This window comes from Neovison vison, chromosome 8 (assembly GCF_020171115.1).
Source record: "Neovison vison isolate M4711 chromosome 8, ASM_NN_V1, whole genome shotgun sequence".
Taxonomy (NCBI): domain Eukaryota; kingdom Metazoa; phylum Chordata; class Mammalia; order Carnivora; family Mustelidae; genus Neogale; species Neogale vison.
The window spans coordinates 128,586,477-128,722,987 of record NC_058098.1 but is presented as its reverse complement, the minus strand read 5'-3'; the positions used below and the strand labels follow the sequence as shown (position 1 = coordinate 128,722,987).

Here is a 136,511-nt window from a genome sequence, read left to right as displayed (position 1 = left end):
GAAATGGGACACTCCTTCACAGGACATAGCAGTGGTGGGAATGACGTGAGGTACGTTGAGCAGTTGACACGGTGCCCAGCAGTCCGAGAGCAAAGCATTACTGTCACGATTTCAGGGGAAGGACAGGATCCAGGCATCCCTGTGCCCCCATCCCCTCTGGCCTCAGCTTTAGGGTGTCCTGCTGGTCGAACCAGCCCCCCCAACACCCAGCTCCGGTTTCCTGTGCATCTGTCCTGGGCATTACTGGGCCAGCAACACGCAGAAAGCTACTGGCAGTAAGTATTTACTGGAAAGAAGAATGAATTGGGGGATGGATAAATGACCAAGGAATGAATGATGACGTCACTTTACAGACAAGAAACACAGGTGGGAGTGGTTAAGTCCTGGCTCAAGCAAAAACAGCTGGTGGGCAGTCTTTCCAGAGCCTTTCTGGTGCCTACGAGCAGCTCCTCTCTGGGCCATCATCACCCTTGGGCCCCAAAACAGACCCACTGCGGGGGGGTGGGGCGGAAGGGGGGCAAGGCTACTGAGCCTCATCCATGCCAGCTTGTTATCCTGGCCACACACCAATGCCCTGACGTGAGGATCGGCCCATTTTACAGATGAGGAAATTTGGTCTCAAAGGAGCTAAGTGGCCTGCTCCCACTGGGGCAGCAAGAATGCAGGGGTTTCACCCCAAAACTAATTCCTAAGCCCAAAGACAGCCGCAGGGCAGGGGAATCATAGGCACAGGCTGTGCCTTATCTGTGCAGGCACCTTTCCATTCTGTCCTAGCTGTTAAGAGGTCAAAGGGCCAGTGTCTCTGGGGGCACCCTCTGGAGACAGCCTGCTTAGATTTCTGTGGGGCCCTTTGCACCAGCACCACCCAGAGAGGGAGACCTGGGGCCAAGGCCTTGTGGCTGGCACCCCATCCTCAGTCCCCAAAGCAGGGTGGGTTAATGCAGCCCTTGTCCTTCCAGCCCCCCCCCTCCCAACCACAACTCCCCACAGAGAAGAAACTCCGCTCTTTCTTCTCTGCTTATCCGAGGGGACTGCGGTCCTGGGAGAGTAGCACCCCACCCCCCGCCAGACCTCTCTTCCTGCGCCCACACGTCCCTGTCCCCGGTGGTGGTGAGTGGACCAAAGTGCCCGGATGAGCAGCCACCGGATGCGCAGCCACCGCGTCTGTGCGGTGGCCCGCACGGCGATGACTGGTTCGGGACCTCCCTGCGGGGGAGCTCCGAGCCTGGGCTGGAGTCGCCCGGGAGCTCCCAGCGCGGAGCTTCTTCCCAGGGCCAGTGTGGCGCAACGCGAAGAGACTCGGACTCCCTCGACTTTGGGTCCTGTGGCATCGTGTTGACGCTCGTCACCCAAAGTGGCCATGACGCACTGACCCCGCCTAGATTTCAAGTTCGGTAGCAAATAAAAAATTTAAAGGATAAAGAACGCGTCTGCGCAGCTTCGAGGGTCCGCCTGGCTCGGGCCCTCCATCTACCTCGTGTATCCGCCGCACGTACCCGCACCGACGTGTGCCGGGCTGCAGTGGAGCTGAAACGATCAGTACCGGTCAGCCACCTCCCTAACCGATCCGAGTGCGCTCCGGGGGGCCGCCGCCGTGGCCGCTGGGCGTGCCCTCCACCCATCACCCAGAACCTCGTCCTGAGGTACCACCCTGGGGATCTCGGCCGCCCGCCTTCCAGGCTTCTGGCCGCGCGCCCCAACATACCAGGTAGCCCGTTTCCGTTGGCCGCCTCCCCCCCCCCCGAATGCGGGCGGAAGGTCATCACTTTAGACGCACGAATGAACTCGGGGCGCTGCTCCCGCACAGGGGTCTTCTCCTCATCCCGGCTCTGCCTCCGTAGTTCCCGCGCTCCTTTGAGATCTTGCTCCAGCTTAAGCACAAGTTCTCCGTCCAAACCCTGGCTTTCCGACTGTCGGTCCACGTCCATCTGTCCTTCCGGCCTGCCCTTCCAGCCACTAGCCCTCTTTTCCCTCCGGGTCCCCTCCCCTGCTCCGATCGCGCGCTCCGGTATTCGGAGGCTGTGGCAGGCTGGGCAACCTTCGAACCGGAGACGAAAAACGCGCCTTTGTGGCAGCCCTGAGCGCCCCTGTGGCCTCTTTACGCCCTATGGCCTCGCTGTGCGTCCTGGCCCGGAGGTCCCGGCGGTGACCGGCGGGGCCGCGCCCTTCCACGACCCCACCTCTGGCGTCTCGGGCACTCAGAGAACCGGAGCGGGCAGGGGGCGGGTGCAGCTGCTTCGCAGGGGAGTGGGCACGAAGCTGGGCGGGTGCGCGCGATGCCTCGGGGCCCCTAACTCGGGAGGGCGCGTTTGGCTGGGGCACGGGCGGCGGGAGTCGCACCGCCGCGGGGAGGGGAGGCGGGGCCCCGGGTCGTGGCGGGAGCCTCGGGCGGGTAGCACTTGCTAGACGAGAGTGGGGCGAAGCGCCGTGGCGCGGGGAGGAGGCTCCTGTCCCGGACTCTGCGTTAGGCCGGAGCCGGGGGCGCGGCGCTGCCACTCCAGTGTTCAGCAGGGGGCGCTGCTCCGGGCGTTGGGCGGGGGTGGGGTGGGAGAAGAGGGGGGGCCGCGACTTGCTGCGCACACTTCCCCCATTATTAAACACTATGTTCAAAAGGCGCCGGGGGACTTCCCGGAGCCACGGAGCCCGCGCTGCCCGCCCGCCTGGCCCACGGAGCCCATGGACCTGAGCGCAGCCGCCGCGCTGTGCCTCTGGCTGCTGAGCGCCTGCCGCCCCCGCGACGGGCTCGAAGCGGCCGCCGTGCTGCGAGCGGCGGGGGCAGGGCCGGTCGGGAGTCCGGGGGGTGGCGGCGGCGGCGGCGGCGGCGGCGGCGGGCGGACCCTCGCCCCGGCTGCGGGTGTCTCCGCTGCCCCGGCCGCCGCAGCTCCCGGAGCCCGCGCCGGGCGCCGGGCCGCCGGCTCCGGCTTCAGGAACGGCTCGGTGGTGCCGCACCAGTTCATGATGTCGCTTTACCGGAACCTGGCCGGGAGGGCTCCGGCCGGGGCGGCCGCCGCCTCCACCTCGGGCTCTGGCCGCCACGGCCGCGCGGACACCATCACCGGCTTCGCAGACCAGGCGAACCAAGGTACTGACGCCTCTACTGCGCCCGTCCGTCCTGCCCGCTCCTAGGCGGAGGCCACCGCCGGAGCCGAGCCCCAGCTCCAGACCCTTCGGGGCGCGGCCCCTTCACGTCCCAGCCTCAGGTGGTGGAAACTCCGCCGAGGCCCACGCACCCGAACCTGCTGGACTGTGGCGAGAGGCACGGCAAGCTCTCAGGGCTCGGGCCCCAGAGGGCTGAGCCAGTCCCTCTGCCGGATTGTCCTGGCCCTGCCGGCCGGCGGGTCCCCTCGAGGAGGCAGGATCCGAAGCAAGAAGGGGCCTGGGCCGAGAGGGACGGCGCCGTGATGGTGGTGGCGGCGGCAGCGGCTTTCAGTGCAGCCAACTCTGCAGCTTCTAGTCTCCTGGGGGCCGCACAAATTGGGGGGAACTCAGGGGAATAAGGGAAGGAGGCAGGCTAAGTACATGACCCCGGAGAGGCTGGTGGCATCACCAGGTACACAGAGGTCATCTCTGGGCAGGCTCTGTCAAGGGGGAGGTGCATGGCTATGGTGGCCTGTGCCCTGTGCTGGGCCGCTGGGACAGCCAGAGGTGGAGGACGCCACCAGCCCTGTGAGGTGGAGAGGACGGAGCCCCAGCCGGAAGCCAGGCCTGGCAGGGAGCAAGCACCCCACCTTACTCTGCCCTGGGTCCTTCAAAGGTAGGACATGGGTATGACTGTGGTGGTTGCTGTGCGTCATCTGGATTTTATTAATCTCTATTGAAGTCATTAAAGCAGACAGATAGGGAAAATTTAACTAATTTCAGGCGGAAATGCAAGTAATGTTGGCCTTAATTCTATCCAGCCAGAGACCCAGCATAGAAGGCAGGAGGGGAAAAAGGGGACTAGGGCTGGAAAGGAAGTAGCAGACAGGCCCACACTGCACACCCTAACCTGGGAAGGCAGGTGGAGGTGGTGCAGTAACCGATCACACACCTCCTCCAACACACACACACACACACACACACACACACACAGGAGTCTACACACAGAGATGGCTTTATTTTGGGTGCTGGATATCTTGGGCCCAGATGGCTCTACAGCGCAGTGCGAACTCTCAGGCATTCTCTGAAGGCCTGGAGTGCCCCCAGGACTGGATGCCGCAGTACCCCTACAAAGCTGGAGCCCTGGTATACAGGGCCACAGAAGGCCCCAGACCTGAGGCTGCCTTATGAGCTCCCAGGGATACAGGACAAGTGGGTGTGCAGGACACTGAGTGGGCAGAGACACTAGTTGCTTTCTTAGATACAGTTAGGCCGACCCTTAGCCTCAGCCTGAGCTCAGTCTTTTCTCGGCTGGCAAGGCTCTGAGGGTATCCCTCCTTCCTCCCTCTGGAAGGAGGGGATGCAGCAGCTGCACCTTGTAAAGGGGGGAGGGGAGATGCTACAGGGGAGGCTCAGGAAAAGCGTTCCAGGGAGCCTTGGGGGAAAGCAATGGCAGTGAAGCCGATGCACTTGCCCAGGACTTTGTGCCTCCCTCCCTCTCCACTCTGAGGTTCAACTTGGAGCAGGGCTACTTGAGGTCCCCAGAAGCCACCGGCAGAGCCCAGACTTCAGAGCTCCGGAGGCGAGGGCCCCGCAGCAGTGGTCGGTGAGCAGATCTCCAGTGGTGGGGGCAGTCTGCACAGTCTCTCCGAGTTTGGGGCAAAATGAAACCATATGACCTTCTTCAAAGGGAGCTCCTTATCTGCTGCTCCGTGGAATTTCAACTTTTTTTTTTCCTGAGCCCAAAAAAGAAAAAAAAGTGCCCAAGACCGAAATAAAACCCCCAAACTCCGAGATAAGTCATAACGGAGGGAAAGAATATGTTTGCGAAGGCATCGGTGGGTCCTGGAGGCAAGACCTCCTGGAGCAGCTGCCCTCACTGCAGCGAGGAAGGCAGTCCCGGGATGCCCCAGACCCTTGAGAGAGGGATCCTAGACTCCTTTGCCGCCTTGCCTCCTCCATCGGAGGTCGTGGAAAGCCGGGAGAAGCTAAGCCCTGGCTGCTCCCATCTCGAGCAGCCGCGTTCCCTGGTGGGAGCCCTTGGGCCGAGCCCGCCGCTCCCTATGTGGGCCTTAGTTCCCCTTCAGCATAGCTAGGACGCTGGATGCGCTAGAGGGTCCGCAGCTCCGCTGTGTCCTTCCCTTCCGGACGGCTTCCATGCAAGGCCCAGCCCGCACGGGCGATCGTGGCCGGCAGGAGTGTCCAGGCTGGGCTGGGGAAGCGAGGTAGCGCAAGGAGCAGAGCTGTCAGGGGACCCGAATTTTCCGTTTTCGCACAGCCGGGACTTCCGGGCTGTCCTGGGGCATCAGCGGGGGAATAAAGAGCAGTCCCAGAACAGCGCCTTGGAAGGGGCGCAGGGCCTCTGATGCGCCCACTCGGCCTTCTTTCGGCCACCCGCCCGGAAAGTCTGGATTCCGATCTAGGCCCAGTAAACCTGAGGCTCTGGGTCAGGCAGCGGAACTGTAGTTGCATCGGGTGTAGGGGTGTGGTTCCCTCCCCGGGCTCGGCGATAGGCGGTAAGTGAAGGCTCCTGGGTTGTCGCGGTGGCAGAACTTTGGCTCGATGAACCGAAGCCCCGGTCCTGATAATCGATAGTCAGGGCGAAGGCTCCCTTTATTCTGGGCCAGGCTGGCAGCTTTCTGACTGGGCCGAGACTGGGCGGCCGGCGCCGGCTCCGGCGGGCTCGCTCCGGCATCCCGGGCAGTGGGCTGTGTGCACTTCGGAGGCCCGGAGTGCGGGCCTCGCTCTCGACTCTCACCGCGCTCTCTTTCTGTCTCTGCCCGACTCCTGCAGACGAATCGCCAGCCGAGACCGGCCAAAGCTTCCTGTTCGACGTATCCAGCCTTCCCGACACCGACGAGGTGTTGGGAGCCGAGCTGCGCGTCCTGCGCCACGAGTCCCCGGAGCTGGGCCCTGGCGGCGCCACTCCCCCGCCGCTGCTGTTGCTGCTGTCTACCTGCCCCGGGGCCGCCCGAGCGCCCCGCCTGCTGCACTCGCGGGCCGCCGAGCCCTTGGCCGTAGCGCGCTGGGAGGTGTTCGACGTGGCAGACGCCGTGCGGCGCCACCGCCAGGAGCCTCGTGCCACCCGTGCGTTCTGTCTCTTGCTGCGCTCAGTGGCCGGTCCCTCGCAGGGCCCGCTGGCACTGCGGCTGCTGGGCTTCGGTTCACGGGACAGGGGCCGCGCAGCGGCGGAAGAGCGCGCCCTGCTTGTCGTCTCCTCCCGCACGCAGAGGAAGGGGAGCCTATTCCGGGAGATCCGCGCCCAGGCCCGCGCGCTCGGGGCCGCGCTGGCAGCGGAGCCAGCGGAGCCAGCGGAGCAGTATCTTGACCCGGGACCCGGCACTGGGTCGCCCACGGCGGTCATCGGCGGTCGTAGGCGGCGGCGGACGGCGCTGGCTGGGGCGCGAGCGGCGCAGGGCAGCGGCGGGGGCGCGGGTCGGGGCCACGGGCGAAGGGGTCGGAGCCGCTGTAGCCGCAGGCCTCTGCACGTGGACTTCAAGGAGCTGGGCTGGGACGACTGGATCATCGCGCCGCTGGACTACGAGGCGTACCACTGCGAGGGCGTTTGCGACTTCCCGCTGCGCTCGCACCTTGAGCCCACCAACCACGCCATCATTCAGACGCTGCTCAACTCCATGGCTCCAGACGCGGCGCCGGCCTCCTGCTGCGTGCCCGCGCGCCTCAGCCCTATCAGTATCCTCTACATCGACGCGGCCAACAACGTGGTCTACAAGCAGTACGAGGACATGGTGGTGGAGGCGTGCGGCTGCAGGTAGCCTGCGGGCCAGGCCCGGCCAGGGGAGGGGGCAGCTGTGCCACCAAGGACCCCCTGCTGCGGTCGGGGTCCGTCGCAGAGCGTGGGTGCGCATCAGACTCTGGCCCCGCGCCCGCACGATGGAGGGGGAGCGCACGTTCACACTCACACCCACACACTCGTTCACTCATGCACACATTTCTTTTGGGCAGCACCAAAGCCCTGGGAAGAGACGACCTGACGCTGCCAAGCCGAATGCGTACTCAGCAAAGGCACCATCGTATCCCCTATCGGAGGGAGGATGGTGTTTGTGTTAATGTTACAGTAACAGGCCCTAAATGGGGGTAGAAATGAGTTAGGGAATTGAGGGTTCTAGAATGGGTGAATTAATGGGAGTACGGGAGTAGGTTTAATCTCACCCCTTTTTGTTTGTGGCTGAGTGTGGGGGAACTCTGGACTGGGTGGCTGGGTGCTTGGTGTTGCACCTAGGACAGTCAGAAGGGCTGTCATGCCCTTTCTGAAGGTTTTGCGTTGCAGGGAGGTCATTTACGCTGGGAAGGAACCGGTGCAAAAGGCATGTTTATTCTTTAATTGAAAAAATCTAACAGGCGCCTTGAGTTTTGAAAGGGAACATTTGTCCAAAAGAATTCATGGTGGAACTACCCAGATCCCTGCAAAGGTCAGCACTACCCTTTTAAAAAAATCAGTTCCAATTGGGAATGATCTAGAATGTGGAAAGAAATGTTTGTCTTTTAGGGGAAAGTGAAGTGGAGGGGAGGTTATAAACTGCCAGTCTGAACCGATACAAACTTAGGGGTGGGATGGTATGTGCCAGGTTCTGAAGCTCCTAGGCTGGGCAGCTCAGTGTGTAGGGGTGCCTTGGGGGGTGCTGAGGAGGAGGCTTAGTGCAGTGGCTGTGAATGGGGAAAGGCAGGCAGGCGTGCTTTTCCTAGAGACCCGCCAGGAGCTTGTGCTAAGGAGCTGGGAGAGAGGCTCCTAGGGCTTGGAAAGAGGTGGGGGAGGCATCCTGGGGCGGGCTTCTGCGGAAGACTCAGGCTTTTCTGCCAGGTAGGCGCAACCCTCTCCAAATGGTGTGCTCAGAATGGGCCAACATGTGCTTGCGTTTAGCTATCAAGTCTGTGTTGGCTTTTACACGCTTTCGCTGTGTTGTTGCTGTAGGTTTTGGCAGTGTGATAGTAACGGGAAGTGAAGCTACACAAAAGTGCTTTTGTGAGATTTCAGCTCCGCACAACCCAGTGGTTCAGAGCAGGAGGAAGCCCCCCCCCCCAACTTCTGCAGCAGTAGAGGGGCATTAGGGCTTGGCTGTGGCCCCTTGAGAAGGGCGGGGCCTTTGCGCAGTGGGGAGGACAGAGGTGGAAGCGTCTCCCCCAGTCCTGTCTTTGTCTCATTGATGGTACGACTACCTGTCCTTGCACAGGGAAGCTAGAACACGACAGGCTACATTGTTTTATTTGGTTCATTTCTACTTGGGTGTCCTTTGTGGCCTTGTGTGAGTGGTTGGCCACAGGGAGAAGAAACAATTTGGATTCCACCTGTCTGGGACTCTGAGGACTTCTCTGAAAACCCCTGCACGTACCCACCCCGTCCTCCTCTTGAAGGTTGTGTGGGCTGTTGCCTTTGGGGTCCGTTTTACCCTTGTCTTGGATGCTACGGTCCAGATGAGTCATACGAATTTTAATTCTCAGTGATCAAACATTCAAGAGAGAGGAATACTAAACATTTAGATATAGCTAATTTATTTAAGGGCCCCACCCGAGTCCGTGCTATCCCGTAAAATTCCCCCAGAGGAAAAGAAAATACATTTACAATGTGAATTTATATGCTGTGGTTATCTGAGTCGCTATAAATAATGAGAAAGGAAAGTCTCTTTAGGTCAAAACACGCAAACAAAATTTCTGAGGTGGCCGCTATGGTACACTTCCTCCCAATTTCAGTGACCTGTGGTCCATTTACATTTATGGATTTTGCCAGAGAAGCTTCACATTCCTAAACTGTTTTTAATAATTGCATGGCGATTGCTCTGTCATTGCGAAGAACAAAAAAGAATGACACTAAAATATTAAAGGTTGTAGTATCTGAAGTTTTAGAAAGGGAGTTAATGAAAAAACTAGCTATACTTTGAAGACATTCTAGGTTATTTAATATCTTGGACAAAAGGAAACATTCTGATTCTTTTTTAGCGACTAGGAAAAACAAGGTTTTTGAGAGGACCTGTTTTGATTTAGCCTGAGCTTTTTGTGGCAGGAAAAATATGTCCATTTTCACTGTTTTTTTTTTTTCTTTTTCTTCCCCTGATGACCTCTTTCTACCAAGATGTGTTGTAAGTGGTGTAGGAAGTAGGGGTCTTCCTGCATCTGGAGTCCCGCCTGCATGTTGGGGGGGATGTCCTTGGGCAGTGACAGTTCCTCTGATGGTCTCGGACTCCCTCAGTGTGTCCTTGGTGACTGACTAGACGTGATGTCTCCAGGAACTGCTCTGGAGCTGCCTGTCACCCCCCAGGGACCACCTGTGCCTGCCACCACTCTGCTCCGGCTTCTGGCATCTCAGAGTTAAAAGTAGGTGAATGGAGAAGATGTGTCACACTTTGCAGAAATGACAGAAGGGCCACCACATGTAGAGGCAGACGTGTTTTTGCTGCTATGATGTGGTCTGAGCTGCTTTGCCAGGATTCGGAGAAGGATTCTGCTGGCACGGTCGGCCCTACACTGGCTGTATCTTCTAGGCAAGGGGGTGCGGGGCTGAGTCCCTCAGCTAGAAGCCCCGCTCCCCACCCATGGGAGAGCTGTCTGCTCGCAAGCAGGGATTCAGTGTGTCAGCACTGTGGGCGAAAGCAGTGCCCCCTTCCCAACTCAGGTTCCCCTGGGTCTGGGGCCACCACAGTATTCTTCCTCAAGACCAGCGAATTTTCCATTCTGTTGGGGGAGACGTGCGCTTCTAGTTGAGACCATATGAACCGCTCCTTCCTGATAGAGAATAGGGTGGGCGTCCCTGCTTGGGGAGCACAGGGCAGGCCAGCTGGGGCCCACGCGGGTTGGCACTGGGTCTGCTAAACACGAAGACAGTCTGGTCACTGCGGCTGGAACCAGGCTTCTGTATCGGGGGAGACATTTCCAGTGGCGGCCACCTGCGGCCACTGATGCCCAAAGGCTCGCCTTGAATTCTGGCTTTCCAAGCAGCAGGGTCGGGTCCTCCCGAGAGGGTGGCAGGCTCTGTTGTCTCAGCTGGAGCTCTGCCCATTCCTTATGCACAGATTCCCCTTCAGCCTAGTTTTCCACCATTTTGGTACCACAGTGGCGTGGGGGAAGAGAAGAGCTGTGGATTGTGTGATGTCCAGTCAAATCCGCCAAGCGCAGAGCAGTGACTGCTCCCTGACAGTCTCCTGGAAGTGTCAGCGGGAGTGGAGACCTCACTGTCAGTGCTAAAGGGAGTACGGACCACCCTGTGGCTGTAATCAGAGCGTAACTCAAATCCTACAAGTCATTTATCCTGTTTGTAATTTTATTGAAACTCGTAGCAGAAAATAACCTGAGACTGTAGACCGATTCTCTTCTTAAAGCGGGGAGGAAAATTGAATTCTTTCCAGGAGGAGCTTGTGCACAGAAAAAGGCAGACTCTCGCTTTGCTCGAATCTAGTGTCCAGCAAATGGGGCAAGAGGAAGAAGCAGAGCTACAGCCGTCTTTGGAACACAGACATCATGGGGGGCCTCGCCGATCCCCTGAGAGCATGTCGGTGGGGATGGAGAAGCCTCCCCAGGCTCAGAAAGCAGGGCCCTCTCAGCGGTCCTGATCCAGGAAGCCTCAGGCAGGTGCCCAGTGGGCTGGGAGGACCGAGGGTCTGGAAAGCAGCCTTCTGTCATTGGCAGGGAAAGTCCTGCGTGGTCCCCTCCAGTGTCTGGATTGGGAAGGGAAGAGAGGCAGCTGAAAAGTGAGCCTGGCAGTTGCAAGATGTTGGGAGTGAGAAGGGAGGGAACTAGCTCCCTCTGAGGCGGGTCTGAGCAGCACTGGTGTGTCTGGGGATTCTGCGTACCCAGGAGGGGACCACTCCATGCTGTCGCCTGCTGCCCGCCTGCTGCAGGGTCACTTGGGAGCTAGAGCTCCGTCTCCTGAGAGGTCTGGGACAGTGGTGGGCAGCCACCTCTGTACCCAGAGCTTCCATTTCTGTTCTTGTAAAACAAGAAGCTCTCCAGTCCCATAGTTCTAGGGTTCTAGTTGGTCCAAAAGCGCACTGACATAGTTTAAAGGCAGAGCGGATGTGGCTGTTCCTGGAAAGTGTCCCTTCCCCACCCTAGAGGCACTTCTCACAAGTATCACAGCTGCTGCCTAGTGTACGGGTGTGTGTCGATTACATTCCTGGCCTTTTTTGGTGCCTCATAGATGTGGCTTTGATTTCCACCTGGGTCACGGCAGGTGCAGGGGAGGCCAAGATCTCAGGGGTAGGGCTCAGCTCACCAAAGCCACGATCTTTCCTGTGTTCCAAGTGAGGAGCCCCACCAACCCGGCTGGAGCTCCCCCAGGCTCACATGGTGGGGGTGGGGGTGAGGTAGAATGTTCTGGACCAAATCCTGGGACGGCTGCCACCTGCTGCTGGTGCCTCTGTGGGAGCAGCGGGAGCAAGCAAGCCCTGGTCCTATTGGGAGCCTGGCAGAGATGTGGGACTGTCCCAGAGTCCCAGCACCAGACAAGCAGGGCTGTGTAAGGGGGGACAGGCCCCAGCGGGTGGCCACGGTTCCCCAAACCCCCTTCACTGCTATACCCGTGTCTGGTCCTTCTTGCCGGAGGAGCGACCCAGGGCCGGCCACCATAAGAGCTGCTGCTTCTCACCATTTTGTGAAAAATGGTGGCAGAGTTTAACAGTAAGAAACAGGGAGGCATCGAAAAGAGGTTATTTCTAATTTTCAGGCAGCTCTGTCCTTTGCCCTTTAGAGCCCTCTGGCCGTTTAGGCTGGAGCAAGCTTCTTCCTCTTTTTGTGTCATTTCTGGACTTTCGTCTGTTAAATAGTTAAATCCCAACAGGGCTGAAGGTGAGAAAAAGCCTGTTCTTGTCAGGAAGGCCACACGTCCCTTATGTGGAGTCACCTGTCCACACGGCAGCTGTAGGAAGAGGGTGGGAAGTTGGCTTAGTAACTCAGTGGGGGCAACTGAGGGCTTGATGCGTGCCAAGTGGGCTCTGGTTCTTGTTCAGGGGTATCTCCGCTCATGAGGCGCGAGCACGGGGCATCACCAGAGCCGGGCTTCTTCTCTCCCACCCCAGAGCTGCCAGCACAGGGCCGTGCCTGAAACCGGCCTGGGACTTGGCCGAGCTGGGGGGCACTTCCCGGCGGCCACCGCCCGTTCCGCCGCCGAGCAACCCAGGGAAGGGTGGAGTCAGAGTGTGAGGTCACAGAAAAGCTGGTCCGTGTTTCCAGTTGTGCTTCGAACAGTGCAAGCGTGCCCCCTGAGTGGCACGACTTGTGGGCGATGGTCTGCTTGCTCCTGCCTGTGCCTCCCTCCGGGGAGCAGTCCTCAGGCCCCTCCGGCAGGGGTGGGTGTGCGTGTGTGCAGAGGAAGGGGCTGGTGTCTCTTCACATGCCCTGACATTGGCGAGAGGGCTGCCGTGTGCACGCAGACTTCTGCAGAGGGGTGTTTCTGTAGTCAGGTGAGCCTGTGGGCAGGACCGCTTTGCACGCTGGCCTAGAAGACACTTTCTCCCTCGAGGTTAGAAGCTCTTCATTCCAGATGGGCCCACGAGGTCAGAGCGATAGTGCAGACACTCTCCTTTTTCTAAGTCAGCGGTAGGAAGCGGAAACAAGTTGTTTAGAAAAACAAGGACAAGCTTCTGATGGTCGTGTCCCAGGCACCTTGCGGCTGGGTAGCACAGCCCTTCCAGGAGGTGGCCAGCTGCTTGTTTTCTGCATTTCTATTCGATTCCACCATCTTCCGAGCTGTTGGTGAACAGGAGCGTGGCGCGGGGAGAGCTGACTGGGCCGTGCAGGAGGGGGGCTGGTCTTCTTTGCAAAAATCCTCTCCGTGCTGCTCTGTCTGACCCGCCGGCCAGGGCAGTGACCACACCCAGCTCCTGCGACGGGAGCTGAGGGCCAGGGCGAGATGCCTGTGCTGAGCCCACATCCTGCTCAGACACTTGGCGACAGGAACCTAGAACCTTGTCTGAAGCTTCTGGGGCTGAGGTGTGCCTGTGTGGTTGACAGAAACCAGAAGCCCTGTAAGGCTTATTCATCAGAGTGTTGCTGAACGGGCGGGGACCCCAAACCCATCTGGGGCACCCAGGCTAACCGGCCCCTGAGGCCCCCCCACCCTGGGCTGCAGCACGGGAGGGGGCTTGGTGGCCCGGTGCCTGGGCACACAACCCGCGGCCCTCTTACCCCGCAAGCCAGGCCTGTGGCAGACCGCACTTGTGGGCAGCCCTCGCCTGCACTCTGAGTTTGAAAGGCAAGTCTGACAATGTGCAGGGGAAGTCTTCCCCGGTCTGCGTGTTTCTGTCCGAGTGGCTGGAGGCTGCCGGGGGCAGAAGACGACAGCGTGCATCCGAGGAGTCCTGAGGCTTCCCCAGGGGCTCCGGACAGCAGCAGCGCGCCTTGGGATGAGCAGCCTGGCTGGAGGACTCCGTGCACCCGCAAGGAGGGCTTCTTTTTCTCTGCAATTTATGTTTCCAGGTCAGGGCCTATCAGAGTCCAAGGAAAGCCAGCCACGCAGCATGCTGTTTAGAAAATGATGATACATGTTCAGGGAGAAAGCAAGAATGTATTTCCTGGCTGGGAAATCCTGGAGGGGTCCAAGCCAGGCAACAGAGACCCTGGAAAGCGGAGCTTTCAGAGAGCTCCTCTGGCTGTCTCCATCCCGGATCAGTCACAGTCCGAACACAAGCTTCCTTACGGTAACTGCTGTTCTCTTGTCATGGTGGTTGTTTGGGTGTTTTTTTGTTTGTTTTTTTGCTTTTTTTTTTTTTTTTTTTTTTTGTAGTCCACTGTTTACGGTAGTGTAAACAGCTTCTGTGTTTTCTGTGACAAAGAATCATAACTGAGTCACTTTAGGTCTTTCAGCTGGAAGCATTTTGCCCCCAAAAACTTAATGCATTTTTTTTTTTTTAAACAAGGATTAGCATGCTGACTTCAGTTTGCCACTCAGCGGATGAGAATAGAGGATTCTGAACAGTTTGGAAAACTTTAAAAAAAAAATATATATATGTATGTATGTATCAAGAGGTTGCTGCTGAACCCGGGCACCTGGCTCGCGGCGTGCCTCCATCTGTGTGGCAGCAGCATCTGACATGACAGGTGCCCTGCCTCTTAGCCAGCACCTGGACTCTGCCGCCAGTACTGTGGTTCTGAGGAAACGGGCAACACTCGAAGTGACAGGAGTGCCCTCACAGCTCAATACGCACACTCCCTCCGCAGCTGAAGACAGGATGTATTATTGGGGGTTGGGGGGGTGCGAAGTCCCTTTCATTTTGCAAGGATATCCACTATTTCTCGGCTCGCCTCGGGAGAAAGATGGGGAAAGTGGTGAGAATTGTAAACTCACTGAATGCAAGCTGGAATGTCTTCCTGCTCCGGTTTGGCCAGAGCAGAGCTCCGAGGCTGGGAGGCTCTGAGACCCGGCCATCTCCCCGCTGCTCCTCTGGGCGGCTGCGGCAGCAGGAGCTCATGTTGTGCACGCTGCCCACGCCCAGGCCGGCTGGCAGGCAGCTCAAGGTCAGGCACAAACCCACTGTGTATACCTATTCTCAAGTTTAAATAGATTGTACATATCGGAATGTAAATGAACTGTAAAACAGCAATCTCTATTTTTCTCGACAGTTATACAGCAGTATATATATTTCTTAAACATGCTCTTGTATGCTCTTCCTTAACCATCTTAATATTTTGTACAGACAAGCTGATTAAATATTTTATCGATGGAGCTGCTGGTGGTTGGTGTTCAGAGAACTGTGTTTTGCCTTGTTATTCCGCCGTTCTCGGGGGCTCTGCTTCCTCTGCTCCGTACTCTGGGCGTTAGGACAACTCCGGGCCTGTCGGACGTCGCGCCCACTGCTCTCCCTTGAAACAGAGCAGGCTCTCACGTGCCTTGATTCTTTGTTACTGGCGTGGCTCCGTGGGACACGGCGTGGCCCGCACTGCGTGAAGCCACTGCATGGGAAGGTACCCAAGCTTGGGCTCGGGGGTGAAGAGGTAGACACGCTGCGGGAAGCATTTTCTCTCTGGAGGTCGGGCGCCGCCATGTGTCGCAGGTGAGCGTTGACATTGCAGGCTCAGTCCCAGTGGAAAGGTTTTGCTCCCTACACAGCAGGCCCCTGCAGGATCTGTCTCACTGCAGGAAGCCCGAGCGCCCCCATTCTGAGGCTGCACAGGGAGGCCTCCACAACCACAGCCATAGTAACGCCCAGCTGTGGCAGCTTCCTCTGCAAGGCCAGGTATGTATTTTAGGGAAACCAACAAATCCTAACAGCACATCCGGCCGCTTTTTCTCAGTACTGTTCAGACGAGTAGGAAGATCTGTGCTCTGTGGCACCAGCCGGCATCCTTCAGTACCTGGGCAGGAGAGGACCAGTCACTCATGACTTTGCCCTACAACACAGGAAGGAGAAAGCTATTTTATCTGTTCCTTGTATACGTCTGGGAGAGGATTAGTGATAGAGCAGCCATATGGGGAAGGTGACAGGGCCTTGCTTTCAGGAATGGCTTGTTACTAGAATTACCTCCTCTGGGATAGGGACCTGGCCGGGGGGAGCCCCCCCTTCCTGCAGGGCACACGTCCACTGGAATAGGCTGTTCCTACCCCGGGGTTAATGCCAGTCCCCGTGGTCATGATTGTCTCTCTCTGGGGAAAGGTAGATCTAGAAAGTCTGCTCCCCTTTTGCTTCTTAATTTCATTCCTACTAAACAAGGGAGTCTTTTTCTTTGGAAGAAAATCACGTTCACCTTTCAACTAACTCACTTGGTAGGTGCATTCAAGTATAAGATTTGAGACTCTGCCGTTGAAAAGTGTGAAGTCTTATTGTGATCGTTTATACGGACCCTGAGTCGGTTCTTTGTTTTCCTATTTCTCGGTCTCCACGTGGCCTACCCCGGCATTCCCTGGTGGGGGGATACCTAGTTTGCAGATAAGGGGGAGTTATGGGGAGAGTGGAAAGTCGGGGGGTAGCATTTAGACTTTTATCCTGTTCCCGAACACTGATGAGAACCGAGTGTCAAGGTTCTCCAGGGACGGGGTTGCTGCCTGCTGGCTGCTCTCCCTCCTGTGGGTCTTGGTGTGCCCGATCCACACTGCGTGTCCAGTGCCTGCTCGGTGCTCAGCAGCCAAGCCGGACGCGTGCCACCTGTTGCCCTGCAGAGGGCGGCGTCCCCCCCGCCAGCCCCCCCCCCGCATGAGGGTTGTGCTCCTCCAACGCTGGGAATCCCACACTCTGCGGTGCGGAAGGAGGAGGGATCTGGGGAGGAACTCGTCCGTTGCAACGTGTCACCAGCGTGCAGCCCCGGACTGCGAGGCCATGGGCGTCCGCCAGTCCTAATCGCATGCAGGTGCGCGCCCTTCGGCAGTGGCCAGCAGGAGGAAGCCCAGCTGTGGTGTGGAGCCGGAGCAGGGTGGATTTGCGGAGATGGGATTCTAGTCCCTCTGTGAGGAGGGAGGCCCTGCAGGTGCACCCGCACCCCTGGCTGTAATGGACGCCCAGTCATAGGGTCACATTCTCCTCCCAGGGAAGAGGAATTTTCCCATAGACTAACCCAGCAAGGAAGTCTGTCCCAACGTAGGGAGGTCAGCACAGGCCCCATTGCCAGAATGTCTGAGGAATGCGATCCAAAATGAAAACGCTCTCTTTCCCCGGCCCGGTCTCGTGTATTGTTGCTGTAATTCCCACTTGGGGTGCTGCGCTGGGCTAGCGCTCAACAAATAACAGCCACATATTTGGTAGTTGCTAAGACTCAAACTCCAGAGGCTTTCTGACCATGGAAGAATGGAAGGAACAGTTGCATTTGGAGGGGACAGGAATGGCCACGAAGTGTGGGGACTTTGCTTTCTGTAGTCCCCAGTGCCAGAAAGCCAACGTCCCAGAGTCTAGCTGGCCCGGCTGTGCTGGCTCAGCTGCGGAAAGGCTTAAGGGATAAAAGAGCTAGTCCACCTCCCATTTCCATTTATGCACTCAGTCGAGAGGGACAGAGGGACACAGAATCCCGGAGATGTGATTCCCTTAGAGTCTGAGCAACTGAGAGAATTGTTTCTTGAGAGGTTGACTCTCAGGTATGGTAGAAACTTGTATTGATTTAGGTAAAACTTCCTGAATGTTCTGTGTGGCAGGCCGTATTCTATAAGCCCTGAGAGCAGAGATGACAGGACACAAGTCCATGTCCTAGGACTCTCCTTTTAAGGGCAGGAAGGAGTTTGGTGGTGGGGGTGGAAGGAGCAGAATGGAAAAATATAATTCCAGCAGTAACTGGTGAGTACTCCAATAGAGACGTGGCCAGGGCCCCCCAGGGCTAAGAGGGAGGGAGGGCGGGGCAGGAGAGGGGCTATACTAGGAGGCAGGAGCGGTTGGCCTTTAGGGCCAAGTCTGGGGGCGGGGGAGGGGAGGGGTGTGGGCACTTTCCGAGCTGGAGCAGGTGCTCCAGAGGTTTCAGAGCACAGGTGCGGTCAGAGAAGTCAGCACCTGGAGGGCCCAGGCGGCTGCCGCAGAGAGCAGAGGGGCAGAATGTGGGACTGCATCCTCGTCTTGACTCAGCAGGCAGGGCTTCCTCCTTGCAATCCGCTGCCTGGTGCACCACCCTCCCCGCCCCCGTCCCTGGCCAGCTGCTCTGTTCTCTCTTTCGATGTTCTTCTAAAACTATTCCTGTGTTACAAACTACCTACTCTTCCCTGGGCCTGCTAAACGGGCGGTCGTTTGCCTTCCATTGACTCGACTTGCTCGTCCAGCCTTCCGCTCTGGCTGGGCTGCCCACTCTTGCCTCCAGGAGGCAGCACGGTGCCGTGGAAAGGGGAGGAAGCCTTGGCTCAGGGTAGAGGCTGCCTTTGAATTCCGGAGGCCTCTCAGTAGCTGTGAGATCTTGAGCCAGTCACTTACCTCCCCCCTCTGTGGTGACCTGTGGTGAGGACGGCCACAGCCCGTGGGACCGAAAGGCTTAACTGAGACCCTGTGAACGTGCAGGGGGAGCGGCAGCCTCTTTCTGTGGGCTCTCTCCTCTTTCCCACACTGCCCAAGCTCTCCCTGTCTTTTCTGGCATTTGGAGCAGGTGCCTCCGCTCTCCCTTTAGGGGTTTCCGCTTCACGGAACTACAGCAATCCAGAACCTTCAGTCTGGCAGAAGAGGCCAGACATGTGTCCCACAGTGGCTCCCCCTGTGGACCAGAGCCATCACTCGCCTATCTACGGAGCAGAGGCAGGAATCTCTGCACTTTGGAAAAGGACTCCTGCAAGACAGCTTCTGTCTTAAGGCCTCAGAGAGAGATCTGTTCACAGGGCACACTTAGTTCCAGCCACTGACCCCTCTTTAAACCCCATCTCCCATGGGACGGAGCAGCCCAAGTATGTCTTCTTCTCTCCTGCAAGAGGAGGCCAGAAACAAAGACGGTGTCTCCGGTTACTAAAGAAATGCTTGGCTTCCTGCATCTTTTCTAAATCCACCATCAGGTCCTCAATAAGGTGATGTTCCAGCATCCTGAGCTGCCCGTGGGAGGACTTCATGGCCCGAAAGCTGAGCTGGGTGAGCAACTGCCCCCTCCCCCCAGTAGGAACCAGAAATGCCAAGTCCACAAGAATCAAGTGGCAGGCTGGGTGAGACCATGTCGAGGCTGAGACATCACCGGGTCCTCTGCTGCACCGAAGACGAGAGGCTGCGGAAGTTTGCTAACCTTTTCCTTCAGGTACCATTTTACAGAGCATCCTCCATAAGCCGGACAGGGTGCCAGCTGCTGTTATGCATGACCTCAATTAGCCCCATTAACGGAAAACAAAACCCCTCCCCAAATCTAACATTCTCACGTCTCCCAATGAAAGCAAGTATTTTCATACTTGCTTTGACAGGATGGGAGGTGGGGAGCCTCAGGGGGGCTAAGCCAAGGTAACCTCGAAAACCCAGTAAATGACAGATCTGGGATTTGAACTCAGATCTCCACTTACTGCTTAGAAGAAGAAATTTACTTTCCGGGAAAGAAGAAAAGACAGTTGCGGAAGACGGCACAGGGATTTCAAACTCATCTCAAATGTATAAAAAACTTGCAAGTACAAAGAACATTTTCTTTCCTCTCTGAACCATTAGTAAGATGATTTGATGCCTGATCACCACCAGAAACTTCAATGTGTCTTCAATACAAATAAGGACATTCTCTTCACAATCCAACCACTGAAGTCGGACAATAAACGTTGATCTCTTACTCGCAGGTCATCTGTAGACCCCGATCGAGTCGTGCAAACTGTCCCAACAATGTTTTCTTTTGTAGGAATCAAGTGTTACATTAAGTTGTCATGTCTTTTTAGTCTCCTTTAATGGAATTAATTTTGGGCGCCTGGGTGGCTCAGTTGGTTAAGCATCTGACTCCTGGTTTTAGCTTAGGTCATGATCCCAGGGCTGTGGGACTGAGGCCTGTTTTGGATTTTGCCCTCTGTGGGGAGTCTGAAGATTCTCTTCCTCTGCCCCCTCCCTGACTTGCATGAGATCTCTCTCTCTCAAATAAATAAATCTTTTAAAAGATAGCATGGAATTAACTTTAATATAATGTAGGGTAAAGAGAAATCAAGCCTTTGGTGGTCCTTGGCTCTCCAAGAGTTGGGTGGTGAAGTGGATGGTGAGAGGTCCCTAGCCAACTCGGACATGAGCCCAGAGGACCATGGGAGCTGCCTCTGGACATTCTCTCTGTCCTCTGGCCCAGCGCAGCCTGAGGACCACCTGGGGGCACCGGTTCTGACTCTAACTTAGACCCTTCACTCGGCGCTAGATAAACCCATAGAAGACAAACCTCTGACAAGGACCATTCCTGTGGCTGACTGGTACATACAGGAAGAAATGCTTCTGGAAAGTGAATTTCATCCACTGCTTACCAATTTTAATCTTTTCTTTTTTATGATGATGATGCTTAATAATGAAAATATCTATTAGAGCCAATCTGTATTGAGAAGATACTCTCAGCCAAGAATTGCACTAAATGTTTTAATTTCATCATCCCACTTAATTCTTCCAACAATATGAGGCATGCTTTATTATTAATCCTATCTTCTAAGTGAGGACATCGAGGCATGGAAAATTAGAGAAAGTCGCCTAAAAATCACACCGAGGATGCAGCCTCCAGAATTCTTACACCATATCGTCACCTCATACAAATGCATGAGAACATTGAGTCTTTTGTTTAATTCCTAACGAAATAAAATGAACTTCAATCTCCTAAAATCGGATTCTTCCTTCCCTAGAAGAAGTACTGAGAATTTAACAGAAAGACTTTGGCCCGAGTCTAACACAGGGGGACTGCCGAGCTTACACCCTCCTCCCTCAACACACAGATCAGGCCGGGCAGGCATAAGTGCTGGTAAAAGATTTATTTTGAAAATTCATTTGGTGATCAGATGATAAACAGAAAATGAGCCCATACCGTTCACTTTATCATTTTACTTTTTACCATTTTTTAGGCTCGGATAAACCAAAATAAGACACAATGTCATACACGTGGACTTGTGAAATAGGAAATAATATAAATTATGCTGAAAGGAAAGCCGGGGCTGTTCTTCTCTGAGTAGGTGTGATTCCCCCACGACTTGCTCGAGGGCTTCAAGTCAGTACGACCGAGCATCTCCTATACAAAAGGCACTTTGGAGACAGGAATCCTAAGCTTCTAACATCAGATTTCCAGAAGGCCTTCCACACAGAGGCTGATCAGGACTATATGTGCCGGCCTGTGCCAATGTGTGTCTCCTGGCTTCTCTCCAGGGCCAAGAGCACTCCTTGCCTGGGGCTTGACTCTTCCCCTCCGAGAAGTCATTTGTTCGGATGCAGAAGCCATGCTAAGGGACAGTAACTCGCTCAATACTCACCACTGGGTTGGCAGCATATTAGAGCTCAATCTTTCACTGGGGCTTTAGGCTTTGAAAGGAAGGACAACAACCTCTTGTTCTTAAGGAATGATAACACCATGAGGGGTCTCCTCTAGTGGAAAACTGAATGTTTCTGATCAACTGTCAACTATCACTGCTGTCAGTGGGAATTATTGGCTCTTAGGGTCCCAGGATTGAGTGATTCTAGGGAAGGCAGAAATATTGTGGGCCTACTCTAGGCTGGAGAACAAGCGTCTTCTCTACTGGACCTCAAGGCATCTGGAGAAGGTGAATTTACATAATCCATCATGGCCTGTTTTGGTTCAGCAGTCAAACAATTTCTTTCCCACTAACAAAGCCAGGGTGGAAATGCAGAACTCATTTATGGTAATTCTCTCTTCACCGATTGAAAGATGCCCTCTTAAAAATTACTTACTGGAAGATTTTTCAGAAGAAAAGAATCATGACACAGCCAAGAACTCGCTCCTTGATGCCTAGCATAGTATTTGGCTCCTAGCTGGTCCTCAGTGTAGTTTCACTGGAAAAATCACAGCAGAAGCAACTCCATGAGGCAGGTACACGCTGGCTTTGGGACACCCCAGGCCTCTGCATCCTGGCCCCGCAGGAGAGGAGCCTGCCAAGAGCTCACAGCCTGGCAGGCTGGAGCTCAGCACAGATTTCGGGGCTGTCTCGTGGCGGGAGGTGCAGTCAACAACTCTTACCGAGTTCCTTGGCCCAAGGAATGTCTGGTGAACTTTATTCTGTCTGATGAAGAGCAATCAGGAAATCTCACTCCTCCTCAGGGAAGCTTCTCAGAGATGCAGACAAGCAGTGCCTCTGATGTTGGCTCTGCCTGTGGTTCATGACATGCTACAAGGTAGTATCGGGGTGCGGGGGGCACGTAGGCTGTGCTGGTAGCCAGCTGGATTCTGATGACCTCAAAGTGAGTCCAGACTCTTCTTCAGCTTCTGTCTTTAAGGGAGACCTAGGTCCACGTCCGAGATCCACTACTCATTTCTTCCTGCTACTGGAATGTGTGTCCTCATGATTTCATACACTCACGTATCTGACTCTACTCTTCACATTCACTGTTCTCTTTCACATTTCCTAGTGCGTGTTTCATAATTTCCTCTAGGAGAGCCTACTCCACATGGTAATTGGATTAAAATCAACTAAATTTAGACTTCCTTTGGTCTGCAGGGATCCTGCCTACGAAAATCAACTGCAGGGTGCCACTGGGGTATCTCGTGCAAACATAAGGGGTCTTGTTTAGGTCACTGATCACTGTGTTCCCTGAGTCTTGGAAAATGTGCTGTTAAACCTGTGGTGTATTTCATTGTGTTTACTTCAGCCGGTGGTATGGGGAGCTAGCTGGGAGCTGATAACAAGCCAAGAGGTTCTTTTTTGTTTTTGCTGTCTAATATCAAACATTAACAATGAACACTTATCTACTAAGGGTGTTACTAAGAGAAGGCACAGCCACTGCTGCTATGGACTAGTTCCCAGTCATGTTCCTGCAGGTCAGGACTTAGATTTTGGACAGATCATCCTTTAGCCAGTCAGCTACCATGTCAGCCATTTCCTGCGGAAAACGGAGGATAAAAGCATGAGGGATTTTTTTCTCACAGAGTCGAATATCTCCTTCAGGAAATTCTTTCTTTATGTCTTCATAGTATGCCGTTGGACACCAAGCATCTATAGTTCCATAGTAAAATGTAAGCTAAAAGACAAGACCATAAACATTGTATTAGAAAATATTTTCCTCTTCCAACACAAACACGGCACCAGCAACCTGCAATGCTTTGGAAACAGCTCCCGTCTCTGGCCCTGCAGGCTGGTCCCAAGGCCCCCTCCAGAGCATGGCTCTCTTGAGGCAGGGACCTTCATGGTGTACGGGAGTAAATTAAGAGGCATCTGATGGAAAGAAACCCATTCCCGTATAGGGAGGGAGAGTCCTGCGTGAGAGATCACCCGTGATCCACTAAAAGGACGTGTACATTGAGCCTGGGATGGGCACTGGAGAGGTGACTGGTGAGGACGAGGACGAGTTACTGGGAGGTAATCACTGAGGGCCTAGTGACCCTTCATTGCACACCTCACCGTTTCCATGCAGCCACATGGTAGGCGGATGCGACAGGTGTGTTGGATGCATCCAAAGATGAATCAGGTAAGACTCGGGCTTCTCAAGGTAGCGGATGAAAAGTGACCAGAACCCCTGAGAGTGTCTGTAACATTTCTAAGAACAGGCTCCACGAAGCAGGAGAATGTGCTGCCTCGGCGGGCGGGTCACCCAGCCCTACTTCAGGTGACGGCAAGCAGCTGCAGGGAGACACAGCCTCTGGGAGGACATGACTGAGAGCCTGACTGGAAACTGATCCAGACCTGTCCATGACACACACACACACACACACCCTGCTTTTCCAAAGTCTGTGTTCTGCTGCTTTGCATCTCCAAAATACTTGTTAGTACCTGTTTTTGCCAACTGGAAGAAATCCAAAGAGGTTTTTGCTTTTATGAATAAAGGCGAAAATGAAAGTAGTGCTCAGTGTTCGTTCGGCAGTGGGCAGGTAGAGAGGCTGTGTGCTGCGCGTGTGTGCAGGGCTCCCCTGAGCACCTTCCCCCAGAACCCCATTCCACATCAAGCCACCAGGACTCTGAACTGTGTCTGCAAGCGTCTGCGCTTCACCTCGATTAACGCTGTGCACCCACTAGCAAGATGTGTCCGAAGGTATCAGAAAAGCCTAGGAGAGCTTATTTTTGGGGTCTGGGACCACTCAAAAATTTTTTTTCCATATAGATTAAAGATAACTGCTTCTTTGCTTTATGCCGTTTCAGCTTACAGCATTCACAGGAATGCTCGACTTTGGGATAGTGGTGGAAACCGGAAGTCCCCAGGACTTCACACGATGAAGTGACATGATAAGGTCTGCACGGTAGGATATGTACTCTGGCTACAATGGTGACGAGAACCTGGAGGAGTCAAGGTGTGGTGGAGGACAGGATAGGCACGTGTGTTACTGTCCACTGATTCTGCTCTACAGCCATTAAATCCACTAGCTGAATATGGACAAGAGAGACTGCATTAACAAAAACACTGGTCTTTATTACAATCACCTTATGACTTAGCCAATATTTATAAGGATAGTTAATACTTTATGTATTTTTAAAGATTGCATTTATTTCTTTGACAGAGAGATCACAAGTAGGCAGAGAAGCAGGCAGAGAGAGAGGAGGAAGCAGGCCCCCTGCTGAGCAGAGAGCCCAATGTGGGGCTCCATCCCAAGACCCTGAGATCATGACCTGAGCTGAAGGCAGAGGCTTAACCCACTGAGCCACCCAGGAGACCCTAAAAGGATAGTTAATACTTTAAAGAGGAAAATATGTGATGCAGTAGTCCAGAGAATCAATTACTAACAGTAAACCTTGAGGTGCAGACTTCCTCTGAATTACATCATCGAGATTTTTCTGGGTGTTACCTGGGGTTTTAGTTTTGAATGCTGTAAAGGGCTTTGTGGCTCACGGGCTGCTCACTTATTTGTTCCATCTTCCTGGTTTTTGCTCGCTACAACCATTTCTGGGCACTCCGAAGGCCCCAAAGCCGAAATTCATTTTGCCATGGCTCTTAGCAGAATGGAAAGTTCTTCCTGTTGCTGGAGACCAGAAGGCCTGGCAGTGGCCTGGTTCCTTGCTTCGGGGGTCAGTCTCTCCACAGCTCAGGCATGCTATAGTCTCATGGGCAGTGGGCCACTATTTAGGCCAGCAACGCCCTGCCACAGTTTCCCTTGAGGTACTGCTGGGAGAACCGGCTGCCTGCGGGCATTCATTACCTACCCATAGGCCTAATAACTTTAGGTTCTCTCTACACCACACCCTACCCTTACCCACAGGAATCTTTTAAATTACATCTGGGAAACAGCGTATGGAGCCGTCACCGTGCCCAGTGGCTCTGCACTTCCTCAGAGTACGAAACGGTGCTGAGAGATCTGGAAATGCTGACTTGGACTTGTGTCCATCAGGGGTGTTCCTCTGCTCCAGGGCACTCTCTTGCCGGAAGATTCCTGAACACCAAGAAAGGCTCTCTGGGAGCCCTTGCACCAGCCCCAGCTGATGGTGAAGTCTTGTGAAAAGTCTTACTATGAAAGGGTCACTCACCCAGAAGGAGGGCCAGGCAGAAAGACCTCCCCAGGAGTCTCTTTGATGAGGAGGACGATCAGCCTGCTGCCACTTCGGCCTCATTCTCTTTCTGTGGACAACTGGCATTTCCTTTTCAGTGGGGCAATCACCACTTGAAATGCCTCCACTGAAAAGTCCAGCTTGGCGAGGCTCAGCACAAGGGAAACGCCATTCCTTCCCTCATGCATGAAAGTGTCAGAAGCTGAGCAGGAACAATAAGCATGGATCCCAGGGATCCACACCTACCTACACCAAGAGACCAGTCGTATCCAAGCAGTTACGCGCATGCGCTGCCCGAGGCATGTACTAGGAACCTGAATACTAAGTGTTCTGATGGTGTAGTAGTAAGGATTCCAGATTTCCCATATGTTCATCAAATTTTATTTCTTAATCCTCCATGGCTAGTCACCATTTAGAGTAGGCTAGATTTTGTTATATCTCTAAGTGATGGAGGGGTCTTTTTTTTTTTTTTCCCCTGTAATTCTTCTTTGAACTATATTCACGAAGCGCCCTGTATGAAAATCTTGGCTTACATGTAAAACACATGGCTATTCTAATGCCTTTACATACACTGGCTCAAAATACTTCCCGTCCCTATAGATTACAAGTCACAGGCAATAGATCTGAACAGAAAACTCTGCATCTGTAACCCTAAACAGGAAACTGAAAAAGGATGGGGTGTGTAGAGGTCCTAGTGGGGGGTGGGGGCAGACAGGTGAAGTAGAAAGAAAGAAAGAACTGGACACCGAAGCCTGGTCGTTAAGAGTGTATACCGCTCTATGTCGCTCTGTCAAAGCAAATTTCCATCACGACACATAATAATGAACCGATAAAAACTGAGAATAACGTGCTAAACCCTGGACTCAAGGAGTCCTCACAACACCACTCTGAGGGAGGCATTTCATCCCTATTTGATGGAAAAGGAAACTGAGGCTTAGTGGGAGTACCTTGCTTAAGTGCAAACAATTGGTGCGTTGTAAAGCTGGGTTATAAATCCAGAGAAAGCATTCCTGATCAGTTCTTTTTACTATCCTCTACAATTAACAATGAATTGACCCATGTTATGAAAACATATAAACCTGAAGTTTGGGGGCGGGGGGAGGGTCTTAAACTGGCTTTGAAAACTGAGTGTGGCCAGCAAGGGTAGGAGCACACCCAACATCTGGGTGGTGGTGGTGGGGGGGGGTGGTAAAGATTTACTTATTTATTTATTTGAGAGAGAACGACAGAGAGAGACAGAGAGCACAAGCAGGGGGGAGAGGGAGAAACAGGCTCTCCCCGGAGCAGGGAGCCTGACACAGGGCTCGATCCCAGGACCCTGGGACTGTGACCTGAGCTGAAGGCAGCCGCTTACCTGAGCCACCCAGGCGCCCCTAAACGCCTCTACTTACAGGCTTTCTCACCATCTATGCAGTTCCAGGGTATTCATGGATGGGAAAACTGCCAGGAAATTACCAGAATTGTTACCTGAGAATCTCAGGCTATCAGCGGCACTTTTAAATCTAACGGGTTATTAGAAGATAAATTATTTCCTGTAGTTTCTTTCTCCTTGGCACTCGTTTTGATACGCATGAGAGTTGATAAAAAGTACACATTATTGAATGGAAATTATTCTGTGTTTCCAAATTGCTGTCATGTTAAGTAATTCACTTCTCTATTAAACACAAAATTTAATTTTCCCAGTTGTTGTACATTTTGACTGCTCAGGACTGCTTTTTGCTTTTCCTCACGTGTTTTCTGTGGTAAGGTGGAATTACAGTTATGAAAGTCTCTGCGCTCACAGATGTATTTTCCTTTAGCTTTCAGTGCGCCCCTAAGGAGATCCGTCCCTGCAGAAATGTCTCTACCAATTGTTGTAGTTTGCCACCATACAAAAACCACATTTGTCTGTTCTCATGTGGGTGTTTTCTTCTCTCACTTTTTGCTGCTGAAACTCACAGACTCAAAGCAGTCCCACCAAAAATGACTCTAACCCTATTTCCCATCTGATATTGAAGTGGTTGAAATTCACAAGTGAGTGAAACAGCTCTGGCGTGGAGAAGCTGCCAGACTAGGGAAAAACACAGGCATGTACAAACTGGCCCTTCAACACAAAAGGCAGAAAGAGAGGAACTGTTACAGGAGCCCAACATAGGAAAACCAGAATTCTGCCCTGAAGGGGTCAACAAAGCTTGGTTTTAGTATACATTTTGAGTTGTTGGCTTTCATGCATTATGAACAGAGGATTTATTTTAAGAGCAAAAGAAACGATAGAAATCATCTTATGACCTAAGTTTGTATTTTTGATTTAGCTAATAACTAACAAAAAATCACTTTCAGTGACATACCTTAAAATATATTTTTTAGAGCCCTTGGGTTTTTTTTTTTTAAAGAAAAATTCATTTATTCATTTATTTGAGAGACAGAGAGTGAGAGAGAACAAGCACAGGATGGGGGAGAGCCAGAGGGAGAAGCAGACTACCTGCTGAGCAGGGAGCCCAACGTGGGGCTCGATCCTGGGACTCCGGGATCATGATCTGAGCCGAAGGGAGCTACTCAACTGACTGAGCCACGCAGGTGCCCCAACATATCTTAAAATATTAAACATGAAAAAACCACAAAAGTCTCTCTGTGGTAATGCATGTGTGCCCCAATCCCCTGCCATGGGAATACTATTCAGCTATAAAAAGGAAGGAAATCCTGCTGTTTGTGACAATATGGGTGGACCCTGAAGGCATTATGTTAAGTGAAGTAAATCAGAGAAAGACAAATAATGTGTGATTTCACTTAGAGGTGGAATCTATTAAAAAACCCACATCAATAACAACTCTTGGAAACAGAGAACATACTGGTAGTTTCCAGAGATGGGGGGTGAGGGGTGGAGGGATTTGGTAAAGGTGGTCAAAAGGTACAAACTTCCAGTTATAAGATGAGTAAGTCCTGGGGATCTAATGCACAGCATGGTGATTATAGTTAACAGTATTCTACTGTATACCTAAAAGCTGCTAAGACAAGTAGGCTTTAAAAGTTTCCATCATTTAAGACATTTAAATTTATAACTATGTTAACTAAACTTATTGTGGTAATCATTTCACAATATATACATATAACAAATTCATTATGTTGTATACCTTAAACTAACACAATGTTTGTGTCAATTATATCTCAATAAAACTGGGGAAAAAATCTCTATTTATATTACTTCTCTTTACTCAACAATCCAGTAGGACCAAAGGCATTATAGGAAACACAGGTCTGATAAAAGGAAGTTTTTCATAGTCTCAGAATGTTATTTATTTATTTAATATTATTTATGTATTCATTTACTTCATAAGTTTATTTATTCATTTTGTTAACCTTATGGATAAGCTGAATTTGAGAAGCTCCTTAGAACACAGTTGACTGTGTAGCCAAGTTTGGTGTAAACTGGTTCTTGGCAGTTAAACGTATCAAACTTCCTCTCTTCCAGTGGTTTTTGGGCAACCTGTTTCAGGATACAGTGTAGGCTGAGCCGAGGGGTAAATGGTGTTTCAAGGCAACTCAGAGAGACAGGGCTTCTCATAAAGCCTTCATGTTCTGTTATGGTAAAATAATCTGTGAGAACTCATGATGCCGTTACGGGGGAGAGCAGCGCAGCGGGGCAGTGTCGAGCGCTCAGGCTCCAAGCCGTAGCTGCCTTGACTGGAATCTTGATTCCTCCATTTCTTAGCGTTGTTACCTTGGGCAAGTTTCTTAGCCTCTCTGTGCCTAATTCCTTCCTGTAAAGTGGGGACAGAACAGCTACCTTGTGGGGTGGTAAGGATTAGAAAACTAGCATATCAGGTACTTGACATATAGTAAGCACTCAAAAGGGGAGTTGCTCTTCTACTGGTGATGACGATGAAGACAAAGGGACCTCCTGGGGGGGAGGGGCATCTGTCGAGGGTCTTCCCTATAGTGGGAGTTGTGCTCAGGTCAGAGGAAAGAGCAGCCACTTGACCTTAAATTAATTTTTAAGAAAATACATTTTCTTTTGAAAAGCTGCTTTTGATATGTCAGGCTCAGAAAATATTTAAGTATTATACACTTTCTTTTTTTAAAAGGACTTATTTTTTTGTGGGTGGGGGAGGAGGGCCAGAGGGAGAGAGAGGGAACCTCAGACAGACTCCCTGCCCAGCATGGAACCTGACACAGCGCTAGACCCCGTGACCTTGAGATCATGACCTGAGCTGAAATCAGAGGAGTCAGTTGCTTCAACTGACTGAGCTACCCAGGCGCCCCTATATACTTTCTTTAAGCCTAAAAGCATTTTATTATATATATTATCACATAGTGTACACACACTCTCTGTACACACACACACACACACACACACACACACACACGCTGTATTCCCTTGAGAAGATCACAGGGAATATACTGGAAAGACATTGGTCGGAAGATCCAAGATTAGTCGCCAATCAAACACACGGTGAGGCACAGGCCCTGTCGTCAAGCCGCCACTCACGCTTGGCTCGCTGAAGTGACTCTCGCCACTTTTACTTATTAATGAGACCTGCGGCCCACACTGCAGTGCCATCTGCGTATTCCTGGTCGAGTGTCTTCCAAAATAAAGGACGGCACCAGTATTTGGAGGCTGCCACTTCCCCTCCTGGTCGGGTTCCCAGGGGGAGCCCCTGGGCTCCGGCAGCAGCAGCGGTAAGGCCTCCTGCTTTGCTGGGCCGCACAGGGACTCCCCTGCCAGCATTCCACAAAGGGCTGCAGCTCCCTGTGTGCCCAGCGCGTGTACAAGCCCACCTCTTTAGAGAGAGTCCTGAGCTGTCACACTTGCGGCAGGGAAAGCCGCGGCACGGTGTAGATGCTCAGGGAGGAGACACATTGTTTCCTTTGTGCTCTGAGAAGTCAGAAAAATTGTCATTCCTGCTTTCTCCACTTTCCCTCTCCTTCTCAGAAATAACTGCCACCTGACAGGTTTCGGTTTGTGGTTTTTGTTTTGTTTATGATCAAAGAAGCCAAAGATCAGATACAAAGCAGGGTCAAATTAGTACCCCAAGTATCCCATCGATTCCCACTGCTCCTTGAGGTGCCGGCAGAAGGAAGAGGGCTCAGTGGTCATAAAGTACTACCAAGGGGTCAAATTTGTACCCGAACACCTAGTTACCTCCAGCTCGATCTCCCTGTCCTGCTTCATTGCCCTGTTTGCATCCTCTCCTCGCCGCCACTTTCTGAGGCTCAGGGTCCTAAGCCTTCTGCATGCACCCCCCGCCCCCCTGCAGAGAACCCCAGGCAGGCTGCTGCCTTCCCTCTTGGACAGGAGGCCTATTCTGTAACATAAGCCTCTTTCCCGTTATTTAAAAATCACATTCCTCTTGGGAACAGAGGGACAGCGGTAAATAAGAGCTTTACAATTTCACTGCAGTCTTTCTGAGCAACCCTTTTTAGGAACTTGAAGAATTGCTAAAGAAAGGGAGACCGTTTAGGAAATTCACTTTCCAATTTACCTTGTTTCCTTTCTTCCTTTTATCCAGAATTGGCTCCATTATCATTCTTGAGAACATGAAAATTAAAATCCCCAAAGATGAAGAAACGTGGCTGGGGATGGAGGAGACAACACAACCCTTTATGACCCCTGAGCCCTCTTCCCTCTGCAGGCACCTCGGGGAGCACTGGGAACTGAGGCACCAAAGGAAGAGGGGGAGGAGGCAGGCTGGTGGGTGACCGACTGGACCCCTCTCCAGTGGCACAACAACAGGCTTGCAGAGTGAGGCTCTCTCTTTCCTGGGTGACTCAAGTGTAAAGGGCCAGAACACTCACTCCTAAAGGTGGCGGACCAGCTAGCGACCAGCTTTGTCTCCTTCTTACGCTAGCTTTGTCTCCTTCTTACGCGGGACTAGCGTAAGAAGCTGACCCGAGGTGTCGATTTTCTTCTGGCGAGGCTACAGAGTCTGAGGCATAGGGAACAAATTTATCGCCCTGTGTTTCTGTGTCTTCCTGGTCATATGCCTCTGGAAACTAGCAGATGTGCTAAAGGGTCTTGTTTAACTAACTTAGAGAAATGGCCAATTTCAGCTCATCTGAATTCTCTGCACGAGGGTACTGGACCAAGTCTTGGGAAGATTAAGTACTTCTCTTTACCACTGTTCGTTCCCGTACAACATCTCCCCTAGGCATCTCAAGGGGAGCGGTGTCTGTGATCTAGAACGGGGCTGGGACATTCCAGAGTCTCTTGGCTCTATATTTAATATCACCGAAATCTTTTGCTACAGAATGAAAATATCTGGGAAGGAGTGTGTGGGGGGAGAAGTTAAGCAAATAGTCTTTTGGAAGCATTTAGAGGCATATCTAGGATATAACTAACTTTATAATAATAATAATAATAAACTTCTTTGAATGCTCAGTATATGCCAGATACCCTTGGAAGGCCTTTATATGAATTACAGCAGTATATTTTTGGAACAAATGTGTGATACTAGATACTATTATCAAACCATTTTATTGATGAAAAAAGGAGGCACGGTGAGGTCACATAACTTAGTCAAGGTTCCATAAGGAAGCGAGTGGTAGAGCTGGTGGGGTTTGAACCTCAGGCTGTGACTCAGAAGACTGCTCCCCAGTACACACCAGCTTCTTCCAACCACGCTCCCCTGGAGAACTCAGGGTACGCTAACACAAGTGCCTAGGATGAAGCTCTCAAGGTCAAAATGATTGAGACAAAGACAAATGTACGTACTTCCAGGATGATTATGACATTCCGAATAGGTTTCAAATGAAACAGGCAGAACTAACACAATCCGTTTCAGACTGCGGAGCGGCGGAAGGCAGTCCCGGTTAGCTGGTCCAGGCAGCACTTCCTACGCTCTGCTAAGCAGGACGTGCGCATGTCTGAAGGATTTGCACGCCCCAATCTGCAAACAACTGCACAGGGTTTCTTCCCAGAGGCAACAGGCACCTCTGGGCTCAGGTGGGCCAAGAAAAGAGCCATGGCGGAGGAGTTCCCGTGCCTGAGGGCATTCTGCCCCTTTCCCAAACCACCCTGTCACCCTGGCCTGACCCTCTGGGGGCAGGGGCAGCACCACTTTGCAGGTGGTCCCTCGACGGCTGCCCGCCTCTGTCACAAAGCTGCACCTCGTGTGTTCTTGCTGGGAACGACCTGAGACCCCTGCTGCCTGATAGCGAGGTTCAGATCCGGGCTGGCAGTAGCGCACACCAGCTGTTTCCATACGCCTGGGCCAGAGATGGTCACGGCAGTTTAGAATTTCCCTCCTAAGTGAGTTTTAAATGAAAACTTCAAGTTTCTAAACCAAACACTAATTCACTTTTCTGTGAATGCGACATACATTCCCTTACAGTTTAGAACAATGACAGAACAAGGGAATGCGGGCCTATTTGCCTCAGACACACCAGGTGCCTCATAAAGCATTACATACCCTAGGGGTTCCCAAAAGAATTGGGATTGGGGTGGGGAAAAGGTAGAGCTGATTCTCTTACTTGGGTTTATTCTAGTCTGGTTCTCATTCCCAGCCCTCCCCTCCAACTCCTGTCTTGTTCGTCAGCTCCTCTACTTCCAACCTTTCAAGCTCTGCTCTCCCAAGGATCAATCTCTGGATGTCTTCTCTCCACATACAACTTCCTTTTGTTACACTTATCCAGGCTCAAGGCTTCAAGTCTATCCTCATTATACCCAATCGAAATTCTGCCCGCACCACCATTCTAAGCTTCACACGTGTCTGCTTGGTGGTCCCACAGCTCTCTCAAAGTACCCACAGGAACTACTTTCTCAACCACTCCCACGGCTTGCTGGTTCTTGTCCCACACCCCCTAGCCTGTACCGATCTCAATACAGAGACATAACCCGAGACGCTTCCTTCTCTATTCTCTCATGTCCTATTAGTAGAAGTGCTTCTGATTCTACTTCCTAAACCTTCCCTATCTTCCCTCCTCTCCGCCCCCATTCCACTGCCTCAGTCCTTGTAAAAGCTTTTCGAGTGATCTCCCTATCTCAAATCTCCTCTGCTCCAATATTTTCCATACATCCCCCACCACCCCAATAATCCCTCTCACTTGTTAACCCAGCCACATTCTTAGGGCTGACTGATGTGAACTGGTCGCTCTCAATGGGCTGGTGGTTCGCGGATGGCATGGGCTCGGATGAGTAAGTGGATGTCAGACAGTGGCCAAACATTTTGTATACGACCCTGATCATTACCCCTTTGCTGAGACCATGCACTAATTCCCCCACAGCTCAAAATAACCTCGTCTTTTTAGCATAGCATTTCATAGCTTCTTATTCTCAGGCCAGCGCTCAAGCCACACCACCACGCTGCCCCACCCTGTCTGGTGTCTCCAGGGTAGGGCTTCCTCACTGGGGGTCTGTGGGTCCACATGGGTTCATGTGGATGCGGTGACAGAGGGGGAGGGGTAATGTAAACCTGCTTGGGAAAAAAGATGACATCTTTATTTTTGCCAACCTCTAACTGTAACTTAGTATTTCCTTCAGTTAGGAATATAGGCAGCAAACAATAGTTGAGTAACGTCTATATTTTGTTACCTATAAAATTATGGAAATTTTCAAATCACAGAAAAGCTGGTGAAGATAACTAAAAAGTTACTTATGCTCACTGCTACAAATTTACAATACTAATTCTGACTGCTATTATATCTCATTATTTATATTTAATGTGTTAATAAAGGTGCACAAACTATATACCACAAATCTGTTTTTAAGTTATTGTGATAACTATACTTCAATATAATTGCTTTTTTTGGTAGTAATTTCATGTATTTATTTTATGCACTTAAAAAGTTACTCTGAGTAGGGGTCCGTGCATGAGAGGGCCAAACAGACCCATGGCACAAAAGAGGCTTAGAATCTCTACCTTGATGGCTTCCCCATCCATCTATCCATGCATCCGGTACACAATTAATTATTAACTCCACAGGTGTCATACAATGTTCTGAGTCTTTAGAGATACCAAGATGAGAAAAAACATAGTTCCTGACCTGTAGATACACAAGAGGGGCAAACTGACCTCTTAAATACTGTGCAAAAAAGGCAATATTATAAACTACACAGGGAACCGGGAAAGCTGGGGGAGCGACATCTAACCAAAACCAGGGTCTGGGGAAGGTCTCCTGGAGATGACAATGGAGCCAAGTTTCAAAGGACAGGTAGGATTCAGTCAGGTGAAGACAGAACACAGTCTGTGAGGCCACAGGTCTCTTGGAAAGAACGGTGAGTCTGGTATATTTGCTCCAAGAAAGGGCAGCAAGTCTACGTAGTATTGAAGCCCCGCTAATAAATGCAACTGCTACCATGGATGAAGTCTCTAGAACTGGGGGGGGGGGCATGGAGGCAAGCAGGTTGGCAATCAGCCCAGTAGATTTTTCAGAGTTAAAAAGGCCCACTTTCCTCAAGAAGATAAAAAGTGGACACGTGGACAATGGAAATCCAGTGGTGGAAAATCTGAATGTAAAACCAAAGCTTGCAGATGATGGTACGATAGTTTTCTAGGGGATCAGAAAAAATCCCAAAGCCATCCACATGATGGAGTAGACTTTTAGACTAACTTGCTTGTGGCTTCCTGACCAGATGGCACAAAGACACATTTTTCAGAACTGCTTTAAAATTTGTTGAATAATTGAGATAGCTTCAAGTATTTTTGCAACAAAATATGTGGGGCTCATGGAGTCTTCACACTGGACAGTCCTGGGTAGGTATATAGTTTTTGACCGCCTCTGTTTGGGGCTGAAATGGGACAGAGTATCCTTGACTAGAGTATCCAGAAACGGGTATGTCTAGTTTTGGGAATTGGTTTTCAAGTTGAACAACATATCAGGATTGTTTGGAAAGCAATGCCCACCACTTTCCTAAAACTACGTGCCCTTTCGAGTTTCCTTATTTTCTCAAACAGACTGGGACGTATGTTGATTCAACTTTCACCAATATTAAATTACAGCATGTTTCCTCTTTTTTCATTACAGAAACAAAAAGTTGCAATAAACTTCCTGAACTGGAACTGTATTATTCTAGTGAAGGGATCAAACTGAGTCGGTACAAAAGATAATCAATTAAAGGCAAGGTAGTTTTGCATCATTAAACTAAACAATGCCTCGCTTTCCCAAATTCCGTATGTACCTTTTGTGCTGTCTTAGGAAAACAAAACTATTCTCTGTAGTTGGAAAAGTTTATTCTTGTGACTGTGTTAATAATAACCTTGAAATGGCCTGCTGTCTACCATTATACCCCCATGTTTCTCTTATAAAAGTTTCAGTAAACTTAGAGTCCTGACCCAGTTACCATCAGCAGACTTCGATCTGGGAATGATTACACTTGCATATGGATTTAACTTAGGACAGGAATAAGTCAGCACCATCTTTTGACCTCTTTCTGAGCACAACATACAAACAGAATCCAGAAATGATGAGTATTTTACAGCAGCTGGCTTCCACAGGTGGAAGATGGGTTCTGACACATGATGGGTCTAGTCATTCTGCAAGTGTGAGTTTTGGAAGTGGGCTTCTGCCAGTCTGATTATTAACTGGGAATTGAGTTGTTTTTATGAACTTCTAGCCTTGAGAACTTAAATGCATTTTTTGAAACAAATTCACTTATAATTTAGCTGAAAAATAAAATACTGTTTTTCTTGTATTTTTACATCCTTCAATGACTGGAAACAGCTGAAAGCCCTGGAGAAAGTGTTTTTCTGAGGCCCCAACCTCCCCCATTCAGCCAGTGAGGGTTTCCTTCTGGCTTCAAAATTTCAATCTCTAGCCAAATGCTATTTTAGAAAAAAAAAAAAAAATGACCACTATGGCCCTAAGTCAAACACAGATTTTCAATCCTCTCTGGGTACAGCTCCTATAGATCAATATTCTGAAAAAATATTTTTTTAAAGAAAGTATACATTTTTTGCTTTAAGATAATTGTATTGGGAGGTTCTAAAAATATGAATTAACACTGTAGCAAGCTGAAGTCAAACGTTTCAAAGTTTATGAAGACATTCTAAACCCAGGGGTAGGGTATCTGAGATCTGACCTGCAGACTGCGGGTTCCTGGGCCTGGAATAGCTGGCCCCTCAGCAGGGCACCCTGCGTCGGACCCTGCAGATGTCACAGCTCAGCGTTGACCATAAAACTCTAGATTAGCACAGCCCCCCCCCCAAATATATAAGCTTCTATGTAATTTGAAATTTTCTAGTAACTCCATTAAGAAGTATAAAAGAATAGATGAAATTACTTTTATTTATTTATTTATTTAGATTTTATTTACTTATTTGACAGAGAGACACACCGAGAGAGGGAACACAAGCAGGAGGAGTGAAAGAGGGAGAAGTAAGCTTCCTGGCCTGATGCGGGGCTCGATCCCAGGACCCTGGGGTTATGACCTGAGCTGAAGGCAGCCACTTAATGACTGAGCCACCCTGGCGCTTGGAAATTACTTTTAATAGTCTATTTTATTTAGCCTAATAGTCTAAAATATTATCATTTCAACATGCAATCAATATAACAATATTAGTAAAATATTTGATCTCTTACACGTACTAAGTTTCTGAAATCCAGTGTGTCTGTTATACATACAACACACCTCCTTTCAGACTAGCCACGTGGCTGGTGGCTGTTGTGTTTAGACAGCGCAGCTCCATCCTATGTAGAATGGACAGCAGACAAATGACGCCATGGGAGTACCAGAGCCACCAATTCTAGGGTTCTTAGACATATTCTCAAACAAGGTACCCTCCAGTTTCAGAGACTGGTGCTTCCAAATGTGTTTGTGCAAGACTCAAACATTTGGGGGTGACTGGGTGGCTTGGTCAGTTGGGCATCTGCCTTCAGCAGAATAATTGAGATAGCTTCAAGTATTTTTGCAACAAAATATGTGGGGCTCATGGAGTCTGCTTCTCCTTCTCCCTTGCCTTTCTTCCTGCTCATGCTCTTTCTTTCTCTGAAATAAACTAAGTCTAAAAAAAAAAAAAAGACGCTAACATTTGGAGCAGTAACTCCCAAATGCTAAATATTTCAATCTTTGCCTTTCTGCACCTGCTTGCAAAGAAATCCGGTCTTGGTGTCAGAGCTGAACATTCCTATTCTAATGCACTGGAGAATAAAGAAAGACAGGCTGAGTCAACAGGTCATAGTGATGTTAGTTTTTGTCCAGTGTTCTATTTACAATTTGATATAACTCATTATTCTATATGTTATTGAGACCACCTCAGTAGAAGGCCCCAGAGAGAAGCATTGATTCTAGAAGCAAACCTAACAAAAACAGGTGGTAAACTTTATTTAAGTATATACTGAAATCTACAGTCAGCTATACTTACTTCCTATGCAACTTTCAAGAACTGCCTTATTTGAGCTAGAAGTAGAACTCTGTGTGAAATCTACAAACCCTGGAGGTCTTACAGACTCTTAACCAACTCTAGTACTTCACGCTCAGTAAATATTTCTGCCCATCTACTTACTTCCTTGCAGCACCAAAGTGATTACCTTAGGTAAGTATGTCCTTATGGTTTCGTTGTCTCGCTTCACCACCTGCATCATTTCTTGGCCCCCAAGGTAGGCAGCATTAGCTACATTTAAAAAAAAGAGTCAAACACTTAGAATATACACAATGAACACAAATGTCAAACTAATCGGGTTTAATTCCCATTCCCACTTTTCCTTACAGAAAGCACTGTCTGATGTGAGGCGTCACTGAGGCCAAGAAGGGTATGTTGCCCTCACTTTCTCAACAGCGACACACAGCAGTGACAGAACAGCCTAACTTCAGCCACCAGAGCAAATGACCTACGGTGCGATTAAAAGCACAGACTTACAGATAAATCATGTATACTAGGGAAACTGCATGCAGTTACTAATGTGGAACTTTCCTGACCTTTTATTTATTTTTTTTAAAGTTTTTACATCTAAAATAAATGTTCATTTTAAAATAAGTTTAAAGGCTCCTAAGAGTTTTTATTGAGGGTTAGTCCCAATGTACTGACTGTGTAATGAGCAAAGTTGACCCTCTCCCTTCCAAGATGTCATATACCTGAGAAAGTCCTCATCTACAAATTTTCATTAAATGTTGTGTACCTTGGGTTCCATTTTCATTGGCATATTATTGTTACATTGCTTTCTTTTCTGTCATCATCTGCCTCATATATTTGTCCTTTTCTTTATTTTTTAATCTTTTCTCATTTTGTTTTAAGTATGTCTCTTGAAATCATAAGTAGACCTCTTTAAAAATGTAATCTAAAAGTATTTTAAATAAAGGGACTTAACGGAGTCACATATATTAATATACGAGATCTCTGGTCTGATTCCAACCATCCTGTTTTGTATATGCTTTGCTTTCTTTTAATTTCCAACTTTTTATCCCCTTTAGTGTGAATGATGTTTTCTTCTTCTATTTATTTTAAAGTTCATTTTTTTTTTAGTAATCTCTATACCCAACATGGGGCTCGAACTCACAACCCCAAGATCAAGAGTTGCGCGCTCTTCTGAGTGAGCTAGCCACGTGTCCCTTTACTATCTCTTAAAAATTTCTTTTCATTAAATAGTCTGAAAGCATGAATTCTCCTTTTATTCACTGAGTGGTTAGCTGTACCTAAAATTTAGGAAAAAAACTTATATTTTTTCTATTGCTGTCTGGAATTAATCAGTGTCTATAATCTCTCCATCCAAATAAGGTGGACCCTGGCATCCCGGCACTTTCCTCATGCCTTCCTTTACCCTGTCTCCTCCTGGGAACTGTAGGTAAAAAACTCTTATTCCAAAAGCAGTTTTCCATGCCTGTTACTTTACCACAGCCGATTCAAACAAATTCTGGACACACTGTAAAACAAGGAGGCAGAGCTGGTATTCTGGGGAGGTCAGTGCCCTGGTTTTGTAGGTCAGAGTAGTGAAAGGGAGAAAGCTGCTCAAAGAGGGGCTGGGGAGGAAGCTCCAGAGACAAGCAGAGGGCTCCTCTTCAGCTCCAGCTAAGTACTAATTGGCACTATCACGTGGGACACCACTAGAAGCTGGGGAAAGAACCGCCCGAGAGGATTTAGAGGGACGAGTGCCCAAACTGGGAGTAGTTACTGTTCCTACCAGCCTGGCAGGAAAATCTTGTAATTCATGGTGTATCAACTATAGAACTTGGAAAGGTTTTGCTTTGGTAGTGGGGTAACATTAGCTCTAAACTAAATGCTGTCTTGCAACCAACTAACAAAGCTTAAAAGCAAGAACAGAAAGTATCAAACTATTTCCAAATAACATAACTGTCCCATAACAAAGCTCAAGAACTTCTACATAAATACAAAAATATCCAGCATCCAAAAAGGTAAAATTAACCATGTAAAACATCCCATAAACAGTTATCAAGCATGCAAGGCAGGAAAATACAACCCCAAATAAGGGGAAAATTTAGTTAAAACAGACTCCAAAATGACAAAGATAATAAAATTGGAAAACATTAATGTTGCTGTGAAAACTGGATATACACACAAGAAAGAATGAGTTGGACCACTCCATACTGTATACAAAAATTAATTAACAACAGATCACAGTTCTAAATTTAAAACTCTCCGAAGGAAATAGAAGAATAAATCTTTGTGATCTCAGATGAGGCAATGGGTTCTAAGATATGACACTAAAAGCAAAAGTGAGAAAAGGAAAAATAAACTGGTTTTCATAAAAATTACCACCATACACACTTTAAAGAACACCATCAAGAAAGTGAAAAGACAGCCCACAGAATGAAAAAAAAATTGTATATTCAATAAGGATCTAGTATGCACAATATATAAAGAACTCTCACAACTCAATAAAATGACAAAAACTTGGTTAAAAATGGGCAAAAAGGAGCACCTAGTGGCACAGTTGGTTAAGTGTCCAACTCTTGATTTTGGCTCAGGTTGTGATCTCAGGGTCACTGGCTTGAGCCCTGCACTGGGTTCCAAATGCTCAGCTCAGAGTATGCTTGAGTTTCCCTCTCTCTTTCTTCCTTTGCTCCTCACCCCCATGCTTGCATGTGCTCTTTTTCTTTCTCTCTCTAAAATAAGTAAATGAATCTTTAAAAAAAAATGGGCAAAGATTTGAATAGGCCTTACTCTAAAGAAGAAGTACAGATGGCCAATAAGTATGTGAAAAGATGCTGAACATCATTAGTCATCAAAGAAATGCAATCAAAACCACAATGTCATACCACATCACACCTAATGGATGGCTACAAGAAAAAAAAAAGGACAAACAAAAGTGCTGACAGGGATGCAGAGAAATTGAAGCCCTCATACATTGTGGGTGGCATTGTAAATTGGTACAGGCACTTTGGCAAATAGTTTGAAAGCTACTCAAAATGTTAAATATAGAGTTACCACATATATCCAGCACTTCCATTTGTAGGCACAAACCCAAGATAACTGAAAACAGAGGTCCGCACAAAACTTTATATGAACGGGTACAGCAACATTGCCCATGATAACCAAAAAGTAGAAACAATCTGTATGGTCATCAACTGATGAATGGAAAACCAAAATATGACATAGCCATATAATGAATATTACTGAGCAATAATGAAGTACTGATACATGCCACAACATGAATGAACTCTGGACACATCATGCTAAATGATAGAAGCAGGTTACAAAAAGCCACATACTATACAATTCCTTTTATGTTAAATGTCCATTATAGGCAAATACATTGAGAGAGAAAGTAGATTAGGGTTTGTTAGGGACTGGGGGAAGGTGGAAATGGGGAGTGATAGGCATGGGTTTCTTTTTAAGGTAATGAAAATATTCTAAAGTCAGATAGTTGTCAAGGTTGTACTACTCTGAGTAATATACTAAAAAACAACCACTGAAGAGTGAGTTCTATGGCATGTTAATTATATCAAAATTAGCCTATTTTTATAAAATTGGTATTTACAGATACTAAAAGTTTTGTAACCTATTCCATATATTTGAGAAGTGAGAAATATTAAACATGTTAAGCAGAATTATGGAAGATATAAGACATAATTCAAACTTCTAGAGATGAAAAATACATCAGATGGGATAATAGCAGAGTAGACATCATAAAAGAAAAATTAGTGAACTGAAGACAGAGCAATAGAAACTATCCAAAAGGAAACATGGAGAAAAAGAAACTGGGGTTGGGGGGCAGGGAGAAGAACAGAACCACAGAGAACCACAAGTGAACTTGAAAGTGGTGTCATATGTCATATACCATGTAACTGGAGTATCTGAAGGAGGGAGGTACAGAAAAAATATCTGAAAAAATATTAAAATATTACAACCATAAACCCACAAATCCAAGAAGCCCAAAGCGTAAGAACCGTGAAGAAAGCTATACCAAAGTACATAATGAATTGCTTTAAACTAGTGATAAAGAGAAAATCTTAAAAGTACACAGAGAAAAATGATATACAGTTGACCCTTTTATAACATGGGTTTGAAGTGTGTGGGTCCACTTATACAGGGATTCTTTTTGATTAATGTAGGACAGTACTGTTAATGTATTTTCTCTTCCTTATGATTTTCTTTCTTTCTTTCTTTTTTTTTTTTAAAGATTATATTCATTTATTTGACAGACAGAGATCACAAGTAGGCAGAGAGGCTGGCAGAGAGAGAGGAGGAAGCAGGCTCCCCACTGAGCAGAGAGCCCGATGCGGGGCTCAATCCCAGGACCCTGGGATCATGACCTGAGCTGAAGGCAGAGGCTTTAACCCACTGAGTCACCCAGGCGCCCCTCCTTATGATTTTCTTAATGTTTTCTTCTTTCTGGCTTACTTTACTGTAGGAATATAGTATATAAAAATGCAATATACACAGCATGTATTGACTGTTTATGTTATTGGTAAGGCTTCTGATGAATAGTAGGCTATTAATAGTTAAATTTGGGGGGAGTCAAAAGCTATATGCAGATCTTTGACTGCACAGGGGGTTGGTGCCCCATCCCTCACATTGTTCAAGGGTCAACTGTATTACATACAGACAAACCAAGAGCTAACATGACAGCAGATTTCCTTCTGAAATGATGTAACTAGGAGACAATGGAGGAACACTTCTAAAGTAACGAAAGGGGGAAAAACTTGTCAATCTAGAATTCTATAGTCAGTGAAAATAGCTTTAAAAAAATGGAGGCGAAATACATTTCCAGACATACAAAAGCTGAAAGAATTAACTGTCAGTGGAACTACAAGAAATGTCATGAGAAATACTTAAAGCGAGAAGAAGATGGAAATTTTGTCTACACAGATAGATAAAGGACATCAGAAATAGTAATTATGTGGGTAAATTTAAATTACATTTCTGTTATTTATAGCTATTTATAAGACAGCTGACTGTTTAACTGAAAATAATAATAACATATCAAAGAAGGAAATATATGACAACACTATCACAATGCAGGAGGGAGAAAGGACTCACTGTTGTTAAGTTTCTTATGGCATACTTCAAGTGGTATAATGTAATTTGAAGGCTGTAAAAGTTAAAGGTGTTCATTGTAAACTGTAGTGACCACTGACACAGCAAAGCAAAGAATGACTAATAAGCCAACGAAGGAGATGAAATCATAAAAAATACACAACTGATTCATAGGAAAGTAGGAAAAAAGCAAAAATGGAACAAAGACATAGGAAAATAGAAAAAATATATATCAAGATTACAGATTTAAGCCAGCCCAATTCATAACTATATTAAATATAAATTGTCTCAACATTCAAATCAATAAGCAGAGTGGATAAGAAAGCGAGAGTCAACTATTTGTTGCCTACAAGAAAGAGACCTTATATATAAGGAGATAAATCGGCTAAAAGTTAAAAAATGGAAAAAGATATATCAAGCTAACTTTAGCCCAAAGAAAGGTGGAATGACTATATTAATATCAGAAAAACTGGACTTCAGAGATAAGAATATTACCAGAGATAAAGGATTAATTCATCAGGAAGGTATAAAAGTCCTAAATGCTTATGCACCTAATATGTTTGAACTTCAAAATACGTGAGGTAAAAACTAACAGAAATATAAAAAGAAACAGACAAATCCACAAATATAGTTGGAGATTTCAACACTCATCTTCCAATAACTGACTGAACAGTCAGAAAGAAAATCAGTAAGGATAAAGAAAATGACACCATCATGAATACTCAACTTCTGCATCAACATGGATGGGACTGGAGGAGATTATGCTGAGTGAAAGAAGTCAAGGAGAGAAAGTCAATTATCATATGGTTTCACTTACTGTTGTAACATAAGGAATAACAGGGCGGACATTAGGAGAAGGAAAGGAAAAGTGAATCAGAGAAGAAAGGAAAAGTGAATGGGGGGAAATCGGAGGGGAAGATGAACAATGAGAGACTGGACTCTTGAGAAACAATCTGAGGGTTTTAGAGGGGAGGGGAGCAGGGGGATGAGCGAGCCTGGTGGTGGGTATTAAGGAGGGCACGTATTGTATGGAGCCCTGAGTATTGTATATCAACAATGAATCTTGGAACACTGCATCAAAAACTAATGATGTATTTTATGGTGACTGACGTAACACAATAAGAAAAATAAAATAAAATAAAAAATAATAAAAAAAAAGGAAAAAAGAAAAAGAAAAAAAAATGACGCCATCAATCAACTCGACCTAAGTGACATCTATAGAACAGTCTCCCCATCAAGAACAGAATATACTTTCTTTTCAAGTATCCACAGAGCATTTCCCAAGTTAAGCCACATCCTAGTCCATAAAACATGTATCAATCCATTTAAACAATTAAAATCATACAAAATATGTTCTCTGGCTATAATGGAAGTAAATTAGAAATCGATAACAGAAAGATACCTGGAAAATCGCCAAATATATAGAAATGAAATAACCCATTTCAAAATAACCCCTGGGTCAAAGAAGAAATCTAAAGGGAAATAAGAGAGTATTGTGAAGTGAATAAAAATAAAACCACATCATATCCAAATTTGTGGGACATGACCACAGCAATATTTAGAGAGTAATTTATAAAGCACTAAAAACCTATTTTAGAAATGGAAAAAGATCTCAAATGAACGACCCCAGTTCCATCATAGGAAACTAGAAAATGCCAAAGTAGGCAGAATAAAGTAAATAATAATATTCATAGCAGAAATTAGTGAAACAGAAGGCAGAAAAACAATTGAGAAAATAAATGAAACCAAGAACAAGTTCGGTAAAATTGATAAGCCTTTAACCAGACTGATCAGGAAAAAAAATACATGAGAACATGAGATATAAAACATTATCAATATTGGGAAAGAGAAGTGACACCCTATAGATCTTACAGGCACCAAAAGGATAATCAGGTAATCTTGTAAATGACTTTATGCCAAGAAATTCAACAACTGAGATAAAATGAACAAAGTCAGAAATTTTAAGCTTACTTGAAAACAGATAAGCTGAAAAGTCTTATATCTATTGAAGAAATTAAATTTGTAATTTAGAGCCTTTTCACAAAGAAAATTCCAGGGTAAGAGGACTTCATTGGTCCACTCTACCAACTATTTAAGGAAGAAATAATATTGATTTTATATAAACTCTTCCAGAAATGACTACACATATATGGATATCGGGGTTTTGACAGACAGAGGTAGCATTTAAGAGCAGCAGAAGATAGTGGTCTGTGGTAGGCAGAATTCTAGGCTGACATGAATAATCCTTGCCCTTCTATGGTCTCCTCTCTTTGGAGTGTGGGTGACACCTGTGAAGCTGATGACATCTTAACCCCTTAACTAGGTTACGCTATACAGCAGAGATGACTAGGGATGATCATCCTGGTGGTCTTAACCAGGCACACAGCTCTTTGGAAATTTGAGTTTTCCTCTGGCTGGTGGAAGAAGAGGGGGTCAGAGATGCGGAGTGCGCAAAGGATTAGAAGAACCACTGCTGGTTTGAAGCTGGAGCTCCTGTGGAAGGGAACGGAGACTGACCTGTGGGAGCTGAGAAGGACCCCTGGCTCACAGTGAGCAAGACAGTTGGGACGTCAGTCATAAAGCCACATAAACTGGACTCTGCCAACAACCCGAATGAGCTCAGAAGTGGATTTCTGGACATGCAGGGCCATAAGGGAGGTTTCTGAGATCGGGGCAACAGGGAGTCTTGAGCTGAGTAGGAGTTACGTGGGAGTTTACTGTGGGATAATTCGTGAAGGTAAAAACATTCATGTTTTAATCACTTTTCTGTAGTATTAGTCCTGAATCAAATAGCTTATAAGGAATTTTGTATTTCCAAAAGTAAATTTTTTTTTAAAATCAGGGAATGTACCTCACTCTGTCTTTATTTCTATACTTCTTTTTCCCTGATAATTTCTGATCTAAGTATACTTTTTTTTTTTAAAAGAAAGTAACATACCAGTTTCCTTTCCAGTAATTGCTCCAAGGAAGCCATCTTTTTCATTCCTCAGAAATGCTTGTAACACAACACAGTGGTCAGAAATAATAATACCAAATGGACATGTAATTTCCTAAGGGAAAAACACATTTCTCTTGGCAATGACTGTCAACAGCATTCCTGGAAACCCAGCAGAATTCAGAGTTTCAAGCACCACAGTGAAGGAAATATCCAGGAGCAGGAGTAATGGAAACAAAAACATGAACATGAATGAAAGAGAAGGATTCAGAAAAATGTGAATTGTTTACTTCTTTTTCCATCACAGATCTAAGTCCAGGTATAAGAAAACTCACCGAGGAGTCCAATATTCTGGTCTTTTTGCTACTGTATCCTCTGAAACCTGCTTACTAAGTATCATTGCAGGACTTGCCCTCCCAGGACAGTGGCTAATGGAATGAGGAGTGGGGACTGATGTTGGAAAACTGGTAGGACTTTCAGTTCACAGGTGAGATGGCATCACAAGTTCTCCAAGTACATGTAACCTAGGAAGAAAAACTGTCTTCTGCTGAACTCCATCACCTACCTTGACGCTACTTCATCTTTCTGGAACAATCCAAACTCATCTTTAAGTCCAATTCATTTGTCTTTTCCCTTCCTTACCTAGGTAGAACTGATTCCTCCTTTATTGGCATCGCTCATTCTGGGCATCGATTCTCATAACAGCCCTAACTGTGACAGATGACAATTCTTCCCATTCATCTGCCTTACCATGCTGGAAATTAGCTGAAAGGCAGGTGCTTTATTTCATTTATTATTCTTTTCAGGGCTTATCTGTGTACTTGGTTAACGACAGGTGTCAGTAAGGGTTGTTAAATGAAATGGGAAGAGATTGCGCTGGTGTCGGTTTTTCTGGGGGGTCTGGGAGGCGATTGCTAGGAGGAAAAACCTGCTGCTTTCCTTGAAGTGGTGCCTGAGCTGATGTTGCGGGGGAGGTCAGAACTGGAGGCAGATGCACAGGGACGCTGGTGAGCCGAGCTGGGAGGTACTGGTATGAGACTAGCACAAATCACTTCAGGGAAGAGGGAGCATCTAGGAGCTTCTGCTGGGACTGACAAAAATTAGGCCTCATAAAGCACTGGTCTCAGCAGTGAGGAAAAATGCAGAGGGAAGTAAATCCATAGTGAGTGATACAGTAGGAAGTTTGGGGGAGAGATGCACACACAGTTTTCTGAGGTAGAACTTGGGGACTGGAAGCCAAGTCGTCTTGCTGGTTTGGTGACAGGAAGTCTAAAGCCTTCTGTCAGGTTTCACAGAATGCCCCTGTTTGTTTGGTTTTGCCATTATACTGGTTATTATAACCATCCATTTAGTCTGCAATAGTCTGCCAACAGATCATCTTAACATCTCTGTGACACTGAGTTCACCAAAGGGAAAAGCACAAGTCAAGGTATATGATTTTTTTTTTTTGAAAAAAATAATACAACTTTGTAGAGTAGCAAATAACATATACATATAAATTTCTTTAGAAAAATATAGTTGGGGGAAATCAGAGGGGAAGACAAACCATGAGACACTGTGGTCTCTGGGAAACAAACGGAGGGTTTTGGAGGGGAGGGAAGTAAGGGGATGGCTGAGCCAGGTGGTGGGTATTATGGAGGGCACGGATTGCATGGAGCACTGGGTGTGGTGCATAAACAATGCACTGAAAAAAAATAAAATTAAATTAAAAAAAGAAAAAAGAAAAATACAGCAAAACTTTCATCGAGTCACCGAATTCTAAATCAGAGATGATATTCTAGTGTTGTATCCAACCATCTTTTGTCCTAAATCCTAATACTGACCACACACACACACACACACACACACACACACACACACACACCTCTTCCATCATGTTGCATTTTAGGATAAATTTCCATGAATTCTTAAAGCTGCAGTTGTCTTTTAGCAAGAGATTTTTCTAAGCTACACACATAATGAGAGAATAGGTAACACGGGAGTCTGATTTTGTCTTACTCAAAAAATTATTCTGAGATTGAATTAAAAATATTTGAGAAGAAATATGTGCTTCTTTAGTAAAGCTTATGTTTACTAGTACATGTTTAAACAGTTATTTCCATGTAGACCAAGGAAAAGAAAGATAATGAAAGCTTTTTTTTTTTTTTTAAAGAATGTATGCAACAAAGTAACATGCCCACCATGAATGTCCTTTCTATCTGCACTATGTTTTTCTAGTTAGTTAACTGAAAGGAACTAAAACATGAATTTGGCCTAACGAATGAAAAGACCGTAGAATATTTTTTCAAGTTAATTATCTTGACCTGTGATACTGCTAAGCTAAAATATATTTGCTCTTAGCTTTGATCAAGAAGTCCAATTTAACTGTCTCAATGAAAAGCCTATTTCTCATGAAACAGAAGACCGTCTATTGTAAAGAAATAAGCAGTAGCAAACATTCCAGAATTAAAATTAAACGAAAAAACCCCATATGTTTTCTTTAAAAACAATTAAAACAATCTAATTATACTAATTGATCTGATGAACACTGAGGTGAAGTTTATAAAGTATGCTAATTGAATCTGAGCTACTCTTTGAATGCGATAGGAAGTGATGTTTCACTCAATCTGCTGAAGAAGGTAATATGTAGAATTCCAGCCCATAGCAAGTACCATCTTTGCCAAAAGGGCAACAGCATTTGAAGTACTTGAATATTTTGGTTCCTTGAATTTTTCAGACCTTACTGCAACAAAAAAATATGTGTATAAACTAAAGGATACAGAAAATCAGTGTCTATCTAGATAGGGCAGGATTTATTATCCACTATTTGGACTAGCAAACTTCCTCCATTTGTTTCTGTAAGATTTCTACTGGAGCACAGACATTACATAATGTGCAAACACTGCAAGGCCTCCTAAAAGTCAGGCTGGCATGTTAAAGGTCACTGTCTGGATGACAGGAAAGCCAGAGGAACAGGTCTGCAGAGGATGTCACAGATGGCACAGACCACTGAGAATGATTGTGGAGCTGGTCTTCCTCTCTTGGTGAGCCCTCTCTTTGTGTAACCTAAAATTCATACTTCTGACTCAAGTGGGCTGGCTTGGGTACTGATTACTTTCACCATTCATGGATACAAGTTCAGCAGGAGCCCACTAATCATCTACAAAAGCCAGGATCTTATGAGTGTTGGTCTCCCTCAGCTGGGACCATCTTCCTTTCATAGTAAGCAAGGCCATCAGAATCACCTAAGGGATAGCCAGGGCAAGCCCAGGCAAAGGCAGTTTCTGTGGTACTTATTGCAAGAGGAGGCAAGAATGATGTGGGATCCCAAGCGGACAAGTAGGAAGAGGCTGGCTAGGATGACTGAAATGCTTGGTTAAGGATCAGCCTAGGGTCACTACTAGGAGACTTAATTAAGACCCATGTAAACCACTAACCAAGAACCCAAATAAAAAAGAAGTAATTTTTGCCTGCTTTCCCTTTACCCAAGGTTTCACAGTCCAAGTGGGTAATGGGGAAAAGAGACCCCTAAAGTACTGCTCACTTGAACATCAGAAAGCCAGATCCAGAACAAAGAGAACAGAAAAGCAGAGAAAGATGGCAGAAATAGCAGAGCTGTGCTCCAAAAGTTTGTTTGCACGTTGGTTGTTTAGAACAGAGATGAAGCAAGGCAGCTGGGAGCTCAGTCTAGTTTAGAGTCTAATTTGCACATAGTATCTAACTTGTACAACAGTGGTTGTGAGGAAGAGGAATCCTGGGACTCTCCAAGCAGCAATGCAGCTGGAAGGCTCTAGTTGCCTTGACCAGGGAGGGTAGTGTGTCAAGTCTGAACAGTCTTGTTTCTTGACGCCTGCACTTGGGACCGCTGGAAGACACAGCAGAGGGCAGCTGCTATAGCTGGAAGGAAGATTCCTTTCTCCCACGTGCAGCTATGCACCCTATTTCTCAAAGAGGGTGCTTAGAACTCTGGTGTAGAAAATTTGGAAGACACCTTTCAATAATTCCTTCTTTTAGTTAAAAACATTAAACACTTAATTATATGTCACATGTGTTACACAGTCACTAAACATATATAGAAAAACGAATAAAACTTTCATATACTCTATGTCCTGGTTTGGGTTTAGAAAATATTTCTGAAGAGGTGTAAGAAAAGCACAGGTAGCTACCTATCTAATGCCCATCAGAAACATATGATTTGGGTGAAGTGTTCTATAAATGTCTATTAAATCCTGTTGGTTGACAATGTGGTTGAACTCCTCTATATTCTTGCTAATTTTCTGTCTTGTTCTAGCAACTGTTGAGAGAGGTGTTCTTAAGTATCCAACTATAATTGGGGATTTGTCCATTACTCCTTTCGGTTCTATCAGTTTTGCTGATAGTTTTTCATTTATTTTGTAGCTCTCTTGTTTGGTGCACACACATTTTAGATTGATATGTCTTCTATCTTCCTGGTAGACTGAACCTTTTATTATTATTATTATTTTAATTCTTAAATTAACATATAATGTATTATTTGCTTCAGGGTGAGCCTTTTATTATTAATGCAATGTCATTCCTGGTTCCTTTTGATTAATGTTTACATGATGTATCTTTTCCCATTCTTTTACTTTCAATCTACCTATATAATTATATTTGAACTGGGATGTCTGAAGATAGCATATTCTTAGATAATGTTTTTTAATCTATTCTGCCAATCTTTGTCTTTTAATTGGTGTATTTTGACCATTTACATGTAATGTAATTATTGGTATGTTAGAGTCTGTATGCCATTGTATAATTTGTTTTGTTTGTTTGTTTGTTTGTCTATGTTCTTTCTCTTGCCTTCCTACATGTTACTGAATATGCAGGGGTTTTGGTACTCAGTAGAAAAAGCAGAGAAAAGTACATCCATTCCATTTTCCTGGAAGCAGAATTCCAGGAAGGAGGAGAATGGAGTCCCTAACTAGAAAATGCTTCTTATAATCTTCACTATAGGGTAAAAAGAAAAACTCCAAAAGAAAAAAACTGTAAAGGGAAGTAAGATGATTTGTTGACATGTATGTGGAGTAATTTTATCTATGCTTGCCACAATTTGAAATGACTTCCATTTGGTTTCAAATAATTTCCAAAGATGTATTGGCCCTTAGAAATCAAGTCTAACTTTTGGTCTGATCAATGACTGAAAACCAGACAGGGGAAGGGTTTCTGACTTGCAGTCAATGCCTTTCTCACCTAGGCATCTCTGAATAGGAGATAGGAAGGAAGGAATAGGAAGGAAGGATAAGGGGCCATACCAGGTCTTTAAGGGGTCTCTCCAACTTTGGTCTTTGGTATTTTTTATAAATGTCCTTAGCCCTTCTCCCCTTCTGCCTGTCTCATCTTCTTCCACTGCTACGCTACGTCTATAATAAAGAGTGGGGGTTGGAGAGAGTATGGAACAGACAAAAATTTACAAACACAGAAAATATATTGAACTTGATATTTGCAATCACTGTTTCTTACTACATATTTATAAAAATACCGCATACAACCAATCTGTAGCTGTACAACAGGGCTGTGACTTGTTTCTGGATTCATTATGTACATGGCGGTGTGGCACTCTTTTTTTTTTTTTTTTTTAATTATTATTTATTTATTTATTTTCAGAAAAACAGTATTCATTATTTTTTCACCACACCCAGTGCTCCATGCAAGCCGTGCCCTCTATAATTACACAGGTGAGCATGGTAATTTTTTCAGGAGTCCTGCCTTTCTGGTCGACTGGGGCAAAAAGATGATAGCAGCAGCTATGGTAAAAGAAAGTTTTAGCATACAGGTAGATCTCCAAAGTTTGAACACTACCCACTATATGTATAACTGCAAGATTCCTGTAATTTCTCTGTATTTCGAGATTGAAGCGGTGATCAAAAACCTCCCCAAAAACAAGAGCCCAGGATCTGATGGATTCCCCGGAGAATTCTACCAAACTTTCAAAGAAGAAATAACACCTATTCTCCTGAGCTGTTTCAAAAAATTGAAGCAGAAGGAAAACTTCCTGACTCTTTCTATGAAGCCAGCATTACCCTGATCCCCAAACCAGGCAAAGACCCTACCAAAAAGGAGAATTTCAGAACAATATCACTGATGAATATGGATGCTAAGATTCTCAACACGATCCTAGCAAACAGGATCCAACAGCACATTAAAAAGATTACCCACCATGACCAGGTGGGATTCATCCCTGGGCTACAAGGATGGTTCAACATTCGCAAATCAATCAATGTGATAGAACAGATTAATAAGAGAAGAGAGAAGAACCACATGGTCCTCTCAATTGATGCAGAAAAAGCATTTGACAAAATCCAGCATCCATTCCTGATTAAAATGCTTCAAAGTATAGGGATAGAGGGAACATTCCTGAACTTCATCAAATCTGTCTATGAAAGACCCACAGCAAGTATCATCCTCAATGGGAAAAAGCTTGCGTCCTTTCCGTTGAGATCAGGAACACGACAAGGATGCCCACTCTCACCACTCTTGTTCATCTATAAAATGGCGAGAGTAAAATACCCAAGCCTGATTAGTTCTGAGGACTACAAGTAAAAGCTTAGAATGGTGCCGTTAGCTGCTGCTACAACTGTCATTATATCCTTTGCTGGAGGATTATTATATATAATCCTTTATTATACATATATATAATATATATATTTATATTATTATAAACAAAATATTATATAGACACTTTGCATATGTTATCATATTTAATCCTACAATAAACTTTTGAGGTATAGTTAAGAAAGGATTGTTTTATTATGAAAATGATTTATAAATATTCTATAAATTAGTATTAACTAAAAAGGTAGATTACATTTAAAAAACCAAGGTTGAAGCCAAAAAGTAAAGTAGCAAATATCTCCTAGCACATTCAGAAAATATAATCAGCACAACACCCAGTGTTGTATAACTATGACTATCATTTGTTACTTTTATCATTTAAACCTCTCCAAAAACATTTAAAGAGGAAAATAAAAGTATTGCCTATTCACTCCATGGGAATATTGGGCCTGGTTTCCCTTAAGTTCTCACACTGGCCTAACAGGGTGCCCCCTTGATTCCTATAAAGATTCCATATGTACTGTATACAGAATTTTTCCTACCATCCGGCAGCTAGAGTGGAGGATCAGAAGGATAAATTTTAAAATTAAAGCTTGATGAAAATTAAAATTAAAGCTTCTATTCCTATTTTTATTTTATGTCTAGTTTTAAGCTTTGGGAGAGAAAAAAAAACCAACAATAATTCCTTGCTCAGTATTCACTGACTGTCTGAGGTTATTCTCTTACCACTTTCTGATACGAGAATAAACATATACATTTTATTTTATTTTTTCTTTTGTTTCTAAATTTTTATTTACTTTTTAGATTTTATTTAAATTCAAATTAGTTAACATATAGTGTATTATTAGTTTCGGGGTAGAATTTGGAGTTTTGTCAGTTTTATATAACATCCAGTGCTCATTATATCAAATACCCTCCTTAATGCTCATACCCCAACTAGCCCATCCCCCCCACCTCCTGCCCAGCAACCCTCAGTTTGTTCTCTATAGTTAAGAGTCTCTTACAGTTTGCCTCCCTCTCCTTATCTTATTTTTCCTTCCCTTCTCCCTGTGTTCATCAGGTTTGTTTCTTCAATTCTGCATGAGTGGAATCTATATACAGTATTTGTCTTTCTCTGACTTGTTTTGCTCAGCATAATACATTCTGGATCCATCCATGTCGTTGCAAATGGCAAGGCTTCATTCTTTTAATCACTGCACAGTAGTCTGTTTGCATTTCTATACACCAATAATGAAGCAGCAGAAAGAGAAATCAAGGAACCCGATCCCATTTACAATTCCACCCAAAACCATAACAGACCTAGGAATAAAGCTGCCAAAGAGATAAAGGTTCTTGTACTCTGAAAACTATAAAACACTTACGAAAGAAATTGAGAAAGACACAAAGAAATGGAAAAATATACACATTGTAAAAGGTACTTACCAAGGCAAAATGGTTCTAATACATTCAGGACCGAAAATTCATTCTGTAGGTTCATCATTCGAAGGCCAATTCTGATCATAAAGGACTTGATTTTCTCAGGCCACGGTTTAAGTAAAAGGTAGGCAAAAGCATAGAGAGCATATCGAAGCCAGCACAGAAGCGGAGTGGCGATCCTGCCGTTCGGGGACTCAGACATTCGCTCGATTGTTGGAAAGAGCAGAAAGGAACGAATTATCTATAATAAAAAACATATTTTGATGAGAAGTTTTCTTAAGGGAAAACCCACTGTTTTACTGTTTCATCCAGACAGTATGAACAAATGGGGTTTCAGAATATGACAAAGATGTGTTGTGAAAGAGAACCACTACCTGCTTGTCTTCTCACTGCTCAAGCCATCTGGGGGAGAATGTAAGGATGTCTCCTTGAGTTATTGGGGTTAATTTTCAGGGTGAGGAGCAAATCAGATTCTCTGATACCTTCCTGATTGGGAAGCAATTCACAATCCTTTTGAAAGACTGCTGAAATTAGGAATTCCTGTCCCATTTCAGTAGTTATACCACCTTGACTGACTAGTGATACCAGAAGAAAGCAGAGCTACATAAAGAACTCTCGTTCTAGTCAGGATTCCTATTATGGATTAGATTTGGGATAGTTCACTTTGAAAAAGCTACTCTTTTCCCTACTCTTACCAGTAAAAGGTAATCTTTAAGAGGACCAAATACATTTCTAACATGTGATTTAACTTTAATAAAAAGTGCAGGCCAGAAATAAGCAAAGCTGGAAATCTTTACCTACATGGGAAAATGTTCAAGGCCAAAAAGATAATTTCAACTGAATTCATCAGGATATCTAGAAATATAGATGCCACAAGATGAAGAGCATCACTAAAACATTTTATATTTACCATTATCTACCATATTAATATTTAAAAATATATAAACATAACTTCTATGAGGGATCAGAAAAGGCAAATAGTTAAGCACAATCCCTATGAACACCAGAGTAATATAAGTGAAATAGATCACCAGTGTTAACAGATTATAGAACAGGAAATGAGAACGGATACTTTTTTAAAAAAGTTTAAGATACACACAGTAAAGCATATAAAACATCAATGTGCAATTTAATGAATAATGGATAAAATGAACAGCTATGTGAATCCAGAACGGATACTTTTTTAAAAAAGTTTAAGATACACACAGTAAAGCATATAAAACATCAATGTGCAATTTAACGAATAATGGATAAAATGAACAGCTATGTGAATCCAGCAACAAAACACTGCCAGAATGGTATCTTCCCATCCCAACTCCTACCTCTGTTCACATCTTAGGTAACCTCTATCCTGACTTCCTTACTTTGCTTTCTACCAATACTCACCATTCCTTGATACTGTAATCACCTCCTTATTTTGTTTTACATTAATAGTTTTCGTCCTGCAATCAACTGAATTGTGACTCCCCTGAAATCCCAAGTTGAAGTCTTAACTCCCAATGTGATTATATGTCGAGATCAATGAGGTCACAGGGTAGGGCTCTGAGAGGTAGGATTAATGTCCTTACAAGGAGATTCATCAGAGAGCTCGCTCTCCCTTCCCAGGCACACACAAAGAGGTCTGGTGAACACGCATGGAGAAGGTAGCCGTCTACAGGCCAGGAAGTCTCACCAGAAACTGAGCATGGTGGCATGCTGATCTTGGACTTCCAGCCTCCAGAACTGCGAGACAATAAATGTCAGTTTAAGCTCCCTAGTCTATGGCATTTTCTTATCGCAGTTTGACCTGACTAATACATATTCCTCAATACTATAGCTAAATCTTGTCTGTTAATGAACTTCACATAAATGCAATCAGCAGTATGTTTTTGTGTTTTACTTCCTTCACTCAATACATGAAGATTCGATCATGTTGATATATGTAGCAACAGCTTATTATCTTGGCTCTGTAGTTTTCTACTGTACAAACATAGTACTACTTATTTTACTGATAGATATTTGGGTTGTTTTTAGTCCAGAGATATTACAAACATGTTGCTATGAACATTTTTATGTGTCTTTTGGTGCAGGTATGCATGTATTTCTGTTGATGATATCACTCGAAGTAGAAATACTATGTCATATGGTATATCTAAGTTCAGCTTTAGTAGATAATTTCAAATAGTTTCCCTAAGTACTAACGTATGTCCATACTGAGAGACAGGAGAGTTCATATTGTTACAGATCGGCACACATTGGCACTGGTCACCAGCCTGATGAACAGTGGTACACTTCGTTGTGGCTTTGCGCTTCTCTGATGACCAGCACTGGAGCTGAACAACTTTTATGTTGACATTTTCTGTATCCCCCGAAGTGCTTATTTAAGTCTCTTGCATGTTTTTCTATTAGGCTGCCTGTCATTTCCTCTCCTTGATTTGTAGTCTCGTTTTTTTTTTTTTTTTTATTCTAGATACCAGTCCTTTGTCATGTTGCTGTCCTTGGCCTGCCTGCTGATCTCTTATTTTTTTTCTTAATGGACATAAGTTCTTAAGTTTGATGCAGCTGAATTTTAATCTTTTCTTCTATACTTATTCTCTGTGCCTAGCTCCAAAAATTCTTGTCTGTCTCAAATCATGAAGAATTTTTTTTTCATTCAAAATGCTTCTTTAGAAATTAGGGAAAGCTACCTCTTAGCAGGGTCCGCGAGTCTGTTCCTTTGATTCCAGCTATCAGTGATCTGCCATTTCCCTCATGTTATTTACATTCCTCTTGGATGAACTGAACGCACTTCTCCTGGCAAGACCTGACAGTACAGTACAGGTTTTTGTGGACTTTCTCACCCTCTATCACTGACAGTCCTTTTCCATGGTAACCTGTAGGGCGGCATTGCCCAAATGTTCAACTTGATCTGTAATTCTCACTAACTTACAGGCTCTCTGTTACGGTCTCTAATAAAGAAAGGGATTTGAGGGTCCAACTGCGGAGGACTCTTTTCCTTCTAATCATCTTTCTTGTTTTTCCACGGTCGTATCTGTCAGCTGTGTGCTCAGCCGTTTCCTACAGACTTTTCCTTTTCTCTCAATGGTAGCTGAGATATTTTCATTATTTCTCGTTTGGTCATAATTTGACCTCTACTAGGTCTCCTCCTCTGTCACATCAGCAAGAATGTACCGATCCTTGAGGTCTTGGTGGTGATTAAAAGACATTATTTGGGAGCGGGGAGCCACAGGCTTTTCTGATGATTTTTTAAATGCTGCATTAGCAACTTTACATGTAAAATGCTCATAACCGGGCTTTTGGAACGAATGCAGGGTTTCAGCCAGAGTATGGGAGTTGCTGCCACCTTAGCATCTTCTTAAGTACAAAGCAGGGAGATGCTGGATGGACTGTGTCTGCTTAACGAAGGCATTCATGGGGACTTGTGATGCAGAGGACGGGACTCCCGGGTATCAGGGGTGATGGGGAGTCCTTCATTCAGAGCCAGCTGTCTATTCCGCAATGGGTTTATACAAAGATTCTATATGAAGATTCACATAAAGGTTGCGAAATCTCCGTGAAGTCTGATTAACCAAGAAAAGTCAGTTAAAGGAATCATCCTCCCTCGATGCCACTTTCAGTGTGAATTCCAACCCAGTGTATTCAAACACAGGCAGAGAAGCAAGGAGATCAGCTCTGGAATCCCGGGACTTCTCTGATATTTGGTCGTCTTCTTCCCCTCTGGAGTAACACTGGGGCGCAGTATCCTGGATTCTGCCGTAGCCCCCGCCGCCGAACCCCCGAGTGAGGACACGGGGTGAGCAGAGTGTGCTACACCGGCATCGTAACTGCAGGCCTCTGCCCTGCAGGAGGCACCCGTAAAGAGCCCAACGGCCCTTGAACAGGCTGACCCTGCGCCCCTTTTCAGCGAACAGCACTATGCTGCTACTTCACCCCTGCCTTTCTGCCATGCTCAGAGTCAAGTATGACTGTGGTCACTCTTAGTAGACGTGGAATAGCCCTTCAGACGGGCAAGAATTACGAAGTGCAACAGTACCAAGTATTAAAGACGGGGATCAATAAGAACTCTGCACAACATGGCATTACTATTACACTTTCCTCCTCTGTTTCTGAGACACCACTTTGGTGGGTGTCTGGAACTCACACAGAATGTATATTTTTATCATTTTGTCAAATGTTAGTTTAATTTGGAAATCTATCGTTTCACCTGGATCCAAAGCAGCATGCTTTAAGAGTCTGAGAGGTAGAAATGATGACTTCTCTCAGCAGCTGGAGTGGTGTCACAATTAACCATTGATTTTACACCTTCTGATTCCGAAGTCTTTCCCTATATTCCGGGTAGTTCTAACATCACGAGTTCTTTTATTCCTGTAGTGCTATCAATGTTCTATTGGACCTAACAAGCCTTGAGAGATTCAAACAGGGGTGGATTTACACAGAGCAATCTTTGGTGCTGGGAGAGGCAGGGTTTCTCGTTGCTCTGCGGAGGCCTCCTAGCAGAAGGGTCAGGAAGGAGCTACCTTTCCCAACCCCAGGAAGACTTCTCCCTTGAGACTTCTCCCTTGAGTCTGGAAGCAGGTGTGTTAGCAGCTGCTGTGTTTGCAGCAGGTGGCCGCAAAGGAAAAAAATGAAAGGAACTGACTTCTTGGGTTCAGCTGGGCTCTTGTTCGCCAGCCTCACTAGGAGCCCTAGGAATATGCCACACTGAGGAAGCTGGGTGAGGCCACAGTCCATAGGCATGGCAGGCTCCCCAGCAGCCAGCATTCTTTAATAGTATCCCCCAAAGCTCTGTGGTCTAGTCTTCCATACTTACATTCATAATCTACCTGAAACTGATTGTTATGTATGCCGTGAAATATGGGTCTAATTTAATTTCTTAACATATGGAAACTTGATTGTCCCAGCGCTATGAACTGGAAAGGCTGCCCTTTCCCTGCCTTTCCGCACGGACACTCCTGTTGTGAATCCCATATGGATGTGAATGGGTTCTTTTTGGAGCTCTCTGACCTGTTCTGCAGGCCATCCTCTCTCAGTCTGTGCCAAGAGCCCAGTGTCTTACTTAACAAAAGCTTCATAATATATTTTGATATTTGGTACATTAAGTTAAGCCCCAGCTTGTTCTTCAAAAATGCCTTGGGTATTTTTGGCTCTCAACATTTCCATAAACATTTTGGAATTAGCTATTCAAGTTCCACAAACATCTCACTGAGATTCTGATTGTTACTAAATTTAAAAATTAACTTGAGAGAAGTAATATCTTCACAATACTGAATTTTCCACCTCATGAACATGGGACGGTTCTCCTTTTTGAGTCTCTAAAAATGTTGACACATTTTACATGTAGTTATCTTGCACAACTTTTGTCAGATTATTAGGTACTTTTTTTGTGCTATTGTAAATAGGTTATTTTAAAATTTTTATTTTCTAGGGAGTGCCTGGGTGGCTCAGTTGGTTAAGCATCCGACTCTTGGTTTCTCAGGGTCCTGGGATCGAGCCCTGTGTTGGGAGTCTGCTTCTCTCTCAAATAAATAAAATCTTAAAAAAAAGAATTTCATTTTCTAAATGGTTGCTGCTTCTATATGATATAAATAATATTTATATGTTGATTCTATGTCCAGTAAACTTACTAAAGCCCCTTAGTTCTAATAAGTTGTCTGTAGATTCCTTTGGATTTTCTAAGTACATAGTCGTATCACCCACATATGATGACAGTGTTATTTCTTCCTTTCAAATCCTTGTATCTGTTTTTCTTACATTACCTGAGCTAAACAAAATCTTAATACAATGTTAACAGAAATAATTCTTGATCTCAAACTAAGAAATTTTTTTCCAATATAATCACAAAACATGATGTGCACTGAAAGTTTTCTAGTGATATACTTTGTCAGATTCAAAACACTTCTATTCCTAGTTTGCTAATTGCTTTTTAAAATTATAAATGGATGCTGAATTTTATCAATTACTTTTTTGTACCTATTGGGATGATTATATGATATTTTCCCTTTCATTTATTAATATGGTAAACTATTGGTTGATTTTCTAATGTGAAATGAACTTTTCATTCTTGGGATAAACCCACTGTAGTCATGATACATCCTTTTTACATGTTTTCCTAATATTTTGTGTAGGACTTCTGCATGTTGATAAGTGAATTTGGTCTATGACTTTCTTTTTTTACATTACTTTTTTCCAGGTTTGGATGTAAAGGGTTTGCTAGTTTGAGGAAACTGAGTTGGAGAGTAGGGTCTCCTCTTCTGCTGCCTAGAGGATTTTATAAAATAATAATTATTTTTTCTCCAAATATTTGATGGAACTCATCAGTAAAGACTGAAGTATATTTTAGAAAGTTCTGCCTATTGATGGATTCAATTTTTTTAACGGCTTAGGACCGTTTGGGCTTTTAAGAGTTCTTGGGAAGAAAATAGTAAAAGTTCTTCTTCAAAATGTTCAATGTTATCTTTTCCTGGTGGTTCGTCTATGGCACAAAGTTATTTATAACATCCTGTGGTTATACTTCAGTCTCTGGACTACAGTAGTAGTCCAGAATGACTCTTTCATTCCTGATACTGACTATTACTAGCTGACAGAGTAAACCTTTGTAATTATGAAAGAATTCCCTTTAGGGGCGCCTGGGAGGCTGAGTCGGTTAAGCGTCTGCCTTTGGCTCAGGTCCTGGTCCCAGAACCCTAGGACGGGCTCCCTGCTCAGTGGGGAGCCTGCTTCTCCCTCTGCCTGCTGCTCCCTCTGCTTATGTGCGTGTTCTTTCTCTGCTAAATGAATAAATAAAATCTTTAAAATAATAAAAAAAGAACTCTCTGCATTTCTAGCATGCTTTTCCCTTTGAGCTTATTTAATATGAACATAGCTACACCAGCTTTCTTTTGGTTAGAATTTGTAAGATACAACTTTTCATACTCTCATTTTCTGCCTTTCTATGGCCTTATATTTAGAGGTTATATGTGGATGTTTTTCTCTATGTAATCTTTTAACTAATGTGATCAATATGCTTACTTCCTTTTTATTTAAATAATTCCTGATATTTTGGAGCAAAGTCTAAAATACAAACCTAAAACCTTACTTTGTTGTTTTTTATTTTTTGTATACCTTCACCTTTTTTCTTCTTTCTTCCTATCTTTTGCAACAATAAAGATATAAATAATAAATATAATTGACAATAAATATTAAATAGTTGAGTAAATGATACAGAAAGTGATTAAACCACTTATGTCCCAAAAATGATTAATCATTCTGAAGTAATTATAGGACAATTTAAGGAATAAATAACCATAAATAATAATAATTAAACAAAAATGCCTATGTTAGTAAACTCAAGTCCATGGTGATATAGGGAAGAAATACGATAAAGAAAGGAGGTTAGGAATTGCTGGAAGGGGTGATGCATCTTTAAACGGGGTGTTGAGGGAAGGCTACAAAGAAAGCGGACATTTGTGCAAAGGCAGTCATGGAGTGAGCTGGAAGACACTCGGAAAAAAAGTTTTTCTGGGAGAGGGAGGAGCAAGTCAGTGCAAAGGGTGTAAGACAGAACCTAATTTGGCATATTGAGCAAAAGCACAGAGAACGGCATCGCTGGGGTGAGGAGTGGGAAACGGTAGAGCCCATGTTGTGATCACTGGGGCAGCAGCGAGGACGGAGGATGTAGGGCCTGACAGGACTGGGTTTTACTGTGAGTAGCTGAGAATCCTTCGAACGGTTTTAGAAACAAGAGTGCTGTGGTTGACTTCCATTTTAACAGAATTACTCTGCTGTTGTATTATTAATACTGTCTCAGTCTCAAAAGTGCTAAATCAATGATATGAGGCAAGATAAAAAACGAGTTATAAATTTGGAAAGGCAAAATTAGCATTATTTATAACTTATATGTAAAACATTAAAAATCCCCTGTATAAAAATAATAGCTAAATACAAATCTAAGAAGAAACGTAGTGCACTTATCTAAAGAAAACTTTAACACAATGGGACATTTCTTTGGTCTTCCATTGCAAGAGATAAAAATTCTCCCACTAAATTAATGGATCAATTCAATTCACTTCAATCCCAATTAAAATACTAAAAGATCATTCTTATTTTGAAATTTAATGAATTACATTAATGTTCATTTAAAAACGAAATGCATTAGCCAACTAGGGATTCTGAAGATGGAGAGAAAGAGACGGGCGCTCCGAAATAGTGGACAGACTACAAAGCTACAATAGTTGAAACTATTTATCAGGAAAGGGTCACATAGCTCAGTGGAACATCAGAGAGCCTCAAAACAAACCTGAATGCATGTGGGAATAAAATTCATGATGAAGTCATCAGTGGAGAAAAAAAGCTGTTCAATAAATTGGAAAAAAGAAAACTGGAAAAAAGAATTACTTGGAGTAGCAAAGGACTGGGAGAGGAGAGTTCATAAGGAGGAGCGGCCCCACATAGAGTCGTGTGCCCCCGTACAATGGAATACTGTATTGCAATGAGACCTCAGGTAGATTTGCACGTGCTGACAAGAAGGAGGTCCAATTGCTCTTTCTTCTTGGAAACCAGCTGGTTGGGACTGTGAATAAAAGGGAGTTAGCAGGAGCACCTGGGTGGCTCAGAGGGTTAAAGCCTCTGCCTTCGGCTCAGGTTATGATCCCAGGGTCCTGGGATCGAGCCCTGCATCGGGCTCTCTGCTCAGCGAGGAGCCTGCTTCCTCCTCTCTCTTCTCTCTCTGCCTGTCTCTCTGCCTACTTGTGATCTCTGTCTGTCAAATAAATAAGTAAAATCTTTAAAAAAGGGAGGGAGTTAGCAAACTTTAAAGGAGACATTCTATGCATTTGGTCTCGTCTGCTCTTTGGGCTTTTAATTCTGAAAACACAAAGGCAATTTTGCTTATTTTCAGGTTTTTCAACTACGTCCTATAAATGATAGCTGGAGAATTAATGTCACCGAATAATGCAGTCTCCACCAACTGGAATTTAACTGTTGAACTCTCAATCTTCTTTTCTCTTTCAGGCAGCTTTGAAACCATATTAGTAAAAAAAAAAGAAACCAACTACTATAATCAGGGATTTGGCTAAAAAACGAATTCCAGGGAATAATGTGAGATCAGTACATTTAATCCTAATCCCCTAAACCTTCTGCCATTTATAAAACAGCATTGTGAATGATAAAGGAAAATACTCAGAACTAGAACCTTCAGGGGCTACAAATTCTTCATTAGGAAAGCAAAATGATTATGTTCTCTTGTACTGTTTCTAAAAGCAGAAAAATATGTTAAATGGGAAAGCTAGAAAGAAATGTTTTCATTTCTTTCCCGGGCCAGTCCCCAGTTAAACCAGAACAGTCACCTAATGAAAATGACCTGCTTTCCAAGAAGTCTTGTGGTTTAGTCCTTTATGATAACTCCTTGCTCATTTTAGTTTCAAGTTTATTTACTTCAAAACAAGGGCTTTTTTGTGTTTAATAAAATGTCCTTAAAAGATTTAGAGAATGTAAATGGTTAATACAGTTACTGTCATACTAAAAAATATACCATACAGATTCCATACTAGCTATGTAACCCAGAGTACAAAGGAACTTCAGACTGATCAAATCAGCTGGCAGAAAGAGGAAGCAATCTATTACTTTGTATAAATGATCCATTACTGTGACCCATGTTAAACAAAACTTCATGCAAGGGAAACTCTAAAAATACACGAACAACTACAGGGTTACATGTGGTTGATCTGTATCAATAACAAAATGAGAATTCAAGTGCACTCTGAAATCATGGGAATGTACCGAAACAATAAGGAAGTTCGAATACATACTCTGAATGCACCATTACCTCTAAAAACTATAAGAAGACCAAAGATTGCTTATCACAACTAATACTTAGTTGATGAGACTGGTTTTCCTCTCTTGCCTTTGGAGAACAACAGTTATTACCTGTTTGGTGAAACTAATACTTTTCTTAGATATCATAATGGGAACTTCAATGAAATTTATAGTCCAGATTTGATAGGATAAGCCACAGTAATAAAAATTTCTTTTATTCCTATAGAAACCTACTGGCAAAAAAATCACCAAGGTCAAGGAAGTATACCCAATTTTATAACACAGCTGTGCAGAGAAGGTTTCCAAAACTGTGTACATGACAAAACATTTTCTTATGTTACTGTCTCATTAAAGAAAGAACTTCTAGGCTGGCCAGTTCATTCTGCTCTAAGGAAACATTCTCATATAGTTCACATTCTCATTTGAAATCTACCAGAGTCAACTTTGATGATGAACTACAGCCATGTGTCCTTGAACAGTGCAGCAAAGTAAATACACTTTTGTTTACTGGCTGAGCCCACCTGCTATAGTAATGGCAGGGTGCTTCTCCACTGCACACGTTGAAAACAAGAACATATACCACACAATTTTTCCTTTTACATGATTGCCAACATTATTAAGACATGTCAGAGAACCACATAGCATTGAAAGATAAAGTTGCTAGCGATCAAGGCACAGACCTAGAAATCATCCTAGTTTTAACTGTTTATCTCTTCTCCCCACGAGGCCGTGTTTTCCTCTCCTTACGATAAGATTATTCTGCTTATTTAATCAGATGTATTCAGTTTATAAACTGCAGATGCCATTAAATTCTAATGATCAAGGGCACCTGGGTGGCTCAGTGGGTTAAGCCTCTGCCTTTGGCTCAGGTCATGATCTCAGGGTCCTGGGATCGAGCCCCATATCGGACTCCATGCTCAGCGGGGAGCCTGCTTCCCCCATTCTCTCTGCTTGCCTGTATGTCTACTTGTGATCTCTCTCTCTCTCTCTGTGCAATAAATAAATAAAATTAAAAAAAATTCTAATGATCAAGCGCTTGCTGACATCTTGTATTATAGCTTAACAACCTCATACAGGAGTAAGACAGGAATATGCCCCACAGTAGGGAAGTGCTTCTAATAACAGTGGTAGTGTCTATTTGCTACTTTCTAGGAACTAGGTTTAGGCACCTTACATACATTATCTCATTTAATACCTGTGACAACCTTATCAAATAAGTTTCTTCATTCCATAGAGAAAACTGAGGTTTAGAGACAAAGATGAGGTTTCCTTATATACTTTCATACAAAATCATTTCTTAGCAATCATTATTGTTTGTGACCTAATTTCCTATGGGTGAGCCAATCACTATCATTATTGTTAGAGGCAGGCCAATATTTCCAAGTGTTTCAAATCAGTCAGCTTCAGAAATTACTAACCCCATGCCCTAAGAAGTAAAGCAAGAGATCTTTCAACAACTGATTGTTTAAAAAATTATGCGACTTTTGCTTAAGATGGACGGCATTCAAGAAAAATGACTACTTTTATCATTTCCATTCATGTGAATTATACTCACGACCTTCTGGGACAGAGATTTTTCTACACTTTCTACACTTTAATTACCTATATGTTAAAAAAACCCAACAAAGCCATTCCATGCATTCAATCTACATGTCGGTGTTGCTAATTACAAGGAATGCTTGCACATTTGCAGATACAATTATATAGCTTATGACTGATTACACTTGAACATTTGAAACACAGGTTCAAAGTCTTCCTATAGCCCATTCTTCTCAAGCTTTTTGTCACTTCATACACTTCACATTTATTTTCTTTTGAATGCAAAGTGCTCTTCTCAGCTTAATATCTCTTGGAATTCACTTTGTTTTGAGTCTTTCAGATTCAGGATCACAAAGAACTCAGAGAAGAGTGATGCTCACAGACCCACTACAGATGAATTCTTCAGAATGAATTCTTCATTCAGTCAGCACAGCCAACTACCACAGGGCATGTCACTCCGAACTGAACAGTGTCCTCAGGCAGCCTCAGTAAATGATGATAACAGCAAATCTATCCTCATGTCTCTGCCTACAACATTCTCACAGGACTATTACTCAGAATCAGAAAGGATTTTTTTTTTTCCTGATCAAAAAAAAGCTGCTAGTTGGTAATTCCCTAAATTTGGAGGTAGAGCAGTCTATGTGGATCAGGAAGTAAAAAGATTATATTAATTAATTAATTAATTAATTACTATCCCAAGGGTTCACAATGGGGTTGGGACTCTCCAAAGTTAGAAACTACAATCTTTAAAAGCTTAAGCCAAGAATGACGTAGAAGAATCATTCATTAGGTCTACTACTTGTTTTTTGGTTCATTCATTCATTCATTCATTCAAGATATTCTGGTACCTACAATACGCCAATGCCGTGGGGAGTGTGGGAGACTCAATGGTGGACAAGAAAAAGCAGCTCTGCTTTTAGAGAACCCAAGTCTAAGCAGAGAGACAACTAAAATAAAGCATAATAGGGAGTATGCTACAGGAAAGAAAGAGTACAACAGAACCATAAAATGGGCACCAGAAACCCGATTCATCATGACCTAGGAACCTTTGAGAAGGGCCTTAGAAAGAGAAACTGACAAATATTCACGGGTACGTCCGTGAGCCGAGTGCTGACGACAGAGCGTAGGGCTGTCTGGGGAAACCTGTACACAAGACTCCTCCTGATTTAACTTTGCTAAAGACACCGTGAAACACGTACACCTCTGTTTCATGGACTGAAGTACCATTTTAATACCTGAGCTAAGAGGAGGCCAAGGTATCCATCACGGGTTTTCAGACTAAGTGAGAGGGGAGCAATGGAAAGGCCCATGGCTGGAGGCCCACGCTGGGTGCGCGCCAGAGCAGCCCGCGGCGAGGGACTTCCGCCACAGACGCTGCCCCAGACAACACTCCCAGTTTCTCAGAAGTCAAAAGGAAGCCTCAAAATATGGTTTTCTTGTTACATATTAACTGGTAAAAAGCAAATCCAACAGTCAGAGCAGCTAAGGCCCCAGGAGACAGAGAGTAAAACTTGGGAAAACAAACAATTGATTCACAGCAAAGGGTTAGGCCCAAATAACTGAAGTTCACCCAGAAGCCCCATTACCAGCTTTGCTGATGGGGCAGCTACGGATCTGTTCTCCTTTCAGATCAGGAAAAAACAGAGACGCATCAAAGACGTACCCTAACTTATCTTCTCCCTCCTGGGCCTCTGAACAGGGTGCTCCTCCTCCTACTGACTCCCAGACACACCCAGTTGTTGAGGGTCTATCCCCCCGGTGGGCTCCCCGGCTCGGCCCAAACCTGAGTTAGTTTCTGAGTCCTAATGCTGCAACTCACTGAACTTTTGAGAACACGGCTTCCATGGAGCTCAGGGAGAGGCCAAGCACCCCTGGAAGGCCCTTCCTTACCTTCTCTAACAGGGTTGGCTGACACCCCTAAGAGCCTCCAAACATTTCTGCTTTTAAGAGTATTTGGCGCACAAATATGATAGGTCACTATCAGTTAAAATGTTCCATGGTGCCTGAGAATGCTCCATGATGGAAATGGGCACCATATACTCTGTTACCAGCTCAAATTTCAGCCAGTCATATACGTGTGTGTGTGTGTGTGTGTGTGTGTGTATACACACCCCTACCCTATACATGAGAGAAGACAGAGACAGAGACAGTAGAGTGTGAGGGTGGGGAGAGGGAGAACAAATAATAAAGTAAATGAGGTAAAATATTAACAATCATAAATGTGGGTAAACTGTATATGGTTTATTTTATTCTTCAAACTCGTCTGTATGTTTGAAAGTGTTTCCAAATCAAATGTTAAATAACCAAGTACAGTCCATCACCGCCCTCCGTCCCGAGCCATGGCACTTTCAATCCCCTTATCTCGCTCCACTCTTTATCAAGGTAGTGCCCTCTGTGACCATACTAATTTCTGCATTGTTTATATTTATTACCATTTCTCCTTAGCAGACTGTGAACTCTGAGAGGGCAGAGCTGCTTTTCTGCTTTGTTCACGGGTCCCTTCCTATCACAGGTCCTTGGCGACAGTGCATGACGCCTAGTGGAGTGATGAATGCAGGTCTGGCTGAGGGGCAGTGAGGCTTCCAAGATGATGGCCTCATCCACTAGCCCAAGCAATAACTCCTCTCCAAGCCCAGCTCAAAACTGTGGGTTTATTCTGTATAGAAACTGAAGGAAAGAGCTTTCTGAGCTGGGTAGGCAGGCTCAGAGAAAGGCAGGGCAAAGGGCCCAGAGGAAAGAGGGATTAAATGAAAGTCCAAACACTAAATGCTGAAACTCTCATGTGCAAACACCAGCCTCTCCTGCTGTTTTGCTCTGATGATGCTGCCCTCAGGCAGATTAGGAGACTTTTTTGGAGAAACTGAATGGCTCTAGAGAAAAACCATACGAATAGTAACACTGAGGAATAACACACACACACACACACACACACACAATGTCAGGATACCTGTCCAATCACCCTGTAGGAAGGACAATTAGCTGATAAGGCCCACTCCCACACAAAACCTCCTGGGATTTTCAGTGCTTCATTCTTAAATATGAATAGATAACAAAGGAATTTCAGACATTTAAGCAAACCTTCCACTGTACCAGACAGACCAACACAAACAAAACATGAAGAAAGGAAGTCAGAATCAATCGTGATAGTGCTGAAATACAATAAAATTCCAAAAATTTGTTCTCCTCAGATAGAGAAAGCGAGTGAGCCATGAAATAAAAAGGGCACTACAAAAAACGAACAAAGAACAAGAAATTATCTTAGAAATTCTTTTCACGAAGGCTGAAATAAGAAGTTTAATTATATAAATTACAAGAAAAAGTTGGGAAAAATTCGGGATTTCTCACTGTATAGAACTAAAACGAGGAGGAAGGGAGAAAGAGATTGATAATTAAAATAAATCAAGAGAATCAATTCTGGATGTTTAACATGTAACGAATGAGAAAACGAGGAAAAAAATACGGGAGAGGCTTTTGGTATGTAAGGATGCCAGTTTCCAAACTAAAGAGGATAAGCAGCCGAAGGAACGTCATCATAAAATGTAATAATGGGGATGAAGCGCAGATTCTAAATCCATTCAGAGAAGAAACAAGAAAAGAAAGAAATCAAAACTCGAAGAGGCATACTTTTCAACTGCAGAGCTTGAGGAACCCGAAGTCAGGCAATCAGCCGCTGGTAACGGCGGAGGAGGAGCGTGGGGTGGCAGACTAGCTTACTGCAAAGCAATCCCCCTGCCAAGAACAATTAGAAAAGCTGGGGAAAGGGTTTTTGTTTTTTTTTTTTAAAGTGCCTTTGAAAGCATCAAAGGCAGAAGAGGCCGAAAGGGCCAAAATCCTAGAAAAAAAAGAAACTCAAGAGAGGTGGGTTCAAATAGCTCTTATTTACCAGTTGGTGAGAAGTAGCTAAGAGGACAAGAAGCTGGGTTTCTAGAAGTACACTATGGCTCAAGGGTCAAAATATGGGCCTTTGGTGCCCATTCAAAAAAGGCACCCAGGCTTTCAGTGGGAATTACTAAAGGCTTACCCCCTAGAAGTAGTGACCAACTGGACCTTGACCCACTCTCACCGAGGCAGTGTTGATTCAGCCCAAGGCTGGATGGCATTAACGTGTGATCAGTCCTTACTGTAATTGCTAGTCAAAAGCAAAAGGAAATTCTCCATGGAGGAACACAGAAGCCTCATACTGTCTTAGCAATTTTTCATATATAACATCAGGAATTCAATTAAAAAAAAAAAAAAAGAACACCTGACTAAGCAGCGATGGTTCTTTTTTTTTCTCTTTTTAAAGATTTATTTATTTATTTATTCATTTGAGAGAGAGAGAGAGAACAAGCAAGCAAGCCAGTGAGTGGGGGGAGGGCCTGAGGGAGAGAACCTCAAGCAGACTCCCCAGTGAGTACAGAGCCTGACATGGGGCTTCATCTCAGGACCCATGAGATCATGACCCGAGCTGAAACCAAGAGCTGGATCTCAACCCACTGAGCCACTCAGATGCCGCAGCAGTTCATTTTCTGTGTCAACCTGACTGGACCATGGGGTGAACAGATATTTGTGAAACACTATTCTGGGTGTTTTGAGTGAGATAAACATTTGAATCAGCAGACCAAGTCAAGCAGAGACTGCCCTCCCTGATGCTGACGGGGCTCAACCAAACAGAAAGGCTGAGTAAGAGGGAATTTCTTCTGCTGCTTTTGTTTTTCTTCTGCCTTTGGGCTCTAACTGAGATGTCAGCTTTTCCTGGGTCTCAAGCTTGCCACTTTGACCTTAGAACTTATACACCATCTGCCCTACCGGGTCTCCAGTTTACGGACGACAGCTCTTAGGACTTGTCAGCCTCCAGAATTGTGTCCGCCAATTCCTTATAGTTAATCCCCTTCTGTATGTACACATATAGGTACACACATCTGTTTCTCTGGAGAACTGACTCATATACAAACATACTGAGGGACAAGATGAGACAACCAGAAACAAAGAAGGAAAAAGAAATGTGGCCGCAAGAAACTTGGATATTGAGATGATCAGACATGGCAGAATCTCAAGAACTGGTGACAACAAAAATAAGAAAATGGAAAGTTCATAAGCAAAAATTACAATAACTGAATCGAGGCTGCAAAAGGTGGGTGTAAAAGGAGTTTACACATAGCTGAAGGGAAGATTGGTGGACTGAAAAATAGGTCACAGAAAATACTGAGATTGAACAGGGAGAGAAAAAAAGAGTTATTGTTAAATTATACTTCAACCTAAGGGGGAGGGAAAGAAAAGCTTAAACATCTAATAGGAAAATCAAATAAATATGCAATACCTATAATACAAGGTAGAGTATATAAGAATTATGAGAAAAAGGTTTCAAAGGAAGGATAATAAAAATGAGAACAATCAGGGAACGAGTTCCTGTAGGAGTCGGCATCTAAGATGGTTTCAGAAGATGGATGGACGGCATCTGCTGGGTGGCAGTAGAAGGAGCCAGAAAGGAAGTGGGCAGAAAGAAATACTAACAGGGAGGAGGGAGTACTAGGGATGCACACAGCAGGTGCAGAGACCGTGGTCAAAGGAGACAGAGGAGGCCGTCTCCCTCAGAGGACCTTGAGGAGAACTCCCCTGACACCCAGATAATCACAATCTGCCCCTGAGACTTTATGAAATCACTTCTGAATCGGCATCAGCCAACAATGATATAAAATGACGTAAGCCCTTAGAGCCTTTCTCCTCCGCAGTGGGGCTCAAGAAGCTCCTCAGCATGTCCCCAAGGGTCCTGGGCTATGAAAAAGGAAAAGGCTGTCTCCCTAACACTCAATTTAGTTTACTACAGAAGCTCCCAGAGCTCCACTGGTGTGGAGATAAATTAAAATTATTTGTTGAAATGGAGTTTCTGGACTGTCTACAAGCTTCATTTATGCAAGCTCCCTCTGGTCTCTGTAGGACTGATACTGGGAAATGATTTACTGTGTGCTTCCCTAGGGACAGGTTGCCAGAAATGATGCTGGCCTCAATCTTTATCCATTCATCAATATACCTTTCTGACACCTGATAATCTGGCTTCTTCCCAGCCGAGTGCAATTAGCCTGAACTGGCTTGGATGCAAGATCTCAAAGCAATCACATTTTATTCTCGTGAAGCATCTTTCATTTAATGCCTGCTAGGGTTTTTCCACTTCAGGGAATTTTTTGTGGCCTGTGTTGAATATTGTTCACAGATTTTCCGTAAAAGCAAGAGGGGAGGGTAGAACAGCCTCAGCATGCAGGATAACCATATTAGAGAGCCTTTTCCTTCCTTCAGATCACATTCAACGTTCTCCTCGCCACACACTGATAGACCTAAAAAGAATCTTCTGGATAGAACAGACAGGAGCCACAGAAGAACAACCTCACAGAAATGTGTTCATCTGTGTTCATACTCTCGCAAGCTATTTCTTCTACGCTCCATGAACCAAGGCTCTGTGAATCTGCTCTTCTGTGAATGCCCGGTTCATTGGCATAATGAAGTCGAAATGTGGCAAGGAATGAGCTCTATTTTTCCGAAGTGTATTCATCTAACTGTAAGGGCATTCCCAAAGATAACACTCATTCATACCCCAGAGCCTCTTAGAGTCCTAGCCACTATGAACCTCATGGTCTGACGATGGCTCTACTGTTCTAAAAAAGAACCAACTTCATTCTAGCAGTATGATGATGCTAATCCCAACCTGTGTGTGTGTGTTTTTTAAATCAATTTTTTTTAAAAAAGGAACTATTTCTTTTTTTTTTTTTTAAGGTTTTATTTATTTGACAGACAGAGATCACAATTAGGCAGAGAGGCAGGCAGAGAGAGAGGAAGGAAAGCAGGTTTCCTGCAGAGCAGAGAGCCCAATGTGGAGCTCGATCCAGGACTCTGGGATCATGACCTGAGCCAAAGGCAGAGGCTTTAATCCACTGAAGCCACCCAGGCGCCCCTCAATTTTGTTTTTTTAATCACATTCAAATAACAGTCATGAAGAGACCATCAAAAGACATATCGATCATGGGCACTTGGGTGGCTCAGTGGGTTAAGCCTCTGCCTTTGGCTCAGGTCATGATCCCAGGGTCCTGGCATCGAGCCCCGCTTCAGGCTGTCTGCTCAGTGGGGAGCCTGCTTCCCCCTCTCTCTCTGTCTGCCTCTCTGCCGACTTGTGTCTCTCTCTCTCAAATAAATAAATAAATAAAATCTTAAAAAAAAAAAAAAAAGACATACCTAGCAATAATCCCAATTATTCTAGGAGTGGAGAGAAGCTTGTTAACGAAAAATTGCAAGGAAGTACAAACGTCTAGCTACTTGAGTAGAGGAGGAAGAGCAGGTAAGGAAAGGTAAGAGGTGAGGATTGCTGCTATTGCTGAAGATGCCGCTACCCACCGGCTGCCACTACCGATCTCAGAGGGGCGTTTTCCTGCAGAAAAACCATGACGGCGACCTTACCTTTACTTCTCCCCTTTTATTTTTTATCTAGCACTGTGTAACAAACAACCAAAAATTTTCTCTCCTGAACCAGCTTTCTGTTATGAACTCTTGCAATCACATTTTTTTTTTAAACAGAGAAAGTGTATAACCCCTAAATGATTTAGGACAGTGAAGAAACATATGCCGTTTTAAGGGCAATTTTTAAAATAAAAAGCATAACAAATAGCATGGAGGACAAGGGGAGTTAGAGAGGAGTAGGGAATTTGGGTAAATTGGAAGGGGAGGTGAACCATGAGAGACTATAGACTCTGAAAAACATTCTGAGGGGTTTGAAGTGGCGGGGGGGTGGGAGGTTGGGGTACCAGGTGGTGGGTATTATAGAGGGCACGGCTTGCATGGAGCACTGGGTGTGGTGAAAAAATAATGAATACTGTTTTTCTGAAAATAAATAAATTGGAAAAAAAAAAAGCAAATAAAAAAAAAATCACCCTGACACACCACTCAAACACAATCACTATATTCATTTTGGTAATTTTATCTCAAGCTTTTAAATGTATGTGTTTTTAATACAGTTGTATTCATATATTCTGTATATATTTTAACACCCTTTACATTTGATAATTTATGTTCTACAGCGTCTTCTGAGAATATATTTATGATACCTGCACATTCCATACTCAACCTTTTCTTTGGAGTTGGACAGTAGGGTGTTTCCAACTTTTGTTACAACAAATAGTATCTTTTGTACATGAGTGTTTTCGTATGTTTGAGATTATTTTCTTAATATAGATTCCAAAGAAAAGAATGAGTAGGTTCAAAGGGTTTGGACAATTTTTAGAGGAATTATTTTTTTTTCTGATAACACACAGTCATAGTAAAATAGCAGAAACAATGCAGGGTCTCTACCTCTAATAACCCTTACCTCTAACCCGAGAGGTCACCATTATAAGGCACGTGTTGTTGACCTGTTCAGACTATCTAAAAGTGTATACAGAAGTATATCACAACTCTACATTTTCCTTTCAAATACTGCAATAGAAGCAGCTCATTTTGATTACTACTGAGGTCCATTTATCATGCATTATTAAATGCTACTATATATTCAATAAGCAGACACAACCAAGTACTACCATATACTAATTTATTAAACACTGTGTCATGCATTGTGCTAGGTACATATTTTTTGATAGATTTTATAAGCCAGCTCTTCTTCAGTAGGAGCATGGACTTTGGAGCCAAACACACATGGGTTCAAATTCTAGCACAGGCACTTTCCAGCTGTCTAACCCTGAGCAAGTGACTTCTGTCTTAGGTCTCAGTTTCCTCAAGTAGAAAATGGGAACAGGAGCCCATCAAAGACTTGGTGAGCAGATTCAGTAAGACCCACAAATGACAGTTATGGTGATATAATAATCATCAGAACAAAAATAGTTTGTAGTTTAAACTTTAATCACTCTAAATATCTACTAGAGAACTAAGTATCTTACATAAATTTTTACACCCTAATAAATAACAATGTAAAAGCAGTTCAAATTTTCACATTAAATAAAAATTGAGAGAGTGTGCTGTATTATCCTCTGGTCTAAACATGGAAACTCCAGGGACACGTTAGTTAGGTTTAAAATGACCTACATAAAATCATGATCTAGCCATACTTTTCTTTAAGCGATTTCATATTCAGTTTTAAAAAGCTACTCTGGGGGCGCCTGGGTGGCTCAGTGGGTTAAGCCGCTGCCTTCGGCTCAGGTCATGATCTCAGGGTGCTGGGATCGAGTCCCGCATCGGGCTCTCTGCTCAGCAGGGAGCCTGCTTCCCTCTCTCTCTCTCTGCCTGCCTCTCCATCTACTTGTGATTTCTCTCTGTCAAATAAATAAATAAAATCTAAAAAAAAAAAGCAAAAAAGCGCTACTCTGTTGAGTTATGAAAGCAATTTATACATTTGTATAAATTGTACATTTCATATGTAAAGTCTCTCTGGATACTACACAAATCTTCAAAATTACATTGATTTTTTATTTTTTCTCCTACTTACTGAAACTTAGAAACATATATGAACTTTTATAATTGGAAAGAAAACTTTTAAACTAAAGAAAGATGTTGCAAACCAGCTGTAAAAAAACATTTGGGGACAAAGAAAATCTGAATATGGACTATAAAAGAACTACCGATAATTTTGTTAGATGTGATAACGACATGGTAGTTATATAAGAAAGGGTCCTTTTAAAACAATGCACAATGAAGTATTTATGGGTGAAATATCATGAAGGCTACAATTCACCTGGAAGAAAATGAGGTAAAGATAACAAAATATTAGTAGCTACATTAATCTGATAATGGGTTCTGGAGATTCATTATACAATTATTTTTATTTTTCTGTTTTAAGATTTTCATGGTAAAAATTTTAAATGATCAATTTAAAAACGAGTCTTTTCCCCCTTCCTGTCTGTATCAGCTTAGATAGCTGTATTCGTCCTTAGCTGAGAGGGGTTGTTACTGAATATACCTTTAAGCTGCTTCAACACCTCCCCCAGGCTATGTCTGAATTTTCCATCCTAACAGCAAGCCCTGGGTGATTAGCTCAAGGCCCACCTACAGCGGACTGATGACTTCCATCACCAGGAGAATATTCTCAGAATTTGATACAATGCCACAAACACAGCTACTTCAGTGCCTAGAGACATAATAACATAGACATAGGTTTGCTGGAATGCAGAGGACCAATGCAAAACTAAGATTGAGACTTTGTACACAGAAGAACGGGGCTTAAGCCAGTTTCCACTGACAGACTTCTGCTACCTTGCTACTTAAATCTTGGAACTTAAGGCAGCAAAGAAATAAGAATCACGTACATGGGCCCACCCCAGGTGTGACCTTGACAACTCAAGGAAATGAGAAACTACTTCTTGGTAGCATTGTTTCCCTGAACAATCTGGATATCAGCACCTTTACTCAAGAGGGTCAGAGTGGGGGCGCCTGGGTGGCTCAGTGCCACTTCACAATGCACTTCACTGTGATGGGGAGACCCCAGAGAGAGTTGAAGACAATGAAAAGCACCACATGCAGTCTGCATGAAGTCAGCAAAAGCTTCTCGAAAGCTGCATCTAACCAGAGATAGAGCAGAGGAGTAGCCAGGCAAGAATGTATGCTTTGGGCACACCTGAGTGGCTCAGTGGGTTAAAGTCTCTGCCTTCGGCTCGGGTCATGATCTCACGGTCCTGGGATCAAGCCCCGCATCAGGCTCTCTGCTCAGCGGGAGTCGGCTTCCCCCTGCCTCTCTCTCTGCCTGCTTCTCTGCCTGCTTGTGATCTCTCTGTGTCAAATAAATAAATAAAGTCTTTAGATGTGGTAATACAAAAAAAAAAAAGAGGGTCAGAGTGCTTGTGGATCAGATCACAGGCAGAAGGAGCTAGGATATGTGAAATAGACATAAAAAGAATGCTCCTTTAGAGAACCTGATTAGCGTTCCTCCAGCTTCCAGGGCGTGATGTGAGAAGACAGAGCTGACAGACCAAGGACAGATTTAATTGTCCACAGCATCTCCACACATCCTGTGCCCCCAGCTTTTGGAAGGCTTAGGCTGGTGGCTCCCCAGCAGGAGCAAATGTCAGAACCACGTGGGGCACTTGTGAGAGAGAACGCTGATAGTGTGGTCCCAGCCAGAGAGTTTCAGATTCAGAAGGTCTGAGTAGGGCCCGATAATCTACATTTCTAACAAGACCCCAAGTAATGCTGATGTCGCTTTGAGAAATGCTGGCTTAGCTATCCGAATGAGCGCCTACTGTCGTCTACTACATTCCGCTCACACCGATTCCCAGGCCAGGAAGAGGAGGTGCTAACGTGTGTGCGAGCATATGTAAGGTTTTCTCTACCTCACGGCCACTTCACTTCACTTGCCCTACTTGTCCTTTTTTTTTTTTTTTTAAAGATTTTAGATTTTATTTATTTATTTGACAGAGAGAGAGATCACAAGTAGGCAGAAAGGCAGGCGGGGGGGGGGGAAGCAGACTCCCCGCTGAGCAGAAAACCCGATGCGGGGCTCGATCCCAGGACCCTGGGATCATGACCTGAGCCGAAGGCAGAGGCTTAACCCACTGAGCCACCCAGGCGCCCCACCCTACTTGTCCTTTTAAACACATCTCACTAACTCTTAATACACTGAACCTGCGAGAAGATGGGGGAAATTTTCCGTATCGGACTGGATCATGGATACACCAATACTAAAATGGTTCAATATTTAAATCTGAACAGGGCTCAAAAACACTCAGATGAAATGCATTAGATAAAGTACTAAGGATTAACATGCATGAAGAATGTTTTATTATAAACCCCTGTTTTCACTTTCTTGCAGCTTTCCAAAAAATTAGCCCTTTGTGGTGAAATTTTCCATGCTTGGTTTCAGCCCAAAGGTGATTTTTTTTTTTTTTGCTAAGTTTGAGAAAAATATATTAAATAGTTTTTGAGTTATGAAAAGATGAAAAAAGCCCACACAATTTTTCCACTTTGAAAGCAATTTTAGGATTTTAAAAAAATATGCAGATGACTAAAACATGGCTGAAGTCGCAAAGCTGAAACTTTCCATGTGTTCGGCTTTCAGCAAGGTAGTCTCCTGGGTAATTAGAAAAGATAATGTGTGTGCACACACACAAACAGATAAATATATGCATTTAAATAAATGCACAAGTGATTGGCAAAGTCACATTTCACCATATTCAGTACAAGCCTTCCTCAGAGGAGGGGACTTACTATTTTCTGCCGGGAGCCTTCCACCAAGAAGGGTAGCTGTTGACTGCCTGACGCTTGTGGTTTTCACGTAGCAGGGGTCACTGGTGGCTCCCGAGGACGTAAGTGTGGCACTCCTCGACACTGCATCTCCAGAATCATCCACTTCTTTTCATACTCTCACTCCCCTGCTGCCCCCCGGCTCAATTCAAGGATTCTGATTAATTGTCTTCTGAGTTCACTTTCTGCCCTTGGCCCATGCCTCAACACCAAGTCCCTCTATCTTCCTTGCTCTAGAAAACACACACATGTTCTCATTTCTCCGAATTTTCTCTGAAATTCCCCCAAGAGTATTGACCTGCTTCCCACTAAAGCCTTCCTTGTGTTATTTGAAGAACTCAAGTAGTAAAGAAACAGTAGTAGAAATCCTATGTTTGGGTCAAATAGGTTTTGGTGGTTTGTTACAGTAACTTATTCTGTCCCGTCTACAATCATCACCTTCCTAGCTACTTCACCTGGAAAACAAATAACGGGAAAGTCAGACAACAGGAGGCAGAGTCCTAGTTGTGTCCCTTCATGGCCAACTGACATATGGGTTAGACACGCAACTCCCAGTTACTTCAGTCTCAGTATCTGCAAAATGGAAGAGTCAGCTTGTCACGTGACCTTGTTACACGTAAACATGTTCTGTAAATTTCAAATGACTGTTGGCTATAATTGTTCGTAATGACAATACATTAATTTTAAAAATCGTTTCAGGTTTCCAGACTCAAGTGAAGAACCAAGTACAGGGAACATGTATCAAATGAAGACCAAGTTAAAAATCACAGAAAAGTTTTTGCAAGGATGCAGTCAAAGATTAAGAAAAATTTCATTTTCCTACTTTTCCTGGGTGCAGATTTAAAAGATAAGTAGATGATGATGTTCCTCCAACCAATGTTCCTGACATCTTTGCAGCAGCTCTCTCTGCATGGGCTATTCCCCTCGACATATGTCGAATTCTCTCCCACTTATGGGAAAACATGTTCTCTTGACCAGCTTCTTCCTTAAGTTATAATCTTGTCTCCTCCTCTTCAATGGCCAATTCCTGGAACACAATTCATTTATCACCTAACTGCCTGAGGCCTCCTTCTTCCACTACTTCACTAAAAGTGTTCTCTTCTGGGTCATTAATGCCCTTCTGATTACCAATACCAGAAGCTTTACATTCTCTTTGAACTCAACCCTGTTATCCTGTTTCAGTTATCTACTGCTAATAACGTACCATGCTGCCAGCTTATGGTTTAAAACCACAGTGATTACTCTTTCTTATTCTGTGGGGTCAGGAATTCAAACAGGACTCAGCTGGATTTCTGCACCACGTGTCATTGGCTGGGATCCCTCCCTGGGCAGCATTCAGTAGCAGATGGGATAGGCTGAAAGGTCCAAGAAGGTCTCACCCATATCTGGTGCCTAATGATCCTCTTCCGTAGCCAGCGTGGGCTTTTTCACGGTGTGGTGGTCTCAGGTAGTTGCACTTTGTATATGGCAACTGGCTTCCAAGAGGAAAAAAACAGAAACTCCCAGTCCCCTTAGGCCTGGAATTAACATCACTTCCACTGTATCCCATTGGTGAAAGTCACATGCTCAGCCCATATTCAAAAGAGAAGGGAAAGAGACTTCATCCCTTGAGAGAAGACTGGCAAAGAATCCATGGCCATCTTTAATTCACCACAAATCTACATCTTTCTTGATGTTTTCCTTTCTCTCCTTTTAGCACGTGGTACACTCTAGTCTAGGGTAATGGCTTTCATTCCTTTTTTTAACCTTGATTCATAGTAAGATATATACTCTACACTGTAATCTAGGATAATCAACACACCCCATAAAAAGTGAAACAGAAGTTTCATAATATAATCCACTCTAATATTTTCTATTCTGTTTTATTATATACATTTTTTAAAATGCTATTTGATTGTTCGCAAACATACGCTTCTCTGCTCTGAGGAGGATGACACTTTGCAGCCTCTTGGATGGCAGACTTGGTCATATAACTTGCTCTGCGTAAAAGCTGTGTGAGTGGGACAAATGTCACCTCCAGGCAGAGGTTTTAAAATGCAGTGGGTCATTCATTATTCCCTTTTTATCTTCTGCCATGAGACTGGAGTATGCCAGACAGAAGCTACTCCTTTAAACCGGAATCTGGAGTAGGCGGGCACAGTGCACAGTGAGAGCTACATGGTAGAGCCAACCCTCGAAAGACTTGTATCAGGAGCAGTAAATCAATCTTTGTTGTGAAAAGCTACTGACACCGCGTTCGTGTAGCACAGCCTACCCTACCTTGACTGAGCCACTGACTGCAACCCACTGAGGTGACTTCAGAATTCAATAAAAAACTAATGTAGTCATTACTTTGGAAAATTACTATACCTTTTGCCTCTTTCTCTTCTTCATCCTCTTTTCTATCAAATAGTCATTCTCCTAATATACATCTATGACCTGTTTCTCTTCTCTCTTAATAGGTTCCCTTGGCAAATCTCAAATACTATCTTATTTCTCATCTGAACTAATAATAACTTGCTTATCATGTGGCTGTTAGCTTCTTATTCTACACACTCTCTCCAATTCACTCTCCTTTTTGGTGAGAGGTTAATATATCTGATTCAGGACTATTATCATTACAGGTCCCTCACTGGCTCCTTACTGCTCAGGATATAGAGTCCACATCCACACTGGGGACAAATTTTTTATCCCCACTTTTGTCAGCCTAGGTTCTTACATCCCACTGCCCCCTGCATGTACACCAAGCTGTATCCGAATCAGACCACTCACTGCTCTTTTCATGAGGCCGGTGATAAAAACCATTTTTTCCCATACTGTTCCCAATGCTTAGAATATATAACAACCCCCTATCACCGACAACGCCTCAAACTTCCTATTTATAAACATTTCTAAGTATTGACTCAGTCTTCTTCCACTTAAATACGAGCTCTTCATGAAGTTTTTTTTCTGATCTACCCAGTTAGGAGCCATCTTTCTTCAAAACTTCAGAGCCTTATGGTAGGGACTTCCTCATTTTGTCTTGTTTCTTATCAGTTAATCTAGGGGACAGGGCTCTGGCAACAGTTACTTTGACATATGAATGGGCTCCTATTCTTTCCCCTCTCTCCAGTTTGTCTTGTCTGTTGAAGACGATGCAGTGATGTTACACGAACATATCTAACTTTGACTGCAGACATGAAGATTCATTAGAATAGTTTAAGTGCACCATGGTCTAAATAATCTCATGGTTCACAGAATATTTGATTTTATTTTTTTCCCTACTGTAGATAAGATGCACTCCAAAGTCAACAAACACATGATCTAACATGCTATTTTAAATCCTTCAGTAAAAATTTTCAAGCTTCTCAGCTGTACGTGTGGTTTGTGTTTTCAGTCTCTCAGATTTTGTATCTAAAACACCACTGGGGACCCAAAAGAAACAAACAAACAAAAAAGCTCCAAGCAATAACAAAATTTAGGTACTTAATTTCATCAGTTTTACTCTTGTTTATGCATTTAAGACCTGTTCTTTCTCACTTGAGACAAAATGCTAACATGATTATCTGTCTTCTCTACTAGCAGCAAATTATATTAACAAATTTTAAGTAGGGAAGAGAAGTGGGAACCAAAAATGAGGGAGAAGACGAAACTATGAAATAAACAGACAAGAGAAGTGTTTTTTGGTTTTTTTTAAAAGGCACTATCCCTAAGAAATTTCAGGACATAGGCAAAATATCCTTGATTGTATTTTACTACAGTATAGTAACATTAACAAAATGATGTCCTTGAACCACTAATTCCTCTACATCAATATGTATTGTTGAAGAAGAAAGATAAGTAAATAATATATTTTAGACACATTTTATCCAACTGGATAAAAGAGCTTGGTGCTTAAAAAAGTGAGTTTAAGTAATCTGGAAATTTCATTTAGACAGAAGATCGTTTTGCCAACCAGACAGACAAAGGAAGCTCTATGTTATTGTGCATTTTCCCCAAGAAATGCCAAACGATATAAAAAATTAAGTTTTTGAAGGACCTGCTATCCCTGGAAGGGAATGAAGTGTTTTCATAAAATGCTATATAAATACTTAGAGGAGAATAAAAGTAAAATTACTTGAGATTCTCCTCACAACTCGGTGCAGAATCCACTTAAGAATCAAGGTCTTTCAACTTCCAACCTTGAACTTTATGCAGACAATTTACTGGCAAAATCAGATGGCACAATTTTAACACACAGAGGACCAATGTTGAAGGAAGATTCTAAATAGTGGGGATAAGACTACTACTTTTTTGTTCCAGTTACTCCAGCTCCAGCCCCCAGTTGCTAAAGCAGCGTTCATGGGGTCTCTTGCTCCTTGAGCTGCACCATAATGGACCGCATGAGACTCCTTGTATGTAGTCCAGAAGATACCATGCTATCTGCAGGCTCTGCTATCATCCAACGTGTGAAAGAGCCATCAAGTATCTTCTTAGACTCTCTTGATACCCACAGCTAATATAAGTGTACCCCACCCCTGGATTCACACAGAGCTGAGGCTGCATCCTGCAAGGGACCTTGCTCTCAGTTCTCATGCGTGAAATGAAAGACGAGACGAGACTGCTTCTAAAGCCCATCTCAGTTCTAAGATCCTATGAACCTAAAACTATGTTATTACCAGTCATGATAAATACTATTGAACGGTCTTCCAATTACCTATTTTCTCGGGCTTCTTTTAAAATTCTTTATTACTGGACATTACTGTCAAAACAGGAAGAATCTCTACAATTTTACGTACCAAATTTGCTTAAAGAAACAAAAAAATTCGAATACCAGATTTTTGAAAGAGCCAGTTTTCTTAGTATTAAAATATAGGTCAGATAATATGTCGAAAGTATGTAATAAGTCTCTTAAAATGATTTTAAGACCAAAGTTTCCTATAATTAGTTATAAAAATATTGTAAAGAACTGAACCAAAATAAAACCAAATAAACCAGCTACTAAACTACACATATGTCTTCAAAATCTTATGGGAGTCAAATATTCCAGTAAAAATAACAGAAGAGATGGAAACACAAGTTTCTTATTATCACACTTCATATGTTATAAAACATAACAGCTAACTTATTTTTGGCAAAATGATTAGGGATTGCAACACTCTGGCTTACACAAACTTACTTGATTGTCGAAAGCATCTGAAACGGAGCGTGTCAATGCTAACTTCAGGCGCGCAGGCACTGTGCCGTCTGAGAGGATCCCAGAGACACTGACATTTCAGCACTTCAGCGGGGCCCACACCACTGATATTAACCGGGCCAGGTGTTTAAAGAGGGGTGGGGGGACTTCAACAATGCAGTTAATTGAAACCAGACAAAGCTTTTGAATAATAATAATAATAATAATAATAATAATAAAACCATACAGATGTTCACCCTCCTCCCTGGGTGACCTTTATGGACAATTTATTACATGCGTTATTTTCTAGAAAACACCCTTTTAAAGAAAACACAGTTTCGTATGTCTCTCTGAAAGCTCTATAATCGTGGTATGAGTTATGCCTCCACGAACAGACTACGTTACGCTCATGTTTCATTTCCCTTTCCCCTTTTCACCACGGTTCCTGTAAGGGCGAGAACACCTGGAAGGAGAGCAGTAATTAGAAAGCTCGAAAGCAAAAGGAGTTCTAAGAAGCTGCATTTCCTTAAGATGCACTGTACTTCTTCCCCAATAGATATGTGAGCGCATGCCAAAAAGGAGAGATGGGTTCAAACCAATGTGATGCATAAGAGAAACCATGCAGTACATGCAGAATCAGTGGGAAGCAAACAAAAAGCAAAAGGACAGATCAGTGATTAAGTTAATAGACTGTGAAGGACTCAGAAATGAGTATTTTCTTCTCTATGTATATAGAACAGTGTATTTGTCAGGATTCCCCAGGGAAAAGGAACCAATAGGATATATATGTGTGTGTATATATATGAAAGGGGATTCATGAAAGGAAGTGGCTCACATGATTACGGAGGGCAGAAAGTCCAACAATATGCCATCTGCAAGCTGGGAATCAGGAAAGCCTGTGGTAAGTATGATTTAGTCTGAATTCACAGGCCTCAGAACCGGAGGAGCTGATGGTGTTAAGTCCTAGAATTGAAAGCCAGCAAACCCAGAGCCCCAGTGTCAGAGGGCAGGAAAAGATGGATATCTCGGCTCAAGAAGAGAGAAGTTGGGGGGTGGGGAGAGGGAAGGAGGGAGAGAGAGAGAGAGAATCCCCATTTCCTGAGTTTTGTTTTATTTGGAACTTCAGTGGATTGGAGGATGCCTGCTCACAACGGTGAGAGCAAATCTTTTCTCAGTCTACTGATTCAAATGCAGTCTTTTCTGGAAACATCCTCAAAGACACACTGAGAAATGTTTTACCAGCTAACAACTGATAACCAGTCCCTGAGCCTGGCCCAGCTGACAATAAAATCAACCATCACAAACAGTAATGCTCTCCTCATTTCACACATGCAAGTATTCTTTTCTTCAAAGTTCTTCTTTTTTTTTTAAGTTTTCAAAACACATGGGATAACTAATAACCCCAAATTGTATTTCACATCAGTTTGCTACATTTACTGCTACATTCACCTCTTACACTGGGAAGTAAACTGGGTATTTGAATTTCTATGTATCTGTATGCTTGATCGTGTACTGCACAAGTGAAATACTAACTGGTAGTGGTGGGGTAGGCAGCTTCTGACATGACTCTCACTTCTCATGCTCATGCTCCAGTGTGTTCTGCTCCTCTTTGGTGGGGGACTGGACCTGGGGACTTACTTCTAACAAATGGAATACTGTACAAGTAATGGGATGATTTCTGTAATTAGGGGAGAGTCTGTGACTTCTATTTGCCAGCAGACTTACTCTGCTTTTCTACCATACTTCCTCTAATGAGGCCAAGTTAGAAAGACCCACATGTTAAGGAATTGAGGGTGACCTCCACCCAAGGGCCACTAATGGACCAAGGCCCTCAGTCCAACAACCCTCAAGGAACCGAGTCCTGCCAACAACCATGTAAGTGAGCTTAGAAGCACATCCTTCCCAATTCCCATCTTCAGATGAGACTACAGTTCTGGAAGACACCTTAACTGCAGTCTTATGAGAGACCCTGAAGCAGAGGACCCAGCTATGTTGTCGCCAGATCCCAGACCCACAAAAACTGTGGGAGGATAAATGTGTATGGTTTTATGCTATTACATTTTGGGGCAATTAATTACACAGCTGTATAACTAATATGGTTCTTAACCTAGACACTGAGCCAATGATTCCACTGTCGTTTCCACCATCCTAAGAACAGCTAATACCTATTAGGGAACTTTTAAGGCCGAGGTACCATTCTTAATTCTCCCTTGGAGAACATATATTATCATCCCGATTTCACAGATGAGGAAATGGAAGTACAGAGATACTCAGTAACTTGTCCGAAGTCACACAGACAAAATACACAGCAAGTATATGAACCTAGGTGCCTTGGCTCCAGAGCCAGGGTTTTTGGCAACTGTGCAGACAGAACCGTGGAATGGCAGGGCTGGGAACTACAAGGTAATCTCATCACATTACAGGAGATTTAGAAGGGAAAAAAGAGATCAGGAGCCATGCAAAATGCTAAAGACAAAAATAAAGTCTCCTTTCCAATTAAGACACCTTTTCTATGGAAAAAGAAAAAGAGTAGAAACAATAATACAGTGAATGGAAAACAATCTTGAATTTATTGAAATCACACTTAGAAATGAGAAATACATTTTTTATACCCAATAAACGAAAATTAACAACCTCCATTCGGTATTAAAACCCACACCCAGGGAGGCTATAGTTATATGTTTCCTAAGGGCAATTGCAAGTGAGACCTAGTATGCCAAGCTGGTAGGAGTAGAAGAGAATTTCAGGGAGCTCTGAAACTCCTCTCGAGACTTTCATCTTATGGAATGAGAAAAGTCAAAATCCTAGGACACAGAGATTCCAGGAAGGAATCACTTCCTATCTTGCATTCAGATTAGGAAGTTAAATAGCATTCCCTCACACTCCTACACAATAGTAGTTATCAGACCTGTGGGTTAGTGGGTCTTCCACTAGACTTTGGACTCTCTTACTTCAAAGACTACCTTACTCACTGGGATATCCTTAAAACACAGCTCAGGGCCTGACACATGGCCAGTGTTCAATATGTGTTTGTTGAATCAAGAAATAATTTATGTTGTGAATTGCATCTATTCAATAGATGCTTTCAATGGTACGTGTTCATGAGAGTAGGAGTTTCCATTTTGTTTTGAAGTCTCTTCTAGCTCACTAGATGTCTTGGGCACTTTAAATAGGTCTTTTTGTCTCCAGTATCTCACACAATATCCGACACCCAATGGGACCCAATCATTTTTGAATGAATGAATTGAATGTCTCAAAAAGGCTGCGAACCTATAGAATGGGGAAGGATCCAGGCTTATGACTAAATAAAGATTTAGTGTTCTGTAAGGACAGCTGTTTGTTTACTGATGACGATGATATTGCAAAATATTTTCTCAATAAAGACAGATTCTTGTCGAGGTCTTAGCTGGTGACTACTCTAAAATATCCCTTTATAAATGACAAGTTATATGCAACTTCAGAATTCCAGATAATCCTAGATTATATGGCACTCATCTGGAAAATTTCTACCTCCTTCAGTATTATTTTTTGAAACACATGGAAACTGCATGAACATACACTCACATAGGCCCACAGTAATATGGATAAAGATAAAGGCAGCTATAGAATATCCACCTGTTTGTTCTACTTATCAGTTAAACAAGAGACAAAAGAGGAAAGAAAAGCAGAGGAGGCTTTGCGCAAGTGTGTAATCTGGCACCTACAATCACCTCATGAGGCATACTTACTGGGAGTTCAGGAGCAAGCTTCAGAATCTCAAGGTTAATATGGCAGCCTATGGAATGGCCAATGACCACAAGTTTTGTTTCCTTTGGCACATGAGTTCTCAAAAAAGCTAGCTTGTGTTCCACTTGACCTTGTAGTCCGTAGATGTCATTGATTTTTTGAGCCTTTGAATCTAAAAGCAAATAAATGAATATATTATCACTCAGTAAGGGAAAGTAATAAACTTACTGGGAAAACCATCTACAAACTAACAACTAACAACAACTAACTAACTAACAACAATAGTAGTTGTTCCCATTTATCTAAACCCTACAATATTTTAGCTACAGTGTTAAACACTTTATTTAAATTACATCAGCAAGTCTTTAAAACATTCCCGGAAATGATGAAAATCCCAAAGCTCATAGACATTAGGTGATAGACTGAGAGTCACACATCGATGAAGGAAGAATGGTGAGATTCAAACCCAGGTCTCTCTGGCCTCAAAATCCATGAATTTTCAATAGTCCATGAACTATAGTTAGCTTAGGCCACTAGCTCTCAAACTTGATCATGTATCAGAACCTTTGCAGGATTTAGGAAAGCAGTAACTGCTGGGCCCCACCAGCAAACTCCATGATTCAGTAGGTCTGGGTTGGGGCCCGAGAATTTCTAAGTTTCCAGGAGATGTTGATATTGCTGGTCCCAGGACCACACACTGAGAACCGCTGGTTAGGCTATTTTATATTATTAATAGACAACTAAGAAAACCCATGACACTGCTTCATTATTTTAGATAATCTTTGTTTGTTGAAGAACTTAGACTGAAGGGCTTAAGGAGAAATGTTGTAAATTGTTCCTTTTAACCAGCAGTCTTAACCTGAAATATCCTTTCTTCCTTTCATAAATGAACTGTCTTCTGAAATCTTCAAGAGCTAATTAAAACTTTATCTAGCTAATCTCCAAGAAAAATGAATGAGCCTCCCTTTGTGCTTAACCAGTCTTCTCCACTCTTATTAGAGCACTTTATCATACTTGTATAATTGTCTGTTTATTTCCTCTCGTAGCCTGTGAGCTCCTTGGAGGCAAGGTCCACCTTTTCCTGTGTCCTCTGTGATGAGCTAGTAAATAATATGGAGTGAAAAAAATGAACTCACTGGACATTCTCTGAGGATGCTGCCAGCTCTGATATTCTATAAATATGGGAAATTCCAATAGATTTTCCCTATGCACTTGTAATATTTCAAAATATCACAAGGTAGTAAATTGGTCATTAAAGTTTGAAATACTGGAATACTAAAATTCTTGCCACAACATCACTCATTTGAAAGGTACCCAGAACGCATTGCGAAGGACTGCTCTTCAGTTTTATCTGTGCATGCTCTTTCCATAGCCTTCGGTGCTCAGCTCCCCTTGTTAATCTGGCTAACTCCTCTTCATCCTTCAAACTCCCAATGGCTGTTATCTCCTCTGAGAAGCCATTTTATGATTCAGCGGGTGAGTAGTAAAGTAGCCTTCCTTTCAGCTCCCCCAATACCCCATGTTTATCTCACCACACTCCTAATACATTCCTACTTTACAATTTATGTCTTGCTTATCTCTGTCCCCCAGTGCCTGGCATACAGTTATTGAAGACCTTTTTACTGAGTCAATGAGGCTTAGTTCTTTTTTTTCCATGGTATTACTGATCTCTCGGGTAAGATGTGCTCTGTACTTACCCTTCTTCCTAGGTCAGCCTAGAATCCATTCTTCATTTAACAAAGAATTTCAGCATAAAACAGAATGGGGGAAGAGAGAGGATCTGGAAGTCTGACTTTGACAGGGCTCCTGATAGCTCCAAATGCAAACGTTCATTGAATATAAGAAGACATACAAATGGCTAACAGACACATGAAAAAAATGTTCAACATCATTAGCCATTCGGGAAATGCAAATCAAAACCACACTGAGATACCACCTTACTCACACCCGTTAGAATAGCAAAAATTGACAAGGTAAGAAACAACAAATGATGGAGAAGTTGTAGAGAAAGGGGAACCCTCTTACACTGTTGATGGGAATGCAAGTTGGTGCAGCCACTTTAGAAAACAGTGTGGAGGTTCCTCAAAAAGTTAAAAATAGAGATACCCCATGACCCAGGAATTGCACTACTGGGTATTTACCACAAAGATACAGATGTAGTGAAAAGAAGGGCCACATGCACCCCAATATTCATAGGAGCAATGTCCACAATAGCCAAACTGTGGGAAGAGCTGAAATGCCCTTCAGCCGACGAATGGACAAAGAAATTATGGTCCATATATGCGGTGGAATATTACGCAGCCATCAGAAAGGATGAACACCCAACATTTGCATCAACATGGATGGAGCTGGAGGAGCTTATACTAAGTGAAATAAGTCAAGCAGAGAAAGACAGTTATCATACGGTTTCACTTATTTGTGGAATATATGGAACAGCATGGAGGACATTAGAAGGAGGGGAAAAATGAAGGGGGGAAATCAGAGGGGGAGACAAACCATGAAAGACTATGGACTCCAGGAAACAAACAGAGATTTAGAGGGGAGGTGGGTGGGGGGATTGGTTAGCCCAGTGATGGGTATTAAGGAGAGCACAGATTGCATGGAGCACTGGGCGTTATACGCAAACAATGAATCATGGAACACTACATCAAAAACTAATGATGTACTGTATGGTGACTAACGTAACATAATAAAAGAATTTAAAAAAAAAGAATATTACACTTGAATAGTTTATGGTCCCCTCTTAGTTTATCTATTCTGATCACTCCACCTAGAAGGGATCATATTATGTTCAGATACCCCAAAACAAGTATCAATCGTTCCTGCAAACCAAATTCTTTATTTTTCAAAATAATGTTTGAAAATGTCAAAATCTTCCTTTCACTGGGACAGCATGGTGTAGTAACATCCTGGGTATTGGAGACAAGATGAATCTGGGTCTAAATCCCAGCTGAGCACCTTATTAACTTAGTGGCTAGAGCAAATCTTTTAACCTGGCTTCAGCATCCTCTTATCTATAACAGAGATAATAATTCCACCCTCCTAAGAGTGTAAGCATAATACTTTAAAATCACATAACACAAGTGTCTGGCATAAATTATGAGAGAAATGAAAGTTATGGCTGCTATCATTTCAATTTCTGCCATTTAAATCCTCCCTCAAATATACACCAAGAACATTTACTTGGATAGTGCAAAGAAAAAGAAAATGAGCTAAACGTAGTAAACATTTTAAAACTTCACTGACACCAGAAATAAGGTTCTAAAAGATTATATTTCAGATGAACTTTAATGAACATTGTAATTCAAAAGATTAATCAAATGAATATTTCAGAAGTAAATCTGGCTTTACTTCTGGGAACTGCTTAGTAACTTTCCAAGATAAAGAAATTACTTACTAGCATCTGCTGTTGTAATGAGGTTAGTGTAGAAGAAGACACTTTCTAGGAATAATGACAGCACATATTAAATGTGCTATCTGGACATTATTTTACTAGCAAAAACTAAAGGTTAAAGGACTATATACCTCACTACATATTTCATGTCTATGATTATTTTAATATACTCTGAAAAAATGCTTGAAATCATTAACTTGCTTTCCATAAAATACAGTAAAAAAAAATCCAGTTGTACCCAAATCAGAAGAATAATATAGAAATCACTTGAGCCATTCTTTCCATTGAAAAATACGCTTTAAGTTATAATCGACTAAGTATGTTTGAAACATAATATTTATCAAGATATCGTCTTAAATATGATATTGACAATTCCCTTTCAGAACCTGACCCTATTTGGGGTGCCTGAGTGTCTCAGTTGGTCAAGTGTCTGCCTTTGGGTCAGGTCCTGGGATAGAGACGCAAGTCGGGCTCCCTGCTCTTAAAAAAAAAAAAAGAAAGAAAGAAAGAAAGAAAAGAGAAAAGGAACCTGATTTATTTTTCAGATCCAGTTCTATGGAATTTACTTTGTAGCTTACTTATTGATTCTAGAGTTTATTTCAAAGGGTACATATAATCTGTTCCTGCTTATCTCATAGAGGAATTAAGTAATACTAGTATTCCACATCTACTCTTCATCTAGTTCAAACTGATTGATCCAGTTATTAATATTTGGTCAATTTTGGATCAAAATATTATGCATCGCATACAGTTTCAGGACACAGGTATCTGATAACTATTATTTTGTTCTATTTTACATCAACTAAAATTGACCACTCTGACAGAAAACCATGACTAAATGGCTGGACATGACTTTGAAAATACAGATCTAAATACAATGTATACTTCCCTTATCTTCAAGGAGTTCACAATCTAATAAGAGCCAACAAATAGATATAAACACAATTATAAAACATTGAAATAAGTAAGATCTCAAGCATTTCCTTGAGAAAAGAACAAACTTTCATTGCATCACAACTGAAAGGTAATGCCCCTCTGGATTCATGAAAACTACTGTGACCTTCTCCAAATGAACCAAGATAAATATCTAGAAAATATTCTTTACTAATGCACATTACTATAAATATGTAACTTTACATACTTGAATGCAATCAGATGGCCTAAATTTAACAATACACACACATATATGTATGTCTAGGTACATACGGAATATAAATGCTTAAGTTTTACTCTATATTATCACATAAGCAGTATTTATTTACAAGTCATCTGTGACCACAGAACTAACGAAATTGGAGATTAGTGTACGTGAAACTTCCGCTAGGACTGAGTCTGTGGACAGTAACTCTCCAAATCTCATACCAGAATTTCTCAACCGGTGAACTCTCCCATCTGGCCCCCATAATTACTCCAAAGCTGTATCTTAATAATAGCTTGAATATTATTAACAACCTACATGAGGAGATTAAAACACTGGCTAAAAGGCTAAAAATAGCACTTCACATTTTAAAGAATGCTTTAAGGAAGATATATATATGGTTTACTCTTTAGATAAAGCTTTAAAAACACAGAACAAAATCATATGCTGTTCATCACATACATGTCACTAAAAATATAAAAAAAGAAATGAAATTTACCCTAAATTTATGACAGTAAAACTGAAGATAGGACCTAAAAAATGGAATTTTATCAGAGTGCCCATTTTGTTAACCAGTAAGTTAAGCACCTGACTTGATTTCAGCTCAGGTCATGACCTCAGGGTTGTGGGATTGAGCCCCTTGTTGGGCTCCTTGCTGGGCACGGAGCCTCTCTCTCCCTCTGCCCCTTTCCCCCAATCTCTAAAAAAAAAAAAAAAAAAAAAAACAAAAATAAATGTAAAAATGGGACTTTTTCTGTATTGCTCTGTTTATTAAGAGAAAATAATTAAAGCAATTATGGCAAATATGGCAATTATGGCCAAGTGTTAACTATGAAGAGAAAATCAAGTAACAGAATCTTGGACTGCTACACAATTATTTGTACTTCTCTACATTTAAGAATTTTTTCTCAAAATAAAAGAAAAAAATTTACTTAAGAATGCTTTGACATGATAATCCTACCTACCTTACATCAGTTTTATTGGTGAAATCACCATTGGCTTCCCCATTACTCTCAGTGGAATACAAAAGCCCCAAAGGACTTTATCTAGGGTTATACAAAACATCAGTGAAAGGGTAGATGAGAACTGTCCCTAAGTCTTTTTTTTTATTTTTAATTTTTTATTAACATATAATGCATTGTTAGCCTGTCCCTAATTCTTTATGTTTATTTAATTCACTGATCCAAAGGCCTTCCTTTCATGACTGTTCTCTGACTTTACTAAGCCAATGTGAAAGCATACTCTCATAGTCTACGCCTCCACTGTCCCTGGCCCCCTCAGTATTTCTGCAAGCTCCTTGCATCTCAACATTGGTGCAAGTGTCTTGGCTTTTATGGCATGCGACACAGGTTGTGGTTAGATTATGGTAGGTAGGCATCCTGTTTAAAACTGCTATCAATCAAACATAGTTTGTTTTGTTTTTTTTGAAGATTTTATTTATTTATTTGACAGAGAGACAGCAGAAGCAGGAGGGTAGAAGAAGGAAAAGCAGCCCTCCTGCTGAGCAGGGAGCCCCACGTGGGACTGAATCCCCAGACCCCAAGATCATGACCTGAGTCAAAGGTAGTCACTTAACTAACTGAGCCACCAAGACGTCTCAAACAAACAAAACTTAGTAAACCCCAAACATGGTTTATAAAATATGTTTTATTATTATTCTCCCAATAGATGGTTAAAAACCAGGGTCATTAAAGTATGCTTTCCACTTGACAAAACCCAGTGCTCTGCTAAGGATTTCAGTGGGGAAAATACGGGAAAGGAGAAAGAGAGAGAGAGAGACAGAGAGATTAATTCAGCAAGGAGAACATAATGTTTATTGACTTAGCGAATAACAAAAGCCAAAGACATAAAAGTGTGAGGTGTAGTTTTGGACAGTGATGAGTTCCGTGGCTGTTTGTGGTTTATAGGGAGGGGGAACAAATGAGGTCGGCAAGGAAGGCCACAGCCGGATCAGGGAGGACCCGATCATCAGCACGGAGTCGAGCTGCACTGTTGAGAGCCATGAGGAGATGCTGAGGCCCACGAAGACGGGGCAGCGAGCTGGCCGGTGTTACAGGACACTGACTGCCCTGCTCCTCTCCGTCCTGCTGCGCTTCTCACTTCCGTATTCCCTGAGCCTCTAACGATCTGCTGGGCTCTTCTTTTACTGCTCTGCCCTTTGTTTTTTGTTTTTTTTCCCACCCACTTAGAGACTTGTTTGCTTTCAGTGACTGTGAGCCCCCACACTGGCTGACGGACTGTCCCTGCCACGGGCTCTTCCAGCCGTTCTGTTCTGCCTCCATGTTCCTCTGCCAATCATGGTCCTGGCAAGAGAGAAAACCTGACTGTTTTTCTCTCTTTCCTTCTGTTTGAATACTGGAATGGGAGTGGTTTATTGTTTCTTTGGATAAGCATGACCCGAATTCGTCATTAGTTGAAAGATTGTATAACTTTTTTAGGTAGTGTTTTATCAGCTGAAACCAAACCACTATGATTTCTAGCTTTTATGTTACACTTTTCGAACAAATGACTTAAAATAGTTGATAATGAATCTGCCGTCAAATAAGCTGACTCTGTAGTAAATCAAAGCCAGAAAGAGTTTATACTTCTAATTCCTCACATTTTCTTTTCACACTTTTTTTGTCTTGAATCACCCCCTCCTGACACTGGTGAACATCTGTTCTCCCAATTATACTCAATTTATGATTGTGATAATGTGGTGCAACTAGAATATTATTTCCAACTGTTCATAATTTTAACATGTGCTAATATGAACCAAAACATACTTTCAACATTTGATGGGTGGCTACAGCTTATGTCCTCTCTCTCAGTGATTACATATTTTTCATACCATATTTTGCATGTCAGAAAACCTGTACTTGGAGCAATAATCTTGAATGATGTACAATCTATCTGCCCTGCCTATACAAAGCAATCGAGCATAGCGTGCAAACATAACCTTCACTACATAAAACAGATGAAAGCAGAACTGTTCTGCTGAATGGGGGTGCTGGTGGGACCCAGAGCCCCACCTGCCCTTCGTAGAACTTTTGGGCTCCTCAGAACACAGATGGAAAGTAACTAACCTAAAAGGCAGTGACTGGAATATCTATTTCTTTGTAGACCCTTGTGGTACCCACACATAATAACCTAGTACGTTGTCAATAAATCCTTGATGATGATGAGCTGCCCATTCAACCTCTCTAGAAAACCACAGCTTCCTTCGGCCCTCTGGTGGCCCTTTGGGCTAATGCCTCTAGATGGCACTGTTCTCATTAGGTAGCAAAGGAACGAGAGTCCAATTACTAAGTTATTAACTCAGCAGTACAAAATAAGCATACTCAAAGTGATAAATAATGTCAATTTAAAATGAGAACGAAAGACACTTACCAGAAATTCAAACACATTACAGATAATTTCAGCTGGTTTTCCTCAAGATCTTTGATAGTGGTTCTGAAAATATGGTCCTAGGACTAACTGCATCAACATGACCTGGGGATATTGTTAAAAATGCCAATTCTCAGATCCCACCCCACATCTACTAATCAGCATTGTGGGGTGCCACCCACTCGCTTGTGTTTTAATGAATCCTCCAGGTGATTCTGATACTTGCCAAAATTTGAGAAGCTTTGATCTACAGTTACCATTTGATTCTATTTTCAACTTTCAAAGTTGTTCTTCCTTTTCAAATGCTTGATTTTTGTCTTCACTTAAGGGCTTACTGTGATAATGGAGTTGACATTGCTCCCCCTAGATAATTCAGTACAGAGCTTCTCATCCAGGTTAAGAATGTAGGAATTAGACACATAACCTCGTCACCATTACATTACACAAAGATGTATTCTTCACTGTGTACCCTGAGGTTATTTTGACTACTTCCTAACTCCTTTTGACTTGGGCTTATCTCCTCTTCTGCCAGAGGAAAGGTAACAGGCTGGCAATAACAGACCAGCAGAGTTGGTGGCTTTTGGAGGTTTAACAAGTTAATCAAGTCTGTTTCTATCCATCTGTTGAGAGAGAGAGAGAGAGAGAGAGAGAGAACATGCCCAAGTGAACAGGGCTGGGGCGGAGGGAGGGGAGGGAAAGGGAGAGAGAATCCCAAGCCAATTCCACACCCAGCATGGAGCCTGACCAGGCCTGATTTCACAACCCGTGATCATGACCAGAGCTGAAACCAAGAGTCAGACACCCAACTGACTAAGCCACCCAGGAGCCCCTCAAGTCTGTTTTCCATATATATATATATATATTTTTTTTTTTTTTTAATAAGATTTTATTTATTTGTCAGAGAGACAGAGCACAGTAGGGGAGGCTGCAGGCAAAGGAAGAAACAGGTTCCTTGCTGAGCAAGGATCCTGATGCAGACTCGATCCCAGGACCCTGGGGTCATGACCTGAGCCAATGAGCCAAAGGCAGACACTTAACCAACTGAGCCACCCATGTGTCCCTCAAGTCTGTTTTCTAAGAAGAATTCTAACACCTCTGTTTTCCAAATACAACCTAAGATAGTGAAAACACACTCCGAAGCAAACATATACATTTCCCGATGAAGGAAAAACTATGGTATTGAGCCTAAAATTTTCTTTGGGTATATATTAAAAACTTAGAACAATAAAGATGCATCTTTTATGCAGAGCAAGTATCTACTGCACATTCTGTTCACCTTCAGTCACATTTCAATAAGATGGCTGTTGAAACACCTGTCTTTAAACTATATATTCATGACTGCTCTTAAAATCTTTCACTGCTAGGTAATCAATATTTACTTGTCTTTCAAAGTATACCCTAGTCTTTAAGCACAGTGTTAAAGACTCTCAAGTGAACCGCATTCATAGAGGGGGACACACACACACACACACACACACTCATGCATGTGCATTAACACAGAGAAAAAGAGACTTTGAGGTATTTATACAAGCATCTGCCATGAGCGGCACTGTTTCTTCTACACCCCATGACCCTGTTCCCCTATGAACCCCCGCAGGAAAAAGGTCACAAACCAGGTATAACTGGTGATCATAGAAGGACCAATATGAGAAGTAGCTCACGGACTAACGAAATCTAACAGCGGAGAATCATTAGCACTTCACATTAGCCACCTAAGATGACCGACAGGACTGAACACTGAACTAACCATTCCAAGTGCCGACTTCTTGTCCAGGTTTTGCCACTCACTAGCCCGTGATTTAGCCCTGTTGGGCCTTACTTTCCTTCCTTGAAAAATAACGGTTCAAGGAAGGATTTGATGTGGATACTTCTAGCTCTATAATTCTATAGATTCTATAATTCTTTCTCTTTCTTTAAATTTTATTTTTTAATAGTGGAAACTTCCAAACATACATAAAAGTAGAGAGAACAGTACAACAAGACTCACAAGTATCCATCATCCACTTTCTACAACTGTTTTTTTCTGCTTCTCTGAAGTACGATTGACAAATAAAAACAGTATATACTTCGGTCGTACCACATAATTGTTTTTATGTGATGATTTAATATAAGGATACACTGTGAAATGATTATGACAGTCAAATTAACATATCCATTATCTCACGTAGTGTACTGTAAGTGCCTGACATTCAACTTTTGATTGACTAGGCCTCCATTTCAAAAGACATCCATCACGAATAAGCATATTGCCACCGGTATGACACAGCTACTAGAAAAACAACCAGACAGGGAACTAGGCCACCCCACCCCACCTGCGAAGGTACCTTTCAGAAAGCCTTGGGTAACTCAGATAACTGACTCCTTGTGTGACCGACTTCTTCCTTCCCAAGCCCTAATTCTGGCTTTTATGCCTTACATTAGCCAATAAAGAGAGAACCTGCAAAACCATTGGCACCCCGCCCTCGGACTCGAACAAAGGCAGGGCCCCAGGTCTGCTCCACCTGCCATGTACCCTCCAGAAACCGCAGGTAATAAATCTTGCTCCTCAAAGTTCCCTCATGGTTTGTTCCTAACGTGCATCCTGCAATCATAGTAAGAACCACAAGAGCCAGCCCAGCCATGAGTAAGGGCCCCCATGGAGGAAATGTCTGGGGAGCTCCCTACCAGTGTCCCAGGAAAGCACAGCAGGCATGCCTGATTGAGGTCACTGCCATCAGGAGGCTTGGGATGGAGGGACTAACTACCTTTTTTCTTTTTTTGTGATGGTGAGAACACTAAGATCTATAAATTTCTATTACACAATATAGTATTAGTAACTATAACCATCATGTTATATATCAGATCCCCAGAACTTATTCATCTTACAACTGATAGTCTCTACCCTTTGACCAACATCTCCCCATTTCTCCCATCCCTCAAATCCTGGCAATGCTCTGATTCTATTAGTTTGTCGACTTTTTTTTTTTACTCCACATATAATTGAGATCATACAGTGGTTTGTCTTCCTGTGTCTGGCTTATTTCACTCCGCATAATATCCTCCAGGTTTATCCATGCTGTTGAAAATAGCAGGATCTCCTTCTTTTTTTATAGCTGAGTAATATCGCATTGTGCCTGCATATTTGTGTGTGTGTGTGCGTGCGCGCGCGTGTGTGCGTGTGTGTGTATACATTTTCTTTATTCAACCATTAACAGACACTTAAGTAACTTGTTTCCATATCTTGGAATGATCCATATACCGTGAATAACGCTACAAGGAATACGGGTGTACAGATCTCTCTCCGGGATACTGATTTCATTTCCTTTAGCTACAGATCCAGAAGTGGGATTATTGGGTCATATGCAAGTTCTATTTTTATTTTTTGAGGAGCTTCCATATTGTTTTCCATAATGGTTGTACCAACAGTGCACGAGTTCCCTTTTCCCCACACCCTTGCCAATACTTGTTATTTTCTTGTCTTTTTAGTAACAGTCATCGGAACAGGTGTGAAGTGAGTCTCATGTTCCTGCTGGCCATCTGTATGTCTTCTTTGGAAATATTTGTCCATTTTAAAATTAGAACTATTAGCTTTTTGTTTTCTTTTTGTTTTGTTTTGTTTTTGCCATTGAGGTATATGAGTTCCTTATATATTTTGGGTCAGATAGATGGTTTACAAATATTTTCTCCCTTTCCATAGGTTATCTTTTCATTTTGTTGATTGTTTCCTTTGCTTTGCAGAAGATTTTTAGTTAAACACAGTCCCAATATTTATTTCTGCTTTTGTTACCTGTTCTTCGGTGTCATGCTCAAAAAATCACTGTCCAGCCCAGTGTCAAGGAGCTTTTCCCCTATGTTTTCTTCTAGGAGGTTTTTGATTTCCAGTCCTCAATTTAAGTTATTTAATCCATTTTGAATTAATTTTACACATATTTCTGTTTATTCTCTTGCATGTGGATATTTAGTTTTTTAACACCATTTACTGAAGATACTATCTCTTTCCCCGTTGTGTATTCTTGGAGCCCCCATCAAAGATTAATTGGCTCTATACATGTGTATTTATTTCTGGGCTCTTTGTTCTGTTCCACAGGTTTGTTTTTATGCCAGTGCTATACTGTTTTGATTACAGCTTTGCTAGATAGTTTGAAATCAGGAAGTGTGGTGCCTTCAGTTTTTTTCTTCTTTCTCAAGATTATATTGGCTATTTGGTGACTTTAATGATTCCATATGAGTTTTGGGATTCTTTTCTATTTCTCTGAATAATGCCACAACTGGAATTTTGGTGGGAATTCATACAGGGGTCGCACTGAATCTATAGATCTATAACTCTAAATGGAAGATAATTAGGGCAGTAAACAAGGTCGTAGAGGAGGCAGTAGAACTCTTGAGTAGCTGAAGTATGGAAGTATGCTTCTATGATGGCAAGCCAAGGGCCTGAGCACTGACAGTGGAAGCTGTGAGCAGAAAGGAGTAGAGAGTTTTCTGAGATGAGGGTAATCTTACATGAGAGGCCTTACAGAGGAGATAGAGGAAGTCTGGCCAGTGACATTACCTAACCATAAACAATTTAAGTGCAACAAATGTGTTTTAAGTACAGGTGTATTTTTTCCTAAATGCTAGTGAAGAGGCATATACACAGCAGGTACTCAAAAATGACTAAATTAAGTGAAACTGGGGGGGGAAAAAGGAGATTCAATTCTGTTCTCAAGAGCTGGTATCTGATGTTAAAATCAATTTAAAGTTAACTCAGGATTTTGGAACCGAACTAAGATTTCAGGAAGCTGACTACAGTTCTATGTGTGAGAAGTAAGAGGAGAGATCAAGAACTGGGGAGTTGCGGGGCGCCTGGGTGGCTTTCAGTTAAGTGTCTGACTCTGTATTTTGGGTCAGGTCATGATCTCATGGGTTATGAGATTAAGCTGGGCATCTGCGCAGGACCTGGAGTATGTGGAGCCTGCTTAACTTTCTCTCTCCTTCTTCACTCCCCACCCCCACTGGCTTGTGCTCTGGGAGCACTCTCTCTTTCTCTCAAAAAAAAAAAAAAAAAAAAGAAAAAGAAAAAAGAAAAAGGTAAAAAAAAAAGAATCAGGGAATTAAGATGTTCCCAGTGAGGTGACACACAGAGTCACCTAAGTTGAAGGCGGACACTTAACTGACTGAGCCTTAAAATTCTTATATTAAAGTCCTGACTGTCATGACGGTACTGGGAGATAGGACCGTTGAGAGTTAATTAGGATTAAATAATAAGGGTGAGGTCCTCATGATGGGATTAGTGGCCTCATAAGGAGAGAGATCAGAGAGCATCCTGGAGCACATGAAATCCTTCTCTCTCTGTCTCAGTCATATGAAGACTCAAAGAGAACGAGGCCATCTGCAAGCCAGGAGGAGGGCTCTCCCCAGAACCTAACCGAGTTGAAACCCTAATGCTGGCCTGTAGCCTCCAGGCTATAAGAAAATAAGTTCATATTAATCAAGCTACCTAATTTACAGTTTCTTTCACAGCAATGATAAAAAGCAAAATATAAATACCAAATTACTTTTTAAATTCCAGTAATTTTTTTTAACAAGTTTTGTTCTAAAGAATGGTTTTCGATTATAGAGAATTTGACCAGATTAGTACAGAGAGTTCCCATATCACCTGTTCCTTTCTCCCTCCCTCCCCACACATGGTTTCCACTATCAGATGCTCAGTAAGATGCTCATACCGTAGGAGAGGCATACCAGATCCAGGAGCAAACCAGAGCCACAGCCCCCTCTCTTCCACCTCAAATTAACTAAGGGTCATGCTTAGGACAAAAGGCCCTTGAATGGAAGGCCAACAGAGAAGTGAAGTTACAGATTTCTTTTTTAGAAGAGTGAGCATGTTGAATTTTCATACATTAGAAGCAGGTAATTTGCAGCCACCTAGTGCTACTTTCTCCACTTAAAGGCCTCCAGGAGTCTACCAATGCAGTCATGGCTCTCTCCCCAGCTCCGAGGTTCCTCTAGGTCTGGCCTTGCCCAGCACCAGGAGACCTACTGAATCTCCCCCTCTGCTGTGCTATGTCTTCTACCTGTTACACCTCTGCACACTCCTTAACCCCCAGATCCAAATTCTACTCAACTGTTGGAACCTATCCACTCCACAAAGTCTTTTCAGACCCATACTGTGTTCTTTCCTTCGTTTACTCCTCAAATAGCCACATTATCAGCAGGTCAGAGTTGATCATTGAATCATTCTCTAAATGTTCGTGTACGACGAGCCTCTTTAGAATAAGGACCATGGATCATATTTTTTCTCCACCAATGCTCTTAAGTACAGCCCTGGAAATACAGTGTTTGATCAATAAATATATTTGATTACTAGTCAGTCCACAGACAGGGCAAGTTTTAGATAACTGCTTGATCTACTCAATCTTTTAGAGAAAACTACCTGCAGAAAATGAAAAGGGCTCTAAAAATCCTGAAACTACCAAAACGTGGCAGCCTGGGCCCAATGCCACAAGCAGAGGTTTCCAGTGGTATAACTCTTAACCCTAGCTGAATTTCTAGACATGTGAACACCCACTCACTAGAGAGGAAAACAGATGTTAATCAAGACATACCGTCTGAAGTTGTAAGAATCTTCTTGCCTTTGGGGACGAAAGCATGCCCAGCATGACTGATAACCCAAACCGGAAAGCGTCCGTTTATTGAGGAGTACAAAGCCTTTGCAAATGGCACATAAAAGGCAGAAAAACCTGGATTACCTAAGAAAAGAAACACAGAGTTAGTTTAGTTAACTAAAGCAACACAGAGTTTTAGTTTCGTTAACTAAAGCAATAAAATCACGTAAGATATGCAGACTGGAAAAGAAGGATCTATTTGACCTCACGCTTTCTTCTACAATCTACTAATATTTATACATACACTTCAATTTTAATAGCCTTTTTATCTTAAATCTGGGGATGATCGCTCAGAAAATTTCTGCTTCTGCTTTGTTCCCCAACGGTTTGAAGATAAATTCTTCCTCCCTATTCCTCAGCTTAGTAAATGGAACCACCAATCCTAAACCAAATAAATACTCAAGTCCTAACACCAGAAGTCACTCTTAGTTTCTCCCAGTTTTTCACAACCAATTCACCAATTCACTCCTGTTAACTTTGTTTCCAAAATAGATCTCACGTCTTAAGCATCTCATGTCTCTCCCTTAGTGTTATCACGGTTTCCTACAGCAGCCTCCTCATGGGACTTCTATCTACTCTTGTCCCCACCTAGTGGGAGCCCATTCTGCAGGGTACCCAGAGAGATACCTTCAAACTTCAAATCAACTCATAGCAGTATCCTATTTACACCCCTCTCAGTGGCTTCCCATTACCAGCCTAGTAGTCCAAGGTCATTAATCCTGTCTCGAAAGGCCTTCACGATTTTACTGTGCTCAGTTAGCAAGTTGCATGAAAACATATCAGTGTAAGAATCATTCACAAAGAGTACTTTGAGGAGTCTACTGAGGTTTCCTTGTCATTTATCACAAGGACTTAGATTATAAGCAGATGTACAGTTTGACCTTTTGGGGAAAAGACCACCAACTAATACATACAGACTTTTCTTGTGTATACACAGAAGGTATTTTTGACATAGGTTTGCTAGAGAAATGGAATGAATAATGACCTTTTAGAAAAAGAGTCAATCTGATACATCTTTAGGGGGAAAAGACAGTGAGATGGGGTTTTCATGTTGCAATCATCATCTGTATAATGCTTTCACAGATACTGGTCCATTTCCATCAATGCCAATTTTCCAATCAATTTATTATTTTTTCATCCTATTAGGTTTTCTCCTCTTTGCAATTCCATAGACATGGTTTTGTTGCACTGAAAAAACTTCGGCCACCCTTGTTGAAAAACACGGATTTATTTCTTCACGACCTGCCTCTGTCAGTTTCCTAGACAGGCCAAGAAGCAAAGTGGTGGAGGGCACAGACTCTGGAGCCTGATTGTGTGAGGCAGAATCCTGGCTTTGCTATTTACCAAGTGTGTGACCTTTGGAAAGTTATCTAACCTCTCTGGGCCTTAGCATCTTCTTCCACAAGATGAGGATAATAATCAACTACATCATGTGAGAACTAAGTGAACTGACGTATACAAAGAACTTAAACACCGCTTGATACACAAGTGCTGCAGAAATGCTAGCTACTGACTTACCATGTCTAGCCATGATATGTAATAATGGTCTTACCATGTCTAGCCATGATATGTAATAATGGTCTTACCATGTCTAGCCATGATATGTAATAATGGTCTTACCATGTCTAGCTATGATATGTAATAATGGTCTTACCATGTCTAGCCATGATATGTAATAAATGGTCTTACCATGTCTAGCTATGATATGTAATAATGGTCTTACCATGTCTAGCCATGATATGTAATAAATGGTCTTAGCACTCTTACTGCTATTTTGCTTCTGTTGCATTCTCACCTACTGACCCAAGTTCCAAATATCTTTTTGTTACTGTACTAGTGTCATCTTTGTTAAATAGCCTAGAAACTTCCTCAAAGGCAGCAGTATGCTCTCTGGCCAGCTGAGTGGTCACAGGGCAGCCTGAGGAGGAGGAGGAGAGGAGGGGTGTGTAGCACCAGGGACTTCATTGCTTCATGTTTTGTATCTAAATCTTCAATAAATTTGAAATATTTTTTAGAATAAAGTACAAAGTAGCAATCCAACTTCTTTCTAAGTGATTAGCAAAGTGTCCCAAGACCATTTATATATAATCCACTCTTTCCGCATTGATTTGAAATGTCTTTTACATTAGCTTGCTAATTCTAGAATATGTGCTGCCGAAGCGAGCACTAGCTTGCTAATTCTAATTCCAAATAATTCCATTTATCTTTTTCCTTTTCTCCTCTGCCAGTGCCACACTGCCTTGATCACTACCTCAGTATTTATTTATATTAATTAATTAATTATTATTTATTTTATTTATATTTTAATGTTTCAGTAACTGGCAGGGCAAATCCCTTCTCTTAATTTCCACCCCCTAAATTTTCTAGGCTGATCTCATAGCCTTAGGAATTATTTTCACCAGCTTCAATTTTTAAAAATCTTTTTGGAATTTTGACTGAAATTTCATCTCATTTATACATTAATTGAGAAAGATTTGATTTTTTTTACCTTACTGATTATAATCTTCTAGGAATGCATCATGTTTTACTCAAATGTTTTGTCTCTCAGCAAAGTTTTACAGTGGTTTTCATATGGCTAGAAAATAAGTCCACATTTTATTTAAAAAAAAATTTATCTATTTATTTGAGAGAAGGAGAGAGAGAGAAGAGAGAGAGAGAGGAAGAGGAGGGGGAGTGGGAGAAGGAGAGAAAGTCTGAAGAAGATTCCCTGCTGAGTGCGGATCCTGACGCAGGGCTCGATCTCATTACCCTGAGATCAGATACTACACTTGATCTTAGCCAAAAGGCCGAGAAGCGATCATTACCCTGAGATCAGGACCTGAGCTGAAATCACAAGTAGGATGCTCAACCACCTGAGCCACCCAGGTGCTCCTAGTCCACATTTTAAAGTTTTGTACCTTATTACATGCCAGGCAGCATTTAAGTGTTTTGCATGTACTAACTCATTTAGTCCTCCTGTAAGGTAGTACTATTCCTATTTCCATTGTATGGATAAGGAAACTGAGGCACAAGGAAGTTAAACAGCTTGCCCAAGACCACACAGATGGTAAGTGCTCAATAAATATTTGATGGCTACAAGAGGATACAAAAGAAAATAGTAATAATGAATTTTAAAAAGAGCATAAATTACCTGGCTTAGGATCTTCTGTATAACTTGTAGTTAATCTTACAAAGGCCCACAAAATACCTGGCATTATCATTAGGGTTAATGCCTGGCAATCACTTGGATGATATCTGACACACAGTACGTGCTGAATAAATGGTAGCTATTACTGCTAGCATTATTATTACATATTTTTTAAAAATTAGTTTTATTAACATATAATGTATTATTTGCCCAAAGGGTACAGGTCTGTGAATTATCAGGCTTACACATTTCACAGCGCTCACCATAGCACATACTCTCTCCAATGTCCAGAACCCAACCACCCTCTCCCTACCCACTTCCCCCTGGCAACCCTCAGTTTGTTGTGTGAGATTAAGAGTCTCTTATGGTTTGTCTCCCTGATCCCATCTTATTTCATTTTTGCCTTCCCTAACCCCCACAACCTCCCACCCTGATCAGAGAGATCATATGATAATTGTCTTTCTCTGATTGACTTATTTGACTCTGTAATACCCTCTAGTTTCATCCACATCACTGCAAATGGCAAGATTTCATTTCTTTTGATGGCTGTATAGTATTCCATTGTATATATATATAGGAGCTCTTCTTTATCCATCCATCTGTTGATGGACATCTAGGTTCTTTCCATAGATGGCTACTGTGGACATTGCTGCTATAAACATTCAGGTGCACGTGCCCCTTCAGATCACTACATTTGTATCTTTAGGGTAAATACCAGTAGTGCGATTGCTGGATTGTAGGGCAGCTCTATTTTCAACGTTTTGAGGAACCTCCATACTGTTTTCCAGAGTGGCTGCACCAGTTTGCATTCCCACCAACAGTGTAGGAGGGTTCCCCTTCTCTGCATCCTCACCAACACCTATCATATCCTGACTTGTAAATTTTAGCCATTCTGACTGGTGTGAGGTGGTATCTCATTGTGGTTTTTGATTTGTATTTCCCTGATGCCGAGTGATGTTGAGCACTTCTTCATGTGTCTGTTGGCCACTAGATGTCTTCTTTGGAGAAATGTCTGTTCATGTCTTCTGCTCGTTTCTTGATTGGATTATTTGTTCTTTGGGTATTGGATTTGATAAGTTCTTTATAGATTTTGGATACTAGCCCTTTATCTGATATGTCATTTGAAAATATCTTCTCCCATTCTGTCCACTGTCTTTTGGTTTTGTCGACTGTTTCTTTTGCTGTGCAAAAGCTTTTGATCTTGATGAAGTCCCAACAGTTCATTTTTGCCCTTGCTTCCCTTGCCTTTGGCAATATTTCTAGGAAGAAGTTGCTGCGGCTGAGGTTGAAGAGGTTGCTGCCTGTGTTCTCCTCAAGAATTTTGATAGATTCCTGTCTCACATTGAGGTTGTTCATCCATTTTGAGTCTATTTTTTTGTGTGGTATAATGAAATGGTCCGGTTTCATTTTTATGCATGTGGCTGTCCAATTTTCTTCACACCATCTGTTGAAGAGACTGTCTTTTTTCCATTGAACATTTTTTCCTGCTTTGTCAAAGATCAATTGACCGTAGAGTTGAGGGTCTATTTCTGGGCTCTCTATTCTGTTCCATTAATTTATGTGTCTATATGTGCCAGTACCATACTGTCTTGATGATGACAGCTTTGTAACAGAGTTTGAAGTATGGAATTGTGATGCCACTAACTTTGGCTTTCTTTTTCAACATCGCCCTGGCTATTCAGGGTCTTTTCTGGTTCCATATAAATTTTAGGATTATTTGTTCCATTTCTTGGGAAAACACTGATGGTATTTTGATAGGGATTGCATTAAATGTATAGATTGCTTTAGGTAGCATAGACATTTTCACAATATTTCTTCTTCCAATCCATGAGCATGGAACGTTTTTCCACTTCTTTGTGTATTCCTCAATTTCTTTCATGAGTACTTTATAGTTTTCTGAGTACAGCTTCTGTGCCTCTTTGGTTAGGTTTATTCCTAGGTATCTTATGGTTTGGGGTGCAATTGTAAGTGGGATTGACTCCTTAATTTCTCTTTCTTCTGTCTTGTTGTAGGTGTATGGAAATGCAATGGATTTCTGTGCATTGATTTTATATCCTGACACTTTACTGAATTCCTGTACAAGTTCTAGCAGATTTGGGGTGGAGATTTTTGGGTTTTCAATAAAGTATCATATCATCGGCAAAGAGTGAGAGTTTGACTCCTCAACTTGTTTGTTGGGAGATTCTTAACTCACTGAGCCACCCAGGTGCCCCATGTTTGTTGGGAGATTTTTGATGACTGCTTCAATCTCCTTACTGGTTATGGGTCTATTCAGGTTTTCTATTTCTTCCTGGTTCACTTTTGGTAGTTTATACATCTCTAGAAATCCATCCATTTCTTCCAGATTGTCAAATTTTCTGGCATACAGTTGCTCACAATACGTTATTGTATTTGTATTTCTTTGGTGTTGGTTGCGATTGCTCCTCTTTCATTCATGATTTTATTAATTTGGGCCCTTTCTCTTTTCTTTTTGATAAGTCTGACCAGGGGTTTATCAATCTTATTAATTCTTTCAAAGAAACAGCTCCTAGTTTTGTTGATTTGTTCTACTGTTCTTTTTGTTTCTATTTCATTGATTTCTGCTTTGGTCTTTATTATTTTACTTCTCCTGCTGGGTTTAGGGTTTCTTTCCTGTTCATTCTCCAGCTCCTTGAGGTGTAGGGTTAGGTTGTGTACTTAAGATCTTTCTTATTTCTTGAGAAAGGCTTGTATTGTTACATACTTTCCTCTCAGGACTGCCTTTGTTTTGTCCCAAAGATTTTGAACCGTTGTGCTTTTATTTTTATTTGCTTCCATGAATTTTTAAAAATTCTTATTTAATTTTCTGGTTGACCCATTCATTCTTTAGCAGGATGCTCTTTAGCCTCCATGTATTTGAGTTCTTTCCACCTTTCCTCTTGTGATTGAGTTCTAGCTTCAGAGCATTGTGGTCTGAAAATACACAGGGAATGATCCCAATCTTTTGATACAGGTTGAAGCCTGATTTGTGACCCAGGACGTGATGTATTCTGGAGAATGTTCCATGTGCACTAGAAAAATGTGTATTCTGTGCTTTGGGATGAAATGTTCTGAATATATCTGTGAAGTACATCCAGTGTCACTTAAAGTCACTTAAAGTCATCCAGTGTCACTTAAAGCCTTTATTTACTTGTTAATCTTTTGCTTAGATGATCTGTCCATTTCAGTGAGGGGGTGTTAAAGTCCCCTACTATTATTGTATTATTATTGATGTGTTTCTTTGATTTTGTTATTAATTTGTTTATATAATTGGCTGATCCCATGTTAGGGGCATAGGTACTTAAAACTGGTAGATCTTCTTGTTGAAAAGACCCTTTAAGTATGATATAGTGTCCTTCTTCATCTCTTATTATAGTCTTTGGCTTGAAATCTAATTTATCTGATATAAGGACTGCCACCCAGCTTTCTTTTGATGTCCATTAGCATGGCATATTGTTTTCCACTCCCTCACATTAAATCTGGAGGTGTCTTTGGGTCTAAAATGAGTTTCTTGTAGACAGCATATTGATGGGTCTTGTTTTTTTTATCCATTTTTTAATCCATTCATCCCTGTGTCTTTTGATTGGGGCACTTAGCCCATTTACATTCAGGGTAACTATTGAAAGATATGCATTTAGTGTCCTTGTATTGCCTATAAGGTGTCTGCTACTGTATATTGTCTCTATTCTCTATTCTATTTCTGGTCTATTACTTTTAGGCTCTCTCTTTGCTTAGAGGATCCTTTTCAATATTTCCTGTAGGGCTGATTTGATATTTACAAATTCTTTTAATTTTTGTTTGTCCTGGAAGCTTTTTGCCTCTCCTTTGATTTTCAATGACAGCCTAGCTGGATATAATATTTTTGGCTGCATATTTTTCTCGTTTAGTGCTCTGAATATATCATGCCAGTCCTTTCTGGCTTGCCAGGTCTCTGTGGATAAGTCTGCTGTCAATTTAATATTTCTACCATTGTATGTTACAGGACTTTTGTCCTGAACTGCTTTCAGGATTTTCTCTTTGTCACTAAGACTTGTAAGTTTTACTACCAGATGACGGGGTGTGGACCTATTTTTATTGATTTTTTTTTAGGGGGCTCTTTGTGCCTCCTGGATTTTGAGGCTTGTTCCTTTGCCATATTAGGGAAATTCTCTACAATAATTTGCTTCAATATACCTTCTGCCCCTCTCTTTCTTCTTTTTCTGGAATCCCAATTATTCTAATATTGTTGCATCTTATGGTATCACTTTTCTCTTGAATTCTCCCCCTGTGATCCATTAGTTGTTTGTCTCTCTTTTGCTCAGCTTCTTTATTCCCCATCATTTGGTCTTCTATATCACTAATTCTCCCTTCTGCCTCATTTATTCTAGCAGTCAGAGCCTCCATCCTTGATTGTACCTCATTAATTCCTTTTTTGATTTCAGCTTGGTTAGATTTTAGTTATTTCATTTCTCCAGAAAAAGCTTATATTTATCCAGACAATGTTTCTCTAACATCCTCCATGCCTTTTTGGAGCCCAGCTAGCTCTCTGAGAATCGTCATTCTGAACTCTAGTTCTGACATATTACCAATGTCCATATACATATTACCAAGGTCCCTAGCCATCGGTACTGCCCCATGTTCTTCTTCTTCTTCTTTTTTTTTTTTTTGTGGTGAGTTTTTCCACCCTGTCACTTTACCCAGATAAGAATATATGAATGAGAGAGTAAAATACTAAAAGGGTGGCAAAGACCCCAGAAAATATACACTAACCAAATCAGAAGAGACCCGAAACTGGGGGGAGAAGTAAAGGGGAATAAATAAATTAAAAAATATGTATTAGACTGGTGAATAGAACAGAGTCACCCACTTGATGTTGGGTGTATTCTGGTCTCTTAGAAGAAACTATCTCCCAAAATCCAAAATTTTAAAGAACGAAAACCTTATATGTATACAAAAATAAGGGGAAACACGATGAAGTGATGGAATATGACTGTAAAGGTGAAAATTAAAAGATTCTAAAAGAGGAATTGATAAGTTGGTTGGAAAAAGAAAATAAAAGCAGAGAGAATGTGATCAGGCTGGAGCTAGATTTAGGGTATATTTTGATTTATTAGAAGAAATTATATCCCAAAAATTTAAAGAAAAAAACCCTAAATGTATACAAAAAATAAGGTTAAATACAAAGAAAAGATAAAATATGACTATAACAATGAAAATTTAAAAAGTTAAAAAAATAGAATGAGAAAACATAAAATTAAAAAAATTTAACTTTGCAAGACTAAAGATTATGCAAAAAAAAGTCATAAATTCTAGGTGCTGCTTTCCCTTAGCTCTGGAGTTTGGCAGTTCTCGTTGCTTGGTGAACTTGGGTCTTGGCTGGATATTCTTGCTGATCTTCTTGGGGAAAGGCCTGTTGCAGTGTTTCTCTAATGTCTTTGCCTGAGGTGGAATTGCACCACGCTTGCCAGGGGCCAGGCTAAGTAATCTGCTTCAGTTCACTCTTGGGAACTTTTGTTCCCTGAATGCTTTCCTTATAGCTTTGGAGGACAGGAATGAAGATGGTGGCTTCCCAATCTCAGGCCCAGAGGAGCCCAGAGCTCCGAGCCCCACTCCTCAGTGTGCCCTCGGAGAAAAGCACTCAATCCCTCCCATCTCCCTGGTTTCCGGCTGTGCTCTGTGCTCACCTGGTCTGTGACCAAGCATTTCTATTTCTGGCGCATGGCCCCATTTGGAGTCTCCAAACCCAGCAGATTCCTGCTGTGCATTCCCACGCCACTCTTCCTGGAGGAGGAAGCGGGGGGTTTCTCTGAATCTGCCATGTGTGGGGTCCCTGCTTGAAAAGCCATGGCCCGACTGCCCCATATCATGATTTAAGGTAACCCGGAGCTGAAAGCCCCATCCTCAGCTCTGTCTCTGCAGCCAGCTTCCCTGCTCCGATATCTGGGAGCTCTGTCCACTCAGACACCCCCAGTCTTTCTTGACCCTGCAGGTCCTGAGATCACACTGTCCCCGTGAGGGCTCCACCCCCGCTCAGCCTCTGGAGTGAAATTCCTCTGTGGAGCAGACTTCTAACAGTTCCCATTTTGTGCTCTGCTGCTCTGCTGCTTGCTGGGAGCCGGCCCCTCCCCCCATGGTCTATCTTCCCGTTGCTTAGAATTCACTTCTCCACATATCCTTCATTCCAGAAAGTGGTCGATTTTCTGTTCCCAGAGGTGCTGTTCTTCTTCTCTTCTACCTCCTGTTGAGTTTGTAGGTGTTCAGAATGGTTTGATAACTATCTAGCTGAACTCCTGGGATCTAATGCTATTTCAGTTTCCTATTCCTCCACCATCTTGCTTCCTCTCAGCAAAATACACATCTACATATTTATTTTTTATTGAATAAATTTGACATGTGACATTCTGTGGTTTAAGGTGTATAGTATGTTAAAACTGGTTTCAGAAGAATCCATAGATAACAGCTACATAATTTAGATGCAATAATTATGATGAGTTATAATATGAAACTGAGAGTACTAGCTAACGAACTGCTATAGAGCAATGTTTTCTCCCTATCTCTGGGTTCTGAGTTCTTTCCCTTAATAACTATAAGATCTTAAGCAAATCCCTTGAAGCTTTCTTTTTCACCATTTTATCATCATTAAGTAAATGATAATGTCAACTACTCCATGTTCATTTCACTCTAGTCAGTGCTATAGCTTCATCTGTATATTCTTTTAGTTATCAGTTACTCATTGAGCACTTACTACATGGAAGTCATGGTGTTAGGCACAGGACAGATAAAGGTCTTTTTGTAATTCATATTCTAGTAGGAAATATATACACATAGCTAAGTAAGTAAATAAGATAACTCAAGAGTGAAATAACTTCTATGAGGAAATAAAGAGGATTGTGTGATAGAGAAGGGAAGAAATTAGAGTGGCCTGAGAAAAATGTTTGAGGAGGAGGTGGCATTTAGCTAAGACCCAAAAGATGAAAACAAATCACCCAGACGAGGACAGGGGTTAGAACAGGTGCAAAGGCCCTCAAGCAATGAGGAGTTTGGCTCCAGAAGAAACAGAAGAGTCCACAATGGCTAGTAAGTATCATGAAGATTCAACTTACAACTTACTTTCAACTTACAACTGAGATAGAAGTGGAAAATGTAACACAAATGATTTAAATGTCATTGCATACTTCACCATGACACGTTATAAGCCACAAACTTAACTTCTTAGTTAGAAACCACAAAAGATTGAAAAGGGTCTTTTCTGCAACTAAAATCAGACATACACACATGCATGTATGTATATTTGTATCTTCAGAAGTAGGGATGTTTGAAAAATTCTAATATAAAAATGATAGTAAAACACTCTATTGAAGCATATCAAAATGGGTTATTAACACAGACTTGGCTGAGCGTATGGTCAAATGCCTGAGCAACATATAACAGAGGCTGTGGTGACCATCACTAGACCCTAACTGGCAATATACTCTAACTATTCAACATGGTAATTGTAGACCTATGCCTTCCAGTTAGTTAATCTTGTAGAGGACAAAACCACCACATGTGAAGTTAATGCGGCACGGCACCTGTATAGAAGGCTGTCATGGGGAAAGATCTCCAGGCTTCCCTATGGAGACTTGTCTGTTCCATTTCCAACCACTGTACTCCACACAAGACACATTACATGACTCTATTATACGCAGATGACCACTTGAGAGTTCGAATGACTCAATATGTTCTAGAGTGAATTCTCAAGTTGGCTCCCTTTGCTCATTTACCTATTTAAAGAAAGTCCAAGGATACTGCTACTTAACAAAAACTCTTAAAACACAGGTTCACTGGCAAAGATGAAATTAAAAGTTGCTCCATCTTCAGATTCTACTAAATCCCTTCTCATTATCATTACTAACTTAAAAGTGATTGATTAATTTTGTTAGCTGCAAATATAAAATGATTTAAAATGAAACGTCCTATCAGTCTGTCAGAGATAGACTAAACATGATGTCTTTAGTGGCTTAACAATCCTTGAAATACTGTCACCCTAATTTCCCCAACAGTATAAACAGACTCAGCCCAAATACAAAATACAGTTTTGGGTTCCAAAACTACGGAGCAGCACCAGCCTACAGGTCCCATGAACTCCAAGAAAAAGGGCCCAGGGCAGCAATGAGAATAGAAGGGGCAAACATGAAAGAACACTAAGAAACCAAGTATCATCTGAAAATGTCAAAGCACTATAAAACAGTGACACCATAAAACAAATGTTTTAAGTTTCCCTTTCTCCACCAGGTCTTCGCCAAATGCTCCCTGTATCTACCTCTTCATCATTTGTTAAACCCGGCTCTCCACTATAATGGACTCTTCCTTTCAGGCCTGTGCAGAAGAGCAGGCACTCTTCTCTAACACCCTTATGCCTCAAGGAGAGCAAAGACTTTTGCAACAGAGGATTCCCCACACCGAGTGCACACAAGTAAGTGAATGAGCACCTCTGAGTGGGGAAGCACAGGGAGCAACCAGCTCCGCTTACCAATCCATTTTACTCTAACAACCTCTCCTCCTCCACTTTCATCTATCAACGGTTTAGTCGTTCTCACACATTCCCTGAAAACCTTGACCCTTAAATGATAGTCTCGCTTGCCATTCCAAGTCAGGAGATTTCGAAATCCAGGTGGATTCACTGAGCCAACACCTTTGTCCCATAACTCATTACCTTAATCAAATTTGAAGAATGTCACCCACATTAAGCTTACCCAACGAGCTATGCCCCAGATCCGTGGTGCGCGTATCACAATCCTCTGGAGGGTCTGTTAACGCAGAGGCTGTTACACCCCCAGAGTTTCTGGTTCAGAAGGTCTAGAATGGGGCCCAAGAACCTGCATGTCTAGGGAGTTCTCGGTTGATACTGCTGGTCCCAACCCCAACTTAAAGAATCACAGGCTTGGATTTTCTCATTACCCAGAAATGGTTAACATTCAAACCATTCTCACTCTGACAGGCCTTCTACTCTTCGAGATCTCACTCCCAATACATCTGCTATCCCATCACAGTGCAGCTCAAAGTCTGCCTATTTGGGTTTGGTTGAGAATTCCTTTCATCCTACATATCTGCTGTTCTCAGTGCTGACCGCTTTCCTCAGGGCCCTTATCTACCCTTTGCCACATTTATTCTCAACAGACGACCTTGTCTCTTAATTAGCAGAGAAGACAGAGCTCAGGAGGCAGAAACTACTTTATTCCCTCTGACATGCCTTCATGCTTCTCCACTTCAGTAACTAACTTCACCTCCTTCATGCTAGCCTCAGAAGATTCTGGCATCTCCAGTCTAAGACAACGTTTCTACTTACCCTCTCAATCCTATACTCTGCCCTGGCCTCAAATCTCTGCTCCATCAAATAGCATGTGTCATGCCTAGAACTTCAAACTCTCCCTTGCTGCTAGCAAAGCATATGTATTTTTAATTTTGGTAGATATCAATAGACTGCTTTCCAAAAAGACTTTTACATCACGGCAGGAGACTGGAAGTTTTACTTCCAGAAGAGGTTAAACGGAAGAGGAATTTTGGATCAGGAATCTTAGGCCAGCTGCAAACAGAAGCACTTTACCAAGAAGGGGTCAGATCAAGTGTTACTAAACACCGAAACTCCCAACCTTCTTTCCCTTGTTCAGCCCTGAATATCAGCAAACAGGCTTCCACTCCTCAAACTGGATACTGGAAGATTCCTTCCTGGAAAAACTGAATGGCCCAAGAAACAGCTGCAGATACTGAAAGCTGGAAATTCTCCAGTGAAATCCTGGGTCCCTACCCAATTACCCGAGCATGAGGATTCCTAGGGTGACCAGCCATCCTGTTTTGCCTAGGGCTGTTGTTGTTTTCGTACCAGAAACCATGTGTCCTGGAAAATGTCTCAGACTACGACGGTTGGTCACTCGAGGTGCAACCGTGGACAAGCATCGATACTGACGACAAAGACTTCAATTAGCTGTGTCTTCCTCTGAAAACTGAAAGGGTTACCAAACATCTGAGGAAAAACAAACACTAGTGCATACTAAAAACTCTAAGAATGCAAGAAGCCAAAAGAAATGATAATGCACCCATGAAACAAGAGTCTATAAAAAAAAAAAAGAAAAAAAACAGCGTTTAGAATTGAAGTGTATGAGTTTTTGGCTTAAAAGGGTCCACTAAAGTCCATAGTCTCTCATGGTTTGGTGGCGGGGGGGGGGGTGGGAGGTTGGGGTACCAGGTGGTGGGTATTATAGAGGGCACGGCTTGCATGGAGCACTGGGTGTGGTGAAAAAATAATGAATAGTGTTTTTCTGAAAATAAATAAATTGGAAAAAAAATGGAAAAAAAAAGAAAAAAGAATGAATACTGTTATGCTGAAAGTAAAAAAAATAAATTAAAAAAATTACCCTATTTCAGCAAAAAAAAAAAAAAAAAAGGGTCCACTAAAGCCAACAGTGGATGAAAAAACACCCATACCAAGGTGCTTTTCCTATAAAATTTCAGACTCTTACAACAAAGAAAAGATCTAAAATGTTCTGCCTTGCAGGGGAGCTTCAAATACAAAAGATCTAATATCAGAATGATATTGAGACTTCTCAAAAGCATCTCTGAACCCTAGAAAACAGTTAAAACGCCCTCTAAACTGTCAGGAAAAATGATCTGCATCCTAGAAGTCTAACACATTTTCTGATATGATAGATCTTTAAAAGATTACTTCCCAAGCACCTCTTCTCAGGAAGTTCCTAGAAGATGTGCTTAAGCAATAAACCAAGAAATAAGAAAATATGGGATCCAGGAAATGAAATCTAACCCAGGAAGAAAGTGAAAAAAATCCCCAGGATGGCCTGTACAGCAAACCCACAGGTCAGTCAGTCTAGACTGGAACAAAGAACAGAGTTCTGTGAGGGATAGCTCCAAAGAAAGAAAAAAACAAGACCTGACTGATTACTCAAACGCAGTAAGAGGATTTTTCCCCCATTTCCTAGAGAACAATTTTAGGATAAATTAGTGATGCAAAAATATAAAACTATGCAAATAAGACAATCATTGACCTAGGGAGAACAAACAAGAAAAAATGTACAAGAAATGTGGTGTGCCTGGCTGGCTCAGTCAGTTAAGCATCTGCCTTGGGCTCAGGTCATGATCCCAGGGTCCCTGCGTCAGATTCTCTGCTCTGGGGAGACCCTGCTTCTCCCTCTCCTCCCTGCTCATCCTCTTTCTTGCTATCTCTCTCTCTCTCTCTCTCTCTTAAATAAATAAATAAAGTTGTTAAAAAAAAGAAAAGAAAAGAAAAGAAAAAGAAATGCAATCATAATACCCCACTGACTTAGCTATATATGGTACGATCATATTTACAGTTTTACTTTTGATCTTTCCAGGTGATATAAATATGTCCTAACTCACAATTTTAAAAGAACTCTGAATACCTACAAGCAAGCATCTACCCCTACCTAACATTCTATTGATAGTGATCCAGCAAAAGTCACAAGTGATCCAGCTGCCGAATCTCAGGATAAATAAAGGTTCTACAGTAAACTTAATCATCTTGGAATGAGGCAGAAATAACTGTGAAGAAAACTGTCAAACATGTGATAATTTTAATTACTCTAAATACTAAGAAATTTTATTTATTTATTTATTTATTTTTAAAGATTTTATTTATTTATTTGAGAGAGAGAGAGAGAGCATGAAAGGAGAGAGGTCAGCAGGAGAAGCAGACTCCCTCCCCACCAAGCAGGGAGCCCTATGTGGGACTCGATCCTGGGACTCCAGGATCATGACCTGAGCTGAAGGCAGTCGTTCAACCAAATGAGCCACCCAGGCATCCCCCAGGTGCCTTTTTTTTTTTTTTTTAAAAGATTTTACTTATTTATTTGACAGAGAGAGAGAGATCACAAGCAGGCAGAGGCAGGCAGAGAGAGAGAGGAAGGCAGGCTGCCCGCTGAGCAGAAAGCCTGATGCAGGGCTCAATCCCAGGATCTGAGATTATGACCGAGCTGAAGGCAGAGGCTTAACCAACTGAACCACCCAGGTGCCCCACTAAGAAATTTTAAAAAGTGGATTATAAAACTATATGTATAGTATACTTCCAATTATGATTTAAAATATATATAATAGACAACATAACATACATAATATAAATGCAAAGAAAAACATAAAGCCCAGCCATTGAAGGACAAAGGGTAGTTGTTACCAATGATTTGAGTGATTTTATTTCCTTCCACACAGTTTTCTATAATTTATCAATTTCTCTTTAAAATCTGAAAAATTTACTGTATCTACAGTAAGACGCCTTATCCAGATTTTTAAACTTACCTGTAATAATAAAAATAAGCAGCTTAGGTTTGTTGGCTCTTGGCTCATTGAAGAGGTTAGTCCAGGGCCCACATTTTAGAACCTGGGTTTCAACTCCACAGCATAAAATAAATTCTTCATGCACAGGAACTTCTTCCTTGATTTCCGAGTCCATTTCTAAATAAGAGGGGTAAAAACAATATAGTGAGTTACTAAAAGGTAAAGCTTTGAGCCAAAGGCAATATTCAAGATTTTTTAAAAAGGCAAATTTCAGTATATATAAGCAAATACAGGAGGTATAAGACTAGTCAACTATTCTGGATTATAGGATGACGCACACGCACAAAATTAAACCACAAGAGTAAGGGAAAACAGGAAGACATGTCTTCAGTGAACTGAAAGACTCAACGGGAGTGTGAGCCAAGGTCAGGTTAGCCAGCGGGGTTGCCTAACATCCTGCAGTGCTGAGGGTAGTGCTTGCACCGAAGAATTAACTAGCCCAAAAGGTCAATAGCACCAAGATTGAAAAAATACCCTGCTCTAGTGCCAAGGTGCCTACAGGATACAGCTTTCTCCAGCATTTAGCTGGTCCTTCTCTAGCTCTCTGCTCGGGCAGCAATGGCAGTAATACAGTCAGAGCCCCAGGGAACACAGGTGTGTACCTCAGACCAGGGGGCTGCTCCCTGCACGCTCTGCTCAGCCCACGGGCACACTAAAGAACTAGCTACCCGACCCTGGTCCCACATAGCAGCCTGGAACTGCCTTGCCCAATAGAGCTCTGAGTTGCTTAAGAGGGAAACTTCTGTAACATTCCATGCTAGCAATACCCAAGGCAGTGCCCCAACTTCCTCTGAACCTGCTTAGCAGTCTCAACTCACCTGGATCCCAGAGTGTTTACTGCGGCCCTTCCAACACAGGAGCCACTCGCTCCTGACCTCACACCGGCACCAGCTCCCTGATTCACTCTGTACAACCTCTCACCAGGCTTGGTTCACCTGCCAACACAGTGACTGCTGGCCAGCTCTGGTGCAGGCAACCACCAAATTTCTCTACCACATACCTGCAACCACACCTTCTTCAATGAGATCGAAACCCACACTCTATGTTTGTCCTTTCCTGGGTACTCTCCCTCAGCCCTAGGGTATCTTTAAGAGAGTTTTCTTTATACAGGAACTTTAGAGTTTCTCTTCTTCCACAGCCTAGTAATTCCTTATGGTAGATTAACTATTTAAGTTACTGTGTGGTTTCTGTCCCCTGAATGGATCTAGACTAATATATCTTTCATTGATTATCCAAATTTTTCTCTTCAAATCTTTGCCATTTTAGAAGGAGCTCTAATTCTACTTCCTATTTGAAGACTTCCCTGAACATCTCAAATAAAGGAAAATTCCTCTTCCTCTAAGCTCATAGCACCTGTCATTATCATAAGTCAACATAAGGAAGCCAGGTAAACTTCACCTAGTCATCTGTACACTTGCTATTCATGTCTTTCAACAATCAACTGCAAGTAACAGTCAACAATCAACTGCAAGCACCACCCACCTGACACCTACCTTAATTAAGGCAAGCACAATAGTAGCTAGAATGTAGTGACACCAGAGATCCCACATTGAGAACGGCCTTTGGAAAGCAATCTGGCAGAATGGGGCAATATCCATAAGACATAAAGTCTGACTCAATAATTTTTGGGAAACAAGTTGAAAAAGGAAATCTAAACTACTTTTTCAAAGAACAAATGCATGGAATGCTATTTACAACACTGAAGAGCTGAAAAAACTTCAGTGGTCATTATTGGGAGAACGGTTATATAAATTATGATAATTCATTATACAGACACTGAACATGCTATATATGACTCAACATTAAGGGGAATGATTAGATAAATTATAGTTCAATCTTTTGATCACTGTTATGTTCAATCAAAACTGCTCAGCTCTGCTACATGGTGAAAATTTCTCCATCTGCTTTCTAATATTTCTAATTCCTCGCTTCTCTAGTCAGATATTATGTTGCCTCATACACTTTCTTCAGTTATGCCCTTATTACCATGTTTTTATTGCATTTAGGAATGAAGAAGAAATAAACATATTCCAACCTCCATATGTGACCAAAAGTCTAAAACCCTCTTAAATAAAACTACTTAGAAAATAAAAAATTTCTCACTCAAAATATGGGAACTCCTCTTTATTTAAAATAAATAAAAGTTATCACCTCACATTTTCTTAAGGACTTTTAGTTTACTAATAAATGTCACTGTAAGTCCAATCTCTTGAACTGTCACAAAATACATTTATAAAGGTCTCCTGACATTTATAAAATGTTGGAAACAATATTAGATTTAGCTGTTCTATACTGCCTTCTAGTAAAACACCATCAGAGAAGATAGTGGCTAAACTAAATACTTGCACCAGAAGAGAATCTCAAGTTATGAACTATATTCAACTCATAAACCCTTACTGTTAAGCAAATAACGTCTCTGGAGTTTGACAAGCCACAAAATTAATGAGAATTCAAACAGATATGAAACTCAAACGCAGGCTATAGAGTTTGGAAAACAAGCAAAAAGTGACTACACCTCTAAAATACCTCAAATAAAATCCAGCTGGGAAACATAGAGTAAACCTGTGTATTATAAAACAACTTTTTATTTTACTTCACTCTTATGTTTCTGAATCAATCCTACACTGCCCCAAAAAGCAAAACAAAAAAAGGGCAAAGGAAACCTTAGAGTATGAGAATTCAAATTCTTCCTTACCCAATAATCCAAGGTAATTCAGTTTGCAAACAAGTGTCTGATGAAGAAGAGACAATGTGTTCTAATTACATAATATACTAGAGGCTGATGGCTCCACCTACAGTCCCGGCCTACAAGCAATCTCCAAGGAAATCAGTGTTGATACACATAGAGACTTAGGCGGGATAAAAACCAAGTGTGGCTACAATGTATACAGCTAAAGCAAGCCTCACTTAAAATAGGTATTCATCTGTTTATACTGATGAGTATAATCTTATTTAGTAAAATTTTTTTCTGATTAAATCTCACACGAACCAAGACAATATAAAAAACAGAAAAGCATTTGATGAGTATGAATTTTAGAGGTTCAAATTTATAATATTTATTTATTATAAAGTCAGCCAGTGAAAACAATGAGGCTATACTAATGACCACAAATACCTGAAATTGGAGTTATGAGTCTCATTTAGTTTCGGCATCCAAATCCAAATAATGTGTGCATTTCATTTTGGCTACTCAATTAAGAATTCCGCTTTAAAATAAATAAATAAATAAACAAAATAATAAAGTAAATTAAAATAAAATAAAATAAAAATGATGGCCCTGGGGGAAAAAAAAGAATTCCGCTTTAACTACTGGGTATTTACCCCAAAGATACAGATGTAGTGAAAAGAAGGGCCATCTGTACCCCAATGTTTATAGTAGCAATGGCCACAGTCACCAAACTGTGGAAAGAACCAAGATGCCCTTCAAGGGACAAATGGATAAGTAAGATGTGGTCCATATACACTATGGAGTATTATGCCTCTGTCAGAAAGGATGAATACCCAACTGTAGCAACATGGATGGGACTGGAGGAGATTATGCTGAGTGAAATCAGTCAAGCAGAGAGAGTCAGTTATCATATGGTTTCACTTATTTGTGGAGCATAACAAATAGCATGGAGGACAAGGGGAGATGGAGAGGAGAAGGGAGTTGGGGGAAATTGGAAGGGGAGGTGAACCATGAGAGACTATGGACTCTGAAAAATAATCTGAGGGTTTTGAAGTGGCGGGGGGTGGGAGGTTGGGGTAACCAGGTGGTGGGTATTAGGGAGGGCACGGATTGCATGGAGCACTGGGTGTGGTGCAAAAACAACAAATACTGTTATGCTGAAAAGAAATTAAAAAAAAAAAAAGAAAAAAAGAAGAATTCCGCTTTATGCATCCACGTAAGAAAGGTTGTTTGTTTGTTTTTAAATATAAAATCACAATTTAGTTTAGCTGGTAGCCAAGACTCATCAAGCCATTCAAAGATTAATGAATATATATCTATTAAGTGAAACACACATATGCACATGCACACATATGTATGGTTCTCAACACCTGAATGATCTTTTTAAATGAACATATAATGTATTATTTGTTTCAGTACAGGTATGTGATTCTTCAGGCTTACACAATTCACAGCACTCACCATAGCACATACCCTCCCCAGAGTCCATCACCTAGCCACCCCATCTGTCCCATCCCCCTCCCCTCCAGCACCCCTCAGTTTGTTTCCTGAGATTAAGAGTCTCATGGTTTGTCTCCCTCTCTGGTTTTGTCTTGTTTAATTTTTCCCTCCCTTCCCCTATGATCCTGTCTTGTTTTTCAGATTCCTCTTATCAGTGAGATCAAAGACAATTGTCTAAGAAAGTTTTTTTTTAAACTTGTGTAATACAAATCAAAACCACAATGAGATATCATCTCACACCCATCAGAATGGCTAAAATTAACAAGTCAGAAAACAACCATTGTTGGTGAGGAGGTGGAGAAAGGGGAACCCTCATACTGTTGGTGGGAATGCAAGCAGGTGCAGCCACTTTGGAAAACAGTATGAAGGTTCTTCAAGAAGTTAAAATGTGACCCTAAGACCCAACAACTACATTACTAGGTATTTACCCCAAAGATAATTTAATTTAACCCAAAGATACAAATGTAGTGATCCAAAGGAGCACCTGCACCCCAGTGTTTACAGCAGCAATGTCCAGAACAGCCAAACTACGGAAAAAGCCCAGATGTCCATCAACAGAGGAATGAAAAAAGAAATGTGGTGTGTGTATACATATGCATATACACATACAACGAAATACTACCCAGCCATCAGAAAGGATGAAATCTTATCATTTACATCAACGTGGATGGGTGGAGGGTATTATGCTGAGTAAAATAAGTGAATTGGAGAAAGACAATTATCATACGGTTTCATTCATAGGTGGAATATAAGAAACAGTGCAGAGGATCATAAAGGAAGGGCGTTAACACTGAAGGGGAAGAAATCAGAGAGAGAGACAAACCATGAGAGACTCTTAACTGTAGGAAATAAACTGAGGGTTGCTGGACGGGGGTAGGTGGAGGGATGGGGTAACTGGGGATAGGCATTAAGGAGGGCATGTGATGTGATGCACACCGGGTCTTCTGTGTTACTGATGAATTACTGAACTCTACACCTGAAACTAATGATGTACTATACGTTGGCTAATTGAATTTAAATAAAATAAAATGGGGAAGGATGTAGTTCTTTTAAAAAGATAGTGAAAGACAGGAAAAAAAAGATGACTACACTAAAGTTTGAAAATATCAAAATAACCTAAGCAGGAAATGAGGGTGGGAATAAAGGAGTGAATGTGAGACTCAAGTCTCAGTAATGACTCTGTATGAGAAGCCAAGGAAGGGATGTGACAAAGATGACTCGGATTCTGATGCTAAATATGAGAAGAATGGAAGCACTACTCACATAAAGAGGAACTACCAGGGAAGGGAAGTTAGTTGCAGGAAAGGAAGTTGATTCAGTTACAAACATAGTAAGTTTCAAGAAAATAAGGGACAAGACCAGAAAACAGTGGGAACCACAGAACTAAAGCTCCAGAACATCACAGTAGAGAGAAGATTTGCCCAGCTCCTTCCTAAAGAGCTCCCTTACTATGGCTTCACTGATGCCTCCCCATTCTCAATGAGAACACTTTTCTCCCTAACTCCCTGAACCCAAAGGTTCTGCCTTGGGTCCTCTTCTTCCTTTGAGTACTAACTGTAAGTAAAGGCCTATTTAGCCAGAGCAGCTCCATCCTGCCCCTGCCCCTGCCCACTCCCCACCCCACTTAGGGAACTTACTTAAAAACAAGTCCTGGAAACCATTCCCAGGTAACAAAGCCCAAATACAAGGATGGGTCAGACCAGGTGGAGGTATTCAATCAGTGGGGGTGCATAGTGTCTCCTAGCTACCAAGGAGTACAAGGCCCCGCCCTTTGGGTACCTTTTGGGCGCCCATTCTCACCAAGGTGATAGGCCAGTTCAGATACCTACTATAGGGCAAATTGTAATTCACTTAGTCACTTATGTGTGACCTAGCAGGACTGTGCAGCTTTCTCTGTGTTACAATCTCATTGGCCACCTGTGCGTGGCCAGGCCCAACCACATGGCCTTTACCCTTAAAAGCTAGTCTGTAAGGCAGAGGGTTGTTGCCTCTTTGCAAGAGACGGCCCTGGCCGGTCAGTTTGATTCTTGATGCTTGGAGCGAAATAAAGCTTTGCTTGACCTTCACTTTGTATCAGTCTCGCTCCTTTGACCATGGACCCAACACTGACTACTAAGCGTTTTTATCTGGGTGCCTCACAGACGCATCAAACTTTTATAAGTGCCAAAAATAAAAATCATCTTGTTTTAAAAATCAACTCTACAGACCCTATATCCAGATTTCTCTGTCATCACACAGAGTACATTATTCACCCAGTCACGTAACTCAAGAGATTCTTTGACAGACAGTTCCTGCTAGAATGCGGGGGGTGGGGTGGGGTGGGGGGTGGGGGGCAGTGTGGGGAGGGATATCCTAAGCAAGAAAAAAAGAAGCCAGCAAAAGAATGAAAAGGAACAATATGAAATACATGAACTAAGAAGATATGTAAAGTCCTGTAAGCCACGGGGGGGGGGGGATGCCTCATGTAAGTTAGGGGCTGGTAATGAATTTTTAAAAATATGTAAGTGTCGGGCGCCTGGGTGGCTCAGTGGGTTAAGCCGCTGCCTTCGGCTCAGGTTATGATCTCAGGGTCCTGGGATCAAGTCCCGCATCGGGCTCTCTGCTCAGCAGGGAGCCTGCTTCCTTCTCTCTCTCTCTGCCTGCCTCTCTGCCTACTTGTGATCTCTCTGTGTCAAATAAATAAGTAAAATCTTAAAAAAAAAAAAATTTAAAAAAAAATATGTAAGTGTCAAAGAGCAAGAGAGATAAGGAAATAATAAGAAATTTTAAGAGAACTTTCTGTAAACCAGGCATTGTGCTAAACACTTTATAAATGTTGTACCACTTAATCCTGACAACAATCTTAAGAGATGCATACTATTGTTTCCTCCCTCTACCCCAACAAAACAAATGAGAAGAAAACTGACTGATACCATGGAAATTATGTAACAACTAGTAAACTGGATGGTGGTAGAGCCTGAATTTGAACCCAGAATGACTCCAGAGGTCATGTTCTTTGAGAAATTTTACATAAATCTCTATCTCTATCTATCTATCTATATACAATTTCGTTTGAATGGATAAATGAGATATAATATATGCTGGGATTTTTATAATTAGTCGATTATTTTTTAATCTTTTACATGCCTCATCTCTACTTCTTTTCACATCCATGCATATCACTTGGAAACTCATGTCATTAACTCATGTTCTTCTATAATTACAAATATACATAAGCATCTATATACATTTTGATAAATATGAGTTGTCAGTATTTGATAAATAGAAGCATATTATATACACTTCAATGCATTTTGCTCTCATACTTAATAACACATGAAAACCCTGCCAAGTCAAATAGTATAACTCTAATTCATTATTTTTAATGGTTGTATAATATGGATACACTGTAATTCATGTGACCATTTCCCTGCTGACAGGTTCTCAATTAGTTCCCAGTGTACTGGGACAGTGTCACAGTAAGTTAGGGGCTGGTAATGAATTTTACTCTTAAATCTCCCTGTTTTTACATATATCCATATATACCAGTTCTTTTGTTTCTAATGGCCAGATTCCCAAGTGTGGAATTACTTGGTAGAATTTTAATTGGTATTGCCAGATTGCTTTCCAAAAAGACTATAAGAATCACATTTCCTCTAGCAATCTAGGAAGGCATCTTTTCCCTCTGTAATCCTATCATTAATAAGTGGTACCACTATTTTTAAGTCTTCAGGGAATAAAATAACTCACTCTTCAGTTTGCATTTCCTTGGCAGCTAGTGCATTTAAACATCTTTTCATGTTTGCTGGGCTTTTGAACTTTTTCTTTTGTGAACTGTCTATTTATATTCTATGCCCATGTTTCAAATGGGTTATTTATCTTTTTCTTATTGGCTTGTAAGAGCAGTTTGTATACCACTGACCGCAACACTTTTCTTGGCTCCTGTATTTTACATACAATGTCCTAGATGTTTATTTTCATTTTTATTATTCTAGTGTTCACACTTAAGCTTTTAATCCACCTACATAAGTATCTATCATTTTCTTTCAGAAAGAGAGCTACATGTGCTAATACCATTTAATATGGAAACCCTCTTTTCTCCCCCATTGAATTAAAATACATTATTTTTCATCTAATAAATTTTCATACTTATGGGAGCTTCTTGACTACAGAAATAAAAGCACCTTATAGTCAAACTTCAGAAAACCAAAACAAGGAAAAAAATCTTAAAAGCAGATAGAGAAATGACCCAGTATCTACAGGGGAACAATAATTTGAATGTCAGATTTCTCATTAGAAATCAGGGAGGCCAGGAAAATGTGGCACAACATTTTTTCAAGTACTTAAGAAAAATAACTGTCAACTCAAATTCCGTATCAGTAAAAATGACCCCTCAGAAATGAAGAGGAAATAAAGATAATCCCAAACAGAGAAAAACTAAAGGAATCGGTCCCTAACAAACCTATTCTTAGGAATTCTCCAAACAGAAAGAAATAAATGAATAAAGTTTAACTTCAAAAAAGGAAGAACAATGGAATGATTAAAAGCAGTGGTTAATATAAGGGACTATCCTTCTCCTTATGAATTTCTTAAATTATATTTGATGAATGAAGTAAAAGTTATAGCATCATTTGATGTAGTGCTCAGTGTATATAGAGGAAATATGACAATTACATATAAAAAGTAGAGAGGGTAAAAGGATCTAAATGTAAGATTTCTCAATTTCACTTGAAGTGGTAAACTATCAATGCTAGTAGGCCATTTTTACATTATTTACATATACTGCTATATCTAGGGCAATCACTAAAAAAACAGTATACTAAGCAATAAACTCAAAAACACTATAAATAAGTCAAATGGAATATTTTTTAGAGGCAAAGAGAAAGAGAGAGCACAAGTGCAAGTGGGGCAGGGAGGGGCAGAGGGAGAGGGGGAGAAAGGATCCCAAACAAGCTCCTGGATCATCATGCAGCCCAACAGAGGAATGGGCAGTGGGGGGTGCTGATCTCACGACCCAGCAATCATGACCTAAGTTGAAATCAAGAGTCAGACATTTAACTGAATGAGTCACCCAGGTGACCCTAAATGGAATTCTAAAATATATTCAAGTAGGCTACAAGAAGGCAAAAAAAGAGAAACAGAAAGGAAATAAGAGGAAAAACCCAGAAAACAAAAAATAAAATGGCTGAATTAAGCCCTAACAGTAATCTATAATTACTTTAAATATAAATGGTCTAATTATACAAGTTGAAAGGCAGAGATTGGTATTAAGGATTTAAAAAGAAATATAACCAAGTTATATATTGTCTATAGGAAACTCATTTCAAACATGATGGGATATCCTGAAGATAAAAGAATGAAAAAAGATATATTGTGCTAACATTATTTCTTTAAAGCAACACTGGCTATCTTACTGTCAGAAAAAGTGGACTTTACAGCAAAGAAAATAAGTGGATAAGGAGAGACAGGTCATAATGATAAAAGGATTACTCCACCAAAAGACAACTTGTATATGCAACGAAAAAGAGATATTCAAAATACATAAAGCAAAGACTAATATAACTGAAAAGAAAAAGAGAAAAATGCACAGTTATAGCTGGGAATCTCTCAGCAATGAAAAGAACTACTAGATAGACAATTAACAATGTGTGGAAGAATGGAACAACAGCATCAACCAACAGGATGTTATTGACATGTAACTGGCATCCAACAACAGCAGAACAGGCCTTCTTTCCAAGTGCCCATGGAACACTCACCAAAATACACCATATTCTGGGTTATACAACATATGTAAATATAAAATAATAAAAATCATATAGCTTATGTCTTTAAGATAATAGAAAGACAAGACAGATCTCCAAATACTCAGAAACTAAAGAACATACTTCTACATAATCTACAGGTCAAAGAGGAAGTTTCAAAGGAAATTTTAAGAATCAATAAAACTCAGGGAAAATGAAAATACAACATATAAAAATATGTGAGACGCAACAAAAATCATGTTGAGAGGGAAATCTATAGCACTACATGCTAACATCAGAAATGAGAAAGGTTTCAATGATAATGAAGAAACTAGAGAAAAAAAGTAAAATAAGCCTAAAGCAAGAAGAGAAGAAAGTGAAAAATATCAGAGCAAAAATCAGTAAAATTGGAAGTAGAGAAAAATGAATTAAAGACCAATAAAAAAATAAAACTTCACTGAGAAAGATAGAGAGAAGGCACAAATTACTAATATCAGACATGAAATACAGGTTTACCATTAAAGACTCTAAAGAATAAAGAATACTAGTATGCTGATAAAGACAAAACCAAAGATAGCACACAGAAAAGAAAACTATATACCAATATCTCTCATATCTATATATTAATAAAATATTAGCAAAAAGAATCCAGCAATGTGTAAAAAGTATTATATACCATGATCAAGTGGGACCTATTCCAGGTATGGTTAACATTCAAAAATTAATCAAAATAATCCACCATATCAAAATGCTAAAGAAGAAAAAGCATATGATCATATTAATTAACTAAATACATACCATATGACCCAGGAATTACATTCTTGGGCATTTATCCCAGAGAAATAAAAACATATTCACACAAAAACCTTAAAGGTTCATAGCAGTTGTAATTGTAATAGCCTGGAACTGGACACAACCCAAATGTCCTTCAACAAGTGAAATGGTTAAAAATGGTACGATCATACCACAGAATACTACTCAGCAACAAAAAGAAACAAATTATTGACACACTAAACAACTTGAATGGATCCCAAAGGAATTATGCAATGTAAGGAAATTTCAAAAAAATTTATATACTATATGATTATGTTTACACTACATACACTCTTGAAATAGCAAAATTGTAGCGTTGGAGAACAGACTAGTATTGCCAGCAGTTAGGGATTGGGGTGGGATGAGATGGTTGGTTATATGGAGCTATATACGTGTATACACACACAAATGAGTGCTTGTGAAATGGAGGAAATCTCAGTAAATTCTGTGGATATATTAATGCCAACCTTCTGATTTTAAAATTGTACTATAGTTATACAAGATGCTACCACTGGGGAAGGTTAGTTGAATAGCAAATGGGGACCTCCTTGTACATTTTTTTTGCAACTTCCTGTTAATATATAATTATTTCAAAATCAGAAAATTAAAACTACACATGTATTTATTTAATTGCAATTGCTCTAAGGGGAATTAAAGAGAAAAACTTGGGGGAATCTACCACACAACCCATGTAAGCTTCAAAACACACTGCTGAGAATCAACACATACTACAGATGCATGAACAGAATCGTTTTTAGTCTGCTATAACTATTAGATTTGTATCTATTCCATCTTTCTCCAAATAACATATTTGGAGAAGTAATCGTTTTCTATGTTGACTTGATGGTCATCTCACCAACAGCAACAAAACCACTTTTTTTTTTTTTGGTAGTTCTTTTCATTTGTGAAGTACATTCTCATCCTTCTCATTGACCTTAACAATGCCTGCAAAACAGGCAGGACCACTGTTGTAATATTATTTGTCCAAGATTATAGGGCTTTTAAATGGCAAAATCAATTCTATAGCCTTCTGACTCCTATTCCAGTATTTTCCAGTCACATATCACTCTGAAATTGCAGAATCAAAAGAAAAAAATAATATAATATCGTAGGGGAAAGTCAGAGAAGGAATAGGCACGATGCACATTATACCAAAATTTGAGCAACAGTTTCTTGCTCTTGCTTGATAAGTGGCCATGAGGCCAGCAATTTTATAATTTTTTAAAAACTTTTATATTTCATTAGATTTTGCTATTTTAATGACTGCATACTAACCTCCAGTGAGATTCTTCTCAACCTGTGTAACTGGATAAAATTCTATGATGAATATAAAGTCCATCACCCTCACTGAGGAAATATCAAAACTGAAGCATGTATGACACTCATGATAAACTTGCAGAATTATCTTCCCTTTTCTTGAAAAAGGCAAAAAAAATTTTTTTTTGTAACTCTTTTGGGGATTTTAAGCCATCAACTATGACTTCAAACTGTATTGTAATCACACACAAAATAATTTTTTTAATGTCTCAGAAATCAGCTGTCAGCTTCTGGACATCAGTGAAAATCAAGAATTCTACAAATTTGTATGAACTGCTCTATTTATATATTAAATATACTCATTAAAAGTAATATGCTAATTTTCCTTTGACGTACACTTAAAGTAGATTTCAGAATTAACAATATTCTAAATATTATATTCTAAACATAATAGTACTATAAACGAGAAAATGCTGAAGAGGATGGGCTTTTTAGGAAAGAAAAAGAAAATCACCTATTACAAAGGTCTAAGTTATTAAAATAAATGCCAACTTTAGAGGCACACCTACAGTGTTACTTTGATTGCCCCCCCCCCCATATATATACCTATGCTGGGAAGAGGGTCATAGGTCTTTAAGCCTTCTTTACCTTTCGGTGGAAAAATGGAAGGGAAAAAAGTCCAAAAGAGACATTCTTATTTCTAGTTTTAGAAAGAAGTTTAAAAACAAACTTTCATGAAAAAAGATTCCAGAGATTTTCCTAACTTTTCTGGGCTTCTTTTTTCTTTTTGTTACACCTGTCACTTTCTCCACAGGGATCTGTTCTTAGAATGAAAGTGGCTAAGAACTACCGGTCCAATGTTAGACGAGGAACTGTTCCAGGGTTGGCAGACTAGACACAAGGCAGGTGTCCCGTTACTACTCCTGAGGGAAAAAATGAATTTGTGAATCAAAGAATACATGTCTCATCCTACCTTGTGTGGAAAAATAAAAAAACTCAAGAGTGAAAATTTATACAATTAAGGTCCCAGGGTGAAGGGTGATTGTAAAGCATTGTGAATACCGGTGCCTGTGCAAAGATCTAGAGAGTTGTGGGTATGGGTGTGTCATTACGAAACAGTCGGGATTTCACAAGTGCTTATTGTGTGTAAAACACTGTTTAAGTGCTATATGAATTATCTCAGTGAATCATACAATATTAACAAATGGATACTGATGTATCCCATTTTATAGAGATGAGAAAACCTGAGGCACAGACGCCTTCTGTAAAATACAATGCAGGCCAAGTGGTAGAGGCAACTGGAAGCCTGTGATTTCCCCAACATGCTGCACTCTAAATTCAGGGGAACAAGCTCGGTTCTGACCTTGGTGCCACAGAAAAATACTTAAAAAAAGTTATTTTAGAGAGGGCGGAGAACCCGTGAGCAGAGGGAGGGGCAGAAGGAGCAGGAGAATCTCAAGCGGATTCTGCGCTGAGCTCAGAGCTGCACTCCCCGCTGGATCCTACCACCCTGAGATCATGACCTGAGCTGAAATCAAGAGTGGGTGCTCCACCGACTGAGCGACCAAGGCGCTCCAACGCCGCAGAAGGATACTTGAGCATCCAAGGCGGAACAGCAACCATGTGGTCAGAGGCGGCGTGTCAAGTCCAGAGACTGGCCCACGAGTCAATTCTCAAGGGTACCTGGCGTAACAAATTTGGGAGAGGCGTGGGGGAGGAGGCTGATCCTACGAAAATCCTGAGATCCAACCAAAAGAGCCTTTAATGACCCCGCGGATGGACAAGTGGGGAAACAGATGCACGGAGCGAAGACAGTGACTTGTCTAGGGCTAGTCAGTGGCTAAGCTGGTACAAGAACTGTGTTCTTTGGAGACCCCGGCCAGACTCTGGCCCCTCCTCGTCACTCCTCCTGGCCAGATGCCCAGTATCCCAGCCCCTACCTCTCCGAAGGGCTGCTGTGAGACGCCCGGCCGCCAGGCTGCACTTAGCAGTATCAATGGCCCGTACTGCGCCCAGAGGAGCGACTGCTGGGACAGCACCAAAGTGGTTGTGAACCCCGAGCGGTCGCAGCACGGCTGTTCACGCCCCTGCGGACCGTCCGGCCCAGGGCAGCACCGGCTCTGCGAGGAGCCACACAAAGCAAGGGCTCTGGCTCCCACGTGCCCGCTGGCCAGTCAGCCCTCGCGCAAAGTCGTACCCCCGAACTGCGGGCAATGCCTCACCTGTGCACCTAGAAAGCCGCGGGCTCTACCGCAACGCTCCTGCTCTGACGTCACCGGGAGCGGAAATCCCGCCTACCCTGACGTCACAGCGCCGCGCCGCGCCGCGCCGCGCCGCGCCGAGCTGAGCTGAGGGGAGGCGGTCCGTTTAGACGCGCGACGGGTTCCGGCTGGGGAGGTCCTTGAACTTAACTTGGGGCGTGGGTTCCAGGTTCAGCGAGACGATCGAAAGGGTGTGGCTGTGCTGAGACTTTCTCTTCCCTTTCATCCGAATGTCTTCTCCCTTTTACTTCAGTCTCTCCGATACACTGCTGCCCTTACGCCTTTCTCCCCCTCCGTTAATGGCTGTATCGCTTCCTGCCCCTTCCCCACATACGCCGGACAGTGCATTCTCAGTTGGCCTTCTTTACTAGCAGTAACCCGGCCAGCCGCTGCTACTCCGCGTTTTAGCAAAATGTGGAAAATGTCGATGCCAGAGGTATTTCGAACTTAACGCACCCAACCTCCGTGAAGACAAAGGTCATACTGGGCTTGTGAGCTGTGGGCATTCTCGGCACCTGCCACGTAGTAGGTGATCACTGTTTTTCCGTCCAGAAGTGCAGTAGTGAATGTGACGTCGTTTTGGAGTGAGGCGTAGAAGCAGATGAGTAGAAGCTTAGCCACAGATAAGAAAGAAGCCTTGATCCTTTTGTATTCAAAATCTTAGTGATAAGCACCACCCTCCTACCAGTCCTGGGCATGGACTGGTACCTCTTCTTCATGACCTTTCCATTTTTCAGTTCAGTTTTACTCCCTTAATACAATAGTTAACACGATGAGTTTAGAAAAAAGCCTCTCATTGCCTAAGAGGTTTTTTTTTTTTTTTTTTTTTTTTTTTGTGAATTGACTCATTTTTAATCCTCATAGCAGCCCAATGAGGTCAGTATTAACATGTGACCACAGAGTCTGGAAAAACAAATACACAAAATAAATGAATGATTACATTACAATGGCATTACGCATTCAAGGTATGCTCTCTCATTAGTAATGTACGACTCAATGTGTGCATTTCAATCAACATGTTTCACTAATGCAGCCTTTCAATCCATGCTGGTGCCTTTGTGGTGCACTGCTCAAGTGATTTATGTCTCTGATTTCCTTCAATAAGCCTATGCCAGAAAACATAAACAAGGGAGTTCAATCATTTTTTTTTTAAAAACTATATTTCTAGACTGATAACCGCTCTATTATTATCGCCATTTTTATTTGAAGGATAAAATAAGGCACAGAGAAATTAACTTGCCCAAAGTCACTTGGCAAAGCTGGATTCTACAACTCTGTATTGTACATCATGCTTGGATGAATTCCCACCACTTCTGCTATTGTTGAAGCTCTTCCTCTTCTACTCCTGGGTTACTTGCAGCAGCCTCATTGTTTGCCACATCTTCTCTCCTTGCTGTTTCTGGAATGCCCAATCTCTCTTCCATACAGCTTTCATATTTTTGTGCTCACTGTTCTCTTTATTGGGTTTTTTTTCCTTATCCCTCCATTTACCCTGACTAACTCGAACACACGATGCAAGATTCACTTTGGCATGACATTCCCTGGTGCCCCCACGTGGGGTGAGGTCCCTCTTTTATAGTCCTGTTTCACCACCTGTGTTCTTCTGTTACGGTGCTTATTTGTCTCCAACATCAGACTGTGAGATTCCAGAGAACAAGTACCCCTTCCTTCTTTTATCGTTGTATTCCTCAGGTCTAGAAAAGAGTGTGAGACATGGTGAGCGTTCAATAAGTCTATGTTTAAATGATTCCACTCAAGTAGTAGAGTGTAGTGCCCTGTGAGGCCAATAGGATCTGTTTGGCATGTGTTCCAGGTAAACTGGTATTATGGAGTTTTCATATGAGTATCTTTTCTTCCACACTGTTTTTCAGGTCTAATTAAGACAGAGATTGCCCTGAAAATTATGCTGTATACAATCCTTGAGTAAAGAGTGTTAATGTTCTTATGCATGTATTAATTTATTTGAAGAGCTGCATATTTTGAAATCAAATCATTTTTTCCTAGAATTATCCTCAATCAATGCTTCTGAAACCTTAATGTGCATAAGATTCATCCAGAGAGTTTGTTAAAACAGATTCTGATTTAGTAGTTCTTGAGTGAGACCTAGAATTTGCATTTCAAACTCAGAGATAATGCTGCTACTATTGCTATTCTTCAGGTCACACTTCTCCTGGCTCTGCACTATATGATGGGCATAGAGACAATGTTTCATGGGAGGGTGATGGTCTTGACTTATAGTCATTTTTACCTAAGACTATGTGTAAGTGTTATCACTTCTAGCATTCACAACAGAAGTTCCATGAAATATTTATCAAATATATAGCTGCTATGTGCTAGGTATTGTTTCAGATGCTAGAGACAAAAAGGAAGGATCTTTGCCTTCTCGAAGGACAACAAACAAAAAATGAGAAAGTAGGAAATAAAGTAATAAAAGAAAATTAAATGGTGGGGCGCCTGGATGGGTCAGTTGGTTAAGCCTCCAACTCTTGATTTCAGTTCAGATCCTGATCTTGGGGTTGTGAGTTCAAGCCCTGTGTTGGGCTCTGCACTTAGTGGGGAGTCTGCTTGAGATTCTCTCTCTTCCTCTCCCTCTCTCCTCCCCCTGCCCCCTCTCATGCACACACACTCTCTCTAAAATAAATAAATCAATCTTTGAGTATATATAAATAAATCTTTAAATAAATAAGTCTTTAAAAATAAAAAAAATGGTAATGTGAAAGAGAGTGCTCAGTTAGGTTAGGCAGTCAGGGAGGAGCTGGCTTCACATTTCACGGATGAAAGAATGTCCATGAAAAGATCCTGTGCAAGGTTTTCTGATTACTCAACTTCATGAGTGGGTAGCAAGGAATAACTTATGAAAAGAAAGCTTAGCTTAGGTAGAATAGGCTAAGTATAGAGCTCCAAGGAACATAAATGACCAGAAGGAGAGACTTTTGTCAATTAGCACTTATTGAACATTTACTATGTGCTGGGTTTTGTGCCAAATGCTATATAATTTCAAGACAGAGTTTAGGATGATGATCTCAGATAAATGGTCTCCTCTTAGCACTATCCATTTTAATTTATGTTTGAGTATCATAGTAGGAAAGATTATAGGGGGAAGCATAAAGAAGTAATTTCCCCCACATAATCTGTGAGAGATTTGGGGATCCCAAGGCCATACTCCTCAGGAAGTACCGAGGCAGTGTATAGTACCAAGGAAATATGTCTCTTGTTGAGCTCAGAGAGGCCTCTGCACAGTGTCCCATGGATATGAAGTGATTTCAGAGGACCAGCCCTTACAAGGAGGGAGCTGTAGTGGAGGTAGCGTCAGAGCCTCTTGGCACTTAATGGGCAGTGTCAGTGATGAGAAGGAGAGGAAAAATGATTGCTTTTTTGATATGACCCAGATCAGCTATGTAGGGACCCTTGAAGATAACTCCTAGAAACTGCCACGGCTGTTGAGGACGCTTTCGTGGCGGTAAGAGAGTGGAGACACTTTGTGGGGAGGACCCACAATAGCAATGAGAATGAAACAGAGAAAAGTATGGCACTTAGATATTGATGACAGGAAAGAACTCTTCTGGTGGATGTTAGAAAACTGTTAGAAGGACCCGTACTTACTAGTAAAATATGTTCTCCTCTTCCTCATTTTTCCATTGCACAGGAAGTTGAAACTCTTGGTTGACACCCCCCACACTTTGAACTAGAATATGGAGATTGAAGATTATATAAAAAGAAACAAGAGGAAGAAAAAGAGAAAAGAAATAGAAGAAAATAAGCAATTTTTTCTAACCGTAGAAGACAACTAAAATTTATTCTCAGTATATGTTCTAGAAATAGAATCACTAGTCATAAATATCAGTTAACTTTTGAATTGTGGTTTTCCACTGACTCTAATAGTGAATTTTTGACTTTGTAAATTTTTTAGTATATGTAATTCTGAAAGTTTGTGAACATATGATTGTTTCATGCAGCCTCCCTAAGATAGTTCTGGTGCACCCTGAGACACACATTAATAGCTTTTTCAAATGCCTTAGATCAAGAAAACTGATCCATATAATGATTTATTTTAAGCACAAGTTAAAAACCAATAGCTAAACCATTGACAAAGCCATATTTAACTCCTATATTATAGCTATCCTATCTCAGTTGGCATTTCATTATGCAGAGATGTAAAGAGATAGATGGCCCTAAGAGCCAGAACACTTGAACTGTGAGACTTGGAAATTCTTGCTAAAAGACTGTCCACTGATAACATGGCCTTCAAAGACGCACTGGGATTACAAAAAGAATGAATTTTTTAAAATCTGGCACACATCAACATTTAGATTTTGGGCCAGCCACAATACATTAAAAATATATATATATGACATTAAAAGTGCCTTTATGATGTGGTTTCATTGAGGGGAATTAAAGGATCATAGCGATGGATTACAACAAAACATTTGAAGTTGCAGTTATGTTATATATGGTGAATGACCCTGAAAGTCTTAAAAATAAAAGTCTTAAAAAATATATAACATAGGGGCGCCTGGGTAGCACAGTGGGTTGAGCCGCTGCCTTGGCTCAGGTCATGATCTCAGGGTCCTGGGATCGAGTCCCGCATCGGGCTCTCTGCTCAGCAGGGAGCCTGCTTCCTCCTCTCTCTCTGCCTGCCTCTCTGACTACTTGTGATCTCTCTCTGTCAAATAAATAAATAAAATCTTTAATATATATATATATATAAAATATATAATATACATACAATATATGTAGTATATTATATATATATATAATAAAGACACTTTTAATGTCAGGACTGGTGAGGATAAGAAAATATGAGACATGTAGTTCAACTATCTCTAAAATTAAAGACAAAATAGAATTTGGGACTAGCTACACATGAATATTCCTTTAGAGTACTGTAAGTTTCCATTTTATTGGTTTCCTCAGAAACTAATGGCTCCATTCAGTAAGTTTTTGTGAGCTAACCATATTGCTACTTTTACAAATTATTCCTTCTTTTTAAAATTTTTTAATGGAAACTCTTTAGTAAAATAAGAATGGAAATTTTTGTCCATCAAAATGTCTTCCCATATCACCCATCTATCAAACTGTAGTGGACTGAAAAATGGCTCTTCAGAGGTGTCCATGTCCTAATCTCTGGAACGGGTGAACATGCTACCTTACATGATAGAAAGGAATTTGTAGATGTGATTAAGATGTGTTAAGGATCTCAAGGTAGGGAGATTATCCTGGATTATCCAGGTGGACCTAATGTAATCCCAAGGGGCCATAGGAGAGGGGATTGGAGGGGGTCAGAATCAGAGAGGAGGATGCAAAGGTGGAAACAACACTCCAAATCAGAGAGACAGGTCAGAAGGTGCTATGCTGCTGACTTGAAGATGCAGGAAGGGGCCAAAACCCAAGGAATGCAGGCAACCAATTGCTGGACAAACCAAGGAGCTAGGTGCTTTCCTACATCTTCCTGAAGGAACACAAGCCTTCCACCATCTTGATTTTGGCCAGTGAAATTGACTTTGAAGTTCTGACCTCCAGAACTGTATGATGGTAAATTTGTATTGTTCTAAGCCCGGGATTTGTGGTAATTTGTGGCAGCAGCAATAGTAAAGGAATATACCAACTAAATAAAGGCTTAGATCATTTCTGTTTTGTAAACAAGGGAATAATATTAGCCAGGTAGATTTCAAGCTTCAGAGTGTTAGCTTCTGCCAAAATACTATCCCTTCTCTTACTTCCACCAAACATTTCTCCTTCATTGCATCTTTGTCCTGCTGTTGGCTGAATATTCCCATTTGATGTGACTTTTGACAAGTATCCAGTCTCCACAGAGAGAAAGCCAACTGACTCAGCTGATACATGTTTTTCTCTAATGTTTAGTTTTCTTTGGGCTTAGCCGTATGTGTTAGTTTTTTAAAGTTTATAGCTTAAAAAGGCAGTATGTTGTGACCTTAAAAATTGCAAAATCATTTTATACTCAACCCAAACTGACCAAACTCACATATTTAAGAGATTTAATGATGCCCAGGCCTACAGTTCAGCTCTCTGAATTATCCATCAAAGATACTGCCCACTATGATCCTGGGTACCACACAACAGAAGAACTAAAATGTCTACTATTCTCTTGCCCTATATTAGGGTTTCTTTGTTAAATCTTGCCTTCTTGGATTTAGGTGCCTTTAAAAGAGTCTTGTGCTTGCACTTTCTTTTCATAGTCTAGTTCCTGAGAAACAAAATGTAATCACATTGTTAGCTTAGAGTTCAAATCCATTCTTATATTCCATTTTAATTCATGATTTTCTTTAGAAATTTTGAGTGAAATGGATAAAGTCAAACAAAAATTTAAAAGAAATGTTGAAATTCCAATATTATTAGAGCATCTCAACTTTTAGTTCTGGTATTACCCATTTTTGTAACATTTCAGAAACATCAGGGAATCATATTCATTTTCCCTTTCTGGGGGATTTTCCCCCCACATGGTAAAACAGAGATATCAACCCCAAAGAGCATCTATGGGTATTGAATGGATGCATGGACTTCTGACTGCTCATATCTGGTCCTCTCCCTGCCTGTGTTCGGGGAAATGCCCCATAGATGAGTCCAAAAAGATCTTAAAAATTTTCCTAGGCTTGGTTACAGGTAACTTCTTCTAGCCAAGGAATGAGATAATTCCACATAAAACTATACTGGTATTGTAAATGAGCTCATTATCTAATGCCACATTGAATAGC

General features: G+C 42.4%; 2 protein-coding genes and 1 pseudogene across 6 annotated transcripts; 1 reads left to right on the top strand and 2 right to left on the bottom strand.

The window, feature by feature from the left end:
* Positions 1 to 2,676: 2,676 nt before the first annotated feature.
* On the top strand, positions 2,677 to 6,854 carry GDF7 (growth differentiation factor 7). The gene is made up of 2 exons (XM_044262550.1): positions 2,677 to 3,082; positions 5,872 to 6,854. Exons 1-2 carry the CDS (start codon positions 2,677 to 2,679, stop codon positions 6,852 to 6,854), a joined length of 1,389 nt encoding a protein of 462 aa, XP_044118485.1.
* A 13,499-nt stretch (positions 6,855 to 20,353) lies between these two features.
* Positions 20,354 to 129,830, bottom strand: LDAH (lipid droplet associated hydrolase). Of its 5 annotated transcripts, none has more exons than XM_044262007.1 (7): positions 129,760 to 129,830; positions 115,541 to 115,696; positions 100,075 to 100,218; positions 85,619 to 85,788; positions 53,288 to 53,522; positions 37,475 to 37,557; positions 20,354 to 22,580 (listed from the first exon to the last, which is right to left on the bottom strand). In XM_044262007.1, the coding sequence occupies exons 2-7, from the start codon at positions 115,692 to 115,694 to the stop codon at positions 22,389 to 22,391; spliced, it is 978 nt and encodes a 325-aa protein (XP_044117942.1). In that variant the 5' UTR covers positions 115,695 to 115,696; positions 129,760 to 129,830; the 3' UTR covers positions 20,354 to 22,388. The 5 variants fall into 5 exon arrangements, with proteins under 5 accessions (XP_044117942.1, XP_044117944.1, XP_044117943.1 ...); XM_044262009.1 differs by lacking the exon at positions 129,760 to 129,830 and adding an exon at positions 129,478 to 129,601; XM_044262008.1 differs by lacking the exon at positions 129,760 to 129,830 and adding an exon at positions 118,275 to 118,308.
* Positions 102,821 to 102,932, bottom strand: LOC122916564 (annotated as a pseudogene).
* Positions 129,831 to 136,511: the final 6,681 nt, after the last annotated feature.

Excerpts from the sequence above, each read along its gene's own strand:
- GDF7 (XM_044262550.1), top strand. The coding sequence starts at position 2,677 with ATGGACCTGAGCGCAGCCGCCGCGCTGTGCCTCTGGCTGCTGAGCGCC. Across the intron at positions 3,083-5,871 it reads CGCAGACCAGGCGAACCAAG|ACGAATCGCCAGCCGAGACC; the intron begins GTACTGACGCCT and ends CGACTCCTGCAG.
- LDAH (XM_044262007.1), bottom strand. The coding sequence starts at position 115,694 with ATGGACTCGGAAATCAAGGAAGAAGTTCCTGTGCATGAAGAATTTATT. Across the intron at positions 37,558-53,287 it reads ATTAGAACCATTTTGCCTTG|CTAATGCTGCCTACCTTGGG; the intron begins GTAAGTACCTTT and ends TTTTAAATGTAG. Across the intron at positions 22,581-37,474 it reads TAAGGACATACTTACCTAAG|CTTACATTTTACTATGGAAC; the intron begins GTAATCACTTTG and ends CTTGTCTTTTAG.